The sequence below is a fragment of the Bufo bufo genome, chromosome 1, assembly GCF_905171765.1.
Source record: "Bufo bufo chromosome 1, aBufBuf1.1, whole genome shotgun sequence".
NCBI classification, from domain to species: Eukaryota; Metazoa; Chordata; class Amphibia; order Anura; family Bufonidae; genus Bufo; species Bufo bufo.
The window spans coordinates 201,029,430-201,173,608 of NC_053389.1; the positions used below are offsets into that span (position 1 = coordinate 201,029,430).

The following is a 144,179-nucleotide window of genomic DNA, read 5'->3' on the forward strand; positions in this document are numbered from 1 at the left end:
CTTATTGTGGTGAACGGTAACAATGAGGAAAACAACTAGAAAGGGACGTGGACATGGTCGTGGTGGTGTTAGTGGACCCTCTGGTGCTGTTAGAGGACGTGGCCATTCTGCCACAGCCACACGTCCTAGTGTACCAACTACCTCAGGTCCCAGTAGCCGCCAGAATTTACAGGGATATTTGGTGGGGCCCAATGCCGTTCTAAGGATGGTAAGGCCTGAGCAGGTACAGGCATTAGTCAATTGGGTGGCCGACAGTGCATCCAGCACGTTCACATTATCTCCCACCCAGTCTTCTGCAGAAAGCACACAGATGGCGCATGAAAACCAAGCCCATCAGTCTGTCACATCACCCCCATGCATATCAGGGAAACTGTCTGAGCCTCAAGTTATGCAGCAGTCTCTTATGCTGTTTGAAGACTCTGCTGCCAGGGTTTCCCAAGGGCATCCACCTAGCCCTTCCCCAGGGGTGGAAGAGATAGAATGCACTAACGCACAACCTCTTATGTTTCCTGATGAGGACATGGGAATACCACCTCAGCACGTCTCTGATGATGACGAAACACAGGTGCCAACTGCTGCGTCTTTCTGCAGTGTGCAGACTGAACAGGAGGTCAGGGAGGAAGACTGGGTGGAAGACGATGCAGGGGACGATGAGGTCCTAGACCCCACATGGAATGAAGGTCGTGCCACTGACTTTCAGAATTCGGAGGAAGAGGCAGTGGTGAGACCAAGCCAACAGCGTAGCAAAAGACAAAGTGGGAGCAGTGGGCAAAATCAGAACACCCGCCGCCAAGAGACTCCGCCTGCTACTGACCGCCGCCATCTGGGACCGAGCACCCCAAAGGCAGCTTCAAGGAGTTCCCTGGCATGGCACTTCTTTAAACAATGTGCTGACGACAAGACCCAAGTGGTTTGCACACTGTGACATCAGAGCCTGAAGCGAGGCATTAACGTTCTGAACCTTAGCACAACCTGCATGATCAGGCACCTGCATGCAAAGCATGAACTGCAGTGGAGTAAACACCTTAAAAACAAAGAAGTCACTCAGACTCCCCCTGCTACCTCTTCTGCTGCCGCCGCCTCGGCCTCTTCCTCCGCCTCTGGAGGAACGTTGGCACCTGCCGCCCAGCAAACATGGGATGTACCACCAACACCACCACCTGCGTCACCAAGCATCTCAACCATGTCACACGGCAGCGTTCAGCTCTCCATCTCACAAACATTTGAGAGAAAGCGTAAATTCCCACCTAGCCACCCTCGATCCCTGGCCCTGAATGCCAGCATTTCTAAACTACTGGCCTATGAAATGCTGTCATTTAGGCTGGTGGACACAGACAGCTTCAAACAGCTCATGTCGCTTGCTGTCCCACAGTATGTTGTTCCCAGCCGGCACTAGTTCTCCAAGAGAGCCGTGCCTTCCCTGCACAACCAAGTGTCCGATAAAATCAAGTGTGCACTGCGCAACGCCATCTGTGGCAAGTTCCACCTAACCACAGATACAGTACAGACCAAAAGTTTGGACACACCTTCTCATTCAAAGAGTTTTCTTTATTTTCATGACTATGAAAATTGTAGATTCACACTGAAGGCATCAAAACTATGAATTAACACATGTGGAATTATATACATAACAAACAAGTGTGAAACAACTGAAAATATGTCATATTCTAGGTTCTTCAAAGTAGCCACCTTCTGCTTTGATTACTGCTTGGCACACTCTTGGCATTCTCTTGATGAGCTTCAAGAGGTAGTCCCCTGAAATGGTTTTCACTTCACAGGTGTGCCCTGTCAGGTTTAATAAGTGGGATTTCTTGCCTTATAAATGGGGTTGGGACCATCAGTTGCGTTGAGGAGAAGTCAGGTGGATACACAGCTGATAGTCCTACTGAATAGACTGTTAGAATTTGTATTATTGCAAGAAAAAAGCAGCTAAGTAAAGAAAAAACGAGTGGCCATCATTACTTTAAGAAATGAAGGTCAGTCAGTCAGCCGAAAAATTGGGAAAACTTTGAAAGTAAGGGCTATTTGACCATGAAGGAGAGTGATGGGGTGCTGCGCCAGATGACCTGGCCTCCACAGTCACCGGACCTGAACCCAATCGAGATGGTTTGGGGTGAGCTGGACCGCAAAGTGAAGGCAAAAGGGCCAACAAGTGCTAAGCATCTCTGGGAACTCCTTCAAGACTGTTGGAAGACCATTTCAGGGGACTACCTCTTGAAGCTCATCAAGAGAATGCCAAGAGTGCGCCAAGCAGTAATCAAAGAAAAAGGTGGCTACTTTGAAGAACCTAGAATATGACATATTTTCAGTTGTTTCACACTTGTTTGTTATGTATATAATTCCACATGTGTTAATTCATAGTTTTGATGCCTTCATAGTCATGAAAATAAAGAAAACTCTTTGAATGAGAAGGTGTGTCCAAACTTTTGGTCTGTACTGTACGTGGACCAGTAAGCACGGCCAGGGACGCTATATCTCCCTAACTGCATACTGGGTAAATGTAGTGGCGGCTGGGCCCCAGGCGGAGAGCTGTTTGGCGCACGTCCTTCCGCCGCCAAGGATCGCAGGGCAACATTCTTTGCCTCCTGTCTCCTCCTCCTCCTACTCAGCTTCCTCCTCCTCTTCTTCCACCTGCTCATCCAGTCAGCCACACACCTTCACCATCAACTTCAGCACAGCACGGGGTAAACGTCAGCAGGCCGTTCTGAAACTCATATGTTTGGGGGACAGGCCCCACACCGCACAGGAGTTGTGGCGGGGTATAGAACAACAGACCGACGAGTGGTTGCTGCCGGTGAGCCTCAAGCCCGGCCTGGTGGTGTGCGATAATGGGCGAAATCTCGTTGCAGCTCTGGGACTAGCCGGTTTGACGCACATCCCTTGCCTGGCGCATGTGCTGAATTTGGTGGTGCAGAAGTTCATTCGCAACTACCCCGACATGTCAGAGCTGCTGCATAAAGTGCGGGCCGTCTGTTCGCGCTTCCGGCGTTCACACCCTGCTGCTGCACGCCTGTCTGCGCTACAGCGTAACTTCGGCCTTCCCGCTCACCGCCTCATATGCGACGTGTCCACCAGGTGGAACTCCACCTTGCACATGCTGGACAGACTGTGCGAGCAGCAGCAGTCCATAGTGGAGTTTCAGCTGCAGCACGCACGGGTCAGTCGCACTGCGGAACAGCACCACTTCACCACCAATGACTGGGCCTCCATGCGAGACCTGTGTGCCCTGTTGCGCTGTTTCGAGTACTCCACCAACATGGCCAGTGGCGATGACGCCGTTATCAGCGTTACAATACCACTTCTATGTCTCCTTGTGAAAACACTTAGGGTGATGATGGAAGAGGAGGTGGCCCAGGAGGAAGAGGAGGAAGAGGGGTCATTTTTAGCACTTTCAGGCCAGTCTCTTCGAAGTGACTCAGAGAGAGGTTTTTTGCAACACCAGAGGCCAGGTACAAATGTGGCCAGACAGGGCCCACTACTGGAGGACGAGGAGGACGAGGATGAGGAGGAGGTGGAGGAGGAGGAGGATGAAGCATGTTCACAGCGGGGTGGCACCCAAAGCAGCACGGGCCCATCACTGGTGCGTGGCTGGGGGGAAACACAGGACGATGACGATACGCCTCCCACAGAGGACAGCTTGTCCTTACCTCTGGGCAGCCTGGCACACATGAGCGACTACATGCTGCAGTGCCTGCGCAACGACAGCAGAGTTGCCCACATTTTAACGTGTGCGGACTACTGGGTTGCCACCCTGCTGGATCCCCGGTACAAAGACAATGTGCCCACCTTACTTCCTACACTGGAGCGTGATAGGAAGATGCGCGAGTACAAGCGCACGTTGGTAGACGCGCTACTGAGAGCATTCCCAAATGTCACAGGGGAACCAGTGGAAGCCCAAGGCGAAGGCAGAGGAGGAGCAAGAGGTCGCCAACGCAGCTGTGTCACGGCCAGCTCCTCTGAGGGCAGGGTTAGCATGGCAGAGATGTGGAAAAGTTTTGTCAACACGCCACAGCTAAGTGCACCACCACCTGATACGGAACGTGTTAGCAGGAGGCAACATTTCACTAACATGGTGGAACAGTACCTGTGCACACCCCTCCACGTACTGACTGATGGTTCGGCCCCATTCAACTTCTGGGTCTCCAAATTGTCCACGTGGCCAGAGCTAGCCTTTTATGCCTTGGAGGTGCTGGCCTGCCCGGCGGCCAGTGTTTTGTCTGAACGTGTATTCAGCACGGCAGGGGGCGTCATTACAGACAAACGCAGCCGCCTGTCTACAGCCAATGTGGACAAGCTGACGTTCATAAAAATGAACCAGGCATGGATCCCACAGGACCTGTCCATCCCTTGTGCAGATTAGATATTAACTACCTCCCCTTAACAATATATTATTCTACTCCAGGGCACTTCCTCATTCAATACTATTTTTAATTTCATTTTACCATTATATTGCGGGGCAACCCAAAGTTGAATGAACCTCTCCTCTGTCTGGGTGCCGGGGCCTAAATGTGTGACAGTGGCCTGTTCCAGTGGTGGGTGGCGTGAAGCCTGATTCTCTGCTATGACATGAAGACTTATTCTGTGCTGACATGAAGCCAGATTCTCTGTTACGCGACCTCTCTCCTCTGCCTGGGTGCCTGGGCCTAAATATGTGACAGTGGCCTGTTCCAGTGGTGGGTGACGTGAAGCCTGATTCTCTGCTATGACATGAAGACAGATTCTGCGCTGACATATGGCCAGATTCTCTGTTACGGGACCGCTCTCCTCTGTCTGGGTGCCGGGCCTAAATGTGTGACAGTGGCCTGTTCCAGTGGTGGGTGACGTGAAGCCTGATTCTCTGCTATGACATGAAGACAGATTCTGTGCTGACATAAGGCCAGATTCTCTGTTACGCGACCTCTCTCCTCTGCCTGGGTGCCTGGGCCTAAATGTGTGACAGTGGCCTGTTCCAGTGGTGGGTGACGTGAAGCCTGATTCTCTGCTATGACATGAAGACAGATTCTGCGCTGACATAAGGCCAGATTCTCTGTTACGGGACCGCTCTCCTCTGTCTGGGTGCCGGGGCCTAAATGTGTGACAGTGGCCTGTTCCAGTGGTGGGTGACGTGAAGCCTGATTCTCTGCTATGACATGAAGACAGATTCTGTGCTGACATAAGGCCAGATTCTCTGTTACAGGACCTCTCCTCTGTCTCGGTGCCGGGGCCTAAATGTGTGACAGTGGCCTGTTCCAGTGGTGGGTGACGTGAAGCCTGATTCTCTGCTATGACATGAAGACAGATTCTGTGCTGACATAAGGCCAGATTCTCTGTTACGGGACCGCTCTCCTCTGTCTGGGTGTCGGGGCCTAAATGTGTGACAGTGGCCTGTTCCAGTGGTGGGTGACGTGAAGCCTGATTCTCTGCTATGACATGAAGACTGATTCTGTGCTGACATGAAGCCAGATTCTCTGTTACGGGACCTCTCTCCTCTGTCTGGGTGCCGGTACCTAAATATGTGACAGTGGCCTGTTCCAGTGGTGGGTGACGTGAAGCCTGATTCTCTGCTATGACATGAAGACTGATTCTGTGCTGACATGAAGCCAGATTCTCTGTTATGGGACCTCTCTCCTCTGTCTGGGTGCCGGGGCCTAAATATGTGACAGTGGCCTGTTCAAGTGGTGGGTGACGTGAAGCCTGATTCTCTGCTATGACATGAAGACTGATTCTCTGCTGACATGAAGCCTGAATCTCTGTTATGGGACCTCTCTCCTCTGCCTGGGTGCCTGGGCCTAAATATGTGACAGTGGCCTGTTCCAGTGGTGGGTGACGTGAAGCCTGATTCTCTGCTATGACATGAAGACTGATTCTCCGCTGACATGAAGCCTGAATCTCTGTTATGGGACCTCTCTCCTCTGGCTGGGTGCCTGGGCCTAAATATGTGACAGTGGCCTGTTCCAGTGGTGGGTGACGTGAAGCCTGATTCTCTGCTATGACATGAAGACTGATTCTCTGCTGACATGAAGCCTGAATCTCTGTTATGGGACCTCTCTCCTCTGCCTGGGTGCCTGGGCCTAAATATGTGACAGTGGCCTGTTCCAGTGGTGGGTGACGTGAAGCCTGATTCTCTGCTATGACATGAAGACTGATTCTCTGCTGACATGAAGCCTGAATCTCTGTTATGGGACCTCTCTCCTCTGCCTGGGTGCCTGGGCCTAAATATGTGACAGTGGCCTGTTCCAGTGGTGGGTGACGTGAAGCCTGATTCTCTGCTATGACATGAAGACTGATTCTCTTCTGACATGAAGCCTGAATCTCTGTTATGGGACCTCTCTCCTCTGCCTGGGTGCCTGGGCCTAAATATGTGACAGTGGCCTGTTCCAGTGGTGGGTGACGTGAAGCCTAATTCTCTGCTATGACATGAAGACTGATTCTCTGCTGACATGAAGCCAGATTCTCTGTTACGGGACCTCTCTCCTCTGTCTGGGTGCCAGGGCCTAAATGTGTGACAGTGGCCTGTTCCAGTGGTGGGTAACGTGAAGCCTGATTCTCTGCTATGACATGAAGACTGATTCTCTGCTGACATGAAGCCAGATTCTCTGCTATGGCATGAAGAGACTGATTCTCTGCTGACGTGAAGCCCGATTCTCTGCTATGGGACCTCTGTCCAATTGATATTGGTTAATTTTTATTTTTTTTATTTTAATTTTAATTCATTTCCCTATCCACATTTGTTTGCAGGGGATTTACCTACATGTTGCTGCCTTTTGCAGCCCTCTAGCTCTTTCCTGGGCTGTTTTACAGCCTTTTTAGTGCCGAAAAGTTCGGGTCCCCATTGACTTCAATGGGGTTCGGGTTCGGGACGAAGTTCGGGTCGGGTTCGGATCCCGAACCCGAACATTTCCGGGAAGTTCGGCCGAACTTCTCGAACCCGAACATCCAGGTGTTCGCTCAACTCTAATTCTGAATAAAATATTAGATGTTGGCACCTCCACATCATTGCATTCAGTTTTTATTCACGATTTGTATAGTGTCCCAACTTTTTTGGAATCCGGTTTGTATCAGTGAGATCCAGTGTACCTTCTTCCGTAGACACTGCGAACAGTGACATTACCTGTGGTACCTGTCCTGTATAACGTTTCCTAATCACAAATACCTTTGTAAAATTTTTTGCTCATACACTTCCAAATCGCTACTGTACGTGTGACATACTTTCAAGCATACAGTATATCACATATAAAATGAAGAAGGCGAGCAGTAAGGGACGGGGAAGTGGCTGTGATCTGATGGTGCGCGCAGAGGCCTGCTGCCAGAGCACAAGAAAAACAATCATCCACAATACCTAGCTTCATGTCCCAGTTTGCAGGGCGGCGCAGGACACCACTCTTGAAGTCAGACCAATGCGAGCAGGTGGTCGGTTGGATTGCAGCAGATAATGCTTCCAGTCAGTTAAAGCGAACCTTTCACCTCATTTTCACTTTATAAACTAGCAACAGTACCTTATAGATTATCTTGAGTGTGTTGTTATCCATGTTAGTGCCGCTTTCCTGGGCTCTTTATACTTCAAAAAATTGTCTTATAAACTTCACATTCGGTGCTCCAACAGTCATGCAACCAGTCAAGGGGGTAGCCCTTCCATCTCCTCTGGCCGTACCGCCCCTGCCCTAACCCCTCCTCTATGCTCCTTAACTGACAGCCGGCTCAGTCGCCGGGACGGCGCTTCCGAAACCTGCGCATGCGCCGTCCTCCTGATTCGCCGTGCGATCCCGTCTTTCTTGCTGACAAAAGCGCGATCATGTAAGAGAATCGCGCATGCGCCTTACGCGATGCCGGCCTGTCTGCTCTCCCTCCCGTGCGCGCGCACGGGAGGGAGAGCGGACAGGAGAGCAGACAGGCCGGCATCGCGTAAGGCGCATGCGCGATTCTCTTACATGATCGCGCTTTTGTCAGCAAGAAAGACGGGATCGCGCGGCGAATCAGGAGGACGGCGCATGCGCAGGTTTCGGAAGCATTCGGCCAGGGACGCTACATTTCCCTGACGGCACACTAGGTAATTGTTGTGGAGGCTGGGAGCGAGTTGTACCCTGGGATGGCACAGGTGCTACCAACACCAAGGATTGCGGGCCCTACGTCGATGAGGGTTTCCGCCAGCACCTACTTTAGCGGCTCCAAACCCCACTTCTCCTCCTCCGCCTCCTCCACCACTTCCACCTCTGATTTATCCGTGTTCAGCACCAGTCAGTCATCAGTTGGTAGCTGGAAGCAGTGTAGCACTGCAGTGGGGAAGCGGCAACAGGCCGTGCTGAGGATGATATGCTTAGGGGACAAACAGCACACCGCCGCAGTGATGTGGCAGGGGATAAGAGACCAGACTGAGCTGTGGCTCTCGCCACTCAACCTACAACCAGGCATGGTTGTATCTGATAATGGCCGTAACTTGGTGGCGGCTTTGGAGCTCAGCAAGCTCAGACACATCCCATGCCTAATCCACGTGTTCAACCTTGTGGTTCAGCAGTTTCTCAAAACCTACCCCAATTTGCCTGAGCTACTGGTGAAGGTGCACCGCGTGTGTGCACATTTCCGCAAGTCATCGACAGCTGCCGCAGTGCTTGAAATTGCCAGCTCACTGGCTGTTGTGCGACGTGAGCACGCGCTGGAACTCGACGTTCCACATGTTGGCCAGGCATTGTGAGCAGCAGAGGGCAGTAGTGGAATACCAGCTGCAACATGGTCGTCGCCTTTCCAGTCAACTTCCGCTATTCACAAGCGAGGAGTGGGCATGGATGTCTGACCTCTGTGAGGTTTTAAGAAACTTTGAGGAATCAACACAGATGGTGAGCGGCGATAACGCTATTATCAGCGTAGCCATCCCACTTCTGTGTCTACTCAAACGTTAGCTGCTTACAATTAAGGACGACGCTTTGCATGTGGAAGAAGTGGAAATGGAGGAAGACATTACACAGGGTGACAGCCAGACCACCCTCAGTTCATCTTCTCAGCGTGAATTGATCGATGAAGAGGAGGAGGAGGAGCAGGAGACGGTTGCCTCCACTACAGACGGTAGTGCCCATGGAAGTCCATCTGTTCAGCGTCGGTGGGCAGAAGAGGAGGAAGAGGATGAGGAGATTTAGAGTGATCCTCCTGATGACGACAGCGAAGTCTTGCCTGTTGGTACTCTGGCACACATGGCTGACTTCATGTTAGGCTGCCTTTCCTTCGACCCACGCGTTATACGCATTTTAGACAACACGGATTACTGGTTGTTCACCCTTCTCGACCCCCGCTACAAAGAGAACTTCTCATCTCTTATTCCTGGAGAGGACGAGCAAAACAGTGCAATACCAGAAGATCCTTGTTGAAAAATTGCTCCAAAACTTTCCATCTGACAATGCTGGCTGCAGAGTCCATAGTTTCTTGGCCAACCGAGGAGGAGAGACAAGGGGAACACACAGCAGTTCCAACAGAGGCAGGGCAACACTCTCCAAAGCCTGGGACAGTTTAATGACACCCCGCCAGCACCCTCACCCTGATGCGCGGCCTAGTGTCACAAGGAGGGAAATTTTTTGGAAGATGGTGAAGGAGTACATAGGAGACTGTGTCAGCGTCCTCAATGATCCCTCAGTGCCTTACAACTACTGGATGTCCAAGCTGGACACGTGGCACAAACTGGTGCTCTACGCCTTGGAGGTGCTGGTCTGCCCTGCCGCCAGCGTTTTGTCTGAGCTGGTATTTAGTGCTGCTGGTGGCATTATAAGAGATAAGCGTATCCGCCTGTTAACTGAAAATGCTGACAGGTTGAAACCTGATGAACATAAAGTCACTTTAAATGTGTTGTTTATAATGTACTGAATACACTGTATTTCCATGCACCTCTTCCACCACAAACAAGGGTATATGGTTGAATCTTCCTTTTCTCATCTTCTTTCTCCTCTTCCATTATATCAACACATGCTTATTCATCGCATATAATGCCCTCGCATATATGCCCATCGCATATAATGTTTTACAGGGTCAGCTCAGCTGCAGGCCCTCACATATAATTTTTTTAAAGGGTCAGCTAACCAGCAGGCCCTAGCATATAATTTTTTAGAGGGTCAGCTCACCAGCAGGCCCTCGCATATAATGTTTTACAGGGTCAGATCACCAGCAGGCCCTCGCCTACAATGTTTTACAGGGTCAGCTCACCAGCAGGCCCTCACATATAATTTTTTACAGGGTCAGCTCACCAGCAGGCCTTCACCTACAATCTTTTACAGGGTCAGCTCACCTGAAGGCCCTCGCATATTATTTTTTAGAGGGTCAACTCTCCTGTAGGCCCTCACCTAAAACCTTTTAGAGGGCCAGCTCACCAGCAGGCCCTCGCATATAATTTTTTACAGGGTCAGCTCACCAGCAGGCCCTCACCTACAATCTTTTACAGGGTCAGCTCACCAGCAGGCCCGCACATAAAATCTTTTACAGGGTCATTTCACCAGCAGGCCCACACCTCATATCTTTTATAGGGTCAGCTCACCAACAGGCCCTCGCATATAATGTTTTACAGGGTCAGCTCACCAGCAGGCCCACACATATCATTTTTTTACAGGGTCAACTCACCAGCAGGCCTTCACCTACAATCTTTTACAGGGTCAGCTTATCTGCAGGCCCTCACATATAATGTTTTAGAGGGTCAGCTCACCAGCAGGCCCTCACCTACAATCTTTTACAGGGTCAGCTCACCTGCAGGCCCGCACCTATAATCTTTTACAGGGTCAGCTCACCAGCAGGCCCGCACCTAAAAACCTTTATAGGGTCAGCTCACCTGCAGGCCCGCACCTAAAATATATTACAGGGTCAGCTCACCTGCAGGCCCACACCTAAAATCTTTTACAGGGTCAGCTCACCTACAGGCCCGCACCTAAAGTATTTTACAGGGTCAGCTCACCTGCAGGCCCTCACCTAATTATACCTAATATGTAATTTGCGCACATGTTGCTATTCTTGGATTTGGTAGATGTAGCCATTTCTCAGGTTCCCTCTCCGGAATCGAACACTGATTCACTGTTACCCGTGGTCACTATGGTTTGCGCTGAAAATAACATCGAAAGTTGATAGGGCAGACATCCGAATGGATCGTCGCCGTCACGGGGACGTGTGATCAGCCCCAGGTTATCTACAGTCACCAAAACGGCAGCAGGCCCTCGCCCATAATGTTTTAGATGGTCAGATCAGCAGGCCCTTGCTCCAAATGTTTTTGAGGGTCACCAGCAGGCCATCAATCAGAATTATTTAAGGCTCTGTATGATGCCCTCCTTTATGTATAACAAAGGCTGTATTGGAGCGCCGGTTCCTTGTAATATTTGGCAGCCCTTTCACTATGAGTGAAGGAGTCCCACTACATGAACAATTGTACCACAATGTGAATGAGGCTCTGCTTTATATGATATACGGAGTGCCTCTTCCTTGTAATTTTTAGCAGCACTTGCATTTTATATACAAGTAAATATACAGGAAAGAATGTTTCCTAAAATGTTTTCCTCTAAAATCGATTTTATCTTTGGTTTTGTGCGTATTATTGTCAGTCTGTAAAAGTGGTGTACTACTCAGACAACATCGTTCCCAGCAGTGACCTGGGAGTTCAAGATGCATCCAGACATCCTCCCCATGCTGTTCCCATCAATTTCTGACCTTTTCCTATGAACCAATTACCCTATCCTCTTCAGATCAGGGGGTGCCTGGTTTAATGCTCGGGTTCTCCGATTGACTTCCATTATACTCGAGCATCCCAATGTGTTCAGCCAGAGCACCCAAGCACCCAAGCACTTTGGTGCTCGATCAACACTAGACTCGGTAATATTGCCACTCTGTACCCTTCTCCTGATGCTGCTGCTGCATTCGCCACCTCCAGATTCTCTCGTTGTGCCACTCGGTGTCCTCCTCATACTGCTGCCAATTCCAGACTCTGTCATAGTGCCACTCGGTGGTCTCCTCATGCTGCTTCCACCTCATCACTATGTCATAGGTCCACTCAGGGCTGGCATCAGCACCTGGCAAACCTGGGCCCACTCAGGACTATGAGGAAGATCGCTGTACAGGGAATCCCCCAGTGCTACTACAGATCGCTGTACAGGGAATCCCCCAGTGCTAATGAACAGTCAGGACTCTAGTCTCCAGCTTAGGATTCCCTGCTCTGACTCCATATATGACTGTCATTGTCATTATGCTTTGGTACACCCAGTGTATTTAAAGGGAACCTGTCACCAGTTTTATGGTGTCCTAACTAAGGGCAACATAAATAAGTGACTGATTCTCTTAGCACAATGCTGGGTCACTTTCTTTAATTAACCCAGTCAATCTGCCAACATCTTGTATTGAAAAGCTCCAGCTGATAATGATGAGTCCTGAATATTCATGAGCTCCTGACTCTCCCCGCCCACCTGCTGCTGAATGACAGTTTTTTTTCCATATGAATCAGCAGCAGGTGGGCAGGAGAGTGGCTATAGCTCTGAATTAAATATACGCTGGACTCGAATCAGCTCATTAGCATGTGGCATCCTTGTGTGTATATTATGAGGTAACCATCTGTCACACCAGTAAGTGAATACATCTAAGGCACTTTTTAGTAGTTAATGATTGTATATAACTAGTTAGATTATAATCAAATATCCACGTGACAGGTTCCCTTTAAGTCTAATTTAGTCTCTATTTCTGAAATGTTTCTGACAGGATTTGAACTCACAACCTTCTACATCAGAGGCAAGAACCTTAACCACTGAGTCATGAAGCTCAATGCTGAAATGTCCTAGAAAAACCTCATAGTAGTTTCTCATTTATTAGGTATTCCTATACAATAGAAGTACAATTAAATTTTAATTTTTTTTGTAATTGTAAACCAATTTATTGCACAAAATAAATGTGTAATTACTAATATATATATATATATATATATATATATATATATATTCATACTTCTGATATATATGAATGCATAATATGTGTGAAACTACTACTGAGGTTTTTAGCCATAATATATGTATAGCAGGTTAACATGAAGCTCTGTAGCCCAGTGGTTAAGGTTCTTGACTTTAATGTAGAATGCTCTGAGATTGAATCCCAGCATAATCATTTCAAAAATAGAGTCTAAATAAAGCTTAAATAGACACACCAACCTTTTTAATTTGTGTAACTATTATTTTTTGTTGGGAAAGGTGGCAACCCTAACAGAACCCCTGTCCCCCGGTGACCTCCATAACTTTTTTTTTATAGTTATTTCTACAGAGATGTGTGGGGGCTCATTTGAGGGAAATCAGTCTTTTTTTACAATACCATTTTGGGGTGTGTATGACTTGATCACTTTTTATTCAATTTTCTTGGGAGATAAAGTGATAAAAAAAACTGAAAATCAGCCGTTACATCCTTCACCATATGGGCTAACTTTTTTTTATATTTTAATAGTATGGGTGTTTTCGCATGCGACAATGTTCGTAATTTTATTCTTTTTTTTTTTTTTTTCCTTTTTGGCGAATTACATTTTTTTTAAAATATTTTCAAAACTTTTTTTTTTACTTTTTTTTAATTACTTTAAATCAGATTGCAACTTATACAGAATAATGGAAATTGCTTTATTATTCTCCATAGAAATCACTATATCACAGTTTAGTGCTGCCACCTAGTGGCCTGAACTGGGATGTACTAACAATGAGCCTGGAAGCCTAGTACAGGCTGCGGCTCATTTTTAGAACAGGGTGCTTTCCCTGATCTCTGCTGGGGAAAGGCGCGTCTGAGCAGGAAGCCTGCGCTTCCGTTTTTTAACACTCTCAGATGCCGTGAGAGTTATCGTCCAAGGGCCCACATGTACCTGGACCACTGGTCCACTCTGTGGACTTCTAATGCTGTTCCCACCCTCCCCACTTCATGACTGGTCCACTATTTTGGCTTTCGGCCTGGCTGACATCATCATTTTTTTGACCTTTCTTCTGATCTGTCAGAAGTAAGGAAAAATGAGACGCACAACGGATCCTGTCTGAGCAACAGCTGTAAGGCCTGTATGGTCCCATCAGAATTGGCTTATAATTTAGTAGCCAAAAGCAGGAGTGGAACAAAACACATAAGACATGCAAATATTCCATTCACGTGCCATCTCTGTTTTAGATCCACTTGGCATTAGCAATACTGATGGATTATTGACCAAATGCTGACTGAGTGAAGGTGGATGCTCAACAGACAGGATCCGTTTTTTGTGGGTTATTGTTCTGATGGATCAGAGGAAGGGCAAAATAATCAGTGACGTCAACACAAACTTACTGCTGACACCCTGTCCACTCTGTCAGTGGGGCTCTAATTGTATACGTGTTTAATAGAACAGGTTCTGTAGACATCTATGTGGAATCAGTTGGCGACGGTGTAAAAGGAGTGCGCTTCTTCTTGGCACTGACATAGACCTGTAAGGCTGAGTTCATACTTGAGTTATTTGGTCAGTTTTGGGCCCATGACTGCCCAAATAAATGAAGTGTGCAGTGATTCTAAGAGCGATGCCTGTCATCTGCATGTCATACGGACTCACAGTATTATTTCACTACCAAAACAGATTCCCTGTGCGTGTTACTGCAAGGCACAGTGTTCTACACCACTATAAAGGCTCTCAGCAGCCATGAAATAGCCGTTTTTTTTTACGTAATTCGCCCCATATATATTTGTATCGAACTGAATTTTTCCTGACAAATTCAGCGAACCGGCGAATCGAATTTTTGAAAAATACGCTCATCTCTAGTAGTAATCGTAAAACACGCTTAACTCGGATACTTTTTCAAATACAGTTCATCTTAAAGAGGTTTTCTGAGAGTTTGTTTTCCTCTAGATAGGTCATCAGTATCTAATGCTGAGTGTCTGACACCTAGGATCCACGCCAATCAGCTGTAGCGCCTCGGCCTTCTCCAGCTTTTCCTACGCTGTGTGACATCACGTTCATTGGCCACATGCCTAAAGGCAGCTCGGCCCCACTGAAGTGAATGTGGCTGAGCTGTGATACTAAGTACACGGCTTTGTTTGGTGAGCTGAGAAAAAACCACGCAGCTATTGAGTGATGATGTAACTGTCATGTCATCAGTGCAGGAGGGGCCAGAGCTCAGCAGTGGAGAGAAGAAGTGGTAAGGAACTGTGATGATGTCAACATCATGTGTCATTGCAGGTGGGGGGCGGAGCTCAGCAGTGGAGAGAAGACATGGTAAGGTCCTGTGATGATGTCACCGTAATGTGATCAGTGTAGGTGGCAGCGGCATTCAGCAGGGAAGTAGTGAGTCTGAGAAACCTTGGAAGTTGCAGTCCTCTCATTTTATACTATCTCTCTGAATTGTCTTCTGATATTTCTTATAATAATGGCCTGGACATGCTGGGAATTGTAGTTCTCTCACCTTTTACCACCTCTCTGAATTTTCCTCTGAAATGCCATAATAACAGCCTACACATGCTAGGAGTAATCTTCTCTTCATTTATCTCTTCTCTTTAATGTCCTCTGACACTGGTATATACTGTAGATTATGGTTTCCATTTTGCATGTTGTATCATCACCCACTGTTCTGGATATGGGGTTCTGAAAGTGGTCACCCTACCATATGCCATTTATAATACTGGTGTCTTCTTATATGGTAGTGCGGTGTGCCCCCTCAGGCACTAGGGCTTTTTCTGCACCTCATGTAGAGTTCTAAGAGCACGTGAATTTATTCACTCATTGTTCACAGAATAATCTTTCAGCTCCTCTGTGAAGTCATTGGCATAAGGTTGTCTTCATATTGCATTTGGTACTGTATGTACGTATCTTGAGAATGGGACCCCAGAAGTGAAGAAGAACACACCATGCAGTGCAATCTGTCTTAGCTATTTTTAGAGGTTCCCATATCGGTAAATGGAGAGCAAGCCATGCAAGCACAGCCACCTCTTCATTCACCGCTATCGGACTAGCAGTGAAGCAGTGAATGGAGAGTGATCGCACATGTACAGCTGTTCTCCCTTTACTTTTTTGCATAAACATGGGCATATGGGAAAGACATGCAAATGAGCAGAACCTGCCTTGTTTTTCATCTGTCATAAGACTATGAAAACCAATAGATGGTGCTATTGAGTTATGAACAGCACCCTCTATTGGTTTCACAGTCTTATGACAAGACAAATATTCTTGTCAGAAGACTTTGAAACCAATAGAGGACGCTATTGAGTTATGAACAGCGCCTTGTATTGGTTTCACAGTCTTATGACAAGAAAAATATTCTTGTCAGAAGATTATGAAACCAATAGAGGGCGCTGTTTATAACTCAATAGCGCCATCTGTTGGTTTCATAGTCTTCTGACAAGAATATTAGACTGAGTCTTATGACAAGCTTATTAGTGTAGCCTTTTGCATGGAAAATTCGCGATTAGAATATTTGCGATCTACACTAGGATGATATCTGACACTGGGAAAGCTGGGTAATAACTCAGTGATAAAATCTGACACTGGGAAAGCTGGGTAATAACTCGCGATCTACACTGAGTTATTACCCAGCTTTTCCAGTGTCAGATATTATCACTGACTTACTACATAATTATTACATAATATTCGCTATATTGCTATATATTCATTTTTTAGAATATTACGAATATTCTAAAAAACAAATATATAGCAATATAGCGGTTTACTGGTTCTCAGTCAGATGAGAGCTGGTTTGGAATATATCATAATGCACAAGGCTGCCATTGTAAGGTATGCTGGCTGTTATCTGTCTCATGGATAGATAGATGGCTTGTACATACCTGGATTTTGGCATATAGCCTTTGTGTGGTTGTCTATTGTATGTTGTACATAATAGGAGTCTAAGACGCATCCAGGTATCCTCTTAATGCTGTTGCCAAACCTTTTTGATGGGGTTTCTAACCTTTTTTTATGAACCAGACACCCTCTTCTCTTCCAAGCAGGGGGTGCCTAGTTGTCTCCCATTGACTTCCATTGTATTAAATTGTATTCGAGCACCCGAATTATTCGGACGAGCACTCGGATCTGCCGAGCATAGCGATGCTCGTTCATCACTAGTCTGCACCTATCCATTTGTGGCCTATTCTAGCAATATGCCACAAATATTTAGATAAGAACTTCCCTTTAACATTGGTGATAGTGGCATATTGTGAAGGCACACTTAAAAGCTGCGGACACTATTGAATGAAGTTAATAAAAATAGCTTAGATACAGTAAGTGTTCATGAGCAGAGATGAGGGCCACAGGTCAAGCTGTAAGACAGCTCCTCTGATGGATTTTATTGTAAAGAAAGAGCAGCCAGGATTATATGAGAAAAGATGATCTAGCCTTCCCTGATGCCATACTACTCACACAGGCAACACTGTTGAAGAAGGTTCACCTGGACCGAAATGTTCGGTGACTTACTGTGGAAAAAGTATGATAAAAATATCTGGATCAGAAATCCGTTTGATGTCTCTGTAAAGGATAATAAACTATATCTTTATTTGCAACATAAACATTGGAGTGCAGCGAATTTCCTCTTTACTTGGCATATTGACCTCCTGGTCATTTCGCTAACACCAACACGTGACAGTATGCAGACTCCAACTTTGTCTATATATGAGAAAAGATGACAAACAGTTGTATTTTTTTTAAACTGGAAAAATGTTTTTTATTGGCCCAAAATAAGTACAATGCAAAAATACAAAAAGATATACATTTAAAGGTGTGTATAGCTTTTAAACAATCACCATAAATCATCACAAAATTGCAGCAGGAACACAGGTCCTTTGGTAGTGTTCTCCTCCACATCATTTAAAAACCCTTTCAGTATCTACCTATTTCATTGATGTTAAAGAATATATCTGACCATTAACATAGGTCAAGGTGATCACAAATTGATGTTTAGGTGGGGCCAGCCAGGGGTTTGTGACCTATTTGACTTCACAGGACACAACACTCCCCCAAAGGAAGATGTTTGGTTGAACAATAGTAAAATAACCAATATGGAACAGTTTTAGAACATAGCAGAGTGCACCAGGGGAGTGCACAGGAGTGGCTCCTTTAACAGCCTTTGGAGTTCTTTACACATCATAGACTCTATTACATTATGACAACACAGTCTCTGAATTCTTAATCAGGACATTGGAGCACTAGGTGCCTCCTGATTTTTGCTGAACTCCTCTACAGACATGTTACAGGTAGTTTTGCTGCTTCTCTCAATGACTGGACGATCCATGCAGTATCTAACTCTCTGGTCTGCTTTAGTGATTTGACTAATCTGGAGCTGGTAAAATCCACTGTTCTGGAGCTGCTCCACTTTTCTAGAGCCACTACTTCTGCTGGTTCTCTTCAGTGCTCTGCACCACACTGTTCTCTGCTCCCTTCTTGAACCTGTACTGCTAACAGAGGTGGCTATTCTGGACATATTGACTATATTTTGCCCGAAGTTCACTAGCCATGAGTCAATCAAGTTGTCCCAATATGTTCATCCCAAAATTACAAAGATCATGCCCTTTTCTTCTGGAGTTCTTGCCCGCAAACTAGTGTCTTATTGCACCATCACAAAGAACACCATTTAATCACCCACAAAGTCTGAAAAATCAACACTGTAAGGGTACAGGAGCCAATTTCTAAGTCTGACCATTAAATTTATTAAAGAAAGTGGCACAATCTAAATGGATCCATAAATGATGTTCAGGAAGAAGAAGAATATACTGTCAAATCACCCCAAATTACAGCAAAAGTAACACTGCAGGGGTACAGTGGCAATTTCTGATGTCTGGACATGACCTTAAACACCATGGAAAGTGGTGCACCATGAAGGAACCTCTACTGATCAATAGACGAGGAAGCACCATTCCCCAACTGCAATTAGGTTCGATTGGAGTTGGAATTCTAGTGAAAGGTGGATGTCCCCATCCATCTAATACTTGTCACCAATTCAATAGATAGGTGGTAAATATGTGTGGGAGGAATACCCCTTCATTTTGTAACCTCTATATATAAAGGGACAAGCAAGACATGGATGTAACTATTGCTGTAATCCTGGAACACAACCTCAGATCTGGATGTTTTTACCGTTTGGATAATGCAGCTTTTTACAAAGTAAATGATGCATGTTCATAATAATATATAAACAAAACGAATATAAAAAGTGTACATAAGAAAAAATAATAGCAAAAAGACAGCTATGAACAGCCAAGTTGCAGAGACTGTATAAGAAATTGTGACAACCATGCCACCTGCTGGCACATCCAAAGATTGCAAGACTTTTGAAATTGTAGATGACATTTTGGCTATATAATACCGACTCTATAAAAGAAAAAAAAATATTAATAATTCTATTTAACGTTTCCCAAATATCAAAGAAATACATTTTATTTTATATTTTGGAGATGCAATTTTAGGTAACACAAATAGTTATCAGTAGACAAACCATGGCATCAACATTAATGCATAACTCCCAACCATCCCAGATCTGGCAGGAGAGTTGTGAGTTTCAGCTTCTACACCACAATCCTGGGATGGCTGATGTGTGTCCCGCTTTCAACTGTCTCTGCACCCTGTTGAATGCAATGGGTAAGCAGGGAGCCATCAGCTCCCTGCTCCACCGTTCACTGGCCTTTGCTCTGCCGATGCAGTAATGTCATCATGCCTGCCAGTCTGAGTAAGAGAGTTCACAGGCCAGGGAATGCTCATAATTCCTTGGCCTGTGGGCCCTTGTGCTTAGTTCAGCAGGCACAATGATGTCCTTTCATTGCATGTGCTGCTGCCTAGTGCAGGTGAGTATTATTATTTATTTTATTAACACTATTCTAAGGTGGGCACTAAGGGGGCATTCTGCTGTGTGTGTGGAGGAACTAAGGGGACATAACTAGGGTAGATAACTACTGTGTAGGGGCATTAAAGGGGCATAACTTCTGTGTGGGCACACTTTGGGGGCATATCTACTGTGGGTGGGCACAGGGTGGGATTGGGTGTGTATAGATAGGCATTGAGCAGAGTTATGGCTTAGTGTAAAAAAAAAAAATTGCCATGGATTGGGCTTTTCAAAAGTTAGAAGTTATGATAAATAGATTCAAAAAGTTTTTTTTCTGTATGATATTATTGGTGCAAGGAACTAATGACAGAACCCATTATCATTAACAGGGTTGTCTGGAATGTTAAGAAACTTCAAAAGCAGGCCATTATATAAAATAAAGAAAAATTACCCGCCCTTGAAACCCTTTAAGACACAGCCAGTTTTCACCTTCCTGTCAGGCCTATCTTAGCAAATCTGTCATGTGTCATTTTATGTGATAATAACTTTGGAATGCTCTTACTTACCCCATTGCACTTTATGTTAGTGATAAATTTGGGTCTATATGTTTTACCTTTATTTATAATTTTTTTTTTTTAAAGTTATTTGGAAAAATTCGCCATTTACTATATTTTAATGTCCAAAACTCAATTTTATGGACCAATCAAGTTTTAAAAGTGACTTTGAGAGGATAACATAATAGAAACCACACATTACTCACAACTCATTTTAGAAACATTGATAACCCTTTAAAGTGTTCCACAGGAATTAAAGAAAAATGGAGGGGAAATGTTAAAATTCCCTTTTTTTATTTTTCATTTTAATCCATCCTTCCTCTAACACAGAAAGGGTTAAAGGGTTAACAGCAAAACAAAACACAGTATTTATTACCCTCATTCTGCAGTTTACAGAAACAAAGCATATGTGGTCATACACTGCTGCATGGGCAAACTGCAGGGCTCAGAAGGGAAGGAGCACCATATAGGTTTTGGAGGGGAGATTTTGCTGGGCTGGGTTTTTGTGACACCATATTGCATTTGAAGAGACCCTGAGGTAACCCTACAGTGGAAACCACCAAAGTGTGACTCCATTTTGAAAACTACACCCCTCAAGGAATTTTTCAATGGGTGTAGTGAGCATTTTGACCCAACAGGCGTTTCATGGAATTTAGAAAGACTTGGCTACAATAAATGTCCCTTTAGGTCCAATTTTTATTTTATTTTCACAAGGGCTAAGAGGAGAAAAAGCGCAAACAATTTGTTATCCATTTTCTCCTGAATATGGAAACATCACATATGTGGTCATAAACAGGGAAAGAGCCTTATTGTAACGGGGTTCCGAAGGTGCACTCGGTCTCCCATTAGCCGCAGACCTGCTGCTTAGCTTCTGGAGCGAGGATCTGTGTTTGACCTCGTTCCCAGGGCGGCTTTGCTAGCTGGGAGGCCCCCTGCTCCTAAGTCTGCCTTGAGCGCCGAGCTGATCACTCGGTGCTCGACTTGTTGGTCTGTCGGTCATGTGACGCTGGCCACGTCACATGACCCTCACTTTCCACTATAAATACAGGCAGCCTGCTGGCCACAGGTTGCCTGTTAATTTAGGTTCCACCTGTGACTTTGTCTTCCTGGCGTACTTACCTCCTGCTGAATTCCTGACGATCCTCTGCCTGCTCCTTGTGTACTTTGCTGCTCTCCTGGTATTCTGACCCCGGCCTCCTCCTGACGATCCTCTGCTGACTCCTTTGGTACTTCACGACTCTCCTGGCATTTATGACCCCGGCTTCTCCTGACAATTCTCTGCTTGCTCCATTTGTACTTTGTAGCTTTCCTGGTATTGACTCCGTCTGTTCACGTTCTGTTGTTTGTCTGTCTGTCATCCCTGCACTTATTCCAAGCTAGGGATTACCGTCCAGTTGTCCCCTGTCATTAGGACTCGCGAGGCAAGTAGGCAGGGCCAGGGGTAAGGGTGGAGCGCAGTGGTCACTTCCCTTCCCCCTGTGTGTGTGTGTGTACGCGACCGTTACAGATTAACAGGCCCAATAACCACTGTATAATGAATCCTCTGGTGACCCTGACGGACCATGTCTCTAATCTGACGCAGATGGTGCAGGAGTTAGGGGAAAAACTCAGTTCTTTTGAGTTAGGGCAAGGTTCTTTCACTCCTCAGGCCTCCAGTCTGCATTTTGAGCCCCAGATTAAGCTCCCAGAACCCTTTTCTGGAGACCGGAAGAAGTTTCTCTCTTTTAAGGAGAATTGCAAACTTTACTTCCGTTTGCGCTCCGTGTCCTCTGGCCCCGAGAGTCAATGTGTGGGCATTATCATTTCCCGACTACAGGGTGATCCCCAGGACTGGGCGTTCTCTTTACCTGCTGGCGCCAGTTGTTTATCTTCTGTGGAGGGGTTCTTTCAGGCCCTGGGTACCCTTTATGATGAACCAGACAGGGCTCTAGTAGCCGAGACGGCTCTAAAGCCACTGGTTCAGGGCAATCTACCTGCGGAGGATTATTGCACCCAATTCAGAAGGTGGTGTGTCCCCTCAGGATGGAACAAACCAGCCTTGAAGAGTCAGTTCAGGTCAGGTCTGTCTGATATTTTAAAGGATCTTCTGGTCAGTTATCAACTTCCAGAGACCTTAGAGGAGATGATGACCCTTGTTGTCCGACTTGACCGACGGGTTAGAGAGAAACGACAGGAACAACAGTTCTCTTCCCAGATGGTGGTCCAGCCAGAGGCCTATCCCAGAGACAATGATGAGGTCTCCACCGAGGAACCCATGCAGGTTGGCATGACCCGAGGGAATCTTCGCCGCAGACGTGGAGAATGCTTTTACTGTGGAGACCCTGACCATTGGATCAATCAGTGTCCTAAGAAGGTCCTCTCTGTCAAGTCTCCTAAGGCAAGGCAACCTAAAGACCAGGTACACCCTGATTTTTCTAAATGTAAGCTTTTGGTACCCATTACGGTTTCTCTGGGAGTAGATAAATGGCCGGGTAAGGCCTTTATTGATTCTGGTTCAGCGGCCAGCTTTATTGACTCTGAATATGCTGTAAGATTGGGTATTCCAATGTTTGCTTTACCAACTCCTATCCATGTCATGGCTATTGATGCTACTCTTCTTATTGGTGGTACGGTGAGCTCATGTACCTCAGAGATTTCTCTAACTGTGGGTGTGTGCCACTCAGAGAGATGTTCCCTTTTAGTCCTGGAGAACCTACCGGCTGAGGTGGTACTAGGGTTGCCTTGGCTCCGACTACATAACCCAACTATAGATTGGTCCAATGGGGAGTTGGTGAGATGGGGGCCTAAGTGTGACTCGTGCTTGTCTGTGGTACAGGCTGGGGTCTCAGTAAAGTCTGATACTTTACCCACTGTTGTTAGGGAATATTCAGATGTATTCTCATCACCAACCCCGGAGGTTCTACCCCCCCATAGACCTTATGATTGTACTATAGAGCTAGTAGAGGGGGCCAAGTTTCCTAAGGGGCGAATTTATAATCTTTCTAAGCCCGAACGCAAGGCCATGGAATATTATATTAAGGAGAGCCTTGGTAAAGGGCATATTAGACCTTCTGTCTCTCCTATGGGGGCGGGGTTTTTCTTCGTTAAGAAAAAAGATGGTGGTCTTAGGCCATGTATCGATTACCGGAGATTAAATAAAATCACTGTCCAGAATAGATACTCCCTCCCATTGATTCCGGATTTATTTAACCAGGTTCTGGGGGCAACCTGGTTTTCCAAAATTTACCTGAAAGGGGCATACAATCTAATCCGAATCAAGGAGGGAGACGAATGGAAGACGGCGTTCAATACTCCGGTAGGACACTTTGAATATCAGGTGATGCCTTTTGACTCAGCAATGCCCCAGCTGTGTTCCAAAACTTCATGAATGACATTCTTAGGGAGTTCTTAGGTAAATTTGTTATTGTCTATCTTGACGACATTTTGATATTCTCTCCTGACTTCGAATCCCATGTGTCTCATGTTAAACAAGTATTAGAGGTGTTGAGGGAGAATCAGCTATCCGCTAAGCAAGAGAAATGTGTCTTTGGTGTACAGGAGATTCTGTTTCTAGGGCATGTTCTGACTCCTCACGCCTTCAAGATAGATCCTGGTAAGGTACTTGCAATTAAGGAATGGGTAAGACCTTCATCCTAAAAGGCCTTACAACGGTTCTTAGGTTTCGCCAATTACTATTGTAAATTTATTATGAATTTTTCCGTAATTGCTAAACCGTTGACCGACCTTACTAAGAAAGGGGCGGATTTGGAGAATTGGTCTACTGAGGCCATTTCTTCATTTGAAAAATTAAAAAAGGCATTCAGTAGCGCTCCCATTCTGATCCAGCCTGATCAGGAGAAACCTTTTATTGTGGAGGTGGATGCATCCGAGGACGGCGCAGGAGCAGTCCTTTCACAAGGTCCTGCTAGCCTCACTAACCTGAGACCATGTGCCTTCTTCTCCAGGAAATTCTCTCCCACGGAGAGAAACTACGACATAGGGAATAGGGAGCTGCTGGCCATTAAATGGGCATTTGAGGAGTGGAGTCATTTTCTGGAGGGGGCAAGGCATTGTGTAACTGTTGTCACTGACCATAAAAACCTGATGTTTCTCGAGTCTGCTAAGAGGTTGAATCCCCGTCAAGCCAGATGGGCGTTTTTACTCGTTTTGATTTTTCCATTAGGTTCAGGCCGGGAAGTAAAAATTTGAAGGCGGACGCATTATCTCAGAGCTTCCATGCTTTTCAACCTACTGAGGTACCACCTGAATCCATCCTACCAGCAAAAATCTTCATAGCAGCTCTAACCCAGAATATCTCGGCTCGCATTAGGTCTGAACAACATCTGGCACCGGTATCCACCACAACAGATAAGATGTTTGTTCCCGTACAATTTCGTCTCCAGCTATTGGGTGAGTGTCACGATTCTGCCTTTTGTGGACATCCGGGTGTTGAGGGCACTAAGGATCTGGTTTCTAGATCTTATTGGTGGCCCACTCTAACTAGGGATGTCAAGTCCTACGTGTCAGCCTGTGAGGTTTGTGCCAGGTCCAAGACACCTAGGACTCGCCCTGCTGGTAACCTACGACCCCTACCCATTCCCAGTAGACCCTGGTCCCATATCTCGATGGACTTTATAACTGACCTACCGCCGGCGGAGGGTAAGACTGTAGTTTGGGTAGTGGTCGATAGGTTTAGCAAGATGGTCCATTTCATTCCCCTGTCTAAACTCCCGAATGCCAAAACCCTGGCGTCTATTTTAGCGAAAGAAATTGTTCGATTGCATGGTATCCCGTAAAATATTGTTTCTGACAGGGGTGTGCAGTTTGTGTCCAATTTCTGGAGGGCCTTCTGTCAAAAATGTAAAATTTCATTGTCTTTTTCCTCTGCCTACCATCCTGAGAGTAATGGGCAGACTGAACGCCTTAATCAGTCTGTGGAACAATTCTTGAGGTTGTATGTTGCTGATGACCAGCAATTATGGGTGAAATTTCTTCTTCTATTTAATATTTTTCTGTGATATAATCACAGTTGCAAGCCCGTGTGTGTCAGGCCAACACAGACTGTACTGTGCCCACTGCCCACCACTTATATAGGGTGGCACAGTACCTTGCACGCATAGTAACACTTATCTAATAAAAAATGACAGGCAGAGGCAGGCCACCCCGCAGGGGCCGTCGTGGTCGTGGTGCTGTGATTTCCACTGGCCCTGGAATAATGCCCAGTGTTCAGAGGCCACGTACCCTGAACCCCAAAAATTCGGAGAAAATAGTTGACTGGCTTACTGTCACGACCATGGTCATGGTCGTGACTCCTAAACCGCATGCTGTTGCCTGCGGTCTCGTGTGGTTGTTTCAACCACAGGTGAGGGCCGCTTGTATGTTGCCTCACTTGTGGTTGCCGTTGGCAACATGTTCTTATGAGGTGCTGGGCAGCTTGCGGTTGCACCTGGCAACCTATCTTTATTAGGTGTGTCTTTTGTATGTCTGGTGTGCACAGGGTTTTAGTTATATGTGCACTTTCTCCTTTAAGTGGCTGTCTTCCCTTCCCTGGTGTGAGAAGGGTTAATTCCCTTCTGTGTGTGTAAACACTGGGTGTGTCTGTGTGGGTGTGGCTACTTGGGCTATAAAGCCTCAGTGGAGACCTGAAGCTGAAGGGTACTCCAGCCTTGTTTGTAAGCTGGAGGCACCCTCCTGGTTTATACCATCTGCCACTGAGAGCCACCCTTGTGGTCATAAATCTTGTTTGATGTTATGAAGTTTGATGTTATTTCTTGTTTGATTTTATGAATATGTGTCTGTGGTATGCTTGTTTATTGCAGCTTATGGTCCTGGGTTCCTGTGTGATGTGTGGTGTGTGCTGTGTCCGTTTGTGTTTTAGGACAGCAGCACTTGCACATGGGTTCCAGGCTTTGTGTCTGTGGCAGGTGGGTGTTGTGCTTGTGGCATTTACCTGCCATTGCCATAAGTTGTATATGTTCCCCTTTATTGTAGCCTGGCCTGTGAGACTCCTGTTCCTCCGTGTCTAGGAGGAACAGGTCGTCTTACCCTGCTCCTAGCTTTAGGGATCTGCGGAGGGTTACTAGGGATCCGAGGTTTCGGAGCATGAGCCCTCCTACCTTCAAGATCGGCTCATGCAGCTAGGAGTCAAGGTCAGATTAGTGATGCGATAGGAGGTGACCTGCTCCCTAATTCTGTGCTCCTGGCCAAGCAGCGACCACCATCTTCTATCATCGCACGGCTGAGGGTTTTCCCCATCCTCAGCCGTGACACTTACACAGGACACCCAATCTTCAACAGCTTCTGCTAAGAATTTTGACGCACCATCCTCCTCCAGCTCAGCTTTGGTCACCTGCTCTCAAGTTACCACTCTCCCGCCCGCCGCCACCACCACCACTATCACCACAGCCACCACAGCCGCTTCACTTGATCCCTCAGAGGAGTTATTTACACATCAGTTGGATGAAATTAGTGATGCGCAACCATTATTGCCAGAGGATGGAGATAACAGGGATATGTCTCAGTCAGGCAGCATTACACACATGGACGTACAGTGTGATGATGATGATGATGTTGTACCAGCTGCTGCTTCCTTTGCTGAGGTGTCAGATACAAGTGAAGTGGTTGATGATGACGATGTGTCCGTGGATGCCACGTGGGTGCCTGCTCGAAGAGAAGAAGAAGAGGGGGAAAGTTCAGAAGGGGAGACAGAGAGAAGGAGGAGACGAGTTGGAAGCAGGGGGAGGTCGTCGCAAGTAGCTAGTGGCACAGTCAGACAGCATGTATCGGCACCCGGGGTCAGCCAGACAGCACGCCAATCAACGCATGCTGTTGCCACCACCAGAATGCCGTCATTGCAAAGTTCAGCAGTTTGGCATTTTTTTTGTGTGTCTGCCTCTGACAACAGCGATGCCATTTGCAACCTGTGCCATTAGAAACTGAGTCGTGGGAAATCCAACACCCAACTAGGTACAACTGCTTTGCAAAGGCACATGATCGCACATCGCAAACGCCTATGGGATCCACACATGATAACGAGTAGAAGCAGCACACAAGCTCAAAGCCACCATCCTCCTCCTGGTCCAGCATCTTTAGTCACGTTAACCACTGCTGTCCTCCTTGCCCCCTCTCAACCACCTGCCACTCCGCCTCTCACCTTCAGCAGTTCCATCTCATCTGCCCACAGTCAGGTGTCTGTAAAGGAAATGTTTGAGCGTAGGAAGCCAATGTCACAGAGTCATCCCCTTGCCCGGCGTCTGACAGCTGGCTTGACGGAACTCTTAGCCCGCCAGCTTTTACCATACCAGCTGGTGGAGTCTGAGGCCTTCAAAAAATTTGTCGCTATTGGGACACCACAGTGGAAGGTACCCGGACGAATTTTTTTTTCAAAAAAGGCAATCCCAAACCTCTACTCAGTGATTGAAAAGGAAGTCATGGCATCTCTGGCATACAGTGTTGGGGCAAGGGTCCATCTGACCACTGATACCTGGTCTGCAAAGCACGGTCAGGGCAGGTATATCACCTACACTGCGCATTGGGTCAACCTGCTGATGGCTGCCAAGCATGGAATGCGTGGCTCTGCAGCGGAGTTGGTGACACCGCCACGACTTGCAGGCAGGCCTACTGCCACCTCCTCTACTCCTCCTACTCCATCCTCTTCGATAATCTCCTCGGCTGAGTCCTCTTCTGCTGCGGCTTCTGGCTGCACATCAACTGAATCCCCCCAGCTCCCCAGGGGCTATTTCACATCCCAGATACGACAGTGTCATGCTGTCTTGGGGTTGACTTGCCTGAAAGCAGAGAGCCACACCAGACCAGCACTCCTGTCCGCCCTGAACGCACAGGTGGATCAGTGGCTGACCCCGCACCAACTGGAGATCGGCAAAGTGGTGTGTGACAATGGAAGCAATTTGTTGGCGGCATTGAAATTGGGCAAGTTGTCACATGTGCCGTGCATGGCACATGTGTTGAATCTCATCGTACAACGCTTTGTGTCTAAGTACCCAGGCTTACAGGAAGTCCTCAAGCAGGCCAGGAAGGTGTGTGGCCATTTCAGGCGTTCCTACACGGCCATGGCGCACTTTTCAGACATTCAGCGCCGAAACAACATGCCAGTGAGGCGCTTGATTTGCGACAGCCCGACACGTTGGAATTCAACACGCCTAATGTTCGACCGCCTGCTCCAACAAGAAAAAGCCGTCAACGAGTATTTGTATGACCGGGGTGCTAGGACAGCCTCTGCGGAGCTGGAATTTTTTTTGCCACGTTACTGGACGCTCATGCGCAATGCCTGTAGGCTCATGCGTCCTTTTGAGAAGGTGACAAACCTAGTCAGTCGCACCGAAGGCACCATCAGCAACCTCATCCCATTTGTTTTCTTCCTGGAGTGTGCCATGCGAAGAGTGCTGGATCAGGCTGTAGATGAGCGTGAAGAGGAAGAGGAAGAGTTGTGGTCACCATCACCACCAGAAACAGCCTTGTCATCATCGCTTGCCGGACCTGCGGCAACGCTGCAAGAGGAGTATGAGGAAGAGGAGTCAGATGAGGAATGTGGCTTTGAGGAGAAGGAAGACCAACCACAGCAGGCATCCCAGGGTGCTCGTTGTTGTCACCTATCTGGGACCCGTGGTGTTGTACGTGGCTGGGGTGAAGAACAGACTGTCAATGACATCAGTGAGGACGATGAATGGGAAATGAGTAGCTCGACATCCAACCTTGTGCAAATGGAGTCTTTCATGCTGTCATGTCTGTTGAGGGACCCTCGTATAAAAAGGATGAAGGAGAACGACCTGTACTGGGTGGCCACGCTACTAGACCCCCGGTATAAGTAGAAAGTGGCGGAAATGTTACCAAATTACCGAAAGTCAGAAAGGATGCAACAGTTCAAAACAAAACTAAAAAATATGCTTTACACAGCTTATAAGGGGGGTGTCACAGCACAACGGGAATCTAACAGGGGAAGAGGTGAAAGTAATCCTCCTCCTACCACGACCACGGAGGCATGGACAGGACGCTTTACAGATGTGTTGTTGATGGAGGACATGCAGAGCTTTTTCAGTCCTACACATCGCCACAGCCCTTCGGGATCCAGCCTTAGAGAACGACTCGACCGACAGGTAGCAGACTACCTCGCCTTAACTGCAGATATCGACACTCTGAGGAGCGATGAACCCCTTGACTACTGGGTGTGCAGGCTTGACCTGTGGCCTGAGCTATCCCAGATAGAACTTCTGGCCTGCCCCGCTTCAAGTGTCCTGTCAGAAAGGACCTTCAGTGCAGCAGGAGGCATTGTCACTGACAAAAGAAGTCGCCTCGGTCAAAAAAGTGTTGATTATCTCACCTTCATTAAGATGAATGAGGCATGGATTCCGAAGGGACTGACAGTGGGGGATACGTTTGACTAACAAAAGGCCTGATGACATGCCTTGGCCTCAAAATGGTCCCCACGCTGCTGTATTTAATGTCTGCATACAGGATGACTTTCGTGAATTCTCCGCCACCAACTAGGGTTCAAGCCGCAATGTTTTAGTCACCTTTCTGCCTTGAAAACATCAATTTTTCCGGCCGCTGCTACAACAGCGGCTGCAACAATAGCATTATTTTTCAGGCATGTGTACATGCCTAATTTTTCTGGCCTCTGGTGCTGCACTGTGGCTGCAAAAACAAAACAAAACAAAAAGGCACATACAAGTGTCAATTCCCCTTCGTGATCGTTACCTTGTTGTGGTGAAGGGGCTTGCGTATCACAATGAAGCGATCATCACCTCTATGAGTGTGTTGGCAATGTTGCCACACCCCAGATGATAAGGCCGTTGCTTCATTATGATCAGACCAAAAGCGATCGGCTGGATAATTTTTCATAGAAAAAACATAATTATTATATATTTTTTTTAAGTTGTATGGGTGGGTTTTTAATACATAAAATAAAAAAATCATAATAAAGTCTCTTAATAGTTTATTAGAAATAATGCAGACAATTTAAAAACTCCCCATCAATTCCAATACAAAGCAAGTACAAAGCTCAGAACTAAATTATTGCAGGATGTCGTAATGGTTCGTTAATTCGACAATGGTTAATCAATTCGACACATGTCCCCGGATAGGGGACGTAACAGGGATTAAACTGATAGGAATAGTACTAGTTAAGACACCACTCATATAGGGTGTCACAGCACATTGCTCCGTGCACGCGCAGTGCCCCAACTTGGGAGTAAGAGGACCGACCAAGCTGCTTTTTCCATCTCCCGGTTCCTAAAATCAATTCAGTTTGGTGTATCAGAGTTTGGTCTGTCACTGTGAAGGCAGTCGAAGGTACCCGGCCAAATTTTTTTTTCACAAAAGGCAATCCCTGATATTTCAACTTTCTCAAATCCGACAGTACATTCTAGCATGGAGCCGTTCCCATGGGGACGCTCCATGAGCACGGAAGTCGGCAGAAGCACAAGGCAGATGACTATACCCTAGAAGTGCATTATCATAACCCCGCACCCTCAGGAATGATGAACTGTGCTTCAAGTACAAGTGACATTGCGGCTTCAATAGATATATATAGATAGTGTATATTTTTGTATTAATATATGCATGTTTGGTTGAAAAAAGGATTATTTATTAACCCATTTTAAATATATAAAAATGATAGACATTTAATTAGTTTAAATAATTAGTGGGAGTAGTACATGCTAGAATGTACTGTCGGATTTGAGAAAGTTGAAATCGCAATGCGATTAATTCAAGTTCTATGAATCGCATTGCGATTTCAACTTATTCCTAGGCGCAACATTGTAAGCCGGAGCTACTGTACAGTACTGTACTGTACAGTGTACAGTAGCTGTCTGGTGAACACCCCCGCCACCCGATTTCTTATTTTTGGCTGCGTGTGAGTGATGAAGGGGACAGTATACTGTACATTACCATATATTGTCCTCAATGCCACGCAGGTTACTGTAATCTCCGCCACCTCAGTGTTTCCATAAGGGTGAACGCGACCAGACGGTAATTACAGTAAGCTGCGCAGCAGCGATAATTCATGCATGTGTATGTAGTGTACTTTACATGGCTGTATTTTTATTCATGTATTGCCGTACTTTTCAATTAAATACAGCACATGTACTGTACAGTACAGAGTCCAACAGAGTATAGGGAACAGGAGGATGATGAAGTCGGCTACCCGACAGACCATACGGCTTAACGCAGCCGCAAGTACTGTAGATAATGATATACTGTAGGTGCTTACTGTACACATAAGGGGGGGGGACGCTAAGTTTAGGGGAGAACAAACATTAAGGGTGATAGGCAGAGCGGGGAGGGATGACGGGAGCCGGTAAACCAGGAAGCCGCTCTGGCCAATAACTACGATAATTTGAATACTTTAACTAAACACCTGCTGTGTATTGCTACACTGAAGAAGATAAAATCGCGTTTCGGTATTAACGAATTGCAAAAAAAGGGAGCGGTAACGATGATACATCTGTAGCTTCATATCCCAGTTTGCAGGGCGGTGCAGGACACCACTCTTGAAGTCAGACCAGTGCGACCAGGTGGTCGGTTGGATTGCAGCAGATAATGTGTCCAGTCGGTTAAGCACCACCTTAGCTTCCACCAAGTCCAGTCTCAGTAGCCAGGAGTCTGGTCAACACAATACTCGCCCTGATCCTCCTTCCTCCCACCATGTACAGTCTGGCCAAACAAGTGATTCCACACTCGGATATTCCGAGGACCTCTTTTCATTGCCATTACTTGATTTGGCCCTCTCGCCAAGCACGCTTGAAGAGGGACATGAGATCTTGTGCCCTGATTCCCAACCTCTCAAGCATCCGCAGTCACATGACGGTGGGGAACGACAATTAGTGTTTAAAGAGGTGGATGATGATGAGACACAGTTGCCAATGAGTCAACCGCAATTACTGTCTCAAGAGGTTGATGAAGAGGATGAGATACAGTAGTCAATCACTGAGGTTGTGGTTAGGTCAACAAATCAGGAGGATGATCAGAGTGAGGAAGTGGAAGAGGAGGTGGTGGACGATGAGGTCGCTGACCCAAAATGGGAAGGTGGAAAGCCGAGCGAGGACAGCAGTACAGAGGGGGAGGGATCTGCAGCACCGCAACAGGCTGAAAGAGTCAGTGGGGTTGCAAAGGGAGAAGGCGGGCCACTCCAAACAGGCCTGCAACTGTTAAATTGAGCACCCCCTTGCGGAAATCTCCCTTGTCAAGGGGTAAATGTTCCACAGTATGGTGCTTATTTCAGGAAAGTGCGGACGCCCAAAAAATTGTAGTTTGCAACCTGTGCCATATGAAAATGAGCCGGGGCGTGAACACTAGCAACCTCACCACCACCAGGATGATCCGCCACATGGCATCCAAGAACCGTAATAAGTGGGACGAACGCCTGGGTCCACAATCTGTGTCTGCGGGTCACACCACTGCCTCCTCTTCCCCTATGTTACCCCTGTCGAAGGCGCAGGCCCGGATGCCTCCCGCCCGGCACCTGGACCTTCGCAAGCATCATCAGCGGCCACATCCACTTCCGTGTCCCAGCGCAGCGTCCACAGGTCCTTACCCCAGGCATTTGAACGCAAGCGAAAATACCCAGCCACCCACCCACAGGCCATAGCACTAAATGCGCAGCTTTCCAAATTACTGGTCCTGGAAATGTTGCCATTTAGGCTTGTGGACACTGAGGCCTTCTGCAGCCTGATGCCGGCCGCCATCCCACGTTACACAGTCCCCAGCTGCCACTATTTTTCAAGGTGTGCCGTGCCCGCCTTACACCAACATGTATCACGTAACATCACCCGTGCCCTGACCAACGCAGTTACTGGGAAGGTCCACTTAACCATGGACACATGGACAAATGCATTCGTCCAGGGATGCTACATTTTCCTGACGGCACACTGGGTGAATGTTTTGGAGGCCGAGAGCGAGTCGTACCCTGGGATGGCACAGGGGCTACCGACGCCAAAGATTGCAGGCCCTACGTCAATCAGGGTTTCCGCCAGCACCTACGTTAGTGGCTCTAAACCCCACTTCTCCTCCTCCGCCTCCTTGCATGAGCTACTGGTGAAGGTGCGCTGCGTGTGTGCATATTTCCGCAAGTCATCGACAGCTAAATCCGGTCTGTCAACGCTGCAGCAGCGCTTGAAAATGCCAGCTCACGTTACCCGTTACCCGTAGTCACCATGGTTTGTGCTGACAATAACATCGAAAGTTGATAGGCCAGACATCCGAATGGATTGTCGCCGTCACGTTATCTAGAGTCACCAAAGCGGCAGCAGGCCCTCACCCATAATGTTTTAGATTGTCAGATCAGCAGGCCCTTGCTCCAAATGTTTTTGAGGGTCACCAGCAGGCCATCAATCATAATTTTTGAAGGCTGTGTATGATGCCCTCCTTTATGTGTAACAAAGGGTATATTTGAGTGCCGGTTCCTTGTAATTTTTGGCAGCCCTTTCACTTAGTGCATAGGCTTTATGAGTGTAGGAGTCCCACTACATGAACAATTGTACCACAATGTGAATGAGGCCCTCCTTTATGTGATATACAGGTTGTATCAGAGTGCCTCTTCCTTGTAATTGTTGGCAGCACTTGCACTTTATATACAGGAAAGAATGTTTCCTAACAATTTGTCCCCTAAAATAGATTTTATCTTCGGTTTGGTGCGTATTATTGTCAGTCTGTAAAAGTGGCATACTACTTGGACAACATCATTCCCAGTAGCGACCTGGGAGTCCAAGATGCATCCAGATATCCCCCCCATGCTGTTCCCGAACCATTTCGGTGGTGTTTCCATCAATTTCTGACCTTTTCCTATGAACCAGACACCCTCCCTTCTTCAGAGCAGGGGGTGCCTGGTTTAATGCTCGGGTTCTCCAATTGACTTCCATTATACTCGGGTGCTCGGTAGAGCACTCGAGCATCCCGATGTGTTCAGCCCGAGCCCCCGAGCACTATGGTGCTCGATCAACACTAATTGTTACAATGGATCCACAAAAAAAATTAATGCAACACGGACGTCATCCGTATTTTTTGCGGACAGCAAAATACATACAGTCATGTGAATGCACCCTTAAGGGGAAATAGGTAAAGAATTTACAAACTGACTCAATTTTGTGCAGATTAATTTTATATATAAAATGGTGCTTTTGAGCAGCCTCTGCCTAAAAAAGCATTGCTTACCTCTTCTCTCTCATATTTCTTCTAGCGCTGCGCTCCAGTCCTGCCCACCGCTGATGTCATCTTCCTGGCTGCAGCAGTGACATTCCATACACACAGGACACAGTGCAGCCAATCACTGGCCTCAGCAATACATGGTTTATCACTGCTGAGGTCTGTGATTGGCTGCACTGTGACCTGTGTGCACATAACATCACCACTGCAGCCAAGAAAACAAACAGCATTAAGAGTGCAGCACAGGAAGAAGAAGAGAAGGAAAGGGGGTGAATATTAATTATTTTGTTATTTTAGACTATTTACAGGGGTTGCTCGATTTTTCATTTAACTTGGACAACCCCTTTAAACATGGACATACATTTTAGAGTTGGGTAATATATGTGATTGCGTTGGATAATTAATGACAGATGAGTGACTAATGAGATATAAGTGGTTTGTCTAAGATTAAATGATCTCACCTGGACTTTTATATTGATGACCAATCCGTAGGATAAGCCCTTAATATCAGATGCCATCTCTCATGCGCCCCCTTTATTCTTTACAGGGATTCTCCATACATTTTGTAGTAGCTCTGCCTGATATCGCAGAGACACTTGAATGGGATTAAGAAGCACTGAGACGCCGTACCAGAATAATATCTAATGATAGCCTATCAATATCAATAAAGTCCCAACAACTCACCACATCCAAATGTCCACGTTTTCAGCAATAACTCTTAAAAAGAAAAGCAAACAAACAAATAATAATTATTCCCTGATTGTCCTTTTGTGTGAAGTCTTAATATTGTACTCTTTTTTTTCAGATTTATTTTTGTTTAGGAGATTGTGGGTATCAACCAGCAAATAAGTGCCCATCGGGGGGGTCACAGCCTGTATTTGAACACTATAAATTGCATGTTCTGTACATTTTCTTTTCCAAAACTGCAGTTTCTATTCAGGCACCAGAACGCCTAGGATAAGTATTCTTACATGGGATGTGCTGCAGGACAACATAATGTAGGATGACAGAAGAAATGGGAGAAACGTGTAAAAAACACATGGCCAGGAAGCTGCGATAATTTGCTATAAAATGGTATGTTAAAGAGGACCTGTCACCACTCCTGACCTGCCTGTTTTAATAACTACATGCATCCCCTATGTAATAACAATTCTGAAGCATCTATTCTTGTGTCTGTATGTTGTGCCATTCCTCTATTATTTCTACTAGAAGTTATGAATGAAAAGCTAGCAGTCTGCAGTAAGGGTACAGAGGGGAGGTAACCTGTTGGGGGCGTGTACCTGCACAGACTCACTCTATCCAATCAGTGCTGCCATTGTCAGACTGTGCAGGGATAGACCCCCAACTTGTTACCATCCCTCTGTACCCTTACTGCAGACTGCTAGCAATTCATTCATAACTTCTGGAAGAAATAATAAACAAATGGCACAACATGGAGCCATAATAATAGATGCTCCAGAATTGTTATCACAAGGGGAATGTATGAAGATATTAAACCAGGTGTCAGGAGTGGTGAAAGGTCCTCTTTAAGCTACTGCTATGGGTAAATGTACCCTTAAAGTGAATCACAGTCATCACTTGGATACTTATATGAATTATATGCAGCAATACATGAGTAGTACTCAGGGCTGTATTTACAGTTTATACTGCCCTAGGCACATTTAGTGCACTCTTTCCCTATTAGTTTGTATATTACTGTTACATTAGCTGTAGGGAAGCAGTGTGAGGGTTAACTCTCCCTGTAGCTAAAATAACTAAAAGTTAGTGATAAGAAGATATAAGAAGCAGGTGAACGAATCAACCTAAATCATTCATTTTCTCTGTTAAGTGACCCCCTCCCTGATGCCTTAGGCACATGAACATTATGTGTACTTATGTGCATTGTTGCAAATACTGACTTGGTAGTACTGCAGATATGAAGTCCAGATTGATATTTTTATTTTCCTACTTCTCCCCAACCTACTGCCCTCATTCCATTTTCCTACTGTTACCCCTTAAAGCTGCGATAAAATACAAAGTCCAGACTGCTGTGCTAACATAATGGTGAGGACTCATGTGAGCATGCACGGCAGTCATAACAAAGTATTTCAGGGCAGCTTTGAGCACTGACAGCGAGGAAAGGGGCCAGTAGGAAAATATAAAATGGTGATCTGGGCTTCTAATCTATAGTACTACTTATTTACTACTGCAGAAAATGGTCCAAGAGCATGGTGACTGATTCACTTTAAGTGTACTTAAATTAGTTAGAACATCCACTTGTTACCATATACTGTATCACATTAACTTTATGACTGCGATCAGAGGCATTTTTATGGTCTTAGGGGTGCCCAAGAGTTCCAACCCACCAATCTCCCTTCAACTAATCTATCCATGCAGTGTCAGACTGGGATGCTTAGGAACCACCAGTAAAATTCATTCTGGGGGCCTGCGGTAAAGTTACATGCAAATATTATCTGCTTGCACTTGGTTGATTATGGAGATCCCTGCAGCGACTTTGAGAAGACAGGTCCATGATGAAAGAGTATAATGGTCGTCCAGTCTCTGTACCTGAAAGTCCTTTCAGCCACCCAATGCATCTGGTAATAATAGACTGGGCAGTTTGTTAAATAATCCAGTTTTTATATGAACATAGGTTGGTTGAGATGTTTTATGTTGCCTTTCTATTTGTAGAGCAGTCAGTCTACGATGCCATATGCCATTTGTGTAGGGGGTGGGGGAATAGGTGCCTACCTTGCTCATGGGCCAACTGGTGGATTCACCTGTTCCCCTGTGGGTCTGAGCCTGCATGCAACATTTCTTCCTACTCCTTGTATGTTACTTACCATTGTAGATTGCCCATGCTCGTATACTAGTACTGAGCCTTGCGTCTTGCTTGATAATCCTAAATAGAACAAATAAACATTTGAAATCATCCAATAATGTTACAATGATATCTGGGTTTGTATAACGTCTGTGCTATTTACCACAGGGTGATGCTGTTCACAGACAAGTGGCCCATCCATTTCTACAAACATGGTAAAAAGAAAATCATCACTACAGCCCTCTTAGGACCATTCACACAGTACTATTGTTTGAAATGTTATTAGCTCTAAGATTATGAGTAGAGAAAAGCTAAGTTTTCACAAATTCAATTCGGACGCTTCGCCTAATTCTTTTGAGAAATTTGCTTTATTCCGAATTCATTCGTCGCGTTAAATCAGCTATATCCGGGCCTGCAGTGAGAGTGTATGTCAGTGTACATCACTGTGCATTGCAGCAACATGTATAGCTAGTCCTTTCTGGTAGTGAAACAGTTAATGTGACAGGCAGGTGGACACCCCAGTAACAGTAGAACTAGACAGCTTATTCATCCCAATTTGAGAATCAAGGCCTAATAGAATTACTTATTTATTGACCAAGATGGACACTGTTCAATTAGATAGCTCTGTGCCCTACACAGGGATTGATGCAAACTGAGCTGTCTCCTATGGATCACTTCAGCTTCAGATTACAGTCGCTACACTGTCCCTGCAGTCTCCATATGCTCTCCCTATAATCTCCCTACACTGTCCCTGCTGTCTCCCTATTCAATATTTCACAATTAAAAGCTTTTAGCAACACTGTCCCTGGCGCTTGTCATGTCTCTTCCTATGCTCAGCTCACAGTGAAATGGCAGAAACCTTGCGGGATGAGGCTTTTATAGGGCTGTGACATTCCTGTCCACTTCTGTATGTCTATGGGACAGCAGCAGCCAGCAGGAAGAGAGAAGGCAGATAGCACGTGCACACAGCGCACACTGTTTCCCCGTACAGCTGATTGTGGGGGTTCCGGGTGTCGGACCCCCACCAATATCATATTGATGGACTATCCTGAGGATAGGTTATCAATATTAAAAAGCCCAGATAACCCCTTTAATACAGTTACAATCTTGAATCTCAAATTTATTTAAAGGGAGTCTTGTGGCAGGAAGAGTGGTCACTGAACATGAATGGACCTTCCCTTGGCACTTGTGACTGCAGTGCCAGGGAGGGGAAAATAAAATATGATTTCTCAGTTATGCATCCTGTATGACCAGGGCTGCCATCAGGAACTTCAGGGCCTATATATGCAAAGCATGTAGGCCCCTTTTTGTACATGTACACTTTTATTATAGGTTGATTGAAGGAAATAACAATTGCGCTGTTTACCGATCACTATAAGTAATGTGTTTTTCTATGTTATTATAATTACAAGGATACTAAATAATGTTTTGTTATATTTAATAGTAAGTATGATACAAAGACACATTTATCGCAATGGTTTTTGCCCCATATAATTATTTAGTAACATTAACTTTGTGGAAAAATACGAATTTACTTTCCAGTTTTCCTTTATCATAAAAGAATAGTGAGAAAAGTGAAAAATCCATTTTGATCTAAAACGCTGGTCTTAATAAATGCCCTCCAGCGTTTTTTCTTTTTTGGAAGGAAAGCTAATTTGAGTATCTTTCCCAGAGACCCAAATGTATGCAAATTTAGCTTTCCTATTTAAAAAAATAAACACAACTACACGTATGCATACAGGTGAAACTCAAAAAATTAGAACATCGTGCAAAGTTCATTTATTTCAGTAATGCAACTTAAAAAGTATAACTAACATATGTGATAGACTCATTACATGCAAAGTGAGATATTTCAAGCCTTTATTTGCTATAATTTGGATGATTATGGCTAAGGGCTCTTTCACACTTGCGTTCTTTTCTTCCGGCATAGAGTTCCGTCGTCGGGGCTCTATGCCGGAAGAATCCTGATCAGTTTTATCCTAATGCATTCTGAATGGAGAGAAATCCGTTCAGGATGCATCAGGATGTCTTCAGTTCCGGACCGGAACGTTTTTTGGCCGGAGAAAATACCGCAGCATGCTGCGCTTTTTGCTCCGGCCAAAAATCCTGAACACTTGCCGCAAGGCCGGATCCGGAATTAATGCCCATTGAAAAGCATTAATCCGGATCCGGCCTTAAGCTAAACGTCGTTTCGGCGCATTGCCGGATCCACGTTTAGCTTTTTCTGAATGGTTACCATGGCTGCAAGGACGCTAAAGTCCTGGCAGCCATGGTAAAGTGTAGTGGGGAGCGGGGGAGCAGTATACTTACCGTCCATGCGGCTCCCCGGGCGCTCCAGAGTGACGTCAGGGCGCCCCACGTCATCCATGCGCATGGGGCGCTCTGACGTCATTCTGGAGCGCCCCGGGAGCCGCACGGACTGTAAGTATACTGCTCCCCCGCTCCCCACCTCCCCACTACTACTATGGCAACCAGGACTTTAATAGCGTCCTGGCTGCCATAGTAACACTGAACGCATTTTGAAGACGGATCCGTCTTCAAATGCTTTCAGTTCACTTGCGTTTTTCCGGATCCGGCGGGCACCTCCGGCAAATGGAGTGCACAACGGATCCGGACAACGCAAGTGTGAAAGAGCCCTTACAGATTATGAAATCCCAAAGTCAGAATTTTGAGGTACCCTTTGCTCAGTGGGTATGGATTAATTAGCTGACTTGAGTGTGACAATTTGAGCCTAGAATATTGACCCTTTTATCACAATTCAAATTTTAAGCTGCATTAATGCAATTCCTTTTAATTTGCATTACTGAAATAAATGGACTTTTGCACGATATTCAAAAGAGTTTTAAAAGAGTTCCCTCACTTCAGCAAATGGCATTTATTATGTATTGTAGAGAAAGTTAATACAAGGCACTTACTAATGTATTGTGATTGTCCATATTGTCTCCTTCGCTGGCTAGATTCATTTTTCCATCACATGATGCACTGTAATCCAGCAGTAGTGGCCGTGCTTGCACACCATAGAAAAAAGTGCTGGACAATGCGCACTTCCGCGGTCCCAGCTACCATAGAGGCCTTTATTCTACAAGTACTGCCACCAATGTATTAACTTTCTCTACATTATAAGTGACATTTGCTAAGTGAGACAACCCCTTTAACTCTCATTTCCAATGGAGTATTACGTATGGATCTATCTCTCATGTCCGAAAGAAATTGCAAGAGATTTGAGGTGACTTCTGAATTGTTAGCAGTGATTCACTCATATCTATTGTGAACCATCCAGGTTTCTTTTTCTTGCATATAACATTGTCTTTTTTCATTTTCACAGTTACACTTTAAAAACAATAGTAATTTTTTTTTACATTGTACTTGATTTTTTTCTGGTAATAATATAGGACAGTGCTGGGTTAAAGAGGTTGGCCATTTCCTATATTGAAGACCTATTTGCAGGATAGGTAATCAATATCATATTGCCAGGGTGTCCCCCTGCTGATAAACTGGTTGAAGAGAAGACAGCATGAACAATATCATTTCTTCTCTGGGTACCTGCCCGCAGTCTTTCTTCAACTGCTTATAGCAGCCCTGGTTCACTTTGGTTCAGGACTAGCATTGCAACTCATTTCTAAAGGCTTTGAAGCTCTTGGAAAGTACTTTTCTCCTTGCAGAGATCCATCTGGTGTAAAGCTATATACAGGGGAGCTACCTCTACTACTCTAGGTGGCACTACAGAGAGACAGTTATCTACAGAGAGAACCAGTACCTTCCAAGAGCTGCTACAAAGGCCCAGCCAAAAAACCTTGCTCCGTACTGATGAGGAGCAAGAAATGTGAACAGTGTTGTCTACTGGTGAGTGTCTCTTTGCATGCCACTGGTTTTGTTTTAATGGTTTTTAATGGGTTGGGCATTGACTTATAGAGTAGCTACAGATGTGTCTTCCATTGCCTGTGCCTATAGATGGCACCAGACAGACATTTTTCCTACTAAAGAACAACCAATAAACAGGGTGAAGGAGAGCAAGACCCTTTCATTCTAGTATGCGTGTGCAATGGCAAGTAGCAGGACGGTAGCCTGAATTTGGTGTTTGCTTTGAGACCCAGTTTCCCGGTTTGCCAGCTCTCCATTTCTAAATGTTACTTGCACTTTTATTGACAATTTACTTAAAGGAAATGTGTCACCAAAAATGTTATCTGCCAGTTAAAACCAGATAGTAACACACAACCTTTTTTTCTAATCTGTTTGTATTTTCTGATTGTAGATTTTTTTTATTTCCTGAACATTGTTATGGGGGGCGGCCATCTTACCGGAGCTTTCCTAACAACATTTAGAAAACAGTCCGAAAATTGTTTTACAGCAGCCCCATGGGCCATAGACACAATGGTCAGGAGGGGACCTCATTGACTTGTATGGGAGAGTTTTCCAGACATGCTCTGTGACCTGTGCAGAAGTCATTGTACAAGGTAAGAATAGATAAGCTCTGACAATCACCTTTTGTTAGTGGTGGATCCTGTCTTATCTATACACAGAGGTGATATCATTACAGGCAGGATTAGATTAGGTAACTGCAGTAAAGTGATCTCTACAGACCAACATTAAAAATAACATCAAACATTATTTACAAATATGTTAAACATAAATGACAGCAGGTCATTTTCTGATGACACATTCTCTTTAATTCTGCCAGGGTATATATATATATATATGGGTCATTCAAAATCATGATCAAACCTATAGCAACCTATCAATACCTAGAATAAAAGCAAATGTCTACTTTGTTACTATAAGTTCAAGTCAGAGTAATTAATTCTGCTTCAATTACCTTCCATCCCTTTCCTCTCTTTCTCTGGAAGGATATATCGTTGGTGAAGTAGAAAAATGACCCCGAGTATCAGTAAAATTACCGCCACTGACCCAAAGAAGATTCCTACTATAACAGCACCAAAGGAATCATGAGCGCACTCCATAGTTTCTGGGATAGAAAAGGAAATACAACAGTGTTATGATAAAAAAAAAAAATAATGCCCATTTACCCTGTCAGGCCTTATGCACATGATTAAGTTGTCTGTGTGGAAGCTTTTTGGTGGCACATGTATTCCATATAGTCATAGGATGTACTGTGGACACTCCATATGCAGCCATATGGTACCTCTATGAGTACTTGATGAACATAGCACAACATGCAATAGAACATGGGGGTACAGTATGGCCTCATAGATTTATATGGGTTTAGTACAAATCCATACAATCAGATGTATAATACGGTCGTGAGCATGAGGCCTTATACTAAGGCCTTGTCCACACTTCCGTTTTTCACTGGCGTGTTCTGTCTGCATTTTCCACGGACAACACACGTACCCATTGACTTAAATGTGTCTATTCACATTTCAGCATTTTTTTTTACTGACCATGGGTCATGAAAAAAATTATAGAGACGTGCACTACTTTGATCCATGGAGCAGACCAAGCACGCCCGTAGAAGTCTATGGGTCCTTGAAAATCATGAACACACCACGGATGGCATTCGTGGTGCATCCGTTTTTTACTGAAAACTGATAGGAGATTCTTTGGAAATTAATTTTCAGCTGAGCAACGTCAGTGAATTACGGGTGACACATGGATGGTAAAAACAGACACACGGACCAACCAGGGATCCTTCACGGACATCATGGATGAAACATGTACGCTTTTTTTCACGGAGGTGCCACACGGAAATGTGGACGAGGCCTAACAATTATCAACAAAGCATAATTTTATCATTAAGCAGCTGTCACTTACTTGTGCCTGTGCCATTGTTGATGGTCCATTGTAATGCCATTGTATATCTATTGAAGTTCTGGGTCTGTAGGTTGTATATTCTGAGCAGAAGGTTGGTCATCAGTAAATTACAGTTTAAAATAAAAAAGTCATATTGTAAACTGTAATTATGAGGCTAGTTTCACACTTGCGGCAGGACGGATCCGACATGCTGTTCACCATGTCGGATCCGTCCTGCGGCTGTTTCGCCGTGCCCCCGGGCCGCCGCTCCGTCCCCATTGACTATAATGGGGACGGGGGCGGAGCTCTGGTGCAGCACGGCAGTGTACGGAGAAAGCCGCCGGACTAAAAAACCTGACATGCAGTAATTTTAGTCCGGCGGCCTTAAGCCGTGCACCGCCGTGCTGCGCCGTAACTCCGCCCCCGTCCCCATTATAGTCAATGGGGACGGAACGGCGGCCCGGGGGCACGGCGAAACAGCCGCAGGACGGATCCGACATGGTGAACAGCATGTCGGATCCGTCCTGCCGCAAGTGTGAAAGTACCCTTAAAGTGTAATTTTACTTATGCTTAAGAAATCTCTACAATGTCCTTGCATGGGGTTTACTGGGAATATACATTAGTGGCCAATGCTTAGGATAGGTCATCAATGAATACTTACCCACATTGTTGTTGATAAGACCCCAGGAACGCCCTAAACCTACCCGAGAATGCTCATTTTTGGGCAGGGCTTACATAAACCTTATCCATTTTTGGCGTGAGACTATTAATAGTGAAATCCGGGAATACTCCTTTCATGTTCATTTGTGCATATAAAAAAGACCTTTACATCTCTTCTTTCCATTGCACATTCATGTAGTCAAACAACAAAACTCTGCCTGCCATTAGATGGACCTCACACCTGCACTAAACATTTAAATGGTATCACTATATACAGATGTTGACCATTTTTCAATAATTTCACTAATTTCTCTTGATTCTAATTTAATACATTATCACGACATGCTATTAAAACTTTCAACAGGCTGCAATTCACATCAAGTCCAATAAACATAATGCCCCTTTCACACAGGTAATACTTGGTCAGTGTTTGATCAGTGATTTTCATCAGTGATTGTGAGCCAAAACTAGGTGCTGGTCAAAAACACAGAACAGATGGAAATATTTCCATTATACCTTATTTCATTATAGGCTCCGCTTCTGGTTTTGGCTCACAATCACTGATGGAAATCACTGATCAAACACTGACCAAACACTGTTAAAGAGGGCTACGGCATAGACATCTTCTAAGTATGGGAAAAAAATCATTTTTTTTTTTCCTAAGCCTGCCATCTGCTGCCACTCATTTTGGGATAAGTTGAGCCAAAAGGAAAGTTAAAGAAGGATGCATATGTAGATATAGTTGTCTGAATGACATCACTACCACCACTATCCTAGCATTTAACTTAGGATACTCGGATGAGCTCCCAGAGACCACATGTGTCCTACATCTTTTGAGAGCCTCAAGAAAATGAGGTGCCTGTGTCCTGATGCATGTATAAAGTCAACACAATGTCACCATAGATAATATATATGCTCCAGTTTTCCCTCGTAATCTTACCGTGCTGTCTCTTCTGTAGTGCTGAATAGGGAAGTGCTAGTCCAACCACAAGATTGTTTCTGTCAAAGCTTCACATAGAAATATGTAATAAGTATGTAATTACATCAGATGTTAAGGGCTGAAAATAAATTATTCATTCTTCACCTAAGAGGTGTAACTTCAAGATCTTGGGACTATTACAAAATATGTCACAGGTCCTCCCACCTGCTATATGCTTTCTATACTACTGGTGTCTTCTCAAAGTGGTGCTTGAAAGTCCTAAAAAAAAAGTCAAACGTAACCATATCTAACAAATGAGTAAAAATGTTGGCTTGGTCATTTATTCACTGAGGAAAATGATCCAATATCACATGCCTGCTAGTGGCAAAAGTATGTAAACCTTTGGTTTCAGTATCTGGTGTGAACCCTTGTGCAGCAATAACTGGAACAAAACCTTTTAATTATTTGTTGATTAGTCCTACACATTGGCTTGGTGGAATTTTAGACCATTACTTTGTATAAAACTCTGCTATGTTGGTGGGTTTCCTCCCATGAACTGTCCGCTTTAGGTCATTCCACAATATTTCTATTATACTAAGGTCAGGACTTCGACTTGGCAATTTCAAAACTTTAACTTTATTCTTTGTTAAACATTCTTTGGTAGAACAACATGTTGTGCTTAGGGCTGTTGTCTTGCTGCAACACCCACGATCTCTTGAGATTCCTCTCATGGACAGATGTCCTGATTTTCTCTTTTAGAATTTGCTGGTATAATTCAGAATTCATTGCTCCATCAATGATGGAAAACTGTCCTGGTCCAGATGCGGTAAAACAGGACCAAACCATCAATAGTATTAATAGCTTTCTGGCTTGTCCAGGTGATCTTTAGCAAACTGCAAATAGGTAGAAATGTTATTTTTGGTGAGCAGCGACTTTCTCCTTGCAATCCTCCCATGCACACCATCATTGTTCAGTGTTACCCTGATGGAAAACTCATGGACATTAACATTAGCTAATGTTAGAAAGTCCTTTTGTTCTTTAAAGGCTAGCTTGGGTTCTTTTGTGATCTTGTGGACTACTGCACGCCTTGCTGTTGGTGTAATCTTTATTGGTTGCCCACTCCTGGGGAAGGCAATGATGGTTTTCAGTTTCCTCCATTCGTACACAATCTGTCTGAATATGGATTAGTGGAGTTCAAACTCTTTAGGTAAGGTTACGTAACCTTTTCATGCCTGATGAGCATCAACAACTCTTGTTCCTAGGTCCTTTGTTTGTGCCATGATATACTTCCAGAAACATGTTGTGAAGATCAGACTTTGATCAGACTTCAGATCCCTGTTCTTTAAATAAAGCTGGATACACTGAACTGTAGCAAAATATTATGGCCATATACTGAGACCCTTGGCTTTGGACTACCAATGCCATCATTATCAATGGATGACCAAAAAATTGGAACCAATTAAATGAGTTGAACAAACTAGAAAATCCCTTCTTAGAATACAATTTAGCTTCTTTAACCCAACTATTGAGGAAGTTGTATGTGGTATTACATAGTGTCCATTAAAATAAATGGGTGACTGTGTAATGACTTTGCAAGGTTAAGTTCTCCAAAGTAGAAGCTGCTCCTCTTAAGAGCCCCCTGCTATGGTTTTTAGAGGGAGCCCTAAGTTTAAATATATTAAACCTATCCAGCATGAAAAGCATGCTCACAGCTATGAGAAAAATAATTTCCATTTCTGCTTTGTGTGGTTGGCTTCCTGGATGGTTGACAGGAAATTAGGTAAACCTTAGGAAATCATGCAATATTTCTCTAGTCTAGGAGCGGTAGTGGTCCTGATTAGACATTGTGTAACAATGTACTCGTTCAGCCCTTCGCTCACTGAGTTTTGGTGCAGTGAAAAGGTGAAGTGAAAGAATCAGGCAAAAGTAGAACAACAACAAACATTTTTCCTTACTGAGTGCAAATAATGATTTACAGTACATCCAGATGCCATCTGTACAAGGTGTGATGTCTCTCCAGGTGATGAGGTATGGTGGCAGGCAAGATGGCAGGCAAAAGCACTATAGAGTAGTCCTTCTCTCTCTCCTGATTTCCCTTCACTAACTGCAATAACCTGGAAATTGTGGCTATAGGTGTCCACTTTTGCAATGCAGGATTTTGAGTGTACCTGTCCTGAATTGTGGTGATGGGTATCTTAACTTGTTAACCCTTACCTTGCAGCAGAGTCTGTATAGCTGTAGTGCTAATCACTCTGCTGTCTTTGTACACTGTAGCTTGCAGTTCTTCTTGTGGCTCGGGACCCTGCAGTCTCGCTGGAGTAGTGGCCCTCACAGAGGAGCTGTATCTTTAGTCCGAAAGGCCCTTGGAGCAGGAGCAGTGCTCCATCACTCCCAGCTTGCTCATTTAACTCTCAGCCTAGATCTCCCTAGAACTCTCCCTCCTGACAGGAAGTAGGACCAGCCACCTCCTACCAAGAGGGGACAAATGGTATGGTAAGTGTAATTCCCAAAGCCAACCATACCTTATCATTCTTGATGCATACAGCAGGAGCAGATACATAACATAACATGACATTGCATGAAGATACCTTATCTGGGTTTTTGCAATTACATTTGTTTTCTCGTGTATCAATTTCTGCCTATTTCCCATATTTGACCCTTTGCTGCTTGACCTGACCTCTGCTTGAATTCCTTTCTGGCTATGAGCTGCTATGTATTGGAGTACAGATTCACGGTGGCCACACTGAATGCTGTACAAGCATCCATAGGCAACCAACTGTACTGTAGACATAGGCTGGAGTGAGCACACATCGTTGCTCCTACCTGTGCCCACTCCGCTCTGCCAAGGCCTTGCATAGGCATAGCACATCAGGCTTTGCATAGCACATCTGCTATGCAGAGCTTTTAGTGGGGCAGAATGGGCACATACAGCAGCTCTGTGTGTAGCACTTCAGTGATGTGCCATGCCAGGCTTTAGCAGAGGGGAGCAGGCACAGGCAGAAACAGTGATGTCTGCTCCTGCCTGTACAACACTACAGCCCTTATGCTTGCAGTATAGTGTCAGCTGTGTATGAGTGTACAGATTCCAAAGTTCTTTAGGCACCCTGAAATTTGGGTTCCTTTTATGACACTAAAACAGTAAAATAAATAAAGTATATTACAAAAATAAATTATGGCCTATTTACAATAGTTTAAAAAACATTTAAATAAAATTGTTACCCTTTAAAAGGGAATCTTACCATGCTTAACTGCTGACAGAGCTAAGAATTAGTGTTGAATATTATAATCGCAAATTTTTATCGCGAATATCTAGAATATACTGCTATATATTCGTAATTGCGAATATTCTACTTTTTTTCATCAGTATTACTGCTTCTTGCTTGTGGGCCAATGAGAAGGCTGCAACATCTTTGTCAGAGCTTAGCAACATCCCTAGCAACCAATAGGAAAGTTGCCTACCCCTTACTATATAAGACCCTCCCCAGCAGCCATTGCTGTGCTCTGTGCTTTGCAGACTCATCTGAATCCTTATTTAATTACATTAGATAGTTACAATAAGCCCATAAGACGCACCTAGGTTTTAGAGGAGGACAATAAGAAAAAAAATATTTTTCATTAGACCTCAGATCAGCAATCAGACCCCCAATGTTAATCAGACCTCAGATCAGACCCCAATGTGAATGACCCCCAATCAGACCTCAGATCCGAACCCAAATATAAAGAAGACCCCCAAACAAACCTCAGATGAGACCCCCATGCCTTATATCAGCATCCAGCCATCTGTGAGCAGCCCCCAGCCATAATTCAGCCTCAGATCACAAAATAAAAAACACACTTACCTCTCCTGCTCCTGGAAGCTGCCGCTCCTCACATCGCGATTCTCTTGCTCCTGCTGTCGGCTGTGCTGTGAACTGGCGCGCACAGCGTGAGGTCACAGAGCGCCCTCACGCTGTGAGATGCCTTCACAGCTGAGAACCAGGAAGCGGTGAGTACAGTGCCTTCACCGCTTCCTGGTCCTCCTCATTAGTATTCGCCCCATAAGACACAGGGACATTTCCCCCCCACTTTGGGGAGGGGGGAGTGCGTCTTATGGGGCGAAAAATACGGTAGTTAGCTCATATATCTAAAATACAGTAGTTAGTGGGAGATAGTCAGTGTAGGTTAGATTGTGATATAGTGTAGCTGATAGGTTCCAGTGCAGGGTGTTAGGTAGTGTGATAGGAATTACTGTTTCTCTGCTGTCCATACATACATGCTACAGACATAGTGCTGTGATGTCACAACAATATTTAGTGCACCAACCAGTAATATCAACTCAGACCTGATAAAATGTGAAGCTGCATGTAGTGCGCAAAAAATATGCGCATGATTAGTGCTGATTTGCGCAATTGCGAAAATAATTACTAGAGATTGCAAATTCTAGAATTTGCTAATTTATTGCGAATATTATGTGAAAAATTCGAGAAATATTGTGAAAACTAATATTGCCTATGCCGCTCATCACTACTAGGAATGTGGCCAGGGAGAGCAGGACAAACATATCTTTTGTGGAGTAGTGCCAAATTCTGGTCCTGCAAGTGTCCAGGAGGTGGAGCTTCACTGTGAAGTGGTGTTTGCATTGATCTGCTTCACAGCCCCTCCCCTCTGTTCTGAGTGACAGCTGTAGCATCGAACCAGGAGACCACTTCAACTGTCACTCAGAACAGAGGGGCCTTTGACCAGCTGAATGCAGAGAGCAGAGGACACTTCACAGTAAAGTTCCGCTTCCAGGGCACGTCATAGTCACACCACTGATAATAAAAGCTCCACAAAAGGCATGCTTGTACAGTTGCTCTCTTTGGCCGCTACCTAGTACTGAAGTACCTAGTATTGATCCTAGGATTGATCCTAGTACCTAGGATTCAAAAGTGAGGCCACTATAGATCGGTAGGTGTATCGTCTGTTGTGTGTAAAATATTTGATGGTTTTCTGAAATATGCTATATAGCGGGCAGTAAAGATTGTTTCACAGCCAACTTCCCTGTGCGATGGTTTAGCATCTCTTCACAAGATTTACAAGAAATTAAGCAACGTTATAACTGCCACTGATCGTCCTTGGATGCTGTCCAATATAGAGTTAGTCTGTACTAAGATTTCAGTGCAGAGCAATCAAATAAGTACTCTGCCCTGAGGGATCAGAAATGCTGGAGAATCCTAGCTTCTGAGCGTCAATGTTTGTAGTGCCAGTGACTGACACAGTGGCGGACATTTACCAATAATGGCGTAATTTGCGCTAAAGAAAATACTAATTTAACAAATCAAAAGTGGTGTTTTGTTTCACCTCATATATCACAAGGCGCACACCATTAAAATGTGACTTTTTAAAATATAAACTTGATTATCTGCTTATTTCTCTCGATTTGCGACAATGTCAATAGCACACAAATGCTAATTTTTTAAAACCAAAATGTGTCATTTCAGCCAACCCTGCCAGATTGCACTTGCAACTTTTTAAACATACAGTATTTGTGACTTTTGAAGCATATTCGTGACATTTCCACTGGTAAATTGCGACTTTTTTCTGATACTCGGGAAGTTTTTGTTATTGTTTTGTTTTTGTTGAATGTCAATTTACTGACAAAACCCTGCTGTTTAGATCATTTATATTAGATAAAAATACTCACCTATCACTTGTTACCATGACATGTTGGTTTTTCTATTCATAAATGCGACTTTTTGACAAAAAGTTGCATCTTTATGACATGGATGCAACCTTTTACACAAAAAACTACCACATAAGCTGGCTCTATTGTCTGCAACAATTTGAGCCATTTCTGCCTATAAGAGGACGATAAATGAGGTGTAATATGCGATAATTTTATAGCCCCGCCCCCACTTTGACATTTATAACTCATTTCTGATGTGATGCATTCTTTATGGTGACAATTCTGGAGAAAACAGTTAATATATTTGGCACATAATTCTGGCGCAACATGCTTAGTAAATGTCCCCCACAATCTTGTCAAGTTATGTGAAATAATTTTTGGGCTCTCAAGTAGAAATCTCTATTGATTTCTAGCATGTTGGGAGCTGTATTTTGAAACTGCTGGAGAGACAAAAATTAGACACCAATGAGGTAATGAGGTAGACAAGATGATGTATAGAGCTTAATTCAAAAAATTTGAATATCGTGCAAAAGTCCATTTATTTCAGTAATGTAAATTAAAATTTTAAATTTGTGAAAAGGTTCAATATTCTAGGCTAAAAGTGTCACACTCTAATCAGCTAATTAATCCATACCCCCTGAGCAAAGGGGACCTCAAAATTGTGACTTTAGGGTTTCATAAGCTGTAAGCCATAATCATCCAAATTATAACAAAGGCTTGAAATATCTCGCTTTGCATGTAATGAGTATCTCATATGTTAGTTTCACCTTTTAAGTTGCATTACTGAAATAAATGAACTTTACACGATATTCAATTTTTTTTAGTTTTACCTGTACATGGCGATATATGATTTTATATCCATACACATTCATTGCTAAAATGGAAATTTGTCTGGTTGCCCTTGGAAACAGATACCATTTTAGTTCCAGTCTGCTGTTAATCCTTACCGCAGAGCTCTAACTGCAATAATGTACTAACTAGAGATGAGCGAACCACTCGGTTTGGTTCAGGTTTTCCGAATTTTTTAAAAAGTTTGGTTCGGATACAAATTAATTCGGAGTTTGGACCAAATCACAGTTGATTTGAAAATTGCCCTGAAAATTGCTATGTAACACCCTCTAGTCTCCTAGGACTCTCTTTGTTTATTTTTTATGGTTTTTTTTGCCTTCCCCTGCTCCCCAATCTGTGGAACGTAATGACAGCAATAGTAAATGATTCCTAGCTATGTTTCAACAAATGTTTGATGGCGTTAACATACAGCTTGTTTAAAAACACACTGTGTTGGCATCTGCAGGCATGGGATTCAGACGGCTCCCTCCTGTTCTCCAGATCTGGTTGTTAAAATTACAGCAGAATCGGATAACCGTGTTACCAGCTGAATCCCGATCAGGTGCTCTGGCGGCGGCAGTGGGAGATGAGCGCTTCCATTGTGGAAGCGCTCATCTCCTTACATTAATTTGTATTGCCGTCCTCAGGACAGCAATACAGATGAAAGCTGCAGCAGGGCAAGGGAGAGGCAACTGCCTTCCCTGTTCCTCTGATAGGCTGAAGGACTATTGCCTACAGCCTATCAGAGGCCGGCGCAGGCGGTGCAATGATGTCATTGCATCCGCTTGAGCCGGGCTTTGTACTGCGCGGGACACAGGCTGGAAGAGGCCTGCATTGCATCGTTGACAGTGTGGAGGTAAGTATAAGTGTTTATTTTTTCTGTTCTGTGGCACACTATGGTGGCATCTACTGGGGGCATTACTGGAACATCATAGGGGACACTATGAGGTCATCTACTAGCACATCATGGGGGACTATGGGTAATCTACAGTGAAGTCCATAAATATTGGGACATTGACGCAATTGTAACATTTTTGGCTCCATGCACCACCACAATGGATTTGAAATGAAACAAACAAGATGTGCTTTAACTGCACACTGTCAGCTTTAATTTGAGGGTATTTACATCCAAATCAGGTGAACGGTGTAAGAATTACAACAGTTTGCATATGTGCCTCCCACTTGTTAGGGAACCAAAAGTAATGGGACAATTGGCTTCTCAGCTGTTCCATGGCCAGGTGTGTGATATTCCCTCACGATCCCAATTACAATAAGCAGATACAAAGTACAGAGTTCATTTCAAGTGTGCTATTTGCATTTGGAATCTGTTGCTGTCAACTCTCAAGATGAGATCCAAAGAGCTGTCACTATCAGGGAAGCAAGCCATCATTAGGCTGAAAAAACACAACAAACCCATCAGAGACATAGCAAAAACATTAGGCGTGGCCAAAACAACTGTTTGGAACATTCTTAAAAAGAAGGAACGCACCGGTGAGCTCAGCAACACCAAAAGACCCGGAAGACCACGGAAAACAACTGTGGTGGATGACCGAAGAATTCTTTACCTGGTGAAGAAAACACCCTTCACAACAGTTGGCCAGATCAAGAACACTCTCCAGGAGGTAGGTGTGTGTGTGTCAAAGTCAACAATCAAAAGAAGACTTCACCAGAGTGAATACAGAGGGTTCATCACAAGATGTAAACCATTGGTGAGCCTCAAAAACAGGAATGCCAGATTAGAGTTTGCCAAACGACATGTAAAAAAGCCTTCACAGTTCTGGAACAACATCCTATGGACAGATGAGACCAAGATCAATTTGTACCAGAGTGAAAGGAACTGCTCATGATCCTAAGCATACCACCTCATCAGTGAAGCATGGTGGTGGTAGTGTCATGGCGTGGGCATGTATGGCTGCCAATGGAACTGGTTCTCTTGTATTTATTGATGTTGTGACTGCTTACAAAAGCAGCAGCATGAATTCTGAAGTGTTTTGGGCAATATTATCTGCTCATATTCAGCCAAATGCTTCAGAACTCATTGGATGGCGCTTCACAGTGCAGATGGACAATGACCCAAAGCATACTGCAAAAGCAACCAAAGAGTTTTTTAAGGGAAAGAAGTGGAATGTTATGCAATGGCCAAGTCAATCACCTGACCTGAATCCGATTGAGCATGCATTTCACTTGCTGAAGACAAAACTGAAGGGAAAATGCCCCAACAAAAAGCAGGAACTGAAGACAGTTGCAGTAGAGGCCTGGCAGAGCATCACCAGGGATGAAACCCAGCGTCTGGTGATGTCTATGCGTTCCAGACTTCAGGCCGTAATTTACTGCAAAGGATTTGCAACTAAGTATTAAAAAGTGAAAGTTTGATTTATGATTATTATTCTGTCCCATTACTTTTGGTCCCTTAACAAGTGGGAGGCACATATGCAAACTGTTGTAATTCCTACACCGTTCTCCTGATTTGGATGTAAATACCATCAAATTAAAGCTGACAGTCTGCAGTTAAAGCACATCTTGTTCGTTTAATTTCAAATCCATTGTGGTGGTGTATAGAGCCAAAAATGTTAGAATTGTGTCGATGTCCCAATATTTATGGACCTGACTGTATACTGGGGGCATTTATACTGGCACATTATGGGGGCCTATGGGGGCATCTACTGGGGGCATTTACACTGGCTCATCATGGGCGAATCTAATGGGGGCTTTTATACTGGCACATCATGGGGGGACTATGGGAGCATTTACTGGGGGCATTTACACTGGCACATGATGTGGACTATGGGGGCATTTACTGGGGGAATTTATACTGGCACATCATGGGGGACACTATGGGGGCATCTGCTAAGGGCATTTATACTGGCACATCTAGGGGCATCTACTGGGGACATTTACACTGGCACATCATGGGGGACACTATGAGGGCATCTTATACTGGCACATTATAGGGGGCATTATGGTGTTGGAGGGGGGACGAACACTATGGGGGCATATTATATAGGCACATAATGGGGGCGCTAAGAAGGGGCATTTATACTAGCACATTATGGGGGAGACTATGGGGGAATTTTATACTGGCACATTATGGGGGCACTATGGGCTTGGGGGGAGAACACTATGGGGCCATATATTCTATAGACACATTATGGGGGCACTATGGGGAAGGGGAAGGAGCACTATGGGGGCATTTATTTGGGGCCCCTCACAGTTATAGTGCTCCCCAAAGTCCCACCAATAGTAATAATTCTCTGCCAGAGTGCACTTAGTAGTAATAGTGCCCTAACAATAATGTCCCCACTGTGCCCCAGAAGTAATAATGCTCCCATAGTGCCCATACTAGTAATCTTGTACCCCATAGTCCCCCAGTAGTAATTGAGGGACATAATGTTTACACTATTAATGTCAGGGGCACTATTTGCTGGGTGCAGTTATTTTAGGGCAGTGTGTGCCAATAATTATTGAAGGGCACTGTCTGTGTGGTACTAGTGTTATCAAGGGGTTTATCTGTTTCTGCTGGATAGTATTGGGGAGAACAGCGGGCACAGTATTGGAGGTGGCAGGATGAGTTGTTCAGAAGGTGGGAGGATGATGGAAAGGTAGGAACCTAAGATGTCTTTTTGTCAAACAAGATGAGAGGGGTGAAAAATCTTCATGGTGGTCTTGTCCGAAAGGAGAAGATGGGGAAAGAGAACGTCTGCATCAGAGGAGAAGTCACTGAATGTAAGAAGTATGGGGCGCTGTATTCTGGTTAGCACTATATATAATGTGTATGCAAATATGTCTTTAGTGCTAGGTACAAATGTGTATAAAATATATATGGAGTAGGTAAATCTACTGTAAGTGCAGCCTAGGTGTAATCTATATACTGTACGGTGTATCATACATGGTTGTATATTGTATACAGTATGTGATTACAGTATGTGAGTGTAATGTCTATATAGTCTGTTTAGATATGCATACCTCCCAACCATCCTAGATGTGGCATAATGGAGAGGCACAATGGAGACTAGGCAAGGTTGGGACATGTACAGATAGACATTGGGTGGAGTTAGAGGTGTGGGTCAGCACTGATAGTTTGCCTCCTTAGGCTTTTTAAAAGTTAGGTGGTATGTGTGTGTAGTGTATATATGGTGTATTTATGTGTGTTGCATACAGTATATATGGTGTCAGTGGCTTAAATAGTGAAGTAAGGGCCCCATAGCAAGGATCAAACCAAGCCCCCCACATAGGACAGAAGGGTTTTCATCTAAACCCCTTTCAATGCTCCTTGGGCCATTTTTTCCACTGCCTCATTTGTTCCTTTAGAGGGTAGAGTACTAACCAAGTTTTGATCCTCAAAACTGTGCCCCCTCTTGCCTTGGGCCCCTGTAGAGGGGAGCCGGCGGCATTCCACGCGCATAGCGGAGCGAGGATGCGGGCGGCGTCCTCGTCTCCATGGGGACCAGGGGGTGGCGAGGATCCGGCCACGCATGCCTCCTAGGCTTGCCCGGCGTCCTCCGTCCCTTAGACAACAAGCGCTTAGCCATATTGGGCTGTGTTATGTGAGTCATGTGACGCTGGCCACGTCATGTGACTCACCAGTCTGGGCTATTTAAACAGGAAGCCTGCTGGCCACAGGTTGCCTGTGATTGGTCTTTCTACTTTCACCAGCGTTCCTATTTACCTTGCTATTGCGTTTGAACCTCGGCTTTGTTTCTGACCTACAGTAGACCTTGTTACCTCCTTGGAATTGATGTGACTTCTCAGCTTCTGACTTCGGTTTGTTTTGACCTTGCTATTGTATTTTTCCCTTGTGTACCTGTGTGACCTCTTTGCTTTGACCTTTGCTTCCCTGACTCTGTTACGTATTAATTTAGTACCCTTTAGGCCCCTCCACGTATCTAAGCTAGGGACCACGCCAAGTTGTACGCCGTCAGTTAGGGCGGGCCATGCAAGTAGGTAGGGACAGAAGTGCAGGGGGAGATCAGGGCTGCACTCTTCCCTCCGTACATGACAGCCCCATAGCAGTCGCATAGTCTTCCGCTATGGTAGTTATGCCCCTGTATGGTGTATGTATATGTAAACATGTGTCATGACACCGCGTGTCCGCCATTTAGTTGGGAACCTGTTGTTAAAAATTTGAATGCCACCCCTGGGCATGTGTTAGTGTCATGGACGTTCCCGTGGCAGGTACCAGGAGATCGGATTGACTGGCAATTCGTGGGTTAAATTGACAAGTTCACTGTGGATCTTATTGTGTCTGTGTTTTGGTAAATGCCACACACTTTGTTTCAGGTGTTGCTTGTTGGTAATTTACTTCTCCCACAAGTAGCCGCTTCTCACTCTTGGAGGTGTGGTTTATAGATTTTCTTCCTGCCTTCTAACTAGCTGGTCAGTTGTACTCTGTGGTGATTCTGGAGTTGCCAATTTTCAGATAAGTCTTGTCTTTTCTTATTGTTTTGTGTTTGTTATATTCCCTGTTGTTTGTATCTGGGCCTGAGACAGAGACTTCCATTTGTCCATCTGGGGAGGAATCGGTTGTCTTTGGTCCTAACCTCATTCCAGTGCCTTATAGTGATATAAGGGCCTAGGTATACAGACAGCATATGAATATTCCTACCTTCAAGGTCTATTCATATTGATAGGTAGTTAGGGCCCGGATTAGGGTTGTTTAGGAGGTGACCTGTTCCTTCCCTAGTTTCCAGGTTTAAAAGTAATATCAGGAAGTATTACTTTATTGAGAGAGTAGTGGATGCATGGAATAGCCTTCCTGCAGAAGTGGTATCTTCAAATACAGTGAAGGAGTTTAAGCATGCATGGGATAGGCATAAGGCCATCCTTCATATAAGATAGGGCCAGGGGCTATTCATAGTATTCAGTATATTGGGCAGACTAGATGGGCCAAATGGTTCTTATCTGCCGACACTTTTCTATGTTTATCAGGGGCAGATGATATTTAGACGGGGCTGCCAGGTCCAGCATAGCTGGCGCTCCGGTTCTCCAGCCGAGCTCTATTTATCCTGCTGTAGCGTTGATGTCATGTCGGACAACACATGACTGCTGCAGGCAATTTTTGGCTGGTGAGGCCAGAGATTGGCTTCAGCAGTCACATGTTGCCGACATGAAGTCAACACTGCACCAGGATAAATAGAGCCCGGCCTGGACAACCGTGGTGGCAGTGTAGGATCTGGAAGGTAAGTACTTACCCACTCTTTGGTGCAGCTTGATCCAGAGGGTTGTCCGATTTCACCCTGAAACCAAATAACCCCTTTGTGAGCTTGATTTTACAGTAAAACTTGGAGCCCAGACAACCTGACAACCTTGCTGGGAGCTACAAAATTGGTCATAATGATTGTCAGCCTGCTTTCCCTCCAATATATTATAGTCATACATTGTGTAATGCTATATACTATAAGAATTCTACTACAATGATAGATAAAGGGCATTCCCATCATATACATTTATGACATATCAACGTGATGGATGCGGGATCCCACCGCTGGTATCTTCACTTATTGGAAGAACAGAGGTGCCGTGTCCCATATTCAGTGGTTCATGGAGGCAGCACTCCACATAACCTACAATGGCCACCTACCATTTCATTGCCAGCTACCTCTCCATTGTAAGCTATGGGGAGCGTAGCCTCTGTGAGCCATTACAAAGAGGCCCAGCAGCCCTATCATTGTGTCTCCAGGCACAGCGCCATACATACAGATGTGAGCATGCCTCGTACTGCAGATCAGCCCAACTTCACCCCAATCTCATGAAGGCTCAATATGCCGTTACAATCACCTTTAATGGACTCACTGGTTCCTGTACGGTGATGCTGGGTTGACTGGCCAAATGTCAGGGATGTTCAGTAATAATAATAGTAAATGGTAGCCAGCAATACAGACTCAATGATTAGAGTTGAGCGGACACCTGGATGTTCGGGTTCGACGGGTTCGGCCGAAGTTCACAAAAAAGTTCAAGTTCGGGACCCGAACTTGACCCCGAACCCCATTGAAGTCAAGGGGGACCCGAACTTTGGAGCACTAAAATGGCTCTAAAAAAGTCATGGAAAGGGCTAGAGGGCTGCAAATGTATATGGGCAAATCACAGCCAAAAATTGGTGAGTTTCACCCGACAATTTAACAGACAAATTAGTGAAATTTATTAACCTGTCTACTAGGTAGAGCAGGGGCATATCACAGCCAAAAATTGGTGAATGTCACCCAACTATGTAACAGAGAAATTAGTGAAATGTATTTCCCTTTCCACTAGGTAGAGCAGGGGTATATCACAGCCAAAAATTTGTGAATTTCACCCGACAATGTAACAGACAACTTAGTGAAATTTATTAACCCTATGGAGTAGGAGGTTGAGGAAGCGGTGGACGTAGTGGTGCCGGTTCCATATATACACTTTTATCAGACGAGCCTGATGAAGGGCATAATATGTAAGCCCGAAACATTGCTTTTCAAAATGATGTAATGTCGGGCTGAATAAATAAATTAATTGCATTGAAAATTTCATGTGGTGTGCTGTCAGAAACTCTGATTGAGTAGCGGTGTAGGTGGAAGCGGCGGTGGAGGAGGAGGAGGTAGCCAACATTGTTTTTTGGTTTTATTTTATTTTTTTTGGTTTAAATTCGGGTACACCCCAAACGAGTGTGAAATATCAAAAATACAACAATGAGCAATTGCGCTGGAGTATAACAATGGCTGGGTAAGGCCGGTATACATGTCTATTCTGCAAAAGGTACGGAGAAGTCCTGTGGGATCCATGCCTGGTTTATTTTAATGAACGTGAGCTTGTCCACATTGGCTGTGGACAGGTGGCTGCGCTTGTCTGTGATAGCGCCCCCTGCCGTGCTAAACGCACGTTCAGACAATACACTGGCTGCAGGGCAGGCCAGCACCTCCAAGGCGTGAAGGGCAAGCTCAGGCCATGTGCCCAGTTTGGAGACCCAGAAGTTGAAGGGGGCAGACCCATCATTCAGTATGTGTAGGCGTGTGCACACATACTGCTCCACCATGTTGGTGAAATGCTGCCTCCTGCTAAGACATTCCATATCAGCTGGTGGTGCTGGTTGTTGTGGCGTGCTGACAAAACTTTTCCACTTTTCGGCCATGCTAACCCTGCCTTCTGAGGTGCTCCTCCTCTGCCTTCGCCTGTGCTTCCACTTTGCCCCGCTATCAGGTGGGAATGCCACCAGCAGCACGTCTACCAACGTGTGCTTGTACTCGCGCATCTTACGATCACGCTCCAGTGACGGAATTAAGGATGGTACGTTGTCCTTGTAATGGGGATCCAGCAGCGTGACCACCCAGTAATCAGCACAAGTTAGAATGTGGACAACTCTGTGGTCGTTGCGGAGACACTGCAGCATGTAATCACTCATGTGTGCCAGGCTGCCCAAAAAGCAACGACAAGCTGTCCTCTGTGGGAGGTGTATCGTCTGTGTCCCCCCAGCCGCACACCAGTGATGGCCATGAGCTGGTCTGGGTGCCACCCTACTGTGAACACGGTTCCTCCTCCTCCATCTCCTCCTCCTCATCCTCCAACTCCTCATCCTCCAGAACTGTGCCCTTGCTGAACAATTGTGTACCTGGCATTTGTGGGTGCAGGAACCCACCCTCGGAGCCACTTGTGAATGACTGGCCTGAAACCCTTGGAAATGATCCCTCTTCCTCCTCCTCCTGTTCCACATTCTCTTCCATCATCGCCCTGAGCATTTTTTTAAGGAGGCATAGAAGTGGGATAATAATGCTGAGAACGGCGTCATTGGCACTGCCTATGATGGTGGAGTACTCGAAACAGCACAACAAGGCACACAAGTCTCACATGGAGGCCCACTCATTGGTGCTGAAATGCTGTTCCGCAGAGCGACTTACCCATGCGTGCTGCAGCTGAAACTCCACTATCGCCTGCTGCTGCTCGCACAGTCTGGCCAGCATGTGCAAGGTGGATTTCCACCTTGTGGGCACGTCGCATATGAGGCGGTGAGCAGGAAGGCCGAAGTTACGCTGCAGCGCTTACGAGCGAGAAGCAGCAGGGTGAGAACGCTGAAAGCGCGCACAGACGGGCCCGCACTTTCTGCAGCAGCTCTGACATATCGGGGTAATTTTTAAGGAATTTGTGCACCACCAAATTCAGCACATGTGCCAGGCAAGGGATGTGCGTCAAACCGGCTAGGCCCAGAGCTGCTACGAGATTTCGCCCATTATCGCACACCACCAGGCCGGGCTTGAGGCTCACTGGCACCAACCACTCATCGGTCTGTTGTTCAAAGCCCGTTCACAGCTCCTGCGCGGTGTGGGGTTTGTCCCCCAAACAGAAAAGTTTTAAAACTGTCTGCTGTCGTTTACCCCTGGCTGTGCTGAAGTTGGTGGTGAAGGTGTTACGCTGACCGGATGAGGAGGCGGTAGAGGATGAGGAAGCGGAGTAGGAGGAGGAAGCAGCAGGAGGCAAAGAGAAGTGCCCTGCAATCCTTGGTGGTGGAAGGACATGCGCCAAACTGCTATCCGCCTCAGGCCCAGCCGCCACTGCATTTACCCAGTGTGCTGCTGGGAGATATAATGTCCCTGACCATGCTTACTGGTCCATGTATCCGTAGTGGACCTTGCCACAGATGGCGTTGCGCAGTGCACACCTGGTTGTGCAGGGAAGGGATGACCAGTCCACACCACACCATGAGGGCCCCCCTGAGCAAAGATTAGTAAATGTGGCCGGGTGGCCCCAGGCCACAGTTCAGCAGCAGACAGAGAGAACCCAAACCCTTATGTCTCCTGGGGCCGTCATTATGAATGGGGTTAATTAATAATTTGGTGACCGGTCTAAATTTCGAATATAAAATAAAGTCAATATGCGTGATTGCGCTCTCTGCGCTCTACCCACCTCCTCCTCCCAGCACGGAAGTGTCAGGTCTGGCTGTGTAAGGTGAGTGAGTCACTGGTCACGTGAGTCCGTGACTCAACACCCAATCCCATTAGCTCCAAAGGCGGAGACTTAGTCCCTGCTGGATGTTCCGCCGCGGCGCCACTCACCAGGCTGCGGTGAGTCACACCCCATTTACCACGTGACGGCGCCGACGTGCTTGCTTGTTCTGAAGACTTGTGAGTGAGAACTCAAGCGCCAGTGGGCCGCAGGTGACAACCCATCAGACTGGTGTCACCCGGTGCGGCCTGCACCCACCGCACCCCCCTCGCAACGCCACTGGACAGACAAGTCCTTTACTAATGAGCGAGCCACACACCGCTCGCTCGCATAGCATAGACTAGTGAATGGGAGTCGGGAAACTGAGCTCCCTTGGGCCCCCGGGAGCAACTGGGCCCGGGGCAGCTGCCCCTTTTGCCCTGCGGCAAAGACGGCCCTGCTTGTGCGTGTAGCTGGCACAGATCGACCACGTCATCTCCCTGTAACAGGAGCTCCACCAGCAGCACCACAACCGGAGCCACGTCCCTTATTTGACGCCCACCAAACTAACAAAGGGTTTATGTCAGGCGACAATGTAACCACCAATTGTCAACAATTAAGTTCACTGAGAGTAAGGCAGTGCCAATGTCATAAAGAGGGAAAATTTATTGAGGTCACACAACAGTGTGACAGGCGAATTTTATACAATTACTTCATGGTCACAAAAAATGTTAATTTGGCAACCAACAATGTAACTGCAGTATTGACTGGTTGTATTTGACTGTGACAAATGCAGCAAAGGCCCCAGATGTAGGGTATTGCAAAAAATGGGTGTTTTTTTAAAACCCAGAATATAATTGCAGTATTTTGAGCTTGTATTTCACTGTGAAAAATGCAACAAAGGCCACAAATGTATTATCTTGCCCAAAATGTTTTTTTTTTTTTTAATACCAGAATATAATAGCGGTATATCACGCTTGTATTGGACTGTCAGAAATGCAGCAAAGGCTGCAAATTTATTATCTTGCCCAAAATGGGTGTTTTTTTAAAACCAGAATATAACAGCAGTATCTAACGCTTGTATTGGACTGTCAGAAATGCAGCAAAGGCCCCAGATGTAGGGTATTGCAAAAAAAAGGGCGTTTTTAAAAAAAACAAAATATAATTGCAGTATTTCAAGCTTGTATTTCACTGTGACAAATGCAGCAAAGGCCCCAGATGTAGGGTCTCTCAAAAAATTGGTGTTTTTTAAAAACCCAGAATATAATTGCAGTATTTCAAGCTTGTATTTCATTGTCACGAATGCAAATATGCTTTGCTGGTGCACTGAACTTGCATAAAATGGCCGCCGCCGCCCACCTAACTAACAGATGGATAAAAGCTCTTTTTCTGTGTCACTGGGCTCAAAGTAGGGTAAAAAAATGGTGCACTGCACCCACAAAACAAAATTGCTGTAAATCGCAGAGTTAACAAGCACTTCTGATAACTGATTCTTTCCTATTCTCTCCCTCACAGCAGTAGCAGCATCCTCTCCCTACACTAGTAACAGCAGAGTGACGTGCAGCGCTACGTGACTCCAGCTTATATAGAGGCTGGGTCACATGCTGCTCTGGCCAATCACAGATATGCCATTAGTAGGCATGGCTGTGATGGCTTCTAAGGGCACACAAGTTAAATGCTTGTTGATTGGCTTCTCTGTAGCCTTTCAAAAAGCGCCATTAACTCGCCAAACACCGAACCCGAACCCAAGCTTTTACTGAAATGTTCGGGGTCAAAAAATCCTAAAGTTCGGTACTTATCATGTACTATATGTTGTCCGATTTTTCTTTTTTACATTAATCGCAGGATAACCCCTTTAACTAAACACTATTTCTTTTAAAAGACAAAAGAAAGAACTGATTTCCTAAAAAGCCCTAATGATATTTTAACAAACTCCATCTACATAAAGCGAACATTTTCAGCACAAAATTTGACCTGAAATGCAGATTTTTAGGTATTTTTACCATTTAGGTCACTTTTAGGATGCCTGCACGTTTTTCCTTAGGTGCAGAAATTGACCTGATATGTGGATTTTGAAATCTGCGGCATGTCGGGTGTTGCTGCATTTTTCTTGAGTGGATTTCACCCTTTTCAATGGAAGGATGAGATCTGCGGGAAATCCACACCAAAAACCACATAACCACACTGTGCGGCTTTAGTGAGGAATCCATGCGGATTTTCTGCACACAAATCTGCACAGTGTGCAGCTGACCTAAATGTACAGCAAGGTGTATGAGATTGCACAAACCTCATGTACACTTTGCCGTGCGGATTTAGAAATCTGCAGCATGTCGGCTATATTTGTGGTTTTGGTGTGGATTTCACTCTTTTCAAAGGAAGGGTAAGATCTGTGGCAAAACTGACCTAATGCACATCGAAACCCGCAAATGTACAGCGTCAATTATGTGTGCTGGTTTTAGTGTGGATTTCACAATGTATAGGGTGAAACAGGGGCGTAGCTAGAAATGCATGGGCCCCATAGCAAAAAAATTATGGGCCCCCCCTCTGTGCCATCCACAGATCCCCCTCCCCTAAATAGTGCCATCCACAGATCCCCCTCCCCTAAATAGTGCCATCAACAGATCCCCCTCCCCTAAATAGGTCCATACACAGATCCCCCCTCCCCTAAATAGTGCCATCCACAGATCCCCCCTCCCCTAAATAGTGCCATCCACAGATCCCCCTCCCCTAAATAGTGCCATCCACAGATCCTCCCTCCCCTAAATAGTGCCATCCACAGATCCCCCTCCCCTAAATAGTGCTATCCACAGATCCCCCTCCCCTAAATAGTGCCATACACAGATCCCCCTCCCCTAAATAGTGCCATCAACAGATCCCCCTCCCCTAAATAGTGCCATACACAGATCCCCCTCCCCTAAATAGTGCCATCCACAGATCCCTCTCCCCTAAATAGTGCCATCCACAGATCCCTCTCCCCTAAATAGTGCCATACACAGATCCCCCTCCCCTAAATAGTGCCATCAACAGATCCCCCCTCCCCTAAATAGTGCCATCCACAGATCCCCCCCTCCCCTAAATAGTGCCATCAACAGATCCCCCCTCCCCTAAATAGTGCCATCCACAGATCCCTCTCCCCTAAATAGTGCCATCCACAGATCCCCCCTCCCCTAAATAGTGCCATCCACAGTGCCATCCACACTCCCCTAAATAGTGCCATCCACAGATCCCTCTCCCCTAAATAGTGCCATACACAGATCCCCCTCCCCTAAACAGTGCCATCCACAGTATCAGGTGCCTCTCTCCCCCCCCCCCATGTGCCAGTATCAGGTCAGGTGCCAACCCCCCCCCCCCCCCCGCTCCCCCCATGGCAGTAACAGTCGGGTATTAAAAAAAATTAAATGAACACTTCTACTTACCTCCATGTCAGCGATGCGATGCAGCCTCTTCCTGTGTCCCTCCCTGTATTGTGTCACGCCCTGTATGTCCATATATGGAGTCACTGCTTGTATTTCAGAAAAGGTTTCTGCTGGGATTAGAACCCACGACCTTCTGTATCAGAGGCAGGGCACCTAACCTCAAAACCATAACAGCTGCCTTGCTGCTGACTGAAAAATTATGAGACTTCTACTGTTATAGCTGGCTAAGTGTACATCTATACACATGACAGCTGCTCATATATAGAGATATAGCAGAGCTGAGTGTGCTGGGATAGCTGTCATATAGAGATATAGCAGTGCTGGGTGTGTTGGGGCAGCTGTCATGTGTATAGATGTACACTTAGCCAGCTATAACAGTAGAAGTGTCAAATTTTTTCAGTCAGTTGCAATGCCTCCTTTATGGCTGTGAGGGTTAATGCTTTGACACTGATACATTGGAGGTTGTGGGTTCGAATCCCAGACACATCAGGAGACTTTAGAATATACAGTAAGATTAGAGCACATTAGCGAGGGGCCCTGAACAGTAAGACATCGATATTTAACTAACTTGAAAATAAACTGTCGGGCCCCGAAGCAGCTGCTTCCCTGGTAGTTACGCCACCTCCTGGCTGTCTGTGTGTGTTAAAAAAAATAAAAAAATAAAAAATTTTGAATGCGGTCGGACGGGCCCCCTAGTGGCGTAGGGCCCCATAGCCGTTGCTATGGCGATCCCTACGCCACTGGGGTGAAATCCATGGCAAATCTGCAGTAAAATCCACAACAAATTTGCATGTAACACACAATTATGCCAGGTTTTCATTGCGGATTTGGTTCTCTTGAACAGTGTGTCCACCTACATGAAGATTGTATGGAGCAATAAGTCATATGGACAGGGATACATATCCCAACACCAAATAAAAGGAATACAAAAATCCAAATCTATTATGGTGGGGGTATCTATGTAGGGACTGGGACACAGTAAAGGGAGGTGTATGTGGAGGCAGGTATTTTCCTCCCAGTGTGTGCTGCTGGACTAATTAGCAGTCAGGTAAGGTCAAACACCGGACTGGATCGCAGGTGCCGGTCCAGGTTTTTGTTAACACCTAGCTGCCTTTAAGGCAGGCATCCTCAAACTGCGGCCCTCCAGCTGTTTCAAAACTACAACTCCCAACATGCCAGAACAGCCTACAGGTATCAGCCTACAGCAGGGCATTGTGGGAGTTGTAGTTTTACAACAGCTGGAGGGCCGCAGTTTGAGGATGCCTGCTTTAAGGCTTCATTCACACGTCTGCAATTCTGTTCCGCATTTTGCGGAATGGAATTGCGGATCCATTCATTTCTATGGGGCAGCACAATGTGCTACCCGGATCCGGAAATGTGGACCCGCACTTCCGGGTCCAAAATTCCCATCCGGAAAAAAGATTAGGCATTTTCTATTAAGTGCCGGCGATGTGCAGTCTGCAAAATGTGTAACACACTTTGCCGGTGTCCGTGTTTTGCGGATCTGCGGATCCACAAAACACACACAGATATGTGAATGGACCCTAAGAGACAGCTGGGTTCATGCCGAGGCGTTCTCTGTATTGGGATCTGAGGCTTGTGCGGGGGAAGAGGGCTGAGACCCATGTGAGGGGAAACAGGCCGACTAAAGCCTGCTGATGGACTCTTGTTGGCAGAACAGGCCGCATGGTGTGAACTGACACCAATACTGCAAGGTAACATTTTTGCTTGAAAGTGTTTTTTTGTTCTGTGAACTTTCTAACGTGTGAATAAACACTGAACTTTTGGTTTACAAACTGGTTGGTGCCTCTATACTGCGTCCGCTCCTCTATACTGCGTCTGCTTATCCTGTTTACCAGAGCGAATCCCCACAGTACATAGAAAAAAATAGGTACATATGATATTGTAGATATATCGACATGATAATGTTAGATAGATAGATAGATAGATAGACAGACATATAGACAGACTGACATAGAGGGATGCATGGATAGATATGAGAGATAAATAGTTACCGTATGAGGATATGTAACACCCCAGAGTGATGTTATCACTTCTGCACCTTTCTTCTATCTTTTATGGTCTAACCTTTATGTCACCTACATATTTATGTCCAGGTCCCTCAACATTGTGCATTTATAATAATGTTATGTAACTGTTCATTTCATGTGCCTGGTTCACCAGCAGGTGGCAGCATTTCTGGCAGAGCTATCTTAGATAGAATGGAACTTACCATTCCATTCCCCCCCCCCCCCGGAGAGAAGTGGGCTAGTACTACTTCCTGCAAGAATGGTGGGGACCAATTAGAGTTAGAGTTTAGTTTACCCCCTGCAAGGGGAAGGGTGTGCAGGGGCATGTCTTTGCTTGACGTGCCCACGCCAGCCAGAGCACCTTAACCTCTGCTGGCCACGGAGGCAGAAACCTAAAGCCTCAGGAGCCAGGAGTAAAGTTCCTTGGCTGACGATAAGTCCGACTAAAAAGTGAAGTGCAGCGTAAAGAAGAAGCCAAGTTATCCAGTCAGCTTGTCAGTGCAGCAGAGTGAGAGAAGGATAGAGCAGAGTTGAGTTTGCCTGCCAGTTTAATGCTAAATCCTGCTGGAACCAAGACAAAGCCTGTGAACTGTTTGAAGAAACGTTTATTCAAAGTAAAGCTGCCATTATTCTTCATCTGAAGGTCTGGACTCAAGTTCTTTACAATCCCTTAATTGTTCCCCCTTTTCATTGCTTTGGAGCCAAAGCCTGGGGTCCAGCAGTATCCGCGTAGGAGCATTGTGACACATAAAGAGACATTTAGGCTGTACTACACAACTCGGCATTTCCTACAACTGGGACGCATTTTAGGAGGGCCCTGGTGGGAGGCGCCCCTTTCAGATAGATAGATAGACAGACAGACAGACTGACATAGAGGTATGGATGGATAGATAGATAGATAGATAGATAGATAGATATTAGATAGATAGATATCTTACTTGTATCTTAGTGCTTTTAGTGGTGTGCTGCTACTTTATTTGTATATACATAGCTGGCTAGCATAGCATGGTAGCTTGCACCTGCTATTAACCCTGGAGGTGCTGGTTCATTCTTTGATTATGTAGATAGATAGATAGAGGTAGATATAGACAGACTCACCACTTGAAGCCTTTTCAGTAACTTAGTGAAGCATGTCAGGTCATCTCTGTGGGGTGTCCGGACGAGGTGCACAGTGCACAACATAAACTGCTTCCAACAAAACAGCATGTGGGAGGAAGCAGTTGTTGCTTTTCTTCTCAAGAGACATTACCGCTCAAAGGAAACTCAGGGGCCGTCACAGTTGTTAGGTAAGAGCTGATGACGGGGAAGCAGGGATGGAGCAAGGTGAAAATGAATAGCTTCATTGCCTTTGGGAAAGTTGCTTTGGCGCCCTCTTCAGGAATGCAGGGCAATGCACCCTATTTTGCCACACTGGTTGCACAACCCTAAGGCCGGCCCTGCTTTCAGCTCCTGCAGTGCATCCTGGTCAGAAGTCACCCTTGTATTTTCACTATCTGTGGACCAGCTGAGCAGGGGGTCCAGGGCAAATCATCCAGTATGGTAGCGCTGCAGTGCAGGGATTAAATTGTACAGTCATTTGGGTCCAGCAGGCAGTAGATTCAGGCCTAGGACAAAACATCCAGGTCCGAAGCCCCTAATGTTTTTACATATTGACGCCCATGTATCCCCTATATAAAAATGACTGAAATTGAAAGGGGACTTAAAGGGGGGAAAAAGAGAAAATTGTCTGTTTTCACTTTTTTTTATTCAATTTGACAAATGACATACACTCAACTAAAGAATTATTAGGAACACCTGTTCTATTTCTCATTAATGCAATTATCTAGTCAACCAATCACATGGCAGTTTCTTCAATGCATTTAAGGGTGTGATCCGGGTCAAGACAATCTCCTGAACTCCAAACTGAATGTCAGAATGGGAAAGAAAGGTGATTTAAGCCGTTTTGAGCGTGGCATGGTTGTTGGTGCCAGACGGGTCGGTCTGAGTATTTCACAATCTGCTCAGTTACTGGGATTTTCACGCACAACCTTTTCTAGGGTTTACAAAGAATGGTGTGAAAAGGGAAAAACATTCAGTATGCAGCAGTCCTGTGGGCAAAAATGCCTTGTGGATGCTAGAGGTCAGAGGAGAATGGGCCGACTGATTCAAGCTGATAGAAGAGCAACGTTGACTGAAATAACCACTCGTTACAACCGAGGTATGCAGCAAAGCATTTGTGAAGCCACAACATGCACAACCTTGAGGCGGATGGGCTACAACAGCAGAAGACGCCACCGGGTACCACTCATCTCCACTACAAATAGGAAAAAGAGGCTACAATTTGCACGAGCTCACCAAAATTGGACTGTTGAAGACTGGAAAAATGTTGCCTGGTCTGATGAGTCTCGATTTCTGTTGAGACATTCAAATGGTAGAGTCCGAATTTGGCGTAAACAGAATGAGAACATGTATCCATCATGCCTTGTTACCACTGTGCAGGCTGGTGGTGGTGGTGTAATGGTGTAGGGGATGTTTTCTGGGCACACTTTAGGCCCCTTAGTGCCAATTGGGCATCATTTAAATGCCACGGGCTATCTGATCATTGTTTCTGACCATGTCCATTCCTTCATGACCACCATGTACCCATCCTCTGATGGCTACTTCCAGCAGGATAATGCACCATGTCACAAAGCTCGAATCATTTCAAATTGGTTTCTTGAACATGACAATGAGTTCACTGTACTAAAATGGCCCCCACAGTCACCAGATCTCAACCCAATAGAGCATCTTTGAGATGTGGTGGAACGGGAGCTTCGTGCCCTGGATGTGCATCCCTCAAATCTCCATCAACTGCAAGATGCTATCCTATCAATATGGGCCAACATTTCTAAAGAATGCTATCAGCACCTTGTTGAATCAATGCCACGTAGAATTAAGGCAGTTCTGAAGGCAAAAGGGGGTCCAACACCGTATTAGTATGGTGTTCCTAATAATTCTTTAGGTGAGTGTATATCACGTAAACAAAATTAATGAAAGCACTTACTAATGTATTGTGATTGTCTATATTGCTTCCTTTGCTGGCTTGATTCAATTTTCAATCACATTATACACTGCTCATATCCAGGAGTCATGACCACCCTGCAATTCATCAGCGGTGGTCGTGCTTGCACACCATAGGAAAAAGTGTCAGCCTCTCTGGTGGTTGGGACCGTGAGAATACTTACAGAAACACTTAAGAAAACATGAAAACAGACTATTTTTTTCTTTTCACATTTTCCCAGGTAAAAAAATAAAAATAATAAAAATGACATAAAATGTCTCACTTATCACAAAAAACAAACAAAAAAAATGCAGACTTTATCTAAAAGACCAAATAGGAAAAGGAAAGTTATGGCTTTTGAAGACACATGTACTAAATAAATGGAAGATGTGTCTGTTACGGAAGGGGGGTGGGGTTGGGTAAATGGTCTTGAATTGGTCAATAATTATTGTAATTTAATTAGAGAAGATTAAAAACTAAAGAAAATGTCATTTCTCTGTAAGCAGAAGGAGCTGTTCCCTATAAACTTCAAGCACATTTGGCCACAGGACAGCAGAACCATCGTTCTACCAATAGTTTTCAATGCTGATTTGTGTAGTAACATGCCTAGAGATGCGTGTCTGCCCTGTCATCCTCACCCAAGACTCCAGAATCATAATTAGGCTATCCTTCACAAAGATTCAGTTCACTGCATAGCCCCGTACCTAAATTCCCAGGCGTGATGATGCCCAACCTTGGCGCCTAACACAGGGGCCCACTCCCTGTCAGCATTCAATCCTCTTACTCAGTGTCTTACAACTGATAGGGGTTACACACTGCAGTTTGTTATTTCTGACCTGGTATCAGAACGTTGTATTTGGGCCTGGAATTCCTGTTCTTCTGGAGTAGCAAGGAAACCTGGCATCAGGACATTGTATTAGGGCTTGGGACTCCCCTCTAAGAGCTAAAACTGAGAGCTGCTTTGTATGAGCATCCCTGACTCAGACTTAGGTCACACTTCTGTTATAGGGACAGCCATTCATCTGAAATGAAATACCTGGCTGGATGTGGATGGTCGAGGCTTCTCCCAGCAAAATCAGCTGTTTTCTGGAGATGTTGAGAGAACATCAGCTGATGACTCCAGCGGCCACATTTTCAGTGAACAAGGAGTGAAGGAGTGACAGCTCCTTTAACTTAGGGGTTTGCTATGAGGTCTGAATTAATTTAGGGTTCTGGTCAGAGGTTAGAACACATTTTTTGGCCTGGTTTGGGTCTGAATTAATTCAGAGGTAAGGTCTGGGGTCTTAATTACATATACAGCAAACTGTAATGCACGGTATGCTCTGACACCTTTCCATCACATTCAGCATTACATTTTCTAGTAGTCTGTGCTGCTGTATTGTTTCTTTGGGATTGCATGAGACAGGCTAGTCTTTGCCCCCCTGCGCATCAATAAGTCTTGAGTACCCTGTTGTCAGATACACCAATTGTCCTTCCTTAAACTACTTGTAGTATGTAATAATCACTGCATACCAGGAACACCTCACAATACCTGCCATTTTGGAGATACTTTGACCCAGTTGTCCAGTGTCAGACAGGCCCACCAGACAACCAGAGGATCCTCTGGTGGGCCCAGGTTCTGATGCCATAGTGGGCCCAAAACATTCAAGAGAAAAAAACATGTGGAACTGCCTTTTGAGCCAATACGTTGCCACTAGGGTCTATTTCTTTCAATCAAAATCTGATAGACTTTATTGATGATATGGGGTTTGGGCCCCCAGAAAATTTGCATCTGGTGGGCCCAAAAAACCCCAGTCCGACCATGCAGTTGTCTGTCAACTACAATTTGGTTCTTGTCAAAATCACTCAAATCCTTACTCCTTTTTTCTGCTTCCAGTACATCAACTTCAGGAACTTAATACCACCACTTTGCTATGGGGGTAATAATTGGTCCTTTAATCAAGAAAATGCAGTCCGCCTCACAGTCCCACACATCGGTTGTGCTGTACTCAGGGCTCGGGCTGTTGTGTGCTCCTCCAGTCCCAGGCTGTAGAGAACAGAGAGCTGCTGATTGGTGGATTAGAATCTGATCAACCAATCAGCACTTCCCCTCAGAAACATGAATGATGATTGCTGTTACCAACTGTCATTCCTGGTTACCGGCTGCAGGAGGAGGAAGATGTCTCCCAGCTTTGCTGCATCACCCCCTCTGTCTGCAAGAGAGAAGCATCCGTGTGTCTGTAGTGAGGTCTGCGACCCCTCTTTAGATGATGGTAAGTTCTCAGTCAGACATTGCAGGAGGGGGATCATTACTGTACCAGGGAACTGTATGGGATGATTTATGTGGATGAAGAGGTTCATCTAAACCACTGCATAAGACGAGTGGAGCTTGTTCATAGCAGCCAATTGGTTCATCTATTCACTGCCCCCTTTATCGTACTGGTCACTTCCCACCCTAATTTACAGATCACTGCCTTATCTTACAATTCACTTCCATATATTACTGGTCAATGTCCTAACTTACTGGTTATTACCCTACCTTACTGGTCTCTATCCGCCCTATTTTACTGCTAACTGTCCTATCTTCAATTCACTGAGATTGATGATATAGAACACCAAAGAAGATATGTTGGAAATTATGGGTTATCTCAATGTCCTGCTTTTAGGTATGGTCACGAATCAGTAAAATCAGTTTTTTGATACTACAATTGGGGTTATGGATGATATTTGTTGTGGGTGACTCTCACAACTTACCGGCGATGATTAAGGCTACTTTCAAACTGGTGTTTTGGCTTTCCGTTTGTGAGATCCGTTCAGGGTTCTCACAAGCGGTCCAAAACTGATCACCTTTGCTCATGCATTCTGAATGGAAAAGGATCCGATCAGTATGCCTCAGTTTGCCTTCGTTCGGTCTCTATTCCGCTTTGGTGTCCGTCTGACTAAACTGAGCCAAACGGATCCGTTCTGACACACAATGTAAGTCAATGGGGACGGATCAGTTTTCTATGACACAATCTGCACAATAGAAAACGGATCCGTCCTCCATTGACTTTCAATCGTGTTCAAGACGGAATCGTCTTGGCTATGTTAAAGATAATACAAACGGATCCATTCTGAATGGATGCAGATGGTTGTATTATCTGAACGGATCCATCTGTGCAGATCCATGACGGATCCGCACCAAACGCGAGTGTGTAAGTAGCCTAATTATTATGTCCACTGCTTTTGGTAGTTCACAGCACAAGGAGAGATTTATCATTCCACCAGAAAACTGATATACAAAAGTTGCAAAATCTGTTTAACCACTTCAGGACCACAGGTTTATACCCCCCTAGTGACCAGGCCCTTTTTTACAAATCGGCACTTCACAACTTTAACGGTTTATTGCTCGGTCATGCAACTTGGCACCCAAATGAATTTTACCTCCTTTTCTTCTCACAAATACAGCTTTCTTTTGGTGGTATTTGATTGCTGCTGAGAATTTTCGTTTTTCTGATATTAAAGGGGTATTCCCATCTATACAATCATGCCTCATTCAATTACACCCCCCAATAAACTTTTTACTAAATACAACTAATTAAAAAAAAACTACTATTCTTTTATAAATTCAAAATCCGAAATGACTAGTTTATAAGCGCTGCCCATGGATACGGCCGCCGCTAGCCGGCCGCATCCATTGGCCGCGCTTGCGCACTCCTTCCCTGGTGATCTAGTGGCGGCTGCAATTCTTATCGAGATCGCGCACGTCTCCGGGCCGTCCGCGCATGCGCAGATCTATTTTCCTTTGAGCCGCGTTGAAGCGCAGCAAAAAGGAAAATAGATCTGCGCATGCGTGACCGGCCGATTACTTCGTGGAAGGAAGAGAGGACTCAGAGAGCGGACGGCGTGGGAGAGACAGCGGGGTGAGTATTTGTTATATATGAGATGGGGGGCTGATGGAGGCACTTGAGGGGGCAGACAGAGTGACTTTTGGGGTGGATGGATGATGATGGGGGGCTATATGAGGCTGATGGGGGGGCTAAATGAGGCTAATGGGGGGGGTAATTGAGGCTAATGGGGGAGGGCTAAATGAGGCTAATGGGGGGGCTAAATGAGGCTAATGGGGCGCTATATGAGGCTGATGGGGGGGCTATATGAGGCTGAGGGGGGAGCTATATGAGTCTGATGGGGGCGCTATATGAGGCTGATGGGGGCTATATGAGGCTGATGGGGGGCTATATGAGGCTGATGTGGGCTATATGAGGCTGATGGGGGCTATATGAGGCTGATGGGGGGCTATATGAGGCTAATGGGGGCGCTATATGAGGCTGATGGGGGGCTATATGAGGCTGAGGGGGCGCTATATGAGGCTGATGGGGGCGCTATATGAGGCTGATGGGGGGCTATATGAGGCTGATGGGGGCTATATGAGGCTGATGGGGGCTATATGAGGCTGATGGGGGCTATATGAGGCTGATGGGGGCTATATGAGGCTGATTGGGGCTATATGAGCATGATGGGAGCTATATGGGGCTGATGGGGGGCTATATGAGGCTGATGGGGGCTATATGAGGCTGATGGGGGCTATATGAGGCTGATGGGGGGCTATATGAGGCTGATGGGGGCTATATGAGGCTGATGGGGGCTATATGAGGCTGATGGGGGCTATATGAGGCTGATGGGGCTATATGAGGCTGATGGGGGCTATATGAGGATAATGGGGGCTTTGATGCATATGGGGGCTATTTGAAGATGATGGGGGCTGTTTGAGGCTGATGGGGGCTGATGGATGTTGCAGAGCAGAATATGCTGATGTTCTGCCATAGTTATAGTGGGGAAGGGAATAGACAGATGTAGCAGAGCTGAATATGTGGCGGGTCAGCATCAATGCTGGTGTTATAGAGAAACCGATGTAGCAGGGGCAAATATGCTGCTGTTCGAACACTGTGCTGGTTGAAGAGATAAAAACGGACAGATGTAGCAGAGCCAGGTATGCGCTAGTACATCCTCAGTGATTGGTGTGGAGGGAATTATCTATATATGACATATATAAAATGGTGGTGCAATAGTACTAGTGTAGGAGTGAAAAACACTGATATGTAGCAGTGCCAGTTATGCGCTAGTACATCCTCAGTGATTGGTGTGGAGGGAATTATCTATATATGACATATATAGAATGGTGGTGCAATAGTACAAGTGTAGGAGTGAAAAACACTGATATGTAGCAGAGCCAGGTATGCGCTAGTACATCCTCAGTGATTGGTGTGGAGGGAATTATCTATATATGACATATATAGAATGGTGGTGCAATAGTACTAGTGTAGGAGTGAAAAACACTGATATGTAGCAGAGCCAGGTATGCGCTAGTACATCCTCAGTGATTGGTGTGGAGGGGATTATCTATATATGACATATATAGAATGGTGGTGCAATAGTACAAGTGTAGGAGTGAAAAACACTGATATGTAGCAGAGCCAGGTATGCGCTGGTACATCCTCAGTGATTGGTGTGGGAGGAATTATCTATATATGACATATATAGAATGGTGATGCAATAGTACAAGTGAAGGAGTGAAAAACTCTGATATGTAGCAGAGCCAGGTATGCGCTGGTACATCCTCAGTGATTGGTGTGGAGGGAATTATCTATATATGACATATATACAATGGTGGTGCAATAGTACAAGTGTAGGAGTGAAAAACACTGATATGTAGCAGAGCCAGGTATGCGCTAGTACATCCTCAGTGATTGGTGTGGAGGGGATTATCTATATATGACATAAGTAATAAGTCAGTGATAATATCTGAGACCGGGAAAGCTGGGTAATAAGTCAGTGATAATATCTGAGACCGGGAAAGCTGGGTAATAAGTCAGTGATAATATCAGACACCGGGAAAGCTGGGTAATAAGTCAGTGATAATATCTGAGACCGGGAAAGCTGGGTAATAAGTCAGTGATAATATCTGAGACCGGGAAAGCTGGGTAATAAGTCAGTGATAATATCAGACACCAGGAAAGCTGGGTAATAAGTCAGTGAATATACCTATCTATATCTAGCACAGATCATATGGCTACTAGCTAAAATGCATTTGGGCTGTAGTGATTTATTGTTTTTGCTGCACAGAATGGGTTTGTTAGGCTATTTTCACACTTGCGGCAGGATGGATGCTGTTCACCATGTCGGATCCGTCCTGCGGCTATTTCGCCGTGCCGCCGGACCGCCGCTCCGTTCCCATTGACTATAATGAGGACCGGGGCGGAGCTCCGGCGCAGCACGGCGAAAGCCGCCGGACTAAAAAGCCTGACATGCAGTAATTTTAGTCCGGCGGCTTTTCGCCGTGCACCGCTGGAGCTCTGCCCCCGTCCCCATTATAGTCAATGGGGACGGAGCGGCGGTCCGGCAAAATAGCCGCAGGACGGATCCGACATGGTGAACAGCATCCGTCCTGCCGCATGTGTGAAAGTAGCCTAACACAGGTTTTATGTGTAAAAGTGTATTAGAATGCAGGACAGCCACAGGTTACTACTACATTAGTTCACTAGCATTGGTCAGTGGTCACTGAGTGATTCCCCAGCAGGGGGATGGGCTTTACATACTCTGCAGGCTCTGACTGATGACTCATCCACATGAACGAGCAGGCAAGGACTGAGCTCTCAGGGTGAGTCATGAGGAGGCGTGGCCGGCCTTCACTCAACTGCCTGAGCCAAACCAGGAAGTTATCAGGACATTTACTGCTGGTAAGATTGAAAAGGCAAGATGGGAATACCCCTTTAATCAAAATAGACCGCAATTTTCTCAAAAAAGTGTATTTTTAACTTTTTCTGGTAAAATTGTTCAAATATAATTACATTTCTATACAATTTGTGTCCGAATTTATTGTGCTACATGTCTTTGATAAAAAAATCCAATAAGTGTATATTTATTGGTTTGCGCAAAAGCTATAGCGTTTACAAACTATGGTACAAAAATGTGAATTTCCGCATTTTGAAGCAGCTCTGACTTTCTGAGCACCTGTCATGTTTCTTGAGGTGCTAGAATGCCAGGATAGTATAAATACCCCCCAAATGACCCCATTTTAGAAAGAAGACACCCCAAAGTATTCGTGGAGGGGCATGGTGAGTTCATGTACGATTAAAAAATTTTTCACAAGTTAGCGGAATATGACACTTTCTGAGAAAAAAATAAATAAAATAAAGTTTCCATTTCTGCTAACTTCTGGCAAAAAAAATAAAAATCTCCCACGGACTCACTATGCCCCTTAGTGAATACCTTGGGGTGTCTACTTTCCGAAATGGGGTCATTTGTGGGGTGTGTTTACTGTTCTGGCATTTTGGGCGGGGCTAAATTGTGAGCAACCCTGTAAAGCCTAAAGATACTCGTTGGACTTTCGGCCCCTTTACGCACCTAGGCTGCACAAAAGTGTCACACATGTGGTATCGCCGTACTCAGAAGAAGTAGGGCAATGTGTTTTGGGGTGTATTTTTACATATACCCATGCTGGGTGAGAGAAATATCTCTGTAAATTGACAACTTTGTATAAAATTTTTTAAAAAGTTGTCATTTACAGAGATATTTCTCACACACAGTATGGGTATATGTAAAAACACACCCCAAAACACATTGCCCCACTTCTTCTGAGTACGGCGATACCACATGTGTGACACTTTTTTGCAGCCTAGGTGCGCAAAGGGGCCCAAATTCCAATGAGTACCTTTAGGATTTCACAGGGCATTTTTACGCATTTGGATTCCAAACTACTTCTCACGCTTTAGGGCCCCTAAAATGCCAGGGCAGTATAAATACCCCACAAGTGACCCCATTTTGGAAAGAAGACAACCCAAGGTATTCCGTGAGGGGCATGGCGAGTTCATAGAAGACACTGCAGGTCTCACCCCAATGAAAGGTGGCAGCAGTGCTGGCTCAGCAGTCAGTCTGGACGGGGCAACCATGTGGACTTCCTGATGCCTGTACTCTTCACATGTTGCATGTGGCATGATAAAGCTGCCCTGGCATACAAACCCCACCAGCCCACGTACAATATACCGCCACAGAAAAAATTTGGGGCACAAAGCACATCGCATGGATTTTGTTGTACTCGGTCAGGCCCCTAACCACTCCCTTTAAATATGTAAACTCCATCATCCGCATGAGAGGAAACATCACATCACTATCTATGAATGATCCCTCTTCCTCCTCCTCCTGTGCCGCATTCTCTTCCATCATCGCCCTGAGCAATGCGCCGCACAGACCTTTCACTTACCAGTAGGAGGAGCGCCCGGCCAGTCACAGACAGCGAAGGTAAGTATAATGCTTCTAAAATTGCTAAGTAACCATGGCAACCAGGACTGCAGTAGCGTCCTGGTTGCCATGGTTACCGATCAGAGCCCCAGCGATTAAACTAGGACTCCGGTCGGAACTCTCCGCTGCCACCAATGATGGGGGAAGGTGATTTTAATTAAGGGGGGGGGAGAGGGGAGGCTGCACTGGCCACCAATGATGGGGGGGTGATTTTAATTAGGGAGGGGGGCAGAGGGGAGGCCGCACTGGCTACCAATGATGGGGGGGTGATTTTAATATGGGGGGGGAGAGGGGAGGCCGCACCGGCCACCAATGATGGGGGAAGGTGATTTTAATTAGGTGGGGGGGGAGAGGGTAGGCCGCACTGGCCACCAATGAATATAATGCTGGGGAGGGAGGGGGGCCGCACTGGCCACCAATGAATATAATACTGGGGATGGAGGGAGTGGGGCCGCACTGGCCACCAATGAGTTAAATACAGGGGAGGGAGGGAGGGGGGCCGCACTGGCCACCAATGAGTTAAATACAGGGGAGGGAGGGGGGCCGCACTGGCCACCAATGAGTTAAATACAGGGGAGGGAGGGGGGCCGCACTGGCCACCAATGAGTTAAATACAGGGGAGGGAGGGGGCCGCACTGGCCACCAATGAGTTAAATACAGGGGAGGGAGGGGGGCTGCACTGGCCACCAATGAGTTAAATACAGGGGAGGGGGGTCTGCCCCCTCCTGCCTGGCAGCACCTGATCTCTTACAGGGGGCTATGATACGCACAATTAAGCCCTCAGGTGCGGCACCTGAGGGGTTAATTGTGCTGATCACAGCCCCCTGTAAGAGATCGGGTGCTGCCAGGCAGCAGGGGGCAGTCATGTACACAGTTCTTAGTATATTCTAACTTGAAGCGTCCCCATCACTATGGGAACGCCTCTGTGTTAGAATATACTGTCGGATCTGAGTTTTGACGATCTAACTAAAATCCAATGGTATATTCTAACATAGAGACTTTCCCATGGTGATGGGGACACTTCAAGTTAAAATATACTATCGGATTGGAGAAAAGTATATTAACTCCTGACTTTACATTGAAAGTCAATGGGGGACGGATCCGTTTGCAATTGCACCATATTGTGTCAACGTCAAACGGATCCGTCCCCATTGACTTGCATTGTAAGTCAGGACGGATCTGTTTGGCTCCGCTCGGCCAGGCGTACACCAAAACGACTTTTTCTTCATGTCCGTGGATCCTCCAAAAATCAAGGAAGACCAACGGAAGAAAAAACGGACACGGATCACGGACCTACGGACCTCGTTTTTGCGGACCTTAAAAAAAAACGGTCGTGTGCATGAGGCCTAAGGCAGTGCCAATGTCATAAAGAGGGAAAATTTATTGAGGTCACACAATAGTGTGACAGGCAAATTTTATACAATTACTTCATGGTCACAAAAAATGTTAATTTGGCAACCAACAATGTAACTGCAGTATTGACTGGTTGTATTTGACTTTGACAAATGCAGCAAAGGCCCCAGATGTAGGGTATTGCAAAAAATTGGTGTTTTTTTAAAACCCAGTATATAATTGCAGTATTTCAAGCTTGTATTTCACTGTGAAAAATGCAACAAAGGCCACAAATGTATTATCTTGCCCAAAATAGGTGTTTTTTTTTAAAAACCAGAATATAACAGCAGTATCTAACACTTGTATTGGACTGTCAGAAATGCAGCAAAGGCCGTAAATGTATTATCTTGCACGAAATGGGTGTTTTTTTAATACCAGACTATAACAGCACCATCTAACGCTTGTATTTCACTGTGACAAATGCAGCAAAGGCACCAGATGTAGGGTATTGCAAAAAAAGGGCGTTTTTTTAAAACCAAAATATAATTGCAGTATTTCAAGCTTGTATTTCACTGTGACAAATGCAACCAAGCCGCAAATGTATTATCTTGCCCAAAATGGGTGTTTTTTTTTAAACCAGAATATAATAGCGGTATATCATGTTTGTATTGGACTGTCAGAAATGCAGCAAAGGCCGCAAATTTATTATCTTGCCCAAAATGAGTGTTTTTTTTAAAACCAGAATATAACAGCAGTATCTAATGCTTGTATTTCACTGTGACAAATGCAGCAAAGGCACCAGATGTAGGGTATTGCAAAAAATGGGTGTTTTTTTAAAACCAGAATATAATTGCAGTATTTCAAGCTTGCATTTCACTGTGACAAATGCAGCAAAGGCACCAGATGTAGGGTATTGCAAAAAAAATGGTGTTTTTTTAAAACCCAGAATATAACTGCAGTATTTCAAGCTTGTATTTCACTGTGACAAATGCAACAAGGCTGCAAATGTATTATCTTGCCCAAAATGTTTTTTTTTTTTAATACCAGAATATAATAGCGGTATATCACGCTTGTATTGGACTGTCAGAAATGCAGCAAAGGCTGCAAATTTATTATCTTGCCCAAAATGGGTGTTTTTTTTAAAACCAGAATATAACAGCAGTATCTAACGCTTGTATTGGACTGTCAGAAATGAAAACAAAATATAATTGAAGTATTTCAAGCTTGTATTTCACTGTGACAAATGCAGCAAAGGCCCCAGATGTAGGGTCTCTCAAAAAATGGGTGTTTTTTAAAAACCCAGAATATAATTGCAGTATTTCAAGCTTGTATTTCACTGTCACGAATGCAAATATGCTTTGCTGGTGCACTGAACTTGCATAAAATGGCCGCCGCCGCCCACCTAACTAACAGATGGATAAAAGCTCTTTTTCTGTGTCACTGGGCTCAAAGTAGGGTAAAAAAAATGGTGCACTGCACCCACAAAACAAAATTGCTGTAAATCGCAGAGTTAACAAGCACTTCTGATAACTGATTCTTTCCTATTCTCTCCCTCACAGCAGTAGCAGCATCCTCTCCTTACACTAGTAACAGCAGAGTGACGTGCAGCGCTACGTGACTCCAGCTTATATAGAGGCTGGGTCACATGCTGCACTGGCCAATCACAGATATGCCATTAGTAGGCATGGCTGTGATGGCTTCTAAGGGCACACAAGTTAAATGCTTGTTGATTGGCTTCTCTGTAGCCTTTCAAAAAGCGCCATTAACTTGCCAAACACCAAACCCGAACCCAAGCTTTTACTGAAATGTTCGGGGTCAAAAAATCCTAAAGTTCGGTACTTATCATGTACTATATGTTGTCCGATTTTTATTTTTTACATTAATCGCGGGATAACCCCTTTAACTAAACACTATTTCTTTTAAAAGACAAAAGAAAGAACTGATTTCCTAAAAAGCCCTAATGATATTTTAACAAACCGCATCTACATAAAGCGAACATTTTCAGCACAAAATTTTAAGTATTTTTACCATTTAGGTCACTTTTAGGGTGGCTGCACGTTTTTCCTTAGGTGCAGAAATTGACCTGATATGTGGATTTTGAAATCTGCGGCATGTCGGGTGTTGCTGCATTTTTCTTGAGTGGATTTCACCCTTTTCAATGGAAGGATGAGATCTGCGGGAAATCCACACCAAAAACCACATAACCACACTGTGCGGCTTTAGTGAGGAATCCATGCGGATTTTCTGCACACAAATCTGCACAGTGTGCAGCTGACCTAAATGTACAGCAAGGTGTATGAGATTGCACAAACCTCATGTACACTTTGCCGTGCGGATTTAGAAATCTGCAGCATGTCGGCTATATTTGTGGTTTTGGTGTGGATTTCACTCTTTTCAAAGGAAGGGTAAGATCTGTGGCAAAACTGACCTAATGCACATCGAAACCCGCAAATGTACAGCGTCAATTATGTGCGCTGGTTTTAGTGTGGATTTCACAATGTATAGGGTGAAATCCATGGCAAATCTGCAGTAAAATCCACAACAAATTTGCATGTAACACACAATTATGCCAGGTTTTCATTGCGGATTTGGTTCTCTTGAACAGTGTGTCCACCTACATGAAGATTGTATGGAGCAATACGTCATATGGACAGGGATCATATCCCAACACCAAATAAAAGGAATACAAAAATCCAAATCTATTATGGTGGGGGTATCTATGTAGGGACTGGGACACAGTAAAGGGAGGTGTATGTGGAGGCAGGTATTTTCCTCCCAGTGTGTGCTGCTGGACTAATTAGCAGTCAGGTAAGGTCAAACACCGGACTGGATCGCAGGTGCTGGTCCGGGGTTTTGTTAACACCTAGCTGCCTTTAAGGCTTCATTCATACGTCTGCAATTCTGTTCCGCATTTTGCGGAATGGAATTGCGGACCCATTCATTTCTATGGGGCCGCACGATGTGCTACCCGGATCCGGAAATGTGGACCCGCACTTCCGGGTCCATAATTCCGATCCCGAAAAAAAAAAAACATGTCATATTCTTGTCCACAATTGCGGACAAGATTAGGCATTTTCTATTAAGTGACAGCGATGTGCAGTCCGCAAAATGTGTAACACACATTGCCGATGTCCGTGTTTCGCGGATCCGCGGATCCACAAAACACACACAGATATGTGAATGGACCCTAAGAGACAGCTGGGTTCATAACGAGGCGTTCTCTGTATTGGGATCTGAGGCTTGTGCGGGGGAGGAGGGCTGAGACCCATGTGAGGGGAAACAGGCCGACTAAAGTCTGCTGATGGACTCTTGTTGGCAGAACAGGCCGCATGGTGTGAACTGACACCAATAGTGCAAGGTGACATTTTTGCTTGAAAGTGTTTTTTTGTTTTGTGAACTTTCTGACGTGTGAATAAACACTGAACTTTTGGTTTACAAACTGGTTGGTGCCTCTATACTGCGTCCGCTCCTCTATACTCTGTCCGCTTATCCTGTTTACCAGAGCGAATCCCCACAGTACATAGAAAAAAAATAGGTACATATGATATTGTAGATATATCGACATGATAATGTTAGATAGATAGATAGATAGATAGACAGACTGACATAGAGGGATGCATGGATAGATATGAGAGATAAATAGTTACCGTATGAGGATATGTAACACCCCAGAGTGATGTTATCACTTCTGCACCTTTCTTCTATCTTTTATGGTCTAACCTTTATGTCACCTATATATTTATGTCCAGGTCCCTCAACCTTGTGCATTTGTAATAATGTTATGTAACTGTTCATTTCATGTGCCTGGTTCACCAGCAGGTGGCAGCATTTCTGGCAGAGCTATCTTAGATAGAATGGAACTTACCATTCCACCCCCCCCCCTTCCCCGGAGAGAAGTGGGCTAGTCCTACTCCCTGCAAGAAGGGTGGGGACCAATTAGAGTTAGAGTTTAGTTTACCCCCTGCAAGGGGAAGGGTGTGCAGGGGCATGTCTTTGCTTGACGTGCCCACGCCAGCCAGAGCACCTTAACCTCTGCTGGCCACGGAGGCTGAAGCCTAAAGCCTCAGGAGCCAGGAGTAAAGTTCCTTGGCTGACGATAAATCCGACTAAAAAGTGAAGTGCAGCGTAAAGAAGAAGCCAAGTTATCCAGTCAGCTTGTCAGTGCAGCAGAGTGAGAGAAGGCTAGAGCAGAGTTGAGTTTGCCTGCCAGTTTAATGCTAAATCCTGCTGGAACCAAGACAAAGCCTGTGAACTGTTTGAAGAAACGTTTATTCAAAGTAAAGCTGCCATTATTCTTCATCTGAAGGTCTGGACTCAAGTTCTTTACAATCCCTTAATTGTTCCCCCTTTTCATTGCTTCGGAGCCAAAGCCTGGGGTCCAGCAGTATCCGCGTAGTAACACATAAAGAGACATTTAGGCTGTACTACACAACTCAGCATTTCCTACAACTGGGACGCATTTTAGGAGGGCCCTGTGGGAGGCGCCCGTTTCAGATAGATAGATAGACAGACAGACTGACATAGAGGTATGGATGGATAGATAGATATCTTACTTGTATCTTAGTGCTTTTAGTGGTGTGCTGCTACTTTATTTGTATATACATAGCTGGCTAGCATAGCATGGTAGCTTGCACCTGCTATTAACCCTGGAGGTGCTGGTTCATTCTTTGATTATGTAGATAGATAGAGAGAGGTAGATATAGACAGACTCACCACTTGAAGCCTTTTCAGTAACTTAGTGAAGCATGTTAGGGACAGCACCAGCAGGTCATCTCTGTGGGGTGTCCGGACGAGGTGCACAGTGCACCACATAAACTGCTCCCAACAAAACAGCATGTGGGAGGAAGCAGTTGTTGCTTTCCTTCTCAAGAGACATTACAGCTCACAGGAAACTCAGGGGCCGTCACAGTTGTTAGGTAAGAGCTGATGACGGGGAAGGAGGGATGGAGCAAGGTGAAAATGAATAGCTTCAATGCCTTTGGGAAAGTTGCTTTGGCGCCCTCTTCAGGAATGCAGGGCAATGCACCCTGTTTTGCCACACTGGTTGCACAACCCTAAGGCCGGCCCTGCTTTCAGCTCCTGCAGTGCATCCTGGTCAGAAGTCACCCTTGTATTTTCACTATTTGTGGACCAGCTGAGCAGGGGGCTCAGGGCAAATCATCCAGTATGGCAGCGCTGCAGTGCAGGGATTCAATTGTACAGTCATATGGGTCCAGCAGGCAGTAGATTCAGGCCTAGGACAAAACATCCAGGTCCGAAGCCCATAATGTTTTTACATATTGACGCCCATGTATCCCCTATATAAAAATGACTGAAATTGAAAGGGGACTTAAAGGGGGAAAAAAGAGAAAATTGTCTGTTTTCACTTTTTTTTAATTTAATTTGACAAATGACATATATCACGTAAACAAAATTAATGAAAGGCACTTACAAATGTATTGTGATTGTCTATATTGCTTCCTTTGCTGGCTTGATTACATTTTCAATCACATTATACACTGATCATATCCAGGAGTCATGACCACCTTGCAATTCATCAGCGGTGGTCGTGCTTGCACAACATAGGAAAAAGTGTCAGCCTCTCTGGTGGTTGGGACCGTGGGAATAGAGTATTTTTCTTCTTTTCACATTTTCCCAGGTAAAAAAATAAAAATAATAAAAATGACATAAAATGTCTCACTTATCACAAAAAAAACACAAAAAATGCAGACTGTATCTAAAAGACCAAATAGGAAAAGGAAAGTTATGGCTTTTGAAGACACATGTACTAAATAAATGGAAGATGTGTCTGTTACGGAAGGGGGGGTGGGGTTGGGTAAATGGTCTTGAATTGGTCAATAATTATTGTCATTTACTTAGAGAAGATTAAAAACTAAAGAAAATGTAATTTCTCTGTAAGCAGAAGGAGCTGTTCCCTGACTATAAACTTCAAGCACATTTGGCCACAGGACAGCAGAACCATCGTTCTACCAATAGTTTTCAATGCTGATTTGTGTAGTAACATGCCTAGAGATGCGTGTCTGCCCTGTCATCCTCATCCAAGACTCCAGAATCATAATTAGGCTATCCTTCACAAAGATTCAGTTCACTGCATAGCCCCGTACCTAAATTCCCAGGCTTGATGAGGCCCAACCTTGGCGCCAAACACAGGGGCCCACTCCCTGTCAGCATTCAATCCTCTTACTCAGTGTCTTACAACTGATAGGGGTTACACACTGCAGTTTGTTATTTCTGACTAGCAAAAAAACCTGGTATCAGAACGTTGTATTTGGGCCTGGAATTCCTGTTCTTCTGGAGTAGCAAGGAAACCTGGCATCAGGACATTGTATTAGGGCTTGGGACTCCCCTCTAAGAGCTAAAACTGAGAGCTGCTTTGTATGAGCATCCCTGACTCAGACTTAGGTCACACTTCTGTTATAGGGACAGCCATTCATCTGAAATGAAATACCTGGCTGGATGTGGATGGTTGAGGCTTCTCCCAGCAAAATCAGCTGTTTTCTGGAGATGTTGAGAGAACATCAGCTGATGACTCCAGCGGCCACATTTTCAGTGAAAAAGGAGTGGAGTGACAGCTCCTTTAACTTAGGGGTTTGCTATGAGGTCTGAATTAATTTAGGGTTCTGGTCAGAGGTTAGAACACATTTTTTGGCCTGGTTTGGGTCTGAATTAATTCAGAGGTAAGGTCTGGGGTCTTAATTACATATACAGCAAACTGTAATGCACGGTATGCTCTGACACCTTTCCATCACATTCAGCATTACATTTTCTAGTAGTCTGTGCTGCTGTATTGTTTCTTTGGGATTGCATGAGACAGGCTAGTCTTTGCCCCCCTGCGCATCAATAAGTCTTGAGTGCCCTGTTGTCAGATACACCAATTGTCCTTCCTTAAACTACTTGTAGTATGTAATAATCACTGCATACCAGGAACACCTCACAATACCTGCCATTTTGGAGATACTTTGACCCAGTTGTCCAGTGTCAGACAGGCCCACCAGACAACCAGAGGATCCTCTGGTGGGCCCAGGTTCTGATGCCATAGTGGGCCCAAAACATTCAAGAGAAAAAAACATGTGGAACTGCCTTTTGAGCCAATACGTTGCCACTAGGGTCTATTTCTTTCAATCAAAATCTGATAGACTTTATTGATGATATGGGGTTTGGGCCCCCAGAAAATTTGCATCTGGTGGGCCCAAAAAACCCCAGTCCGACCATGCAGTTGTCTGTCAACTCCTTTTTTCTGCTTCCAGTACATCAACTTCAGGAACTTAATACCACCACTTTGCTATGGGGGTAATAATTGGTCCTTTAATCAAGAAAATGCAGTCCGCCTCACAGTCGCACACATCAGTTGTGCTGCACTCAGGGCTCGGCCTGTTGTGTGCTCCTCCAGTCCCAGGCTGTAGAGAACAGAGAGCTACTGATTGGTGGATTAGAATCTGATCAACCAATCAGCACTTTCCCTGAGAAACATGAATGATGATTGCTGTTACAAACTGTCATTCCTGGTTACCGGCTGCAGGAGGAGGAAGATCTCTCCCAGCTTTGCTGCAAGAGAGAAGCATCCGTGTGTCTGTAGTGAAGTCTGCGACCCCTCTTTAGATCATGGTAAGTTCTCAGTCAGACATTGCAGGAGGGGGATCATTACTGCACCAGGGAACTGTATGGGATGATTTATGTGTATGAAGAGGTTCATCTAAACCACTGCATAAGACGAGTGGAGCTTGTTCATAGCAGCCAATTGGTTCATCTATTCACTGCCCCCTTTATCGTACTGGTCACTTCCCACCCTAATTTACAGATCACTGCTTTATCTTACAATTCACTTCCATATATTACTGGTCACTGTCCTAACTTACTGGTTATTACCCTACCTTACTGGTCTCTATCCGCCCTATTTTACTGCTAACTGTCCTATCTTCAATTCACTGAGATTGATGATATAGAACACCAAAGAAGATATGTTGGAAATTATGGGTTATCTCAATGTCCTGCTTTTGGGTATGGTCACGAATCAGTAAAATCCGTTTTTTGATACTACAATTGGGGTTATGGATGATATTTGTTGTGGGTGACTCTCACAACTTACCCATTATTAATTATCGTATGTATCAGTGGTCTTAATAGTCTGACATTTCCACTGTCCTGTCTTACTGGTCATTACCCTATCTGACTGGTTATTATTCATCCTATCTTACTGGTCTCTGTCCTATCTTACTGCTTACTTTCTCCCCTATCTTCCTGGATGCTGCTCTATCTTACTGGTCAATGTTCCCCCTATTTCACTGGTCACTGTCACTGGTCACACAAACAACAGCAACCATGATAACACCAAGGTAAGGAGAGGCGATGATTAAGGCTACTTTCAAACTAGTGTTTTGGCTTTCCGTTTGTGAGATCCGTTCAGGGCTCTCACAAGCGGTCCAAAACTGATCAGCTTTGCTCTAATGCATTCTGAATGGAAAAGGATCCGATCAGAATGCATCAGTATGCCTCAGTTTGCCTTCGTTCGGTCTCTATTCCGCTTTGGTGTCCGTCTGACGAAACTGAGCCAAACGGATCCGTTCTGACACACAATGTAAGTCAATGGGGACGGATCCGTTTTCTATGACACAATCTGGCACAATAGAAAACGGATCCGTCCTCCATTGACTTTCAATGGTGTTCAAGACGGATCCGTCTTGGCTATGTTAAAGATAATACAAACAGATCCATTCTGAATGGATGTGCAATGAGCAGGACACTGGGTCCTTGTGGCTGCTATGCAGTGGGTCAGATTTAGGTGTAATTAAGTTTGTGACGCCAGTTGCAGCTTGTGCAGGTACTGTAAAAGGGCCCTTTAAGATGGTATAACTCATGTTCTAGGTTAGGAATGCCAGAGGGGCATATTGTCTCTGTGTTGTGTCAACGGTGTCTCCTACCTTAGAACGGCTGAACTCCTGTATCCTGGCTCACATGCAACAAAATTGAGTGTTGTAAATAGGAGTAATGGAGGAATGATGGAATTCCACACAGAGAATAGGGTCCAACTTGTCTTTACTTGAGGTTATCTTATGCAGCTTTAGATCCATACAATTTACAGCAATAGTCTTTAGGTCCCAGCAGGTATTGGCAATATGTGGCAGGAATCTATATATATATTCTGCATCTAGTACATACGCCTTTAAGAATCTGGCAGGTATCTGTCTTCTGCTCTGTCTTGGGTTCTGCTTGGTTTGGGCCTGACTAGCTATGGAGGTACTTATCTTCTCCTTGTTCTGGAATCTGTACTTACAGGACTGCTCGCAGGGAATGGTGGTTTCTTCCTGGAGATCTGATAGTTCTGAAGTTGCTGCTTTCTTTGTCATCCAGCTGAGGTAAGGAACTCAGGCTGGGAAGGTTGCTTTGGGCCTCAGCAAAGGCCTGAATCCTTGGTTGGGATCCCTGTTTTCTGGGAGCTCCTATTCACACAGCCTACCCCAACAGGGGGTGGCTGGTACACTGCCTTGAACTTTCTGTCCTTCCTCTGAAGTAGGATGTGGGAACATTCCACTCCTCCTCAGATAGGGGGAAGCTAGCCTGGAATGGTCTATTCCAGTCTAGGTATACTAACTGGCCTTATTCTGTCTACATATTGCTGCCACCTGCTGGTGTACATGGATATTACAGCAAATACATTCAATACAGACATAGAAATGGCATACAATATAAATGCAATGTCTAGTTACACATGTTGACAACACAGCTACACTTTAACATCATGAAGCTGGGTGACAGAGTTTTAGTGACATACTCTGGGATGTTACAGATGCAGACGATTGTATTATCTGAACGGATCCATCTGTGCAGATCCATGACGGATCCGCACCAAACATGAGTGTGTAAGTAGCCTAATTATTATGTCCACTGCTTTTGGTAGTTCACAGCACAAGGAGAGATTTATCATTCCACCAGAAAACTGATATACAAAAGTTGCAAATTCTGTTTAACCACTTAAGGACCATAGGTTTATACCCCCCTAGTGACCAGGCCCTTTTTTACAAATCGGCACTTTACAACTTTAACGGTTTATTGCTCAGTCATGCAACTTGGCACCCAAATGAATTTTACCTCCTTTTCTTCTCACAAATATAGCTTTCTTTTGGTGGTATTTGATTGCTGCTGAGATTTTTCGTTTTTCTGATATTAATCAAAATAGACCGCAATTTTCTCAAAAAAAGTGTATTTTTAACTTTTTCTGGTAAAATTGTTCAAATATAATTACATTTCTATACAAGTTTGTGTCAGAATTTATTGTGCTACATGTCTTTGATAAAAAAAATCCAATAAGTGTATATTTATTGGTTTGCGCAAAAGCTATAGCGTTTACAAACTATGGTACAAAAATGTGAATTTCCGCATTTTGAAGCAGCTCTGACTTTCTGAGCACCTGTCATGTTTCTTGAGGTGCTAGAATGCCAGGATAGTATAAATACCCCCCAAATGACCCCATTTTAGAAATAAGACACCCCAAAGTATTCGCGGAGGGGCATGGTGAGTTCATGTATGATTACATTTTTTTTCACAAGTTAGCGGAAAATGACACTTTCTGAGGAAAAAAATAATAATAATAAAGTTTCCATTTCTGCTAACTTCTGGCAAAAAAAATAAAAAATCTCCCACGGACTCAGTATGCCCCTCAGTGAGTACCTTGGGGTGTCTACTTTCTGAAATGGGGTCATTTGTGGGGTGTGTTTACTGTTCTGGCATTTTGGGCGAGGCTAAATTGTGAGCAACCCTGTAAAGCCTAAAGATACTTGTTGGACTTTCGGCCCCTTTACGCACCTTGGCTGCACAAAAGTGTCACACGTGGTATCGCCACAGAGATATTTCTCACACACAGTATGGGTATATGTAAAAACACACCCCAAAACACATTGCCCTACTTCTTCTGAGTACGGCGATACCACATGTGTGACACTTTTTTGCAGCCTAGGTGCGCAAAGGGGCCCAAATTCCAATGAGTTCCTTTAGGCTGGGTTCACACGGGCGTTGCGGGAAAATGTGCGTTGCGGGAACACCTGCGATTTTTCCGCACAAGTGCAAAACATTGTAATGCGTTTTGCACTCGCGTGAGAAAAATCGCGCATGTTTGGTACCCAAACCCGAATTTCTTCACAGAAGTTCGGGCTTAGGATCGGTGTTCTGTAAGATTGTATTATTTCCCCTTATAACATAGTTATAAGGGAAAATAATAGCATTCTGAATACAGAATGCATAGTAAAACATCGCTGGAGCGGTTAAAATAAATAAATAAATAAATAATTTAACTCACCTTAGTCCACCTGATCGCGGCCCGGCATCTCCTTCTGTCTCCTTTGTTGAATAGGACCTGTGGTGAGCATTAATTACAGGAACAGGACCTTTGATGACGTCACTTCGGTCATCACATGATCCATCACCATGGTAAAAGATCATGTGACGTACCATGTGATGACCGGAGTGACGTAATCAAAGGTCCTGTTCCTGTAATTAATGCTCACCACAGGTCCTATTCAACAAAGGAGAAAGAAGTAGATGCCGGGCCGCGATCAAGTGGACTAAGGTGAGTTAAATTATTTTTTATTGTTTTTTAACCCCTCCAGCGCTGTTTTACTATGCATTCTGTATTCAGAATGCTATTATTTTCCCTTATAACCATGTTATAAGGGAAAATAATAATGATCGGGTCTCCATCCCGATCGTCTCCTAGCAACCGTGCGTGAAAATCGCACCGCATCCGCACTTGCTTGCGGATGCTTGCGATTTTCACGCAACCCCATTCACTTCTATGGGGCCTACGTTGCGTGAAAAACGCAGAATATAGAGCATGCTGCAATTTTCACGCAACGCACAAGTGATGCGTGAAAATCACCGCTCATGTGAATAGCCCCATAGAAATGAATGGGTCGGTATTCAGTGCGGGTGCAATGCGTTCAACTCACGCATCGCATCCGCGCGGAATACTCGCCCGTGTGAAAGGGGCCTTAGGATTTCACAGGGCATTTTTACGCATTTGGATTCCAAACTACTTCTCACGCTTTAGGGCCCCTAAAATGCCAGGGCAGTATAAATATCCCACAAGTGACCCCATTTTGGAAAGAAGACACCCCAAGGTATTCCGTGAGGGGCATGGCGAGTTCATAGAAGTTTTTTTTTTGGCACAAGTTAGCGGAAAATGATTATTATTATTTTTTTCTTACAAAGTCTCATATTCCACTAACTTGTGACAAAAAATAAAATCTTACATGAACTCACCATACCCCTCACGGAATACCTTGGGGTGTCTTCTTTCCAAGCTTGAGAAGAAGTCTGGAATCCAAATGTCTAAAAATGCCCTCCTAAAAGGTACTCATTGGAATTTGGGCCCCTTTGCGCACCTAGGCTGCAAAAAAGTGTCACACATGTGGTATCACCGTACTCAGGAGAAGTAGGGCAATGAGTTTTGGGGTGTATTTTTACATATACCCATACAGTGTGTCAGAAATATCTCTGTAAATGACAACTTTTTATTTTTTTTTATACAAAGTTGTCAATTTACAGAGATATTTCTCTCACCCAGCATGGGTATATGTAAAAATACACCCCAAAACACATTGCCCTACTTCTTCTGAGTACGGCAATACCACATGTGTGCCATTTTTTTGCAGCCAAGATGCGCAAAGTGGCCTAAATTCCAATGAGTACCTTTAGGATTTCACAGGGCATTTTTACGCATTTGGATTCCGTGAGGGGTATGGTGAGTTCATGTAAGATATTATTTTTTGTCACAAGTTAGTGGAATATGAGATTTTGTAAGAAAAAACAAAAACAATTTTTTTTTATAAATTTCCGCTAACTTGTGGCAAAAAAAAGAAAATCTTCTATTAACTCACCATGCCCCTCAAAAGTGATCTTTATAGCGCCGCAGCGATTTTACAGTGTTTTTGCAGTGATCAGAAAAAAATAAAATTCTGTCACTGCGGTGGGGCGGACTGAACGCAAGTGTGCGCACAAGATCAGGCCTGATCGGGCGAACACTGTTTTTTGTAGAGCCTAAGGTGACCCTAATGTACTGATATAGATCTGATTGCGATCAGTCTTGATCACTTACAGATACTATATAGTACTAGTGCTGATTAGCGACAGCGATGACGCTAATCAGCGACTAATCAGTGACTGTGGTGCGGTGGGCTGGGCGCTAACTACCTAACAAGTAGCTAAGTAACTGGCGGTGATAAGGGACCCTTAGGCCCAATTCACACGTCCGCCATTCTGTTCTGCATTTTACGGAACGGAATTGCGGACCCATTCATTTCTATGGGGACAGACTTTGTCCCGCTCGGATCCGGAATTGCGGATCTGCACTTCCGGGTCCACACTTCCGTTCCGTAAAAATATAGAACATGTCCTATTCTTGTCCGCAATCGCGGTCATGAAAAGACATTTTCTATTTAGTTCTGGCAATGTGCGGATCTGCAAAATGCGGAAAGCACATTGCCGGTGTCTGTGTTTTGCGGACCCGTGGATCCGCGGATCCGCAAAACACATACGGACGTCTGAATGGAGCTTTACAGGCGGGTGATCAATGACAGGGGGGTGATCAGGGAGTCTATATGGGGTGAGGGGTGATCAGAGGTTAATAAGGGGTTAATAAGTGACAGGGGGTGTGTAGTGTAGTGTGGTGATTGGTGCTACTTACAGAGCTGCCTGTGTCCTCTGGTGGTCGATCCAAGCAAAAGGGACTACCAGAGGACCAGGTAGCAGGCATATTAGATGCTGTTAACAAAACAGCGTCTAATATACCTTTCTGATGTTAAAAAAACCGCATCTACAGCCTGCCAGCGAATGATCATCGCTGGCAGGCTGTAGTTCAACTTCTCAGTTGCGCGTCGCTTATTTAGATAATACCTATTATCACCGACCTTATCTAAACCATTTTTCATTCATATGCTGCCATTACTGTGATACCACATTGCTGTTATTAATTTATGCTGCTGCTCCCTATATACAGGGTGGGCCATTTATATGGATACACCTTAATAAAATGGGAATGGTTGGTGATATTAACTTCCTGTTTGTGGCACATTAGTATATGTGAGGGGGGAAACTTTTCAAGATGGGTGGTGACCATGGCGGCCATTTTGAAGTTGGCCATTTTGAATCCAACTTTTGTTTTTTCAATAGGAAGAGGGTCATGTGACACATCAAACTTATTGGGAATTTCACAAAAAAAAAACAATGGTGTGCTTGGTTTTAACGTAACGTTATTCTTTCATGAGTGATTTACAAGTTTCTGACCACTTATAAAATGTGTTCAATGTGCTGCCCATTGTGTTGGATTGTCAATGCAACCCTCTTCTCCCACTCTTCACACACTGATAGCAACACCGCAGGAGAAATGCTAGCACAGGCTTCCAGTATCCGTAGTTTCAGGTGCTGCACATCTCGTATCTTCACAGCATAGACAATTGACTTCAGATGACCCCAAAGATAAAAGTCTAAGGGGGTCACTGGATATGCGAAATTGCTACATGATGATGTGTTTCCCTCTTTATGCACTGAAGCTGGCACGTTCCCTGAGTTTTTCCAGCAAGATGGTGCACCCACCACCACATTATGGGTGTCAGGTCCGAGCATTCCTAGATGAACAGTTTCCTGGAAAGTGGATTGGTCGTCGTGGGCCAGTTGAATGGCCCCCAAGGTCTCCCGATATGACCCCCTTAGACTTTTATCTTTGGGGTCATCTGAAGGCAATTGTCTATGCTGTGAATATACGAGATGTGCAGCACCTGAAACTACGGATACTGGAAGCCTGTGCTAGCATTTCTCCTGTGGTGTTGCTATCAGTGTGTGAAGAGTGGGAGAAGAGGGTTGCATTGACAATCCAACACAATGGGCAGCACATTGAACACATTTTATAAGTGGTCAGAAACTTGTAAATAACTCATGAAAGAATAAAGTTACGTTAAAACCAAGCACACCATTGTTTTTCTTGTGAAATTCCCAATAAGTTTGATGTGTCATATGACCCTCTTCCTATTGAAAAAACAAAAGTTGGATTCAAAATGTCCGACTTCAAAATGGCCGCCATGGTCACAACCCATCTTGAAAAGTTTCCCCCCTCACATATACTAATGTGCCACAAACAGGAAGTTAATATCACCAACAATTCCCATTTTATTAAGGTGTATCCATATAAATGGCCCACCCTGTATATGCTGCTATCATTTTATTCATTTTATATATTTTAAATCCATTGATACATTGTTTATACTAATAAACCTTATATAGTTGATGCCATAGTGTGAATGCTCGCTTACCCTATTTATTACTCCATGAACTTCATGATAAATTAAATGCATCCCCCTGCTCTTGATAAATCTCCCCTGAGATGTTTGGTGAGTGTAAAACAACTCCAAACATGTTAGGACAGTTGCAGGCTATTATGGGATGATGGAAGTTGTATTTCTACAGCAGCACTTGCTGAGCCAGAGGTTGGAGACCATTGTTCTAGAAGTTGAAAAAATTTCTTGCATAAATCATTATCAGGGTTTTGGTTTATTTCTAGTTTACATCAAGTTTTATATTTCTCCTCTATTGCCTCCACAATTGCCTGGAAATGATTTATATGTTGTATTCTTCCTTGCAGGTGTGCACATGTCCATTTTGTAGGAAGGATGACATCACAGATACAGAGTGGACCGTCTGATAGCCTAGCCCAACTGCCCACCTCTCCTGAAGACCTTCAGCTTTTTAAGTCAAGTGGAGGACATCATCTCTTAAAGAGGATCCCACAGATGCATCCCCGCAGTTTGAGCACCACTCCTACAAGAAGAGTCAATGCCCTGAGTGATTTCACTAGGGAATTCCTCTGGGGTGGTACTTGTGTTGGGACGCACCTCTGGCTGACTATCATCATTCTATAAGATAATGATGTACGTGTGTGCTGTCAATAACCCCATAAAGATTTGTGAATGCTTAGATTAAATGGCTACTATAAGACAACCAGGAATGGATGTCTAACATCCCATGATCTATGCAGCTTAACTGTATACTTCATGCAGTACGGGAAGTCTAAGTGGCTATTTATGGACAGGTAGGAAAGATAGTTAGCTAACAAATGAGAAATGCATATATGAGTGATAATGTAATGATCAAAAGAGGAGAAAATGTAGCAGGAAAGAATTAACTCTGATTTATTGTATCAATCATTATCAGAGTTTTGGTTCATGTCTGGTTTCTATCTACTTTCCTGCTTCTGATCTATTGATATAACATTCAATAATTGCATGGAAATGATTAATACATTATATTCCTAGTTGAGGGCGTGGATATGTCCATTTTGTAGGAAGGATGACATCACAGCTACAGAGTTGACCGTCTGATAGCCCAGCTCGACTGCCCACCTCTCCTGAAGACCCCTCAGCTTTTTGAGAGTTGGGTGGAGGACATCATCTCTGAAAGAGGGTCCCACAGATGCACCCTAGCAGTTTGAGCACCACTCCTACAAGAAGAGTCAATGCCCTAAAAGCGTGATTTCACCGGGGATTACTCCGGGGTGGTCCTTGTGTTGGGATGCACCTCTGGCTGGCTGTCGTCATCCTTTTAGGTAGATAATAAAGTGTGTGCTGTCAATAACCCCATAAAGAAGCAGAATGTTCAGATGAAATGGCTACTATGAGGTGGTCAGGAAGGGATATCTAACATCCCATGATGTATACAGCTTACCTAGTACATGCAGTTTAAGGGGCCTTTTCAAGACAGCTAGGACAGATAGTTAGCTAACAAATCAATGAGAAATGCATTTATGAGTGATAATGTAATGATCAAAAGAGGAGAAATTGTGAAAGGAAAGAAGTAACTCTGATTTCTTGTATGAATCATTATCAGGGTTTTGATTCATGTCTGGTTTCTTTCCACTTTCCTGCTTCTCCTCTATATATATAACATTCAATAATTACCTGGAAATGATTAATATGTTATATTCATAGTTAAGGGCGTGGACATGTCCATTTTGTAGGAAGGATGACATCACAGCTACAGAGTTGACCGTCTGATAGCCCAGCTCGACTGCCCACCTCTCCTGAAGACCCCTCAGCTTTTTGAGAGTTGGGTGGAGGACATCATCTCTGAAAGAGGGTCCCACAGATGCACCCTAGCAGTTTGAGCACCACTCCTACAAGAAGAGTCAATGCCCTAAAAGCGTGATTTCACCGGGGATTACTCCGGGGTGGTCCTTGTGTTGGGATGCACCTCTGGCTGGCTGTCGTCATCCTTTTAGGTAGATAATAAAGTGTGTGCTGTCAATAACCCCATAAAGAAGCGGGAATGTTCAGATGAAATGGCTACTATGAGGTGGTCAGGAAGGGATGTCTAACATCCTATTATGTATACAGCTTAACTAAATACTTCGTGCAGTACATGCAGTTTAAGGGGCCTTATCTATACAGCTAGGATAGATAGCTAACAAATCAATTAGAAATGCATATATGAGTTATAATGTAATGATCAAAAGAAGAGAAAATGTGAAAGGAAAGAAGTAACTCTGATTTCTTGTATCAATCATTATCATGGTTTTGGTTCATGTCTGGTTTCTTTCCACTTTCCTGCTTCTCCTCTATTGATACAACATTCAATTATTGCCTGGAAATGATTAATATGTTATATTTTTAGTTGAGGGCGTGGATATGTCCATTTTGTAGGAAGGATGACATCACAGCTACAGAGTTGACCGTCTGATAGCCCAGCTCGACTGCCCACCTCTCCTGACGACCCCTCAGCTTTTTGAGAGTTGGGTGGAGGACATCATCTCTGAAAGAGGGTCCCACAGATGCACCCTAGCAGTTTGAGCACCACTCCTACAAGAAGAGTCAATGCCCTAAAAGCGTGATTTCACCGGGGATTACTCCGGGGTGGTCCTTGTGTTGGGATGCACCTCTGGCTGGCTGGCGTCATCCTTTTAGGTAGATAATAAAGTGTGTGCTGTCAATAACCCCATAAAGAAGCGGAATGTTCAGATGAAATGGCTACTATGAGGTGGTCAGGAAGGGATATCTAACATCCCATGATGTATACACCTTACCTAAATACTTCATGCAGTACATGTAGTTTAAGGGGCCTTTTCAAGACAGCTAGGACAGATAGTTAGCTAACAAATCAATGAGAAATGCATTTATGAGTGATAATGTAATGATCAAAAGAGGAGAAATTGTGAAAGGAAAGAAGTAACTCTGATTTCTTGTATCAATCATTATCAGGGTTTTGATTCATGTCTGGTTTCTTTCCACTTTCCTGCTTCTCCTCTATTGATACAACATTCAATTATTGCCTGGAAATGATTAATATGTTATATTTTTAGTTGAGGGCGTGGATATGTCCATTTTGTAGGAAGGATGACATCACAGCTACAGAGTTGACCGTCTGATAGCCCAGCTCGACTGCCCACCTCTCCTGAAGACCCCTCAGCTTTTTGAGAGTTGGGTGGAGGACATCATCTCTGAAAGAGGGTCCCACAGATGCACCCTAGCAGTTTGAGCACCACTCCTACAAGAAGAGTCAATGCCCTAAAAGCGTGATTTCACCGGGGATTACTCCGGGGTGGTCCTTGTGTTGGGATGCACCTCTGGCTGGCTGTCGTCATCCTTTTAGGTAGATAATAAAGTGTGTGCTGTCAATAACCCCATAAAGAAGCGGGAATGTTCAGATGAAATAGCTACTATGAGGTGGTCAGGAAGGGATGTCTAACATCCTATTATGTATACAGCTTAACTAGATACTTCATGCAGTACATGCAGTTTAAGGGGCCTTTTCTATACAGCTAGGATAGATAGCTAACAAATCAATTAGAAATGCATATATGAGTTATAATGTAATGATCAAAAGAAGAGAAAATGTGAAAGGAAAGAAGTAACTCTGATTTCTTGTATCAATCATTATCATGGTTTTGGTTCATGTCTGGTTTCTTTCCACTTTCCTGCTTCTCCTCTATTGATACAACATTCAATTATTGCCTGGAAATGATTAATATGTTATATTTTTAGTTGAGGGCGTGGTTATGTCCATTTTGTAGGAAGGATGACATCACAGCTACAGAGTTGACCGTCTGATAGCCCAGCTCAACTGCCCACCTCTCCTGAAGACCCCTCAGCTTTTTGAGAGTTGGGTGGAGGACATCATCTCTGAAAGAGGGTCCCACAGATGCACCCTACCAGTTTGAGCACCACTCCTACAAGAAGAGTCAATGCCCTAAAAGCGTGATTTCACCGGGGATTACTCCGGGGTGGTCCTTGTGTTGGGATGCACCTCTGGCTGGCTGTCGTCATCCTTTTAGGTAGATAATAAAGTGTGTGCTGTCAATAACCCCATAAAGAAGCAGAATGTTCAGATGAAATGGCTACTATGAGGTAGTCAGGAAGGGATATCTAACATCCCATGATGTATACAGCTTACCTAGTACATGCAGTTTAAGGGGCCTTTTCAAGACAGCTAGGACAAATAGTTAGCTAACAAATCAATGAGAAATGCATTTATGAGTGATAATGTAATGATCAAAAGAGGAGAAATTGTGAAAGGAAAGAAGTAACTCTGATTTCTTGTATGAATCATTATCAGGGTTTTGATTCATGTCTGGTTTCTTTCCACTTTCCTGCTTCTCCTCTATATATATAACATTCAATAACTACCTGGAAATGATTAATATGTTATATTCATAGTTAAGGGCGTGGACATGTCCATTTTGTAGGAAGGATGACATCACAGCTACAGAGTTGACCGTCTGATAGCCCAGCTCGACTGCCCACCTCTCCTGAAGACCCCTCAGCTTTTTGAGAGTTGGGTGGAGGACATCATCTCTGAAAGAGGGTCCCACAGATGCACCCTAGCAGTTTGAGCACCACTCCTACAAGAAGAGTCAATGCCCTAAAAGCGTGATTTCACCGGGGATTACTCCAGGGTGGTCCTTGTGTTGGGATGCACCTCTGGCTGGCTGTCGTCATCCTTTTAGGTAGATAATAAAGTGTGTGCTGTCAATAACCCCATAAAGAAGCGGGAATGTTCAGATGAAATAGCTACTATGAGGTGGTCAGGAAGGGATGTCTAACATCCTATTATGTATACAGCTTAACTAGATACTTCATGCAGTACATGCAGTTTAAGGGGCCTTTTCTATACAGCTAGGATAGATAGCTAACAAATCAATTAGAAATGCATATATGAGTTATAATGTAATGATCAAAAGAAGAGAAAATGTGAAAGGAAAGAAGTAACTCTGATTTCTTGTATCAATCATTATCATGGTTTTGGTTCATGTCTGGTTTCTTTCCACTTTCCTGCTTCTCCTCTATTGATACAACATTCAATTATTGCCTGGAAATGATTAATATGTTATATTTTTAGTTGAGGGCGTGGTTATGTCCATTTTGTAGGAAGGATGACATCACAGCTACAGAGTTGACCGTCTGATAGCCCAGCTCAACTGCCCACCTCTCCTGAAGACCCCTCAGCTTTTTGAGAGTTGGGTGGAGGACATCATCTCTGAAAGAGGGTCCCACAGATGCACCCTACCAGTTTGAGCACCACTCCTACAAGAAGAGTCAATGCCCTAAAAGCGTGATTTCACCGGGGATTACTCCGGGGTGGTCCTTGTGTTGGGATGCACCTCTGGCTGGCTGTCGTCATCCTTTTAGGTAGATAATAAAGTGTGTGCTGTCAATAACCCCATAAAGAAGCAGAATGTTCAGATGAAATGGCTACTATGAGGTGGTCAGGAAGGGATATCTAACATCCCATGATGTATACAGCTTACCTAGTACATGCAGTTTAAGGGGCCTTTTCAAGACAGCTAGGACAGATAGTTAGCTAACAAATCAATGAGAAATGCATTTATGAGTGATAATGTAATGATCAAAAGAAGAGAAATTGTGAAAGGAAAGAAGTAACTCTGATTTCTTGTATGAATCATTATCAGGGTTTTGATTCATGTCTGGTTTCTTTCCACTTTCCTGCTTCTCCTCTATATATATAACATTCAATAACTACCTGGAAATGATTAATATGTTATATTCATAGTTAAGGGCGTGGACATGTCCATTTTGTAGGAAGGATGACATCACAGCTACAGAGTTGACCGTCTGATAGCCCAGCTCGACTGCCCACCTCTCCTGAAGACCCCTCAGCTTTTTGAGAGTTGGGTGGAGGACATCATCTCTGAAAGAGGGTCCCACAGATGCACCCTAGCAGTTTGAGCACCACTCCTACAAGAAGAGTCAATGCCCTAAAAGCGTGATTTCACCGGGGATTACTCCGGGGTGGTCCTTGTGTTGGGATGCACCTCTGGCTGGCTGTCGTCATCCTTTTAGGTAGATAATAAAGTGTGTGCTGTCAATAACCCCATAAAGAAGCGGTAATGTTCAGATGAAATGGCTACTATGAGGTGGTCAGGAAGGGATGTCTAACATCCTATTATGTATACAGCTTAACTAGATACTTCGTGCAGTACATGCAGTTTAAGGGGCCTTTTCTATACAGCTAGGATAGATAGTTAACAAATCAATTAGAAATGCATATATGAGTTATAATGTAATGATCAAAAGAAGAGAAAATGTGAAAGGAAAGAAGTAACTCTGATTTCTTGTATCAATCATTATCATGGTTTTGGTTCATGTCTGGTTTCTTTCCACTTTCCTGCTTCTCCTCTATTGATACAACATTCAATTATTGCCTGGAAATGATTAATATGTTATATTTTTAGTTGAGGGCGTGGATATGTCCATTTTGTAGGAAGGATGACATCACAGCTACAGAGTTGACCGTCTGATAGCCCAGCTCGACTGCCCACCTCTCCTGACGACCCCTCAGCTTTTTGAGAGTTGGGTGGAGGACATGATCTCTGAAAGAGGGTCCCACAGATGCACCCTAGCAGTTTGAGCACCACTCCTACAAGAAGAGTCAATGCCCTAAAAGCGTGATTTCACCGGGGATTACTCCGGGGAGGTCCTTGTGTTGGGATGCACCTCTGGCTGGCTGTCGTCATCCTTTTAGGTAGATAATAAAGTGTGTGCTGTCAATAACCCCATAAAGAAGCAGAATGTTCAGATGAAATGGCTACTATGAGGTGGTCAGGAAGGGATATCTAACATCCCATGATGTATACAGCTTACCTAGTACATGCAGTTTAAGGGGCCTTTTCAAGACAGCTAGGACAGATAGTTAGCTAACAAATCAATGAGAAATGCATTTATGAGTGATAATGTAATGATCAAAAGAGGAGAAATTGTGAAAGGAAAGAAGTAACTCTGATTTCTTGTATCAATCATTATCAGGGTTTTGATTCATGTCTGGTTTCTTTCCACTTTCCTGCTTCTCCTCTATTGATACAACATTCAATTATTGCCTGGAAATGATTAATATGTTATATTTTTAGTTGAGGGCGTGGTTATGTCCATTTTGTAGGAAGGATGACATCACAGCTACAGAGTTGACCATCTGATAGCCCAGCTCGACTGCCCACCTCTCCTGAAGACCCCTCAGCTTTTTGAGAGTTGGGTGGAGGACATGATCTCTGAAAGAGGGTCCCACAGATGCACCCTAGCAGTTTGAGCACCACTCCTACAAGAAGAGTCAATGCCCTAAAAGCGTGATTTCACCGGGGATTACTCCGGGGTGGTCCTTGTGTTGGGATGCACCTCTGGCTGGCTGTCGTCATCCTTTTAGGTAGATAATAAAGTGTGTGCTGTCAATAACCCCATAAAGAAGCAGAATGTTCAGATGAAATGGCTACTATGAGGTGGTCAGGAAGTGATATCTAACATCCCATGATGTATACAGCTTACCTAGTACATGCAGTTTAAGGGGCCTTTTCAAGACAGCTAGGACAGATAGTTAGCTAACAAATCAATGAGAAATGCATTTATGAGTGATAATGTAATGATCAAAAGAGGAGAAATTGTAAAAGGAAAGGAGTAACTCTGATTTCTTGTATGAATCATTATCAGGGTTTTGATTCATGTCTGGTTTCTTTCCACTTTCCTGCTTCTCCTCTCTATATATAACATTCAATAATTACCTGGAAATGATTAATATGTTATATTCATAGTTAAGGGCGTGGACATGTCCATTTTGTAGGAAGGATGACATCACAGCTACAGAGTTGACCGTCTGATAGCCCAGCTCGACTGCCCACCTCTCCTGAAGACCCCTCAGCTTTTTGAGAGTTGGGTGGAGGACATCATCTCTGAAAGAGGGTCCCACAGATGCACCCTAGCAGTTTGAGCACCACTCCTACAAGAAGAGTCAATGCCCTAAAAGCGTGATTTCACCGGGGATTACTCCGGGGTGGTCCTTGTGTTGGAATGCACCTCTGGCTGGCTGTCGTCATCCTTTTAGGTAGATAATAAAGTGTGTGCTGTCAATAACCCCATAAAGAAGCGGGAATGTTCAGATGAAATGGCTACTATGAGGTGGTCAGGAAGGGATGTCTAACATCCTATTATGTATACAGCTTAACTAGATACTTCGTGCAGTACATGCAGTTTAAGGGGCCTTTTCTATACAGCTAGGATAGATAGCTAACAAATCAATTAGAAATGCATATATGAGTTATAATGTAATGATCAAAAGAAGAGAAAATGTGAAAGGAAAGAAGTAACTCTGATTTCTTGTATCAATCATTATCATGGTTTTGGTTCATGTCTGGTTTCTTTCCACTTTCCTGCTTCTCCTCTATTGATACAACATTCAATTATTGCCTGGAAATTATTAATATGTTATATTTTTAGTTGAGGGCGTGGATATGTCCATTTTGTAGGAAGGATGACATCACAGCTACAGAGTTGACCGTCTGATAGCCCAGCTCGACTGCCCACCTCTCCTGACGACCCCTCAGCTTTTTGAGAGTTGGGTGGAGGACATGATCTCTGAAAGAGGGTCCCACAGATGCACCCTAGCAGTTTGAGCACCACTCCTACAAGAAGAGTCAATGCCCTAAAAGCGTGATTTCACCGGGGATTACTCCGGGGAGGTCCTTGTGTTGGGATGCACCTCTGGCTGGCTGTCGTCATCCTTTTAGGTAGATAATAAAGTGTGTGCTGTCAATAACCCCATAAAGAAGCAGAATGTTCAGATGAAATGGCTACTATGAGGTGGTCAGGAAGGGATATCTAACATCCCATGATGTATACAGCTTACCTAGTACATGCAGTTTAAGGGGCCTTTTCAAGACAGCTAGGACAGATAGTTAGCTAACAAATCAATGAGAAATGCATTTATGAGTGATAATGTAATGATCAAAAGAGGAGAAATTGTGAAAGGAAAGAAGTAACTCTGATTTCTTGTATCAATCATTATCAGGGTTTTGATTCATGTCTGGTTTCTTTCCACTTTCCTGCTTCTCCTCTATTGATACAACATTCAATTATTGCCTGGAAATGATTAATATGTTATATTTTTAGTTGAGGGCGTGGTTATGTCCATTTTGTAGGAAGGATGACATCACAGCTACAGAGTTGACCATCTGATAGCCCAGCTCGACTGCCCACCTCTCCTGAAGACCCCTCAGCTTTTTGAGAGTTGGGTGGAGGACATGATCTCTGAAAGAGGGTCCCACAGATGCACCCTAGCAGTTTGAGCACCACTCCTACAAGAAGAGTCAATGCCCTAAAAGCGTGATTTCACCGGGGATTACTCCGGGGTGGTCCTTGTGTTGGGATGCACCTCTGGCTGGCTGTCGTCATCCTTTTAGGTAGATAATAAAGTGTGTGCTGTCAATAACCCCATAAAGAAGCAGAATGTTCAGATGAAATGGCTACTATGAGGTGGTCAGGAAGTGATATCTAACATCCCATGATGTATACAGCTTACCTAGTACATGCAGTTTAAGGGGCCTTTTCAAGACAGCTAGGACAGATAGTTAGCTAACAAATCAATGAGAAATGCATTTATGAGTGATAATGTAATGATCAAAAGAGGAGAAATTGTAAAAGGAAAGGAGTAACTCTGATTTCTTGTATGAATCATTATCAGGGTTTTGATTCATGTCTGGTTTCTTTCCACTTTCCTGCTTCTCCTCTCTATATATAACATTCAATAATTACCTGGAAATGATTAATATGTTATATTCATAGTTAAGGGCGTGGACATGTCCATTTTGTAGGAAGGATGACATCACAGCTACAGAGTTGACCGTCTGATAGCCCAGCTCGACTGCCCACCTCTCCTGAAGACCCCTCAGCTTTTTGAGAGTTGGGTGGAGGACATCATCTCTGAAAGAGGGTCCCACAGATGCACCCTAGCAGTTTGAGCACCACTCCTACAAGAAGAGTCAATGCCCTAAAAGCGTGATTTCACCGGGGATTACTCCGGGGTGGTCCTTGTGTTGGGATGCACCTCTGGCTGGCTGTCGTCATCCTTTTAGGTAGATAATAAAGTGTGTGCTGTCAATAACCCCATAAAGAAGCGGGAATGTTCAGATGAAATAGCTACTATGAGGTGGTCAGGAAGGGATGTCTAACATCCTATTATGTATACAGCTTAACTAGATACTTCATGCAGTACATGCAGTTTAAGGGGCCTTTTCTATACAGCTAGGATAGATAGCTAACAAATCAATTAGAAATGCATATATGAGTTATAATGTAATGATCAAAAGAAGAGAAAATGTGAAAGGAAAGAAGTAACTCTGATTTCTTGTATCAATCATTATCATGGTTTTGGTTCATGTCTGGTTTCTTTCCACTTTCCTGCTTCTCCTCTATTGATACAACATTCAATTATTGCCTGGAAATGATTAATATGTTATATTTTTAGTTGAGGGCGTGGTTATGTCCATTTTGTAGGAAGGATGACATCACAGCTACAGAGTTGACCGTCTGATAGCCCAGCTCAACTGCCCACCTCTCCTGAAGACCCCTCAGCTTTTTGAGAGTTGGGTGGAGGACATCATCTCTGAAAGAGGGTCCCACAGATGCACCCTACCAGTTTGAGCACCACTCCTACAAGAAGAGTCAATGCCCTAAAAGCGTGATTTCACCGGGGATTACTCCGGGGTGGTCCTTGTGTTGGGATGCACCTCTGGCTGGCTGTCGTCATCCTTTTAGGTAGATAATAAAGTGTGTGCTGTCAATAACCCCATAAAGAAGCAGAATGTTCAGATGAAATGGCTACTATGAGGTAGTCAGGAAGGGATATCTAACATCCCATGATGTATACAGCTTACCTAGTACATGCAGTTTAAGGGGCCTTTTCAAGACAGCTAGGACAAATAGTTAGCTAACAAATCAATGAGAAATGCATTTATGAGTGATAATGTAATGATCAAAAGAGGAGAAATTGTGAAAGGAAAGAAGTAACTCTGATTTCTTGTATGAATCATTATCAGGGTTTTGATTCATGTCTGGTTTCTTTCCACTTTCCTGCTTCTCCTCTATATATATAACATTCAATAACTACCTGGAAATGATTAATATGTTATATTCATAGTTAAGGGCGTGGACATGTCCATTTTGTAGGAAGGATGACATCACAGCTACAGAGTTGACCGTCTGATAGCCCAGCTCGACTGCCCACCTCTCCTGAAGACCCCTCAGCTTTTTGAGAGTTGGGTGGAGGACATCATCTCTGAAAGAGGGTCCCACAGATGCACCCTAGCAGTTTGAGCACCACTCCTACAAGAAGAGTCAATGCCCTAAAAGCGTGATTTCACCGGGGATTACTCCAGGGTGGTCCTTGTGTTGGGATGCACCTCTGGCTGGCTGTCGTCATCCTTTTAGGTAGATAATAAAGTGTGTGCTGTCAATAACCCCATAAAGAAGCGGGAATGTTCAGATGAAATAGCTACTATGAGGTGGTCAGGAAGGGATGTCTAACATCCTATTATGTATACAGCTTAACTAGATACTTCATGCAGTACATGCAGTTTAAGGGGCCTTTTCTATACAGCTAGGATAGATAGCTAACAAATCAATTAGAAATGCATATATGAGTTATAATGTAATGATCAAAAGAAGAGAAAATGTGAAAGGAAAGAAGTAACTCTGATTTCTTGTATCAATCATTATCATGGTTTTGGTTCATGTCTGGTTTCTTTCCACTTTCCTGCTTCTCCTCTATTGATACAACATTCAATTATTGCCTGGAAATGATTAATATGTTATATTTTTAGTTGAGGGCGTGGTTATGTCCATTTTGTAGGAAGGATGACATCACAGCTACAGAGTTGACCGTCTGATAGCCCAGCTCAACTGCCCACCTCTCCTGAAGACCCCTCAGCTTTTTGAGAGTTGGGTGGAGGACATCATCTCTGAAAGAGGGTCCCACAGATGCACCCTACCAGTTTGAGCACCACTCCTACAAGAAGAGTCAATGCCCTAAAAGCGTGATTTCACCGGGGATTACTCCGGGGTGGTCCTTGTGTTGGGATGCACCTCTGGCTGGCTGTCGTCATCCTTTTAGGTAGATAATAAAGTGTGTGCTGTCAATAACCCCATAAAGAAGCAGAATGTTCAGATGAAATGGCTACTATGAGGTGGTCAGGAAGGGATATCTAACATCCCATGATGTATACAGCTTACCTAGTACATGCAGTTTAAGGGGCCTTTTCAAGACAGCTAGGACAGATAGTTAGCTAACAAATCAATGAGAAATGCATTTATGAGTGATAATGTAATGATCAAAAGAGGAGAAATTGTGAAAGGAAAGAAGTAACTCTGATTTCTTGTATGAATCATTATCAGGGTTTTGATTCATGTCTGGTTTCTTTCCACTTTCCTGCTTCTCCTCTATATATATAACATTCAATAACTACCTGGAAATGATTAATATGTTATATTCATAGTTAAGGGCGTGGACATGTCCATTTTGTAGGAAGGATGACATCACAGCTACAGAGTTGACCGTCTGATAGCCCAGCTCGACTGCCCACCTCTCCTGAAGACCCCTCAGCTTTTTGAGAGTTGGGTGGAGGACATCATCTCTGAAAGAGGGTCCCACAGATGCACCCTAGCAGTTTGAGCACCACTCCTACAAGAAGAGTCAATGCCCTAAAAGCGTGATTTCACCGGGGATTACTCCGGGGTGGTCCTTGTGTTGGGATGCACCTCTGGCTGGCTGTCGTCATCCTTTTAGGTAGATAATAAAGTGTGTGCTGTCAATAACCCCATAAAGAAGCGGTAATGTTCAGATGAAATGGCTACTATGAGGTGGTCAGGAAGGGATGTCTAACATCCTATTATGTATACAGCTTAACTAGATACTTCGTGCAGTACATGCAGTTTAAGGGGCCTTTTCTATACAGCTAGGATAGATAGTTAACAAATCAATTAGAAATGCATATATGAGTTATAATGTAATGATCAAAAGAAGAGAAAATGTGAAAGGAAAGAAGTAACTCTGATTTCTTGTATCAATCATTATCATGGTTTTGGTTCATGTCTGGTTTCTTTCCACTTTCCTGCTTCTCCTCTATTGATACAACATTCAATTATTGCCTGGAAATGATTAATATGTTATATTTTTAGTTGAGGGCGTGGATATGTCCATTTTGTAGGAAGGATGACATCACAGCTACAGAGTTGACCGTCTGATAGCCCAGCTCGACTGCCCACCTCTCCTGACGACCCCTCAGCTTTTTGAGAGTTGGGTGGAGGACATGATCTCTGAAAGAGGGTCCCACAGATGCACCCTAGCAGTTTGAGCACCACTCCTACAAGAAGAGTCAATGCCCTAAAAGCGTGATTTCACCGGGGATTACTCCGGGGAGGTCCTTGTGTTGGGATGCACCTCTGGCTGGCTGTCGTCATCCTTTTAGGTAGATAATAAAGTGTGTGCTGTCAATAACCCCATAAAGAAGCAGAATGTTCAGATGAAATGGCTACTATGAGGTGGTCAGGAAGGGATATCTAACATCCCATGATGTATACAGCTTACCTAGTACATGCAGTTTAAGGGGCCTTTTCAAGACAGCTAGGACAGATAGTTAGCTAACAAATCAATGAGAAATGCATTTATGAGTGATAATGTAATGATCAAAAGAGGAGAAATTGTGAAAGGAAAGAAGTAACTCTGATTTCTTGTATCAATCATTATCAGGGTTTTGATTCATGTCTGGTTTCTTTCCACTTTCCTGCTTCTCCTCTATTGATACAACATTCAATTATTGCCTGGAAATGATTAATATGTTATATTTTTAGTTGAGGGCGTGGTTATGTCCATTTTGTAGGAAGGATGACATCACAGCTACAGAGTTGACCATCTGATAGCCCAGCTCGACTGCCCACCTCTCCTGAAGACCCCTCAGCTTTTTGAGAGTTGGGTGGAGGACATGATCTCTGAAAGAGGGTCCCACAGATGCACCCTAGCAGTTTGAGCACCACTCCTACAAGAAGAGTCAATGCCCTAAAAGCGTGATTTCACCGGGGATTACTCCGGGGTGGTCCTTGTGTTGGGATGCACCTCTGGCTGGCTGTCGTCATCCTTTTAGGTAGATAATAAAGTGTGTGCTGTCAATAACCCCATAAAGAAGCAGAATGTTCAGATGAAATGGCTACTATGAGGTGGTCAGGAAGTGATATCTAACATCCCATGATGTATACAGCTTACCTAGTACATGCAGTTTAAGGGGCCTTTTCAAGACAGCTAGGACAGATAGTTAGCTAACAAATCAATGAGAAATGCATTTATGAGTGATAATGTAATGATCAAAAGAGGAGAAATTGTAAAAGGAAAGGAGTAACTCTGATTTCTTGTATGAATCATTATCAGGGTTTTGATTCATGTCTGGTTTCTTTCCACTTTCCTGCTTCTCCTCTCTATATATAACATTCAATAATTACCTGGAAATGATTAATATGTTATATTCATAGTTAAGGGCGTGGACATGTCCATTTTGTAGGAAGGATGACATCACAGCTACAGAGTTGACCGTCTGATAGCCCAGCTCGACTGCCCACCTCTCCTGAAGACCCCTCAGCTTTTTGAGAGTTGGGTGGAGGACATCATCTCTGAAAGAGGGTCCCACAGATGCACCCTAGCAGTTTGAGCACCACTCCTACAAGAAGAGTCAATGCCCTAAAAGCGTGATTTCACCGGGGATTACTCCGGGGTGGTCCTTGTGTTGGGATGCACCTCTGGCTGGCTGTCGTCATCCTTTTAGGTAGATAATAAAGTGTGTGCTGTCAATAACCCCATAAAGAAGCGGGAATGTTCAGATGAAATGGCTACTATGAGGTGGTCAGGAAGGGATGTCTAACATCCTATTATGTATACAGCTTAACTAGATACTTCGTGCAGTACATGCAGTTTAAGGGGCCTTTTCTATACAGCTAGGATAGATAGCTAACAAATCAATTAGAAATGCATATATGAGTTATAATGTAATGATCAAAAGAAGAGAAAATGTGAAAGGAAAGAAGTAACTCTGATTTCTTGTATCAATCATTATCATGGTTTTGGTTCATGTCTGGTTTCTTTCCACTTTCCTGCTTCTCCTCTATTGATACAACATTCAATTATTGCCTGGAAATTATTAATATGTTATATTTTTAGTTGAGGGCGTGGATATGTCCATTTTGTAGGAAGGATGACATCACAGCTACAGAGTTGACCGTCTGATAGCCCAGCTCGACTGCCCACCTCTCCTGACGACCCCTCAGCTTTTTGAGAGTTGGGTGGAGGACATGATCTCTGAAAGAGGGTCCCACAGATGCACCCTAGCAGTTTGAGCACCACTCCTACAAGAAGAGTCAATGCCCTAAAAGCGTGATTTCACCGGGGATTACTCCGGGGAGGTCCTTGTGTTGGGATGCACCTCTGGCTGGCTGTCGTCATCCTTTTAGGTAGATAATAAAGTGTGTGCTGTCAATAACCCCATAAAGAAGCAGAATGTTCAGATGAAATGGCTACTATGAGGTGGTCAGGAAGGGATATCTAACATCCCATGATGTATACAGCTTACCTAGTACATGCAGTTTAAGGGGCCTTTTCAAGACAGCTAGGACAGATAGTTAGCTAACAAATCAATGAGAAATGCATTTATGAGTGATAATGTAATGATCAAAAGAGGAGAAATTGTGAAAGGAAAGAAGTAACTCTGATTTCTTGTATCAATCATTATCAGGGTTTTGATTCATGTCTGGTTTCTTTCCACTTTCCTGCTTCTCCTCTATTGATACAACATTCAATTATTGCCTGGAAATGATTAATATGTTATATTTTTAGTTGAGGGCGTGGTTATGTCCATTTTGTAGGAAGGATGACATCACAGCTACAGAGTTGACCATCTGATAGCCCAGCTCGACTGCCCACCTCTCCTGAAGACCCCTCAGCTTTTTGAGAGTTGGGTGGAGGATATGATCTCTGAAAGAGGGTCCCACAGATGCACCCTAGCAGTTTGAGCACCACTCCTACAAGAAGAGTCAATGCCCTAAAAGCGTGATTTCACCGGGGATTACTCCGGGGTGGTCCTTGTGTTGGGATGCACCTCTGGCTGGCTGTCGTCATCCTTTTAGGTAGATAATAAAGTGTGTGCTGTCAATAACCCCATAAAGAAGCAGAATGTTCAGATGAAATGGCTACTATGAGGTGGTCAGGAAGTGATATCTAACATCCCATGATGTATACAGCTTACCTAGTACATGCAGTTTAAGGGGCCTTTTCAAGACAGCTAGGACAGATAGTTAGCTAACAAATCAATGAGAAATGCATTTATGAGTGATAATGTAATGATCAAAAGAGGAGAAATTGTAAAAGGAAAGGAGTAACTCTGATTTCTTGTATGAATCATTATCAGGGTTTTGATTCATGTCTGGTTTCTTTCCACTTTCCTGCTTCTCCTCTCTATATATAACATTCAATAATTACCTGGAAATGATTAATATGTTATATTCATAGTTAAGGGCGTGGACATGTCCATTTTGTAGGAAGGATGACATCACAGCTACAGAGTTGACCGTCTGATAGCCCAGCTCGACTGCCCACCTCTCCTGAAGACCCCTCAGCTTTTTGAGAGTTGGGTGGAGGACATCATCTCTGAAAGAGGGTCCCACAGATGCACCCTAGCAGTTTGAGCACCACTCCTACAAGAAGAGTCAATGCCCTAAAAGCGTGATTTCACCGGGGATTACTCCGGGGTGGTCCTTGTGTTGGGATGCACCTCTGGCTGGCTGTCGTCATCCTTTTAGGTAGATAATAAAGTGTGTGCTGTCAATAACCCCATAAAGAAGCAGAATGTTCAGATGAAATGGCTACTATGAGGTGGTCAGGAAGGGATATCTAACATCCCATGATGTATACAGCTTACCTAGTACATGCAGTTTAAGGGGCCTTTTCAAGACAGCTAGGACAGATAGTTAGCTAACAAATCAATGAGAAATGCATTTATGAGTGATAATGTAATGATCAAAAGAGGAGAAATTGTGAAAGGAAAGAAGTAACTCTGATTTCTTGTATGAATCATTATCAGGGTTTTGATTCATGTCTGGTTTCTTTCCACTTTCCTGCTTCTCCTCTATATATATAACATTCAATAACTACCTGGAAATGATTAATATGTTATATTCATAGTTAAGGGCGTGGACATGTCCATTTTGTAGGAAGGATGACATCACAGCTACAGAGTTGACCGTCTGATAGCCCAGCTCGACTGCCCACCTCTCCTGAAGACCCCTCAGCTTTTTGAGAGTTGGGTGGAGGACATCATCTCTGAAAGAGGGTCCCACAGATGCACCCTAGCAGTTTGAGCACCACTCCTACAAGAAGAGTCAATGCCCTAAAAGCGTGATTTCACCGGGGATTACTCCGGGGTGGTCCTTGTGTTGGGATGCACCTCTGGCTGGCTGTCGTCATCCTTTTAGGTAGATAATAAAGTGTGTGCTGTCAATAACCCCATAAAGAAGCGGTAATGTTCAGATGAAATGGCTACTATGAGGTGGTCAGGAAGGGATGTCTAACATCCTATTATGTATACAGCTTAACTAGATACTTCGTGCAGTACATGCAGTTTAAGGGGCCTTTTCTATACAGCTAGGATAGATAGTTAACAAATCAATTAGAAATGCATATATGAGTTATAATGTAATGATCAAAAGAAGAGAAAATGTGAAAGGAAAGAAGTAACTCTGATTTCTTGTATCAATCATTATCATGGTTTTGGTTCATGTCTGGTTTCTTTCCACTTTCCTGCTTCTCCTCTATTGATACAACATTCAATTATTGCCTGGAAATGATTAATATGTTATATTTTTAGTTGAGGGCGTGGATATGTCCATTTTGTAGGAAGGATGACATCACAGCTACAGAGTTGACCGTCTGATAGCCCAGCTCGACTGCCCACCTCTCCTGACGACCCCTCAGCTTTTTGAGAGTTGGGTGGAGGACATGATCTCTGAAAGAGGGTCCCACAGATGCACCCTAGCAGTTTGAGCACCACTCCTACAAGAAGAGTCAATGCCCTAAAAGCGTGATTTCACCGGGGATTACTCCGGGGAGGTCCTTGTGTTGGGATGCACCTCTGGCTGGCTGTCGTCATCCTTTTAGGTAGATAATAAAGTGTGTGCTGTCAATAACCCCATAAAGAAGCAGAATGTTCAGATGAAATGGCTACTATGAGGTGGTCAGGAAGGGATATCTAACATCCCATGATGTATACAGCTTACCTAGTACATGCAGTTTAAGGGGCCTTTTCAAGACAGCTAGGACAGATAGTTAGCTAACAAATCAATGAGAAATGCATTTATGAGTGATAATGTAATGATCAAAAGAGGAGAAATTGTGAAAGGAAAGAAGTAACTCTGATTTCTTGTATCAATCATTATCAGGGTTTTGATTCATGTCTGGTTTCTTTCCACTTTCCTGCTTCTCCTCTATTGATACAACATTCAATTATTGCCTGGAAATGATTAATATGTTATATTTTTAGTTGAGGGCGTGGTTATGTCCATTTTGTAGGAAGGATGACATCACAGCTACAGAGTTGACCATCTGATAGCCCAGCTCGACTGCCCACCTCTCCTGAAGACCCCTCAGCTTTTTGAGAGTTGGGTGGAGGACATGATCTCTGAAAGAGGGTCCCACAGATGCACCCTAGCAGTTTGAGCACCACTCCTACAAGAAGAGTCAATGCCCTAAAAGCGTGATTTCACCGGGGATTACTCCGGGGTGGTCCTTGTGTTGGGATGCACCTCTGGCTGGCTGTCGTCATCCTTTTAGGTAGATAATAAAGTGTGTGCTGTCAATAACCCCATAAAGAAGCAGAATGTTCAGATGAAATGGCTACTATGAGGTGGTCAGGAAGTGATATCTAACATCCCATGATGTATACAGCTTACCTAGTACATGCAGTTTAAGGGGCCTTTTCAAGACAGCTAGGACAGATAGTTAGCTAACAAATCAATGAGAAATGCATTTATGAGTGATAATGTAATGATCAAAAGAGGAGAAATTGTAAAAGGAAAGGAGTAACTCTGATTTCTTGTATGAATCATTATCAGGGTTTTGATTCATGTCTGGTTTCTTTCCACTTTCCTGCTTCTCCTCTCTATATATAACATTCAATAATTACCTGGAAATGATTAATATGTTATATTCATAGTTAAGGGCGTGGACATGTCCATTTTGTAGGAAGGATGACATCACAGCTACAGAGTTGACCGTCTGATAGCCCAGCTCGACTGCCCACCTCTCCTGAAGACCCCTCAGCTTTTTGAGAGTTGGGTGGAGGACATCATCTCTGAAAGAGGGTCCCACAGATGCACCCTAGCAGTTTGAGCACCACTCCTACAAGAAGAGTCAATGCCCTAAAAGCGTGATTTCACCGGGGATTACTCCGGGGTGGTCCTTGTGTTGGGATGCACCTCTGGCTGGCTGTCGTCATCCTTTTAGGTAGATAATAAAGTGTGTGCTGTCAATAACCCCATAAAGAAGCGGGAATGTTCAGATGAAATGGCTACTATGAGGTGGTCAGGAAGGGATGTCTAACATCCTATTATGTATACAGCTTAACTAGATACTTCGTGCAGTACATGCAGTTTAAGGGGCCTTTTCTATACAGCTAGGATAGATAGCTAACAAATCAATTAGAAATGCATATATGAGTTATAATGTAATGATCAAAAGAAGAGAAAATGTGAAAGGAAAGAAGTAACTCTGATTTCTTGTATCAATCATTATCATGGTTTTGGTTCATGTCTGGTTTCTTTCCACTTTCCTGCTTCTCCTCTATTGATACAACATTCAATTATTGCCTGGAAATTATTAATATGTTATATTTTTAGTTGAGGGCGTGGATATGTCCATTTTGTAGGAAGGATGACATCACAGCTACAGAGTTGACCGTCTGATAGCCCAGCTCGACTGCCCACCTCTCCTGACGACCCCTCAGCTTTTTGAGAGTTGGGTGGAGGACATGATCTCTGAAAGAGGGTCCCACAGATGCACCCTAGCAGTTTGAGCACCACTCCTACAAGAAGAGTCAATGCCCTAAAAGCGTGATTTCACCGGGGATTACTCCGGGGAGGTCCTTGTGTTGGGATGCACCTCTGGCTGGCTGTCGTCATCCTTTTAGGTAGATAATAAAGTGTGTGCTGTCAATAACCCCATAAAGAAGCAGAATGTTCAGATGAAATGGCTACTATGAGGTGGTCAGGAAGGGATATCTAACATCCCATGATGTATACAGCTTACCTAGTACATGCAGTTTAAGGGGCCTTTTCAAGACAGCTAGGACAGATAGTTAGCTAACAAATCAATGAGAAATGCATTTATGAGTGATAATGTAATGATCAAAAGAGGAGAAATTGTGAAAGGAAAGAAGTAACTCTGATTTCTTGTATCAATCATTATCAGGGTTTTGATTCATGTCTGGTTTCTTTCCACTTTCCTGCTTCTCCTCTATTGATACAACATTCAATTATTGCCTGGAAATGATTAATATGTTATATTTTTAGTTGAGGGCGTGGTTATGTCCATTTTGTAGGAAGGATGACATCACAGCTACAGAGTTGACCATCTGATAGCCCAGCTCGACTGCCCACCTCTCCTGAAGACCCCTCAGCTTTTTGAGAGTTGGGTGGAGGACATGATCTCTGAAAGAGGGTCCCACAGATGCACCCTAGCAGTTTGAGCACCACTCCTACAAGAAGAGTCAATGCCCTAAAAGCGTGATTTCACCGGGGATTACTCCGGGGTGGTCCTTGTGTTGGGATGCACCTCTGGCTGGCTGTCGTCATCCTTTTAGGTAGATAATAAAGTGTGTGCTGTCAATAACCCCATAAAGAAGCAGAATGTTCAGATGAAATGGCTACTATGAGGTGGTCAGGAAGTGATATCTAACATCCCATGATGTATACAGCTTACCTAGTACATGCAGTTTAAGGGGCCTTTTCAAGACAGCTAGGACAGATAGTTAGCTAACAAATCAATGAGAAATGCATTTATGAGTGATAATGTAATGATCAAAAGAGGAGAAATTGTAAAAGGAAAGGAGTAACTCTGATTTCTTGTATGAATCATTATCAGGGTTTTGATTCATGTCTGGTTTCTTTCCACTTTCCTGCTTCTCCTCTCTATATATAACATTCAATAATTACCTGGAAATGATTAATATGTTATATTCATAGTTAAGGGCGTGGACATGTCCATTTTGTAGGAAGGATGACATCACAGCTACAGAGTTGACCGTCTGATAGCCCAGCTCGACTGCCCACCTCTCCTGAAGACCCCTCAGCTTTTTGAGAGTTGGGTGGAGGACATCATCTCTGAAAGAGGGTCCCACAGATGCACCCTAGCAGTTTGAGCACCACTCCTACAAGAAGAGTCAATGCCCTAAAAGCGTGATTTCACCGGGGATTACTCCGGGGTGGTCCTTGTGTTGGGATGCACCTCTGGCTGGCTGTCGTCATCCTTTTAGGTAGATAATAAAGTGTGTGCTGTCAATAACCCCATAAAGAAGCGGGAATGTTCAGATGAAATAGCTACTATGAGGTGGTCAGGAAGGGATGTCTAACATCCTATTATGTATACAGCTTAACTAGATACTTCATGCAGTACATGCAGTTTAAGGGGCCTTTTCTATACAGCTAGGATAGATAGCTAACAAATCAATTAGAAATGCATATATGAGTTATAATGTAATGATCAAAAGAAGAGAAAATGTGAAAGGAAAGAAGTAACTCTGATTTCTTGTATCAATCATTATCATGGTTTTGGTTCATGTCTGGTTTCTTTCCACTTTCCTGCTTCTCCTCTATTGATACAACATTCAATTATTGCCTGGAAATGATTAATATGTTATATTTTTAGTTGAGGGCGTGGTTATGTCCATTTTGTAGGAAGGATGACATCACAGCTACAGAGTTGACCGTCTGATAGCCCAGCTCAACTGCCCACCTCTCCTGAAGACCCCTCAGCTTTTTGAGAGTTGGGTGGAGGACATCATCTCTGAAAGAGGGTCCCACAGATGCACCCTACCAGTTTGAGCACCACTCCTACAAGAAGAGTCAATGCCCTAAAAGCGTGATTTCACCGGGGATTACTCCGGGGTGGTCCTTGTGTTGGGATGCACCTCTGGCTGGCTGTCGTCATCCTTTTAGGTAGATAATAAAGTGTGTGCTGTCAATAACCCCATAAAGAAGCAGAATGTTCAGATGAAATGGCTACTATGAGGTAGTCAGGAAGGGATATCTAACATCCCATGATGTATACAGCTTACCTAGTACATGCAGTTTAAGGGGCCTTTTCAAGACAGCTAGGACAAATAGTTAGCTAACAAATCAATGAGAAATGCATTTATGAGTGATAATGTAATGATCAAAAGAGGAGAAATTGTGAAAGGAAAGAAGTAACTCTGATTTCTTGTATGAATCATTATCAGGGTTTTGATTCATGTCTGGTTTCTTTCCACTTTCCTGCTTCTCCTCTATATATATAACATTCAATAACTACCTGGAAATGATTAATATGTTATATTCATAGTTAAGGGCGTGGACATGTCCATTTTGTAGGAAGGATGACATCACAGCTACAGAGTTGACCGTCTGATAGCCCAGCTCGACTGCCCACCTCTCCTGAAGACCCCTCAGCTTTTTGAGAGTTGGGTGGAGGACATCATCTCTGAAAGAGGGTCCCACAGATGCACCCTAGCAGTTTGAGCACCACTCCTACAAGAAGAGTCAATGCCCTAAAAGCGTGATTTCACCGGGGATTACTCCAGGGTGGTCCTTGTGTTGGGATGCACCTCTGGCTGGCTGTCGTCATCCTTTTAGGTAGATAATAAAGTGTGTGCTGTCAATAACCCCATAAAGAAGCGGGAATGTTCAGATGAAATAGCTACTATGAGGTGGTCAGGAAGGGATGTCTAACATCCTATTATGTATACAGCTTAACTAGATACTTCATGCAGTACATGCAGTTTAAGGGGCCTTTTCTATACAGCTAGGATAGATAGCTAACAAATCAATTAGAAATGCATATATGAGTTATAATGTAATGATCAAAAGAAGAGAAAATGTGAAAGGAAAGAAGTAACTCTGATTTCTTGTATCAATCATTATCATGGTTTTGGTTCATGTCTGGTTTCTTTCCACTTTCCTGCTTCTCCTCTATTGATACAACATTCAATTATTGCCTGGAAATGATTAATATGTTATATTTTTAGTTGAGGGCGTGGTTATGTCCATTTTGTAGGAAGGATGACATCACAGCTACAGAGTTGACCGTCTGATAGCCCAGCTCAACTGCCCACCTCTCCTGAAGACCCCTCAGCTTTTTGAGAGTTGGGTGGAGGACATCATCTCTGAAAGAGGGTCCCACAGATGCACCCTACCAGTTTGAGCACCACTCCTACAAGAAGAGTCAATGCCCTAAAAGCGTGATTTCACCGGGGATTACTCCGGGGTGGTCCTTGTGTTGGGATGCACCTCTGGCTGGCTGTCGTCATCCTTTTAGGTAGATAATAAAGTGTGTGCTGTCAATAACCCCATAAAGAAGCAGAATGTTCAGATGAAATGGCTACTATGAGGTGGTCAGGAAGGGATATCTAACATCCCATGATGTATACAGCTTACCTAGTACATGCAGTTTAAGGGGCCTTTTCAAGACAGCTAGGACAGATAGTTAGCTAACAAATCAATGAGAAATGCATTTATGAGTGATAATGTAATGATCAAAAGAGGAGAAATTGTGAAAGGAAAGAAGTAACTCTGATTTCTTGTATGAATCATTATCAGGGTTTTGATTCATGTCTGGTTTCTTTCCACTTTCCTGCTTCTCCTCTATATATATAACATTCAATAACTACCTGGAAATGATTAATATGTTATATTCATAGTTAAGGGCGTGGACATGTCCATTTTGTAGGAAGGATGACATCACAGCTACAGAGTTGACCGTCTGATAGCCCAGCTCGACTGCCCACCTCTCCTGAAGACCCCTCAGCTTTTTGAGAGTTGGGTGGAGGACATCATCTCTGAAAGAGGGTCCCACAGATGCACCCTAGCAGTTTGAGCACCACTCCTACAAGAAGAGTCAATGCCCTAAAAGCGTGATTTCACCGGGGATTACTCCGGGGTGGTCCTTGTGTTGGGATGCACCTCTGGCTGGCTGTCGTCATCCTTTTAGGTAGATAATAAAGTGTGTGCTGTCAATAACCCCATAAAGAAGCGGTAATGTTCAGATGAAATGGCTACTATGAGGTGGTCAGGAAGGGATGTCTAACATCCTATTATGTATACAGCTTAACTAGATACTTCGTGCAGTACATGCAGTTTAAGGGGCCTTTTCTATACAGCTAGGATAGATAGTTAACAAATCAATTAGAAATGCATATATGAGTTATAATGTAATGATCAAAAGAAGAGAAAATGTGAAAGGAAAGAAGTAACTCTGATTTCTTGTATCAATCATTATCATGGTTTTGGTTCATGTCTGGTTTCTTTCCACTTTCCTGCTTCTCCTCTATTGATACAACATTCAATTATTGCCTGGAAATGATTAATATGTTATATTTTTAGTTGAGGGCGTGGATATGTCCATTTTGTAGGAAGGATGACATCACAGCTACAGAGTTGACCGTCTGATAGCCCAGCTCGACTGCCCACCTCTCCTGACGACCCCTCAGCTTTTTGAGAGTTGGGTGGAGGACATGATCTCTGAAAGAGGGTCCCACAGATGCACCCTAGCAGTTTGAGCACCACTCCTACAAGAAGAGTCAATGCCCTAAAAGCGTGATTTCACCGGGGATTACTCCGGGGAGGTCCTTGTGTTGGGATGCACCTCTGGCTGGCTGTCGTCATCCTTTTAGGTAGATAATAAAGTGTGTGCTGTCAATAACCCCATAAAGAAGCAGAATGTTCAGATGAAATGGCTACTATGAGGTGGTCAGGAAGGGATATCTAACATCCCATGATGTATACAGCTTACCTAGTACATGCAGTTTAAGGGGCCTTTTCAAGACAGCTAGGACAGATAGTTAGCTAACAAATCAATGAGAAATGCATTTATGAGTGATAATGTAATGATCAAAAGAGGAGAAATTGTGAAAGGAAAGAAGTAACTCTGATTTCTTGTATCAATCATTATCAGGGTTTTGATTCATGTCTGGTTTCTTTCCACTTTCCTGCTTCTCCTCTATTGATACAACATTCAATTATTGCCTGGAAATGATTAATATGTTATATTTTTAGTTGAGGGCGTGGTTATGTCCATTTTGTAGGAAGGATGACATCACAGCTACAGAGTTGACCATCTGATAGCCCAGCTCGACTGCCCACCTCTCCTGAAGACCCCTCAGCTTTTTGAGAGTTGGGTGGAGGACATGATCTCTGAAAGAGGGTCCCACAGATGCACCCTAGCAGTTTGAGCACCACTCCTACAAGAAGAGTCAATGCCCTAAAAGCGTGATTTCACCGGGGATTACTCCGGGGTGGTCCTTGTGTTGGGATGCACCTCTGGCTGGCTGTCGTCATCCTTTTAGGTAGATAATAAAGTGTGTGCTGTCAATAACCCCATAAAGAAGCAGAATGTTCAGATGAAATGGCTACTATGAGGTGGTCAGGAAGTGATATCTAACATCCCATGATGTATACAGCTTACCTAGTACATGCAGTTTAAGGGGCCTTTTCAAGACAGCTAGGACAGATAGTTAGCTAACAAATCAATGAGAAATGCATTTATGAGTGATAATGTAATGATCAAAAGAGGAGAAATTGTAAAAGGAAAGGAGTAACTCTGATTTCTTGTATGAATCATTATCAGGGTTTTGATTCATGTCTGGTTTCTTTCCACTTTCCTGCTTCTCCTCTCTATATATAACATTCAATAATTACCTGGAAATGATTAATATGTTATATTCATAGTTAAGGGCGTGGACATGTCCATTTTGTAGGAAGGATGACATCACAGCTACAGAGTTGACCGTCTGATAGCCCAGCTCGACTGCCCACCTCTCCTGAAGACCCCTCAGCTTTTTGAGAGTTGGGTGGAGGACATCATCTCTGAAAGAGGGTCCCACAGATGCACCCTAGCAGTTTGAGCACCACTCCTACAAGAAGAGTCAATGCCCTAAAAGCGTGATTTCACCGGGGATTACTCCGGGGTGGTCCTTGTGTTGGGATGCACCTCTGGCTGGCTGTCGTCATCCTTTTAGGTAGATAATAAAGTGTGTGCTGTCAATAACCCCATAAAGAAGCGGGAATGTTCAGATGAAATGGCTACTATGAGGTGGTCAGGAAGGGATGTCTAACATCCTATTATGTATACAGCTTAACTAGATACTTCGTGCAGTACATGCAGTTTAAGGGGCCTTTTCTATACAGCTAGGATAGATAGCTAACAAATCAATTAGAAATGCATATATGAGTTATAATGTAATGATCAAAAGAAGAGAAAATGTGAAAGGAAAGAAGTAACTCTGATTTCTTGTATCAATCATTATCATGGTTTTGGTTCATGTCTGGTTTCTTTCCACTTTCCTGCTTCTCCTCTATTGATACAACATTCAATTATTGCCTGGAAATTATTAATATGTTATATTTTTAGTTGAGGGCGTGGATATGTCCATTTTGTAGGAAGGATGACATCACAGCTACAGAGTTGACCGTCTGATAGCCCAGCTCGACTGCCCACCTCTCCTGACGACCCCTCAGCTTTTTGAGAGTTGGGTGGAGGACATGATCTCTGAAAGAGGGTCCCACAGATGCACCCTAGCAGTTTGAGCACCACTCCTACAAGAAGAGTCAATGCCCTAAAAGCGTGATTTCACCGGGGATTACTCCGGGGAGGTCCTTGTGTTGGGATGCACCTCTGGCTGGCTGTCGTCATCCTTTTAGGTAGATAATAAAGTGTGTGCTGTCAATAACCCCATAAAGAAGCAGAATGTTCAGATGAAATGGCTACTATGAGGTGGTCAGGAAGGGATATCTAACATCCCATGATGTATACAGCTTACCTAGTACATGCAGTTTAAGGGGCCTTTTCAAGACAGCTAGGACAGATAGTTAGCTAACAAATCAATGAGAAATGCATTTATGAGTGATAATGTAATGATCAAAAGAGGAGAAATTGTGAAAGGAAAGAAGTAACTCTGATTTCTTGTATCAATCATTATCAGGGTTTTGATTCATGTCTGGTTTCTTTCCACTTTCCTGCTTCTCCTCTATTGATACAACATTCAATTATTGCCTGGAAATGATTAATATGTTATATTTTTAGTTGAGGGCGTGGTTATGTCCATTTTGTAGGAAGGATGACATCACAGCTACAGAGTTGACCATCTGATAGCCCAGCTCGACTGCCCACCTCTCCTGAAGACCCCTCAGCTTTTTGAGAGTTGGGTGGAGGACATGATCTCTGAAAGAGGGTCCCACAGATGCACCCTAGCAGTTTGAGCACCACTCCTACAAGAAGAGTCAATGCCCTAAAAGCGTGATTTCACCGGGGATTACTCCGGGGTGGTCCTTGTGTTGGGATGCACCTCTGGCTGGCTGTCGTCATCCTTTTAGGTAGATAATAAAGTGTGTGCTGTCAATAACCCCATAAAGAAGCAGAATGTTCAGATGAAATGGCTACTATGAGGTGGTCAGGAAGTGATATCTAACATCCCATGATGTATACAGCTTACCTAGTACATGCAGTTTAAGGGGCCTTTTCAAGACAGCTAGGACAGATAGTTAGCTAACAAATCAATGAGAAATGCATTTATGAGTGATAATGTAATGATCAAAAGAGGAGAAATTGTAAAAGGAAAGGAGTAACTCTGATTTCTTGTATGAATCATTATCAGGGTTTTGATTCATGTCTGGTTTCTTTCCACTTTCCTGCTTCTCCTCTCTATATATAACATTCAATAAATACCTGGAAATGATTAATATGTTATATTCATAGTTAAGGGCGTGGACATGTCCATTTTGTAGGAAGGATGACATCACAGCTACAGAGTTGACCGTCTGATAGCCCAGCTCGACTGCCCACCTCTCCTGAAGACCCCTCAGCTTTTTGAGAGTTGGGTGGAGGACATCATCTCTGAAAGAGGGTCCCACAGATGCACCCTAGCAGTTTGAGCACCACTCCTACAAGAAGAGTCAATGCCCTAAAAGCGTGATTTCACCGGGGATTACTCCGGGGTGGTCCTTGTGTTGGGATGCACCTCTGGCTGGCTGTCGTCATCCTTTTAGGTAGATAATAAAGTGTGTGCTGTCAATAACCCCATAAAGAAGCGGGAATGTTCAGATGAAATGGCTACTATGAGGTGGTCAGGAAGGGATGTCTAACATCCTATTATGTATACAGCTTAACTAGATACTTCGTGCAGTACATGCAGTTTAAGGGGCCTTTTCTATACAGCTAGGATAGATAGCTAACAAATCAATTAGAAATGCATATATGAGTTATAATGTAATGATCAAAAGAAGAGAAAATGTGAAAGGAAAGAAGTAACTCTGATTTCTTGTATCAATCATTATCATGGTTTTGGTTCATGTCTGGTTTCTTTCCACTTTCCTGCTTCTCCTCTATTGATACAACATTCAATTATTGCCTGGAAATTATTATTATGTTATATTTTTAGTTGAGGGCGCGGATATGTCCATTTTGTAGGAAGGATGACATCACAGCTACAGAGTTGACCGTCTGATAGCCCAGCTCGACTGCCCACCTCTCCTGAAGACCCCTCAGCTTTTTGAGAGTTGGGTGGAGGACATGATCTCTGAAAGAGGGTCCCACAGATGCACCCTAGCAGTTTGAGCACCACTCCTACAAGAAGAGTCAATGCCCTAAAAGCGTGATTTCACCGGGGATTACTCCGGGGTGGTCCTTGTGTTGGGATGCACCTCTGGCTGGCTGTCGTCATCCTTTTAGGTAGATAATAAAGTGTGTGCTGTCAATAACCCCATAAAGAAGCGGAATGTTCAGATGAAATGGCTACTATGAGGTGGTCAGGAAGGGATATCTAACATCTCATGATGTATACAGCTTACCTAAATACTTCATGCAGTACATGTAGTTTAAGGGGCCTTTTCAAGACAGCTAGGACAGATAGTTAGCTAACAAATCAATGAGAAATGCATTTATGAGTGATAATGTAATGATCAAAAGAGGAGAAATTGTGAAAGGAAAGAAGTAACTCTGATTTCTTGTATCAATCATTATCAGGGTTTTGATTCATGTCTGGTTTCTTTCCACTTTCCTGCTTCTCCTCTATTGATACAACATTCAATTATTGCCTGGAAATTATTAATATGTTATATTTTTAGTTGAGGGCGTGGTTATGTCCATTTTGTAGGAAGGATGACATCACAGCTACAGAGTTGACCGTCTGATAGCCCAGCTCGACTGCCCACCTCTCCTGAAGACCCCTCAGCTTTTTGAGAGTTGGGTGGAGGACATCATCTCTGAAAGAGGGTCCCACAGATGCACCCTAGCAGTTTGAGCACCACTCCTACAAGAAGGGTCAATGCCCTAAAAGCGTGATTTCACCGGGGATTACTCCGGGGTGGTCCTTGTGTTGGGATGCACCTCTGGCTGGCTGTCGTCATCCTTTTAGCTAGATAATGATGTGTGTGTGTGCTGTCAATAACTCTATAAAGATGTGCGAATGTTCAGATGAAATGGCTACTATGAGGCGGCCAGGAATGGATGTCTAACATCCCATGATTTATGCAGCTTATCTGTATACTTCATGCAGTACAGGCAGTCTAAGGGGCCATTTTCTAGACAGGTAGGTTAGATAGTTATCTTATAAATCAATGAGAAATGCATATGGGTAAAAATGTAATGATCAAAATGGTGAAAAATGTTAAAGAAATAAATTATTTCTGATACCCTGCCTGCCTGTAATCTAATTTCATTCATATTAATAATATATTCTGTTGTGCTTGAGAAAATTATATTTATATACGCATACAAACTTTTATAACAAGAAGACCTCATATCTTGACATCCCATCGAGCCTACCATCAACACCCCCACATTCCAAGAAGACAGAAGACAAGGATACATATCTCTGGAAAATGACTTCTCGCATTCTGATTAGTTGTTTACCATGTTCAATACTACATTCTCTTTGCATGCTGTATGTGACTATATTGTAATCTTACAATATATTGTAATATTACTTTATTGTAATCCCCTGCTGGGACCCTTAACCTGTTTGGGACATAGGGCCTACAGGTACGCCCTGATGTCCTGGTACTTAAGGACACAGGGCATACCTGTACGCCCTGTGCATTTCCGATCACCACCGCGTGGCGGGCAGTGATCGGAACAAGGTGCCTGCTCAAATGATTGAGCAGGCACCTTGGGTCAATGCGCGGGGGGGTCCCATGAACCCCCCATTTCGGCCATCGCCGCAAACCGCAGGTCAATTCAGACCTGCGGTTTGTGGCTTTTACTGCAGGTTGCGGCGGGTGGCGGTGCCATCGGGTCCCCGTGCAGCTGTAGGGGGGACCCGATGGCATGGAAGGCAGCGCGATACCTTCCTTAGGCATCGACGCTGCCTTCCGGTGACGAGCCTGTGAGATCCAGCCCCCTGGATCTCACAGGCCGGAAGCTGTATGAATAATACACACTGTATTACTCTTACAGCCAATGCATTCCAATACAGAAGTATTTTCCATTAATACTTTCATTGTCCATTAATACAGTTCTGATCAAAAGTTTAAGACCCCTTGAAAAATGGCAAAAAATCATATTTTACATTGTTGTATCTTAACAAGGTTCCAAGTAGAGCTTCGACATGCAACAAGAAGAAATGAGAGTGAGAATTTTTTTTTTTGGAGCATTCAATTAATTGAAAATAACAATTAAACTGAAACAGGCTGTTTTTCAGCTGATCCAAATTTTAGGACCACATGCCTTTAAAAGGCCAAATCTGTGCAAAGATGTGGATTAATTGTCATTTTCTGTCAGGTAGTCACACGTTGTGATGGCAAAGGCAAAAAAACTCTCCCTTTTTGAACGTGGTCGGGTTGTTGAACTGCATAAGCAGGGTCTCTCACAGCGCGCCATCGCTGCTGAGGTGGGACGCAGTAAGACAGTCATTTGGAATTTCTTAAATGATTCTGAGGGTTATGGAACAAAAAAGTCAAGTGGAAGACCCAAAAAAATTTCATCAGCACTGAGCCGAAGGATCCAATTGGCTGTCCGTCAAGACACTGGACGATCCTCGACCCAAATTAAGGCCCTTACTGGTGCTGACTGCAGCCCTATAACCATGAGACGGCATCTGAGACTGAAGGGCTTCAAAAACAAAAAACATCATCAAAGACTTTGTCTCCTTGAAAGCCACAGAACTGCTCGTTTGGACTTTGCAAGAGAGCACCAAACATGGGATATTCAGGTGGAAGAATTATTTTTTTCTCTGATGAGAAAAAATGTACCCTTGATGGTCCTGATGGTTTCCAATGTTACTAGCATGACAAGCAGATCCCACCTGAGATGTTTTCTACGCGCCACAGTGGAGGGGGCGCCATAATGGTCTGGGGTGCTTTTTCCTTCAGTGGAATAATGGAGCTTCAGGAAGTGCAGAGGCGTCAAACGGCCGCTGGCTATGTCCAGATGTTGCAGAGAGCATTCCTCATCACTGAGGGCCCTCGTCTGTGTGGTAACGACTGGGTTTTTCAACATGACAACGCTACAGTACACAATGCCCGCAGGACAAGAGACTACTTCCAGGAGAATAACATCACTCTTATGGCCCATCCTGCGTGTTCCTCTGATCTAAATCCAATTGAGAACCTTTGGGGATGGATGGCAAGGGAAGTTTACAAAAATTGACAACAGTTCCAGACAGTAGATGGCCTTCGTGCGGCCGTCTTCACCACTTGGAGAAATGTTCCCACTCACCTCATGGAAACGCTTGCATCAAGCATGCAGAAATGCCTATCTGGATAGAGGATAAATATTTTAAACTTTTGGAAAGAATAATTAATGGCCTAGTTTGGGGAAGAAAACGTGTGAGACTCAAATTGGAATATCTATATAAACCTCTGGGGTAAAGGGATCACTTACATTCACGCCTCTTTGGAACAATATTCACTTACAGACCCTAGAGGGTTTAGCAACGGATCAATTTTGGCAAAAGAATGGGATTTTTTATATCACACAAGTTGTTAAGAATAGAGAGATAAGGTCGTTTGTGGAATTATCACATAACATAGCGAACCTTTCTTGGTTTAGGTATTTTCAGCTTCGGTCAGCACTTTTTAGTTTGAATGATAAATCACTGTTAGAAATAGATAATACCTCTCCGCTAAATGGGTGGTTAGGGAAGATATCACAAAGAATGAAGATTTCAAATATATATAAATTATTACTTAAGTCAAGTTTTGGAGAGACACAATCGCCTCGGAGATGGATTGCCCAAATATACAATCGATAGGGTGGGGAAGCATTTTTACTAACTTTGACTTATTATCTCACAACTTTAATCATGTTTTAATACAGTTCAATATTTATCATAGACTATATGTTACCCCATTTGGTTAAACAAGTGTGGATTAAGAGATACCTCCAAATGCCCCTGATGTGATACTGCAGGTGCGGATTACGGACTGAACGCAAGCATGGATATATGGAACCACATAGAGTCAACGGACCTCCACCAGTCCTTCAGTCACGGATCCGACACAACTCAAGTATAATCTGCACATCCACACACTCGCTCCTACCTTATGAAAATACCATTTAAAATTAAATTAAAAATAAATAATATAAATTACATTTGGAAGATTTTTATTAATATATATGTATATGTATGCAATTAATTAAGCAGAAAGAAAGTGGGGGAGAAAATATTTATAGGATGTCATATTCTTTGCAACAATAGGGAGTTGAACAAAACCGCATGAATGCCGCAGGATTGATTGCGTTTTTTTTGTTGCAGACAATATACTATACAAATAGTGATATACCTCACTAGATATATTGAAACAGATTGCTGGAACTTTTTGATTGACAATTGAATATGTAATTCTGTAACTAGTGGGGAAAACACGAGTTTGTAGGTGAATGAGAAAAGAACGCACATACAAATAAATATAATATGGAGAATTAAGACGGATTATTTGGAAAAGTAGGCGTTTTCTAAATCCACACCAGGTCTTGCGAAATAAGACCAAATTACACAGCAGACGATGGCAATCTAATCATCAAAGACTATATAAAGAGAGTTAGAAGGGGGATTACCACTGAGGAAGGGGTGATAACAGACCCCGAAACGCGTTTGGTGCTAGGACCCCCCCGATGGACATTGACTCTACCTGCTGAAGGACTGCATATACCCGGACTAACTCCGTCTCATCACAGACCCGACGCGCATTCCAACAGGACTTCCATAGGAGTGTATTACGCTCATTCACAATTAAAAAGTCCAGCGCGGAAGAAGGAATCTGTAAACCTACCAAGCGCCGGCTCTTACACTGAGAGACAAAGAGGGGAATGGGACTAACATATGATATCCCTGAACACGAAAATTCTAAGTAACGGCACAGCAGCGGAGCACATCATCACAGCTGAACAGTGAGTAAAGCGGGACGCCGCACAAGTAAATCACTGTATCTAATAGCTGTATTCCTATTCCGTTTGGAGGATATTTCTTGGGGGTCACCATATACCCCAAAGAGCGAATTTCACCATATCCCAACTATAAGTTGGATGGACATTTATTTCAAGAGACTTTTATCCCCAACAATCAGAGGCTGTCACATTTTAAAGTGTTTATAACAGATATTTAGGAATCTAGTATTTTTACCATCCGGATTTTATGTCACATTTTTTTTTTTTTATATAAATTTTTATTTTTTATTTTTTAATATATTATTGTATGAAGTGTCTATATGTTATATTTGTAATAAACTGTGAGGTTCCTATATAAAGAGAGTGCCCAGTATTTTTTTTTACTATTTTCCATTTGAATTAAAGGAAGGGTGATTCCTTTTTACTGAGAGCACCTCCTCCGTGGTTTGCGCCAGTCCTGTGCGTCACTTCTTTTTGCATAAGTGTGGATTAAGAGATACCTCCAAATGCCCCTGATGTGATACTGCAGGTGCGGATTATCTGCACATGATCTGGGCATGCCCAGAACTTGGAGTTTACTGGAATGGTATTAATAATCTCCTCATCCATAAATTAAAAATATGGATTTCTCTTGAGCCACAATTGTTTTTACTGAAAGATTTTTCGTCACTAGGTAGCCATAAATATCAAAAGATCTTGTTAGGTAGAATACTATTACTGGCCAGAGTCTTGATTAGTCGGAGCTGGTTTGCACGCCATACTCCAGAGGTAAACAATTGGATAAATCTCGTTAATAAGGTTAAAAACTATGAACGGATTCTTTATAAGCAGAGAGATGTACTAGAGAAATGGATTAAGATATGGGACGACTGGAAGTTCTGATTTAACTGTATCTGGAAGCTACTAACATTTTTGTTGCATGTTGAAGCTCTACTTGAAACCTTGCTAAAATCCAGCTATGCTAAATATGATTTTTTACCATTTTTCAAGTGGTCTTAAACTTTTGATCAAGACTGTACTTTCATTGTCAATGGGGACAAAACTGAACTGAAGGGAACAGAGTGCACCAAAATGCATTCAGTTCCGTTTCATTGTGTTCCAATGACACACGCAAAAATGCTGCCAGCAGCGCTTTTGAATGCGTCCTGGGATGCAGAGCAAGACGGATCCCATGACTCACAATTGTGACGGATGGTGGATACAGTAAAAACGCAGATGTGAAATTAGCCTTAGCAGTTGCAAGGACATCATGCAGCTGCAGAAGCAGTATTACCCCTTAGCTGGGGCTAATATGTTGGTCTCTGTTACAGGAGAAATCAGCAATTAGAAGAAATGTTAAACAATAAATGTAAAAATTTATAAAAATTATAAAACACCACCAGTCAGGGGCATTGCTGGGGTTTCAAAAGATCCAGGGCCAAAGTCACAATGCATATGGCTCCAGTCGACACCCCACCGCTCACACTAGCACTAAAAACATTTTAGGCTACTTTCACACTTGCGGTAGCAGGGTCCAGCAGGTATTGTAGTGATTGGGGCCGGAGCAGACTTCCGGCAGCATGGTGGGCTAGCGTTAGCATGGATCCGGCAGGCTGTTCCCCCGCTGGAACAGCCTGCTGGACTCTGCTGCCGTAAGTGTGAAAGTAGCCTTAATTGCTTTACTTGCTGCATAGACACTATCAAACATACAGGACCATTCAGCAGCACATACTTCTCACATCCAGAGCCTCCCAGGTGACGTCTACTCTGATGTAGATGTTTTCTTTCATCTTCTCCTAGACAACTTATTTCATCCGTGCCTCTGCAGAGATTACCACATATACATCTTAGGTTCCTCACTTTTCTATCATTCTCACCATCCTCCATTCCCACAAGTATTATCCTGCTGCTCTCTGTGCTCTCCAATACCCCCAAATACTATCCAGAAGAAATAATAGTTCCAAAGAGATAGTTCCCCCATAGTAATTGTGCTCCTCAAAGCCCCACCAATAATAATTCCCTTCTAGAATGCCCTCATTAGTAATATAGCCCCCTACAGTGCCCCTGTTATAGGACATATTAATTATTAATATTTGGGATTTAATATTAATAATTTTAATAAATAGGCAATTACTACTTACTCTGCCTACTTCCAAACTCTATATCTCTGTTTCTTTACCTTCCTGAACTGGGTACTGAACTATAGAGATCGGTGATCGCTGAACAGTGTGCTGTCTTCCTGGCGCTAGAGTTCGACACATCGCGGATCGGGTTGACAGATTACTGGGAGGGGCTGGAGAAAATCCAGCCGTCATGGTCCATATCGCAACCAATGACAAAGTTATAGGTAGGTGGAGAGTCCTTAAAAATGAAGTCAGGGATTTAGGTCAAAAGCTTAGGGCAAGGACCTCAAAGGTAGTATTTTCCGAAATACTTCCTGTACCACGGCCCACACAAGAAAGGCAGCGGAAGATTAGGGAGATTAACAAGTGGCTCAAGAACTGGTGTACGAAGGAGGGGTTTGGGTTCCTGGAGAACTGGGCCGACTTCTCTATCGGCTTCAGGCTCTATCGTAGGGACGGGATGCACCTCAATGGGGAAGGGACAGCTGTTGGGGAGAAAGATGGCTAGAAGGTTTGAGGAGTGTTTAAACTAGGGAATGGGGGAGGGAAATTACATTATAGGAGGGGAAGATAGTGCAGTGGGACTGGGGGAGGAATAGAAGGAGGGACTAGAACAGTTCAGAAGGAAAGATGTAGGATAAAAAATATACATAAACCTCTCAAATGTACGGATGGAGTAGAGTTGACACTCCTGTTTTCTGAGATTTCTGAGTTGTGTTATCTAATCTAAGCAAACACCTTCAATTGCTTTTCAATGGCTTTTGTCTCAAGATAACGCGTTGAGTTAAAAAATATGAGTTAAGAGCAGGAGTGATAAACCTGCTACATCTGTATGTATACTAATGCCAGAAGCCTGACTAATAAAACTGGGGAACTGGAATTAGTGATGTGTGAGGAGGACTATGACATAGTGGGAATAACGGAAACATGGCTGGATGATAGCTATGACTGGGCAGTTAATGTACAAGGTTACAGTCTGTTTAGAAAGGATCGTCAAAACCGGAGAGGGTGGGGATGCTTTTATGTAAAGTCCTGTCTAAAGCACACACTCCGGGAATATATAAGTGAGGGACATGAACATGTGGAGTCACTGTGGGTAGAGATACATGGAGCTAAAAACTATAATAAAGTCCACATAAAATCTACTACTAAATGAGATAGACAAGGCGGAAAATCATAATGAGGTGGTTATTATGGGAGACTTCAACTACCCAGATATAGACTGGGAAACTGAAACTTGTATAACTCATAAAGGAAACAGGTTCTTGGCAATAACCAAAGACAATTACCTCTCCCAACTGGTTCAGGACCCGACTAGAGGGACAGCCATTCTGGACTTAGCATTAACCAATAGGCCTAATAGAACAACAGATGTGCAGGTTGGGGGACACCTGGGAAATAGTGACCATAAAGTAATAACCTTCCAATTATCATTCAAAAGAGCGTTTCTACAGGGAGGAACAAAAATACCAAACTTCAAAAAAGCGAAATTTAGCCAACTAAGAGAGGCCATAGGCCTAACTGGGACAAAGTTCTCAAAAATAAAAATACAGCCACAAAATGGGATATCTTTAAAAGAATCCTAAAATCTCATTGTGAGAGGTACATACCGTATGGGAATAATAGGTTAAGGAACAAAAAGAAACCAATGTGGATAAATAGAACTGTAAAGAAAGCAATAAATGACAAAAAGAAAGCATATAAATCACTAAAACAGGAGGGTTGAACGAAAGCACTGAAAACCTATAAGGAAAAAAATAGAACATGTAAAAAACAAATAAAAGCGGCCAAACTAGAGACTGAGAGATTAATTGCCAAAGAGAGTAAAACTAACCCTAAAATGTTCTTCAATTATATAAATGTTAAAAAGTATAAATCTGAAGGTGTCGGCCCTTTAAATAGTAATAAGGGGGGAGTCGCAGAGATCGACATGGATAAAGCAAAGCTGTTAAATATTTTTTTCTCCAATATATTCACTGAGGAAAATAAACTGTCAGATGAAATGCTGAATGTAAAAATAAATTCCCCATTAAAAGTGTCCTGTTTGACTGAGGAAGAAGTACAACAGCGACTTAAAAAGATTAAAATAGACAAATCGCCAGGACCGGATGGCATACACCCCCGTATCCTAAGGGAATTAAGTAATGTCATAGCCAGACCCTTATTTCTGATATTTGCAGACTCTATACTGACAGGGAATGTCCCACAGGATTGGCGCATAGCAAATGTGGTGCCAATATTCAAAAAGGAAAAAGTATGCTTTCCCTTAGTGCTGAATGCAGTGTTTTTCACAAAAATAATAACTACTGATGTCCGAAGGACTAATATACACCTATTAATTCAGCACCTATTCCAAAATACCTAATACTTAACTTTTATTAGTATGCTAATAAAACAAATTGGTAACTTAATTATATGTTAAAATTCCAGTGCGTCGCAGTCCTCACTTGTCTATTACAGTTACTATAGTATTGTGCAGCATCCCCTTACATAATGTGGGGTACAGGTCGCTCCTAATCACCACTAATGCAGCTGGCTGCGCGCTGCCAGCATGCTATACACTTAGTGTTGCGATTCCCCTTATGCTGTTTGGGGCTGCAAACTGCACTGTGTTAAAACTGAAGCCTCATGCTGCCCCCCGACATGTTTCGCCGTGACCGGCGTCTTCAGGGGTTAGGGCAGAGTGTTTCCTCTCGGATAGCTTATAAGACCTTTGTTGATGAGGTCATCAGTATGTGTTTTACTTGTGGGCGTGATTAGAGCCTCTGGTAGGGGTCTGATAGGTGTAGTGCCGGACCTACATCCTCCCGGCGGCTCCTCCTATCTACATTCGACCCGTGATTTGTATGTTGTCATCTAATCGCGCCGCGCCTATGCTATGGGCTTGGGTTTTTCTTCACTCCACCCTACTGCGCATGTCTATGGACTTGGTTTGCGGCGCTTAAGATTTATCCTGCTGCGCTTCTCATGGCGCATGCTCGGAAACTTAGAGAATTGGTGGAGCCTATTTGGCTGCGCATGTCCGTCAACTTAGTGCATCTGCGCTCTGCTTCCACCTACTGCACTTGCCACAGTGCACGCTCAGGGACTTAAGATTGTATTGAGTCCACCCTATTAATTTAGTTACGATTGCGCTTGTCCCGGCGCATGCTCAGGGACTTGGTCTCCGGCGTTATAGATCCTGATTCACTCATCTATCCTGGCCACTCTATTTATGTGAGTTTATCTGTGTCCAGGACACCTATCATTTTTGCTGTTATGGCCCTATATGTTATGATAACTGGATGGACAAATGTCTTTTTTTCGGCCTTATGTACAGGGTGGGCCATTTATATGGATACCCCTTAATAAAATGGGAATGGTTGGTGATATTAACTTCCTGTTTGTGGCACATTAGTATATGTGAGGGGAGAAACTTTTCAAGATGGGTGGTGACCATGGTGGCCATTTTGAAGTCGGCCATTTTGAATCCAACTTTAGTTTTTTCAATAGGAAGAGGGTCATGTGACACATCAAACTTATTGGGAATTTCACAAGAAAAACAATGGGGTCCTTGGTTTTAACGTAACTTTAATCTTTTATGAGTTATTTACAAGTTTCTGACCACTTATAAAATGTGTTCAATGTGCTGCCCATTGTGTTGGATTGTCAATGCAACCCTCTTCTCCCACTCTTCACACACGGATAGCAACACCGCAGGAGAAATGCTAGCACAGGCTTCCAGTATCCATTGTTTTTCTTGTGAAATTCCCAATAAGTTTGATGTGTCACTTGACCCTCTTCCTATTGAAAAAACAAAAGTTGGATTCAAAATGGCCAACTTCAAAATGGCCGCCATGGTCACCACCCATCTTGAAAAGTTTCCCCCCTCACATATACTAATGTGCCACAAACAGGAAGTTAATATCACCAACCATTCCCATTTTATTAAGGTGTATCCATATAAATGGCCTACCCTGTACTATGCTACTATGTTACTATGTATTCACTTTTATCACATAAAGGAGCAGCTCATGCAGGAGTTGAGAAAGAAAGGCAAGCTACCTGAACCCTTCCAAGAGGTAACACTTTTTGCAGACCTCTCGCCGCACACCTTGGCAGCAAGGAGAAAACTACTACCCCTCACCAAAAGTCTTGGTCACCACGATATTCCGTAGTGGGGCTTCCCAAAGAAGTTTATCATCACCAAAAATGTAGATCAGCACCTCATCACCTCCTTGGAAAATGGACTCCATTTACTGCAAAGTTGGGGGCTACACCATCCAGATGCCGTCTCGCCTAAATCCCCCATACAGCCGTCTAGAATACGGATGGAGTAGAGTTAACACTCCTGTTTTCTGAGATTTCTGAGTTGTGTTATCTAATCTAAGCAAACACCTTCAATTGCTTTTCAATGGCTTCTGTCTTAAGATAACGAGATGAGTAAAGAAATTTGAGTTAAGAGCTGGAGTGCTAACCCTCCTACATCTGTACCTATAGAGTGGCCATCCACATCACGGGACACGTGAGGCCTTCATACTGTATTCCATAATGCAGGACACTGTTTTATGATTCATTAAACTATACCCATGGTTTGTGCAGTCTCATTAACTGCTTAGTCTTTGTTTTGCTTGTTTTTATTGTTTTCTATGTTTTTTCTTTTTTTATGACGTACATATCTAAGGGGTCCTTCCCTTTTTTCAATATTAATGTTATTACAGCCTCTGTCATTGATTCTGGAAGGGTAGCCTTCTCAATTGATTCTAGAAACACACTTAATAAACGAGGAAGGGTAATCTCTAAATATTTACGATATAATTCATATGGTAGTCCATTTGACCCAGGGGAAGGATTTCTGGAACATGCCTCCAGTGCAGCCTCTAGCTCCTCTAAAGAGAGATCCAAGTCCAGAAACTCCTTCTGAGTATCGGTAAGAACTGGAAGAGAAATAGAGTCTAAATATGAATTCATCTCTTCATCTAATATAACCTTATTTGATTTATATAATTCAGAAAAATGCTTCAAAAAGGTTCCCTTTATATGCTCTTGTTCTTCAATAATAATACCCTTAGATGATCGAATACTGACTATCTCTTTTTTTGTTCTTGATTAGAGATCCCCATCGCTAAGTTTCCCTGGTCTCCCTGCTTCAGAAAAATATTTTTATCCCTTAAAAAAGAGTCTCTGCTGGGCCTTTTCCAAGAAAAAGTCAGCATACGCCCCTGGCTTGCATTCTGCATATTTTCCCTATTTCCTGATGTTCTATTCCTAGAGAATTCATTCATAGCAACTAACACTGCTTCTTTTAACTCCCCCTCCTTCTTACCGTATCTCTTTTTTAGATTTGAAATACTACTAACAAAAATTCCCCTTATAAAGGCCTTAAATGTGTCCCATACCTGTTGGACTCCAGCTGTGTTATCATTAATATCCCAAAAGTACCCCATCTCCTGTTTCACCAATTCATGAATATCATTATCCATTATAGAAATACAATGGGGGTTCAATCTAAATAGAGGTCTTACTTTGTAATCATTACACCCCATGGTTAATTCAAGAGATAACAACTTGGCCTCATATTTCAATAAGTCTAAGATGGTTTTTATTTATCAAGGATAGGTCTATCCTGGACATGCAATTTTCAGATTTACTTATACAAGAATAAGCTCTTTTCACCTTTCCAATCCCAGTGAGGGGCATTCAGGCCACTGATCCACAAAAATTAATAAGCAATTAAGTACGTATAAAGAGGGGGGGGTGGAATATAAACAAAAGCCAAAAATACACAATCTTCCAGAGAGTTTCCCATAGAGAAAAACAAACTTCCCTTGTTTATCGGTAGAGGATGTCTCGCAGACAAAATCAACTCCCCTATGAATCAAAACTGTAACACCTCTGGAGTAGCTGGTAAAGCTAGAATGATAAGTCTGCGCAGCCTATCCCCTACCGAGCCGCAAAACCGACTCCTCAGTAGCATGAGTCTCCACCAAGCAAACAATCGCAGGTAGATGTCTCAGGACCTGGTCAAAAACTGCCTGTCTTTTAACCCCTTTAGGACCCTGCCATTTTTCTCCTTAAGGACCAGGCCATTTTTAGCAAATCTGAAATGAGTCACTTTATGTGGTAATAACTTTAAAATGCTTTTATATATCCAGGCCATTCTGAGATTGTTTTCTCGTCACATATTGTACTTCAAGACAGTGGTAAAATGGATTAAAATTTTTTATTTTTATTAATAAAAAAAATAAAAAATTGACAAAAAAAATAGAAAAATTTGCAAATTTCCAAATTTCAATTTCTCTACTTTTATAATAGATAGTAATACCTCCAAAAATAGTTATTACTTTACATTCCCCATATGTCTACTTCATGTTTGGATCATTTTGAAAATGACATTTTATTTTTTGGGGACGTTAGAAGGCTTAAAAGTTTAGAAGCAAATCTTTAAATTTTTAAGAATATTTCTAAGCCCCAATTTTTTCCGGACCAGTTCAGTTATGAAGTCACTTTCTGGGACTTACATATTAGAAACCACCCATAAATAACCCCATTTTAGAAACTACACCCCTCAAGCTATTCAAAGCTGATTTTACAAACTTTGTTAACCCTTTAGGTGCCCCACGAGAATTAAATGAAAATGGGAATGAAATTTCAAAATTTCACTTTTTTTAGCAGATTTTAAATTTTAATCATTTTTTTCTACAAAACATCAAGGGTTAACAGCCAAACAAAGCTCAAAATCTATTACCCTGAATCTGGAGTTTACAGAAACACCCCATGTGACATTTTCCCCCCAGAAAAAGTTGCTTTACACCCACATTTTTCACTTTCACAAGGGGCAACAGGACAAAATGCACCCCACATTTTGTTCCTCATTTCCCCTGAATACGCCAACACCCTATATGTGCTCAAAAAATGATGTATGGCCACATGGCAGGCTTCAGAGTGGAAGGAGCACCATATGGCGGTTGAGAGGATTTAGCTGTAATGGTAATTGGGAACTATGTCACATATGAAGACACCCAGAGGTGGCCCTAGAGTGGAAACCCCCAAAAAGTGACCCTATTCCGGAAACTACACCCCTCAAGGAATATTTCAAGGTGTGTAGTGAGCACTTAGACCCATCAGACATTTCACAGAATTAGGAAACGCTTGGCTGTGAAAATCAAAAATCAAATGAATGGGTCCGCATTCATGATGCGGGAGCACGCGGCCGGTGCCCCATATTGCGGACCCGCTGTTTGCGGTCTGCAATACGGCCAGGGCCGGGCAATGGGCACGTGCATGAGGCCTTGGCAAGCACCCAACAGATTAGGGAGGGTGCTTAGGGACAGGTGTTCCCCCTCCCCATTTCCCCTGGTTCTGTAGGAGGGTTGAGTTGCCCCTATAATGGATAATGGGTTGTTGGGGGTGAGTAAGGGGGACAGCAAGGGTTAACACAAAGTCCACCTCCTTATAATTGTATAATGCCAATAGGGGTGGGGATGGAGCAGTAATCCCTCCCTCTCAGGAGGTGATATATACCTTCCCCCGGCCTCTGGACTTCCTCTTGTCCGTGGAAGCCAAGTTGTGCGGTACGTACCCAGCTGGCTCTGTCCACCCCAAGATGACCGCAAGGGACGCTTCCCTTAAGGATGCCCTCTTGGCGAGATACAATGAGGAGGGCGAGGTCTGGCTGCTGTTCCTGAGCAGCCTCAGCTCCCCTCGGCCCTCCTTCTCCTCCTCCTGCTGATATGATCAGGACAGAGCTGTCGCAGTCAGCAGGCAGTTCCGTCACTTCAAAAGGGGGTCGGCGGTTCGCACGGCGAACCAGCTTCCCAGCCCGTCTCAGCCATAGTCCCCCAGCGGCGAGCGCCATTTGTCCCCGGGCTGCCCGCACTCACCTCAGTCCCCCAGGGAGCGCATGCGCCGCTTCATCTGGCCGTTTTGTTCGGGGCGCACAGCAGTGCGAGTTAGCCCTGCCCCTTCCGCTCGCAGCATTTCCCGGTGCTTTAGGGTCAGGCAGCACGTGGCAGGCGAGTTTTCTAGATAACATGGGAGCACATGGCAGTTCTCCAGCCCATGATTTCCCCCGACCCCCCCCCTCCTTCTCAGCCCACAGAGCCTGCAGCTGCATCAGGGGAGTGCAATGGGGGTGTTGCTATTGCCCCATGGCTGCAGATAATGTGCACATAGAGCAGTTGGTGGCAGCTGGTCTACAGATGGAGCCCCCTATTGTAGACACCCTGCCACCCCCTCCCCCTGCTGCCACTCCTAGATCTCGTAGGCACAGGGAGCTTTCTGTATCTTCCACTTACTCCCGCAAAAGCAGGAGGCGCTACCGTCGCATTTCCCGCATGCGCCGGTCCCATCGCCATTCCATGGATTCCGGGAGTAGTAGGCGCTCCAGGTCCTCTAGATGGCGCTCTCCGTCATCTTCGGATGGATCGACGGGCGCATCTGAGGAGTCTGGCCTGACGTCACGGTCAAAGCATAAGAGGCAGGTGCCTAGTCATGCATCCAGGACTCCCAGCCTGGTCCCAACAGCGGCACACCGGGTAGAGGTCCCGGAAACTGGTCCTTCATCGGCGACCACAACTTCTGCACCTGGTGAGTACCAATATACCGGGGCATGGGGGATGGGTGGGGTTAGTGCAGGCGTGGAATCAATGTTGAGAACGTTGTTAAACAAGTTGCAGGGCCCGCCTCATCTTCCAACCCCTCTCCCTTCCCAGAAACCGTCTCCAGTATTGGCGGGGGTCCAGTGGGGCTCCTTCTTTTGTGGTGTCAGCCCTCTGGCCTACCATGTGGAAGAAGCTGTTAAAGACAAAATCTGGTCCAACCAATACATTGATATATGGTTATTGATATCGCTGGACCAGCATACAATAGACAAGGAGAGTCGTTTTTCAGACAAGCCTTTTGAACGGAAACCAAGGGTGGACAAGACCATGAATAATTGGTTGCAGGCTTTCTCTGTTTTGGGTTGTATCATGGGTCAACGTCACCCTGACCGTTGCTCGGAATTATTTGTCTACCAGGACACAATATACAGTCTTGGCCAAAAGTTTTGAGAATTACATAAATATTGGAAATTGGAAAAGTTGCTGCTTAAGTTTTTATAATAGCAATTTGCACATACTCCAGAATGTTATGAAGAGTGATCAGATGAATTGCATAGTCCTTCTTTGCCATGAAAATTAACTTAATCCCAAAAAAACCTTTCTACTGCATTTCATTGCTGTCATTAAAGGACCTGCTGAGATCATTTCAGTAATCGTCTTGTTAACTCAGGTGAGAATGTTGACGAGCACAAGGCTGAAGATCATTATGTCAGGCTGATTGGGTTAAAATGGCAGACTTGACATGTTAAAAGTAGGGTGATGCTTGAAATCGTTGTTCTTCCATTGTTAACCATGGTGACCTGCAAAGAAACGCGTGCAGCCATCATTGCGTTGCATAAAAATGGCTTCACAGGCAAGGATATTGTGGCTACTAAGATTGCACTTCAATCATCAATTTATAGGATCATCAAGAACTTCAAGGAAAGAGGTTTAATTCTTGTTAAGAAGGCTTCAGGGCGTCCAAGAAAGTCCAGCAAGCGCCAGGATCGTCTCCTAAAGAGGATTCAGCTACAGGATTGGAGTGCCATCAGTGCAGAGCTTGCTCAGGAATGGCGGCAGGCAGGTGTGAGCACATCTGCAAGCATAGTGAGGCGAAGACTTTTGGAAGATGGAACTCAAAAAACAATCAAAGGAGACCCGCGCTGCCTTACTCAATAAACAGAGTATAATGGGAAGTACACTGAATGACACTCCAAGGAGTGTGTCGCTGCTGGTCTATAGTAGGGAGTAAATTGCCTAAACCCTAGAAGAAGCGAATCAAATCAAAGAACAACGTAATAAATAGACCGCGCTGACTATACAGTGTAAAATAATAGCTAATGGTTAATATCTTAATATGTAGCACATTAGATGATATCCGCTACTGTGTCCACCGTTACTGATTAAAGTAATGTCCGGAGTCAGTGCAAGTTGGTTAATCTTGAAAGTGTTTTGGTCCGAGAAGGCATCCATCCCTAGTGTGACGTCACACGGAAGCAGCGTCCTCGTGGATCACCAGCCTGGGTTTCCCTCGCGCGCACGAGTCACCGGCCGGGACCGCGCACGCTTGTAGAGGAAACCTGAAGATCGAGCTGTCACAGCTACCCTCCAGTACAAGCACCAGGAAGATTAGGTAGGATTCCGAAAGTCAACCCATTACAGGCAAGTGACTATATATACATATACTTTCTTGATCTATACAAATTGATCATTTATTAGATTAACCAACTTGCACTGACTCCGGACATTACTTTAATCAGTAACGGTGGACACACTTTTGGAAGATGGCCTGGTGTCAAGAAGGCCAGCAAAGAAGCCACTTCTCTCCAAAAAAAACAACAGGGACAGATTGATCTTCTGCAGAAAGTTTGGTGAATGGACTGCTGAGGACTGGGGCAAAGTCATATTCATCCGATGAAGCCTCTTTCTGATTGTTTGGGGCATCTGGAAAAAGGCTTGTCCGGAGAAGAAAAGGTGAGCGCTACCATCAGTCCTGTGTCATGCCAACAGTAAAGCATCCTGAGACCATTCATGTGTGGGGTTGGTTCTCATCCAAGGGAGTGGGCTCACTCACAATTTTTCCCAAAAACACAGCCATGAATAAAGAATGGTACCAAAACACCCTCCAACAGCAACTTCTTCCAACAATCCAACAACAGTTTGGTGAAGAACAATGCATTTTCCAGGACGATGGAGCACCGTGCCATAAGGCAAAAGTGATAACTAAGTGGCTCGGGGACCAAAACGTTGACATTTTGGGTCCATGGCCTGGAAACTCCCCAGATCTTAATCCCATTGAGAACTTGTGATCAATCCTCAAGAGGCGGGTGGACAAACAAAAACCCACTAATTCTGACAAACTCCAAGAAGTGATTATGAAAGAATGGGTTGCTATCAGTCAGGAATTGGCCCAGAAGTTGATTGAGAGCATGCCCAGTCGAATTGCAGAGGTCCTGAAAAAGAAGGGCCAACACTGCAAATACTTACTCTTTGCATAAATGTCATGTAATTGTCGATAAAAGCCTTCGAAACGTATGAAGTGCGTGTAATTATATTTCACTACATCACAGAAACAACTGAAACAAAGATCTAAAAGCAGTTTAGCAGGAAACTTTGTGAAAACTAATATTTGTGTAATTCTCAAAACTTTTGGCCACGACTGTACACTCTCCTATTTCACACTGTTCTCATTTTATAGTGTAGATGATGCATCTATCCTTTCCCTACACCTTGAATAATCTTTCCCTGAACTTCTAAATCGATTTTTCAGCACAATGAAGTCTTTTCTACCACTGTCCCTAGTGCCTGCTGACGTCTCTCCCTGCACCAAGTACACTGGAAAATGGCTGAATTCAAGATGGCTGAGGCTATTTATAGGGCTGTGACATCACAGGGGCTGGCTGGATGCTGATTGGCTGCATGCACAGCATTGTAGGTGATCCCTCGTTCTCAGATTTCTTTGCTCCATGTCCTACCATGTGCAGCACCCATTTTTCGGAAAAAATGTGATTCATTACCATGAAGCGTGAGGAAATTCGGCTTCGGTGCGAATCTAATTTTTCCTGAAATTCGGATCGAATTCCACTGCAACTTTGATTCGCTCATCTCTACTCTTGATGGTTGGTTATGGACAGAATAGAGTTAAATCTGGCAATCTTGTAGTTAGTAGCCGGGGTTATGGGCTGGTCTCACTCCCTGGTTAGAGAGTATCTAGTCACCAGAGCTAGAGGCAAGACGTGCATGTGTGTGCTCCTACCAAGTAGGCCCAAAGCAAAGCCTTATCAGGCAAACAGTACTCTGCGTGCAGAATTATTAGGCAAATGAGTATTTTGACCACATCATCCTCTTTATGCATGTTGTCTTACTCCAAGCTGTATAGGCTCGAAAGCCTACTACCAATTAAGCATATTAGGTGATGTGCATCTCTGTAATGAGAAGGGGTGTGGTCTAATGACATCAACACCCTATATTAGGTGTGCATAATTATTAGGCAACTTCCTTTCCTTTGGCAAAATGGGTCAAAAGAAGGACTTGACAGGCTCAGAAAAGTCAAAAATAGTGAGATATCTTGCAGAGGGATGCAGCACTCTTAAAATTGCAAAGCTTCTGAAGCGTGATCATCGAACAATCAAGCGTTTCATTCAAAATAGTCAACAGGGTCGCAAGAAGCGTGTAGAAAAACCAAGGCGCAAAATAACTGCCCATGAACTGAGAAAAGTCAAGCGTGCAGCTGCCAAGATGCCACTTGCCACCAGTTTGGCCATATTTCAGAGCTGCAACATCACTGGAGTGCCCAAAAGCACAAGGTGTGCAATACTCAGAGACATGGCCAAGGTAAGAAAGGCTGAAAGACGACCACCACTGAACAAGACACACAAGCTGAAACGTCAAGACTGGGCCAAGAAATATCTCAAGACTGATTTTTCTAAGGTTTTATGGACTGATGAAATGAGAGTGAGTCTTGATGGGCCAGATGGATGGGCCCGTGGCTGGATTGATAAAGGGCAGAGAGCTCCAGTCCGACTCAGACGCCAGCAAGGTGGAGGTGGAGTACTGGCTTGGGCTGGTATCATCAAAGATGAGCTTGTGGGGCCTTTTCGGGTTGAGGATGGAGTCAAGCTCAACTCCCAGTCCTACTGCCAGTTTCTGGAAGACACCTTCTTCAAGCAGTGGTACAGGAAGAAGTCTGCATCCTTCAAGAAAAACATGATTTTCATTCAGGACAATGCTCCATCACACGCGTCCAAGTACTCCACAGCGTGGCTGGCAAGAAAGGGTATAAAAGAAGAAAATCTAATGACATGGCCTCCTTGTTCACCTGATCTGAACCCCATTGAGAACCTGTGGTCCATCATCAAATGTGAGATTTACAAGGAGGGAAAACAGTACACCTCTCTGAACAGTGTCTGGGAGGCTGTGGTTGCTGCTGCACACCATGTTGATGGTGAACAGATCAAAACACTGACAGAATCCATGGATGGCAGGCTTTTGAGTGTCCTTGCAAAGAAAGGTGGCTATATTGGTCACTGATTTGTTTTTGTTTTGTTTTTGAATGTCAGAAATGTATATTTGTGAATGTTGAGATGTTATATTGGTTTCACTGGTAAAAATAAATAATTGAAATGGGTATATATTTGTTTTTTGTTAAGTTGCCTAATAATTATGCACAGTAATAGTCACCTGCACACACAGATATCCCCCTAAAATAGCTAAAACTAAAAACAAACTAAAAACTACTTCCAAAAATATTCAGCTTTGATATTAATGAGTTTTTTGGGTTCATTGAGAACATGGTTGTTGTTCAATAATAAAATTAATCCTCAAAAATACAACTTGCCTAATAATTCTGCACTCCCTGTATTCCTGAGACTGAAAAGCTGCCAGAAAACAACTCATCTGAGAGAATTACCCCAGAGTGGGAAAGAGAACAGACATTTCAGATGGTTTAGAACCACTTCAGAGGCTGAGCTTGAATAAAAACAGTAAGGTTCCACTCGTGTATAGAAAAATTAGCTTTCTGCTGTCGAAATGGTGTATTGCTTTAGTCACAAATGACGGAAATTGAAGCAGCTCACCTCCATCCATTATGTTGGTGCATGAACACAGGGCTAGCTCTCAGTTGATATATGGAAAAGAGAAGTTTGTTTAGTCTTGAAACATATAAAAAAAATGTAAAATCTATTTCGCTTACGTGTTTCTGGAGGACACCCTCATGCACACAAACTTATTTTCTTTCCGTGTCTGTTCCGATTTTTTAGCGGACCATAAACGGAACCATTATTTCAATGGCTCCGCAAAAAAGTTACTCCGTTTGCATTCCATTTCTGTATGTCCGTATTTCCGTTCCGCAAAAAAATAGAACATGTTCTATTATTGTCTGCATTAAGGGACAAGGATAGTACTGTTCTATTAGGGGCCAGCTGTTCTGTTCCGCAAAATACGGAATGCACACGGACGTCATCCGTATTTCTTGCGCATCCATTTTTTGCGGACCGCAAAATACATACGGTCGTGTGCATGAGGCCTAAGGGTTGATGTCCACCAGAAACACATTTTTCTATAAGTTTCAAGACTGAATAAAATACAATGGGGGAGATTTATCAAACTGGTGTAAAGCAGAACT

At 44.0% G+C, this 144,179-nt stretch overlaps 2 long non-coding RNA genes across 2 annotated transcripts; both read right to left on the reverse strand.

Annotated features, from left to right (window-relative positions):
* Positions 1 to 17,924: 17,924 nt before the first annotated feature.
* On the reverse strand, positions 17,925 to 44,607 carry LOC120986915. The gene is made up of 5 exons (XR_005775843.1): positions 44,545 to 44,607; positions 42,010 to 42,159; positions 37,219 to 37,277; positions 35,081 to 35,113; positions 17,925 to 19,255 (listed from the first exon to the last, which is right to left on the reverse strand). It is a non-coding gene; the product is annotated as an uncharacterized LOC120986915 (long non-coding RNA).
* Positions 44,608 to 51,471: 6,864 nt separating this feature from the next.
* On the reverse strand, positions 51,472 to 76,029 carry LOC120986916. Its single transcript, XR_005775844.1, has 3 exons — positions 75,909 to 76,029; positions 58,700 to 58,703; positions 51,472 to 51,482 (listed from the first exon to the last, which is right to left on the reverse strand). It is a non-coding gene; the product is annotated as an uncharacterized LOC120986916 (long non-coding RNA).
* Positions 76,030 to 144,179: the final 68,150 nt, after the last annotated feature.